At 39.2% G+C, this 144,179-nt stretch overlaps 8 protein-coding genes and 4 non-coding genes across 12 annotated transcripts in view; 7 read left to right on the top strand and 5 right to left on the bottom strand.

The window, feature by feature from the left end:
* Positions 1-3,568, bottom strand: part of cct6a (chaperonin containing TCP1, subunit 6A (zeta 1)) — a 7,868-nt gene extending 4,300 nt beyond the window's left edge. Inside the window, exons 1-4 of the mRNA XM_058415256.1 lie at positions 3,329-3,568; positions 1,949-2,012; positions 1,709-1,843; positions 1,055-1,228 (exon numbers count right to left, since the gene is read on the bottom strand). Coding sequence (XP_058271239.1) covers positions 1,055-1,228; positions 1,709-1,843; positions 1,949-2,012; positions 3,329-3,465 — 510 coding nt within the window. The 5' untranslated portion in view covers positions 3,466-3,568. The remainder of the gene's footprint in view (positions 1-1,054; positions 1,229-1,708; positions 1,844-1,948; positions 2,013-3,328) is intronic.
* Positions 3,569-4,952: 1,384 nt separating this feature from the next.
* LOC131369266 (protein NipSnap homolog 2-like) lies at positions 4,953-11,298 on the bottom strand. The gene is made up of 10 exons (XM_058415809.1): positions 11,139-11,298; positions 10,259-10,398; positions 9,579-9,624; positions 9,083-9,177; positions 8,601-8,671; positions 8,040-8,180; positions 7,871-7,902; positions 7,278-7,372; positions 5,894-5,977; positions 4,953-5,805 (listed from the first exon to the last, which is right to left on the bottom strand). The coding sequence occupies exons 1-10, from the start codon at positions 11,228-11,230 to the stop codon at positions 5,741-5,743; spliced, it is 861 nt and encodes a 286-aa protein (XP_058271792.1). The 5' UTR covers positions 11,231-11,298; the 3' UTR covers positions 4,953-5,740.
* A 4,199-nt stretch (positions 11,299-15,497) lies between these two features.
* On the top strand, positions 15,498-22,595 carry tmlhe (trimethyllysine hydroxylase, epsilon). Its single transcript, XM_058415808.1, has 8 exons — positions 15,498-15,701; positions 16,353-16,509; positions 17,374-17,550; positions 18,504-18,783; positions 19,542-19,661; positions 20,741-20,977; positions 21,465-21,603; positions 21,699-22,595. Exons 2-8 carry the CDS (start codon positions 16,356-16,358, stop codon positions 21,828-21,830), a joined length of 1,239 nt encoding a protein of 412 aa, XP_058271791.1. The 5' UTR covers positions 15,498-15,701; positions 16,353-16,355; the 3' UTR covers positions 21,831-22,595.
* A 1,811-nt stretch (positions 22,596-24,406) lies between these two features.
* On the top strand, positions 24,407-31,029 carry dkc1 (dyskeratosis congenita 1, dyskerin). Its single transcript, XM_058415336.1, has 15 exons — positions 24,407-24,486; positions 25,362-25,423; positions 25,684-25,770; positions 26,225-26,316; positions 26,511-26,695; positions 27,465-27,529; positions 27,835-27,961; positions 28,173-28,303; positions 28,572-28,715; positions 28,802-28,922; positions 29,126-29,244; positions 29,368-29,471; positions 29,816-29,870; positions 29,966-30,130; positions 30,404-31,029. The coding sequence occupies exons 1-15, from the start codon at positions 24,471-24,473 to the stop codon at positions 30,470-30,472; spliced, it is 1,542 nt and encodes a 513-aa protein (XP_058271319.1). The 5' UTR covers positions 24,407-24,470; the 3' UTR covers positions 30,473-31,029.
* Positions 26,356-26,432, top strand: LOC131369657 (small nucleolar RNA SNORD83). The gene has a single exon (XR_009207303.1). It is a non-coding gene; the product is annotated as a small nucleolar RNA SNORD83 (small nucleolar RNA).
* On the top strand, positions 28,008-28,085 carry LOC131369659 (small nucleolar RNA SNORD83). Its single transcript, XR_009207306.1, has one exon. It is a non-coding gene; the product is annotated as a small nucleolar RNA SNORD83 (small nucleolar RNA).
* LOC131369669 (small nucleolar RNA SNORA36 family) lies at positions 28,360-28,491 on the top strand. Its single transcript, XR_009207317.1, has one exon. It is a non-coding gene; the product is annotated as a small nucleolar RNA SNORA36 family (small nucleolar RNA).
* Positions 28,977-29,053, top strand: LOC131369658 (small nucleolar RNA SNORD83). The gene has a single exon (XR_009207305.1). It is a non-coding gene; the product is annotated as a small nucleolar RNA SNORD83 (small nucleolar RNA).
* Positions 31,030-31,076: 47 nt separating the features above from the next.
* mpp1 (MAGUK p55 scaffold protein 1) lies at positions 31,077-47,254 on the bottom strand. The gene is made up of 12 exons (XM_058415337.1): positions 46,727-47,254; positions 35,965-36,096; positions 35,806-35,884; positions 35,635-35,720; positions 35,459-35,527; positions 33,575-33,771; positions 33,328-33,434; positions 33,158-33,238; positions 32,987-33,067; positions 32,520-32,722; positions 31,916-31,990; positions 31,077-31,786 (listed from the first exon to the last, which is right to left on the bottom strand). The coding sequence occupies exons 1-12, from the start codon at positions 46,847-46,849 to the stop codon at positions 31,610-31,612; spliced, it is 1,410 nt and encodes a 469-aa protein (XP_058271320.1). The 5' UTR covers positions 46,850-47,254; the 3' UTR covers positions 31,077-31,609.
* A 5,390-nt stretch (positions 47,255-52,644) lies between these two features.
* Positions 52,645-56,523, top strand: gpr34l (G protein-coupled receptor 34 like). Its single transcript, XM_058414984.1, has 2 exons — positions 52,645-53,584; positions 54,979-56,523. The coding sequence occupies exon 2, from the start codon at positions 54,984-54,986 to the stop codon at positions 55,962-55,964; it is 981 nt and encodes a 326-aa protein (XP_058270967.1). The 5' UTR covers positions 52,645-53,584; positions 54,979-54,983; the 3' UTR covers positions 55,965-56,523.
* A 7,209-nt stretch (positions 56,524-63,732) lies between these two features.
* Positions 63,733-69,889, bottom strand: LOC131368732 (V-set and immunoglobulin domain-containing protein 1-like). Its single transcript, XM_058414817.1, has 7 exons — positions 69,732-69,889; positions 68,059-68,219; positions 66,937-67,144; positions 66,175-66,330; positions 64,956-65,072; positions 64,636-64,765; positions 63,733-64,054 (listed from the first exon to the last, which is right to left on the bottom strand). The coding sequence occupies exons 1-7, from the start codon at positions 69,772-69,774 to the stop codon at positions 63,997-63,999; spliced, it is 873 nt and encodes a 290-aa protein (XP_058270800.1). The 5' UTR covers positions 69,775-69,889; the 3' UTR covers positions 63,733-63,996.
* An 11,638-nt stretch (positions 69,890-81,527) lies between these two features.
* On the bottom strand, positions 81,528-140,546 carry gabrb4 (gamma-aminobutyric acid type A receptor subunit beta4). Its single transcript, XM_058416416.1, has 10 exons — positions 139,181-140,546; positions 136,874-136,965; positions 113,761-113,828; positions 100,787-101,007; positions 95,630-95,712; positions 92,496-92,633; positions 90,167-90,319; positions 89,398-89,654; positions 88,626-88,715; positions 81,528-88,362 (listed from the first exon to the last, which is right to left on the bottom strand). The coding sequence occupies exons 1-10, from the start codon at positions 139,258-139,260 to the stop codon at positions 88,006-88,008; spliced, it is 1,539 nt and encodes a 512-aa protein (XP_058272399.1). The 5' UTR covers positions 139,261-140,546; the 3' UTR covers positions 81,528-88,005.
* Positions 140,547-144,179: the final 3,633 nt, after the last annotated feature.

Below are 144,179 nucleotides of genomic sequence, written 5' to 3'. Positions count from 1 at the left end.
CACACAGACATGTTTTAGTACAGGAAACAGGAATGTAACCCCCTTTTTTAAACACACAACACTGTTATATACCACAAGCTAATTAAATATTATAGATAATTTCATCATATTGCCCATGCCCAGCCATATTAGCCCTTTATGAAGCAAAATCAGTAATCATATTTTATTTTGATAATTAGTTCCATTTCCTATTTGATTATTTAAAAAGAAAAAGAAGCCGTGATACGACAAACTACGGGGACTACAATGGTTTTGTCGAAACGAGAAATAAAAGGTTTTGTGCTGGTCCCATGAATACAGGTTGGAAGAACGGAGCATCTTCTACTGCAGAGGTGTAGACCACACTTTACTGTAGCACAGTTCAAGTCCAAGGAGAGCTACATAAGCACCCATGGGTGTTCACTGTGCGTTTCTCACCACCAGCCTCATCACTAGGATGGCTAGCATTAATCAAAATTTTAAGAGCAGTGGATGTATACAAAATGATGAATTTCTTTAATAAAGAAACCTAGGACCTAACTTCTATGCTATGTCTAACTATCCCGGAACTAAGCTTCTGGGTTCACATTCATTACAATATTATTTAATAAAATCTGAGAGCCTCTATTACAGCAATATAATTACAGTACTGAATGGATTCACATTTATTGGTCTAACATTTTGTCCTAAATACAAAACTGTAATGTGTATTCATAACTCATTTAAATATCTTATATTACATAGGATTTTTCTATAACTCGTACAACAGTTTTCAAAACCACACGTTCCAAAATTGCAGGATGTTGCCGAATTAAAGGATCATTTCAGTAGCACATGGGAGGTTTATTTTACTAAAATTGTAAAAAGGCACATTACTTCAGCTACTTTTTTTCCTTTCCACTCCTAATTTTTAAGTGTGTATGTGCTTTGCTGAAGAAACAAAACTAAAAAGGGGAAGAAACTCTGAAACGTGATACACATCTCTACATGTACATATTTGTGCCTATAAATAACTCCTTTTTAGTGTCCTGTAAACTGTGCTGTACTCTTGAAGAAGAGCATGAATGGGACGTACCTCTGTGAGCAGGTCGGCCAGCTCCGTGTGCACTTTGGTCCTCAGTGAAGTCCTGGCCACGTTCACCAGAGTCTCACGGTCCATCTCCTTCGTGACCTTCACCTCCTCGAGCACAGCCAGCGCCTTTTCCTTTGCAGCTTCAAAGCCCTCAGCTATGATCCTGGGGTGGAGGCCCTGAGCACATAACCACCATAGGTATTAGATTTAACAAACAGAATTATCCATATAATACATTTATAGTACAACCTTCATAAAGTGCTTTTAAAAATTCCCATGCAATCTCTATAAAGGCCAGTATTCCTAAGATGTTAATACTTCATGTAACAAATATGACATCTGAAAATATATACGAGAATTATTTAAAATCCCTTAGAAGTAGATTTTCTTTTACGAAACCAGATATTTTCTTATTTCTTTCTAAACTAATAAGCGTCAAAATGCTTCTTAATGACAAAGCACTTTAGAAAAATAGCATTTTAAAGACACAAAACAGGACTTTAAAAAAATCCAGTTCCATAATAATAATAATAATTTCATTCCTTTTTTTTTTTTTTTTTTGATTTCTGATATCTGATCCAGGGTTCATTCCTTGTATCGGATCAGCGCAGAATTACAAATTTATAACAGAGTTGCGAGTGTCATGGTCAGGCAAACCTCAGAAATGTACATATCCGCCTGCTTCAGTAACTCTCCGATGATGAGGACGTTGGATGTGGTGCCGTCTCCGGTGATGTCATCCTGGGCTGTAGCCACCTTAGCGATCAGAGAAGCTGTAGGATGCTGGATTTGCTGCATGGAAAATGATAGACGTACAATTTACTCCCCCAGTGCTGATGTGCATGTTCTTCACGAGTCACATTCTTACATGAAAATGAAAAATGTTTATGCTCTTACCATCTCATGCAAAAGAACATTGCCATCTTTAGTGAGCTTGATGTCTCCGGCACCGGACACAAGCCTGTAGAGACCAGAAGGAAAGCCTCTAGTTAAAACACACTTGTTGTATTGAGAACCTCACTGGGGTCTCACATTAAATTTACAAATGGTTGGAGCATAAAGATCTGGGAAATGTGTGTGATGCAGTACACAGGTGATATGACAGAACCCGATGTCAGTGATGCTAAGAATCAAAGCAGAAACTCAATATCCCTTTGTTATAATTTGACAGAAATATTAAATGAGATTAGGTTATAAACGTCCAAGTCGACAGGGTCAATCAGATTTCTTGTCAGCTCGGGAGAAAAATCAAGTCAGATAATCATTCCAGCTGAGATCTTGCAGTAAATTATTTAAGTAATTAAGTTATATAGGACGTTATGGTGTAAGCATCATCTTTAATTTATAAAATGTTCATACTATGCATAGAAAAGAAAGGGAAATTACAATTAAACACCAGACTGTTCAATTGAATTATATGCAAATTAATTTTTCAATAAAATCGGATTCTAGTTGATATTCATGCAAATTAGAACTATTTCAGGTCAGGAGTGGATTTGTCTTTCATAAGAAGCTCTAAGGGGTAGAAAATAAGACCATTAATGACCACAGGAAGAGTTTCCACAGAAAAACTTTCGAAAAAGAAAAGCAAAAACGAACAAAAATCCAACCTACAGAGGGGGAAAAAATAAAAGATCCAAACCTACAGAGTATGAATATAAAGTATGGGCGGAGCAGACAGACAGGATAATGGGGGAAATGCGAGATCATAACTTATTATCCACAGTTTTATTAAAGAATCAAAGCAAAAACAACGTGTTTAAATATTATGGCGTTTGCGCCAACTGAAATGCAACTTAATTAAAATGCAGCACAATGTCTAACAATTAGCTGACTATTGTCTAAGGAATGGAGTCTGATGCCGAGGGCTAGCTCAGAGGCTACACAGAAACCATGTGGATCAGAGCGTTGGTGCTAACTAGCTATGCTAAGCTAAGCTAAACTAAGCCTAGCTAAGCTATACTAAGCTTAGATTGCCAACAGCCCACTTTAACCAACGAGTCAGCCGAGACAGCGTTGGCATTAAAACGATTAAAACGGCAAATAAGACGCCGTTAAAACTGCAGAGTGAAATAATTCGCCATGACTTTGTACAATACTTTGCTAGCGAGCCAACACCCAAATGGCGCCGTGTCCCATACACAAGTGCACTACAAAGGGTGCACGAGCCATTCTACAACGCCATATATAGTGCACCTGTACATGGAGCGGGAGACGGTTGGGGTGCGGCCGGAGCTAAGACGCGCGTGCGCTAACAGGCCTCGAATGCACACTCACATTTTCATGGTTCCTTTTGGTCCGAGATTGCTTTTCAGGACATCCTGGAGTCCCCGAGCGGCGCTGATGTTCACAGCCAGGGCGGCTTGAGCTCTCGCCACCTCGGCTTTCGGATTAAGTGCCTTTACAGCAGCCATTGTGTTGTGAGAAGACCGGATAGCGGCTCCACAACGCGAGTCAAGCCGGTTCCAGATGCTAACGGAAGAGACAGAGAGAGAGAGCTAAGAGCTAACCGGGTTTCCAGAAAGCTCTAAGCACGCGCTCATGAGGCACGGCCTACAGCGCGCCGTGATTGGATGAAGTTCGCAGCACACAAATAAGCAGTGCTGATTGGCTGATAGCCACGTCTGTCATTTTCACACGCTAGCAAAGAAAAGATGTCTGGATGATTGGCGTTGTCTTCAGATTAATGAATAGTTAACATCATTTTTGTTAGCATCATAAGTTAAGTTAACATCATAAAAAATAAACAAGGCATCTGAAATACTGACAATATTAACTTTTTGTTAACATCACACAACCATACGCATGCGCCAGTCACAAAACCATGGACTTGATCCCCTAAGCTTCATTTTCTCTGAAGGCTTTCCACTAGATCCTGGAGCATACAGCATCTGTGGGGACGTGTGTTCATTCAGCTAGTGAGATCATTAGTGAGATCAGACTCGGATGTTGACGAGACTTCGGTTCCAGTTCATCCCAAAGGAGTTCAGTGGGGTTGAGTCAGAGTCAGGGTTCTTACACTTTCTCCAGCCTTCACCTCCACACCATGTCTTCATGGACCTCAGCTGCTTTGTGCACAGGGACTTTATCATGTGGTGGCTCAAGTAGTTAAGGCTATGGGTTGTTGATCAGGGGTTCAAGCCCCAGCACTGCCAAGTTGCCACTGTTGGGCCCTTGAGCAAGGCCCTTAACCCTCTCTACTCCAGGGGTGCTGTATCATGGCTGACCCTGCACTCTGACCCCAACCTTCAAGGATGGGATATGTGAAGAAAGAATTTTACTGTGCTGTAATGTATATGTGACAAATAAAGGCTATTTCTAACAGGGTTTGGGAATCTTAGTTCCAGTGCTGGGAAACTAATGCTACATCATGTGAAGGCATTTTATACAAAAACAACTTTTTAAAAAGAGAATCTTTTTTTTTTCCCAACTATGCAGTAAAGTTTCATTTTTCACGTGTCGGGGTTAGAAACGACAGCAAGCCTCGTCCTTTCAACGGCACGTGAGGTTTTTCTTGAGCAGAACCGTATGTCCGAATGTGACTCAAAGCAAACGGAGACGATCGTTTGTAGTTCAATTATAAATTTATTTCAGTATGTACATCTAATCTCCTCAAAGCAGTGGATATTAAATAAAACCACATTAAATATGATGTACGACCCCATCCTTAATCCACACAGAGCATCAATGTGGCTGAGTTGAACTGCATCCTGCCCGTTTTCCCCAAATGTTTCCACCTTCTCTGATAATCATTACTCATTTGTTTTGTTTTTTTCCAACAGGATGATCTCTGGGTTAAAAAATGTACACATGTACACGACAGTCCGTTACACGAGTCACAGCTGGAATTGAGTCAGTGACTGGATAATAAACTGGACAAACACCACAGCTGCAAACCAAAGAAAATTCAGTGAAGTTTATTCGAACCCCAGCTGAAAGGGTCGTCGCATTTAAACTGTTTTCACACTTCATATCAGTTCAAATATAAATATAAACTCGTTGCATTTCTCATATCCACATTCAGTATTGAGGAAACTATCGAGTCTTGGGTCTATTAGAGAAAAAAAAAAGAGTGTTGTGTATTATTCAATGTGTGTAATTTTTGTTTCAGGCATTTATTTCTGCATACAAGATTCCTGCATTCATCACCACACAGGGTTCGGTTTCTATTACAGATCTATGATTACAATTATAAAACTGAACTACAGTAAATATGAAGGAGGGAAAAGAAATGTTATCGACTCCACATCAGGATGTTTTGATCAATGTCTCCTACTCAGTATACACACACACACATAAAAAAAAAATAATAGTGTAACAAAACAACAAGCATGTTAGAAATCAGGGGGGGAAAAAGGTAACATCATCACAAAACGAAATGACAGCTGAAACTAAAATCCCGACCGGATTTTAATGAAAACGTCGGCAAGGTTTCATCACGCGAATCAGAGAAGTGCTTACGTAATTCATATGTTTTGGTGAGAGATTCTGATCAAAATGGCAGCACAAAATCTAATCAGTAAACAAAACAGCAAAAGAAAAAAGGAGACATGTTTGAATGCTACAAATTTTTTTTTGTTTTCCAAAACTGAGCTGAGATCTACCGGAGTGCAAAATCTGACTGAAAATCTGGTTGGAATCTTGTAATGAAAACAGATTTGATTTTCTGTCTGGGTCTTCGTGAGGAAGCTACTTCAGAGGCGAAATCTTCAGGGGAATCATTATACTCGATTCCATGTGCTGAATCAGAGGAACTAATGACAACAGGACAAATGAAGAAATACATAGTGTTAGAGGCTTGTAAGTCAACTTTGTCTTTCAGTTTTTTGTGTTCAGACTCACCTGTATAGTAGACAATTTCATCCCAGCCTTCGTGCTGCCAAGCTGCGTTTCTAGTTTCCTCCCTTGACTGCAGGTCTTTATATGCTGAAAGAGGCAAACGTTTTAAAGCGTTTTAATCGCATATGTAATTATCGGGTATAGACTGGAAACATGGATTCTAACAAACAGATTTTGTTAGAGAAATTAAAACCCATCTCTTCGCTAAACCCATCTATACAGCGACTCACAGAGCCAAAGCGACTGGAAATCATTTAGCGATACAGTAATCCCCCGCTATATCGCGGTTCATTTATTGCGGATTTTTATTTGAAACATAGCTAATTTTTTTTTGCGGATTTTCCCGGTATATCGCGGTATCCGCAAACCTTATGTTGAAATGAGGTAATTTATTAATAAAAATATAATATAAACATTAACTGAAAACGAAGTAAAATGTTAATAAGAACACGTAGCTTTGTTTAGCAATGCGCGGATGCTGAAAATCAAAATAGAGTACGGAAGAAGGAATGAGTCCGGCCAATTGGAATGCCCCATTCATTTAATCACTGCTGGCACTGATTGGCTGCTGGCTATGCGTGTGGTTGGGGAAAGGGAAGCAGGATTCTCCAGCATCCCAATTCCTCGCTTATCACTTTCGTTTTGTTCTGTGTACGCTGTATTTTTACGGTTTTTCTGCAAGCCCTATTATGTCGCCCAAATGCTCTGCAACTTCTAAGGCTTCTGGCAAGGAACATCCATACATACAGTACTCACTATAAATGAGATATTTCTATGAATTTACCCAAAATTCATCTCACTATATGCTTGAAAATGTTTTCTATGTGTGTTTAAAGAGTGTGGGAGGGTCATTTACGGCTTAAACAATTAAAAAAAAAAGCATCTGGGGGTGGCGTCCGTGTATCACAGATTTTAATACAGTAATCCCCTGTTTATCACAGGGGTTATGTTCCAAACCCACCCGCGATAAAGGGGGGATTACTGTATTAGCAACAGCGACTAGATGGGGGCGTGTCCGGTGACGTATGCAAATATGGAGCGAATTGGTGCACCAATGGGAGTGAAGACGGTAGGTCTGTATCCGATCCATGGAAATGCTGTATCTGCTTCATCTTGTATATGATATGATGCAGATACACACACTGCTGAATTTTATACACAAACACCAATTTCCGTCCAGAATGATTTAGATGTCTTTGTGACAAGAAATCTGATTTGTTGTCAAGTGGAACTCGTCAGAGAAGAAAAACATTATTACTACAGTAACCAGGAGCGGGAACGTTGACTGGAGAGAATGTTGTGTGTGTGTGTGTGTGTGTGTGTGTGTGTGTGTGTGTGTGTGTGTGTGTATACATAGCTTAAATTTGCACATGTGAATCAGACTCACCCCACAGGTGATGAACCATGTACAAATTTCCGATCTGAGAGAAGAAGCCTCCCACAGCCTCGTTGTTCTGCTGTCGGAGCTCAATAGCCCGAGCCCTGAAAACACATCACAGCCACTTTATCAGACCTGCAGCAATGGACAACTGCCCTGTTCAGACATGATGTTAAAAACTGTTTCATATGGATCGGATCACAACTGGACAACGCTTACCTTAAACCAGCTGTGCTAAAACGTCTGCCGTCGTCAAATCACCAGATTTATTTACAATATTAATTTCACTGTGTTTAATCAGTTGCGCATACAGACATGCAGAATTGAGTGATTCATAGATGGCAGATTTTCAATTTAAGCAGGCAATAACTTACGAGTATTGAAAAATTACGGCAAGCAAAAAAACGACCAAATTGGGGATTCATTTAAAAAGATATATTCTATTTCACTGACTGGAGGCATGTTACCCTGCGTTCTCAAATTTCAACAGCTGTAGAGACAATAAGAAAACCAATTATAGAAGGTTAAATCTGCCTAGCGTATGTTACTGAAAAAGAAACACACACACGAATGATATAAATTTACTATTTAAATGTTCTTACCAGTAATTTCCCCACTCGATCATCGTTCCAGGCTAGGAGAGAAAACATGCAAACATTTAATCAAACACTACAGACATGGTTTACATCACAGCTCAAATAGCTATGTATATGTAATGTAGAGCCTCTAGAATGTTTAATCACTAAACAAACTCTGCGATGTGTTTCATACCCGGAGCTGGTAGGATCTGAGCTCGTATATGTTGGGTCCAGCTCTGGGCACAGGCTCGTTCCAGAAGCTGAACTCGAGCAGAAGTTGATTTCTGCGAGACAGCAGCATCTTCCCTCGCTTTTCTCTGTACTCCATGAACTCCTGATGAGGCACATGACATTAAAATTTCCCATAAAAGCTCAGTTCAAGTCAATGAAAAGTGACAGAATTTTGTTAGTGACTTCCCTGTGAGCACGAAGACACAAAAATACTTCAGTACAAGAACAAGAGTATAATAAAAACAACCCAAGTGCAAAGTACACCACCAGATATTGGGCTCATAGAAGCCAAACTGTTTAGTGTATAGATTTAGATTTACAGCTTTAATAGATATCCAGAAGATTACTTAGTGTCTTATTACTATCTCATCTGGATTATATTCATTTGAGAGTTTAAAAAGTCTCTGATTTAACGCCAAAATTCAGCAGCATGTGATCATGATGGAGGCTCTTAAGAGTTTTTGTCAGGTTTTAAGACACGGTAAAGTCATTATAGTTTCTTGAAGACCTCATGCACACACACCTTATTTTTCCTGAGTTTGTTCATGACATCAGTCAGGGCAGGGTAGCCTCCTCTGTATCTCCACAGATGAACTGTGGAAAAAAAAAAGTGACATATTGGCAAGCAGGTCAAGAGAAAACATGAATAAATATCCAATAAGGTGACTGCTTCACTGTATTTGATTGCTGAAAGTAGAAAGACTTGAATCTGGATTGATGTCTCAAAATAGCGAAATATATAAAATTTATGGAAAACTGTAACTTAAAATTTTCTAACATCTAACAATTTTCTAACATCTTCATTTCTAATCAGCACCAAGAGAGGGAAAAAAAGAGAAGATGGTGAAGGAGGGAGCGTTTATAGCTGCTATAATGTAAATGAGAACAGGAACTGTTTCATCATAATGTGAGACTCTTGTAAATTTCATAAAATTCTTAGTGCTAAGGAATTGCTGTGGTGTAAGTAGAATAAAACACTATATGGAAAACCAAACTCATACGTACCTGCTTGATCCTGCTCTCCATACCACGTGTTCCAGGTTCCCACCAGCTCACACGGATAATCAGGGTTGGTGTGGATAGAGGGCAAGACTTGTTCACTGTGTGTGCAGAAGCAGATGATCCATATTAATATAAACATCTCAGCTGTAAGACAAGACTGCTCCATGATCACACCCATCTACACAAAATTTTTTTTTTTTTTAGAAATCTTTGCATTGGAATTCCGCTAGCATAAATGTACAGAGCTGATTTGCATGTAGAACCAAAGCACAGCTTTCCAAAATATTACCCAATTATTATTTTCCCTGAAGCACAAGTGAAAGCTGCAAATTATGCATTGGATCAAAGGCAATCACTGTCAATGTACATAAAGAAATTAAAAAAACTACTAATGACTGAATAGAATAGAAAAAGAAATCAAATGTTGTACTTTGTTAGGAGAGAATTCATGAAACACACCAACTACTACACAGCACCATCTCAATATGGATGATCTTACCAAAGTTTGTTATAATCATCAAGGCACTCTGGCTTGACATTGTGAACTGTAAAAGAAAGGCATGTTATGCATTGCAAAGAACTGTGCCTCGGCTGACTAAAGGAACAAATCTGCACGTAACTCCAGTGTAAATCTTGCCTAGCAAAACAATGCAACGTGTTGAACAGTAGGCTTGTGCGATATAATGATTTAATCGCCGTAGTTACGCTGCTTTGTCATCCTCGTATAATCTCGCACGCTCTCGGCTAAACTCACCAACGGTTCGAGTTCCTTAAATCTACCGATGTAGGTTGGATATAATGTTAACCAACATTACACACCTTTACAGTCAACATCAACTGTATAGTATATATATTTTGACTTTTGCACATGTCGCAGAAGCATTTTGGCTGAAAACGATCCAAAATGGACAGAAAAATGAAGTCCTAGAAGATATCTGTGATGATAATTAGAAAAAGTGCACTTCTGTAATGTTTTTGTTATTGTCTCTGCCTGGCAAGCAGCTCCCGACCTCACAACTGAAATTATTATTATTATTATTATTATTATTATTCTCACTCCTCCTGTACAATTAATAATCAATCAATTAAGTCATAATAACGCTTACTGAAACAGTAAATCAAATAAATATCGCACAAGCCTATCGCACGGTAGTCATGTGCTGTTTAATGGGAACCTACACTGAATTTTATACAGGTTAAGGTCCTCTTTCTTGGCCAGCAGGTGAGAATGTGCGTCCTTCCTGGGGTCAACTTTTCGCACGAAGAGAGATTTGAACCAGCTGTCTTCACGGTTTCGGTTCGAGGACGCAGACAGGGTTCTGAGAAGACAGAGGGAGATGAATAGACTGTAAGAGACGGTGGTGAGAAGCAATGACACAATTCTGAAAGACATAAAGCATGGAGACTAACGTGCATCAGAGTTTCCTGTAATCTCTCTCTCTCTAACACACACACACCCTCCATTGCTTTTTCCTTGACAGCAGCCAGCCATGACGCTGCTGAACTTCTCTCCTGAACTCCCTGTAGAATGTCAGATCTACACATTCATACACTCCTCTATATTATTACACATTACATAGATATTCAACTGACATCTAAAAAATGTCCCTGGTCACAAAATCCAACTTTTTATCTCTTTAGAACATGGCTTTGACTGTGACCTTGAGCTCAAGTGCTAGTGGCCAGTGCTGTGTGTTTCAAGACCTGCACTTCACTCAAACTTCTAACAAAAACAGCCCTCCTGGTTAAGTAAACTAAACTAAAGTCCTTTAATGAGACGCACTGTGCCGGACATATGAGCTACGACACATGAATCTAAATCTCCTCAGGAAAGCTTATAACGCTCACACACACGCGCGCGCGCACACACACACACACCATTCAAACGGCGGTTTAGTTAACTTAGCCTAGCCTGCTAGCGAGCTGGCAGCTACTAGAGATAGAGGATACAGGCGGTTGAGGCGTAAACAGAGAGTAAAACGAGCTAAATAATATAGGGAAAGTCTTTCGCGGCGGCAATGTGTGTTTAGGCATCTCATGCGTCAAATACGAAGCTCACCTGACTGTTAATGCCGCCTGCTGTTTCGGTAGTAACCCGTTACTAGCCTGGTGCAGGCCCTTTCCCAGGCTCTGAAGGACTCTGGTCGCCATCTTTCCTCAATGTCGAGCAGACGCGGTTCCTGCTACATAACCGCAGCCTGGGCTATGGCGCCATTCCACCATCCACCGCTAGACGGCAGCATAGTGTCGTGTTGCCGCTGTTTGCCTTACGTTATACTGTATTATGAGGAGAAAGTGTTCATTATTATTGTTATAACGTTATGAGCAGGAGAAGTGAATAACACTGATTATCTCCTCTGTTAGTGGGTGGGATATATTAGGCAGCAAGTGAACATTTGTCCTCAAAGTTGATGTGTTGGATGCAGGAAAAATGGGCAAGCGTAAGGATTTGAGCGAGTTTGATGAAGGGCCAAATTGTGATGGCTAGACGACTGGATCAGAACATCTCCAAAACTGCAGCTCTTGTGGGGTGTTCCCGGTCTGCAGTGGTCAGTATCTATCCAAAGTGGTCCAAGGAAGGAACAGTGGTAAAGCGGCGACAGGGTCATGGGCGGCCAAGGCTCATTGATGGACGTGGGGAGCGAAGGCTGGCCCGTGTGATCCGATCCAACAGACGAGCTACTGTTGCTCAAATTGCTGAAGAAGTTAATGCTGGTTCTGATAGAAAGGTGTCAGAATACACAGTGCATCACAGTTTGTTTGTGTATGGGGCTGCATAGCTGCAGACCAGTCAGAGTGCCCATGCTGACCCCTGTGAACTGCCAAAAGTGGCAACAATGGGCATGTGAGCATCAGAACTGGACCAAGAAGCAATGGAAGAAGGTGGGCTTGTCTATTGAATCACGTTTTCTTTTACATCACATGGATGGCCGGGTGCGTGTGCATCACTTACCTGGGGAACACTTGGCACCAGGATGCACTGGAAGGCAAGCCAGTGGAGGCAGTGTCATGCTTTGGGCAATGTTCTGCTGGGAAACCTTGGGTCCTGCCATCCATGTGAAACTGCGCTAGTTAAAATCACAAATGACTTGGTCTTAGTGCTGCATTTGACACTATAGATCATGACATTCTCCTTACAAAATTACACAGGTATTCAGGAACAGGCATTAAAATGGTTTAGATCCTACCTGTCTGATCGATACCACTTTGTAGATTTAAATGGAGAACTATCCAGTGAATAGTTCCAGTAATACCAGTGAAATATGGGGTCCCACAAGGATCAGTTTTAGGACCTCTGCTTCTCTCAATATACCTGCTTCCCTTGGGTAACATCATTAGAAGGCATGGGATTAGTTTCCATTGTTATGCTGACAATACCCCAGTTATACATAGCATCAAAACCAAATGTAATATCTAAATTTTGTGTAGATTTAGATGATTTAGATGGGGCAGTGGTAGCTCAAGTGGTTAAGATGCTGGGTCATTGACTGGAAGCTCAGGGTTCAAGCCACAGCACTGCCAAGCTGCCACTGCCCTTGAGCAAGGCCCCCAACCCACCCTGGTCCAGGGGCATTGCATCATGGCTGACCCTGCACTCTGGGATAGGAATTTCACTTTGCTGTAATGTATATGTGCCAAATAAAGACAACTTAACTGAGTGTGTAAAAGATTCCATGACCTATAATTTTCTATTACTAAATCCCAATAAGACAAAGATATTACTTATTGGTCTAAAAACCAGTACACAGAAGCTCTCACAATTCAACTTGCTTTTAGAAGGATGTGCTATTTATACTAGCTCGACAGTGAAAGACGTGGGAGTAATATTAGACAGCAACTTGTCCTTTGAAAATCATATTTCCAGTATCACAAAAACAGCCTTCTTCCACCTTCGAAATATTGCCAAGCTTAGAAACATTTTGTCTGTATCTGATGCAGAAAAGCTAGTTCATGCATTCATGACCTCCAGACTTGACTATTGTAATGCATTACTAGGTGGTTGTCCTGCATCTTCAATAAACAAGCTACAGTTAGTAGTGAGTTCCTACCAGATAAAGAAAATATGAAAATATAACCCCAATATAATCATCCCTGCACTAGCTACCTGTTAAGTTTAGAATTGATTACAAACTATCACTACTTATGTACAAGGCTCTAAATGTTTTAGCTCCCATGTATCTAACCAGTCTTCTAACATGCTACAATCTGTCACGCTCATTACGATCACAAAACTTCTGGTAGTTCCCAGAATATCAAAGTCTATTAAAGGGGGAAGAGTGTTTTCGTATTCAGCTCCTAAACTTTAGACTAGCCTTCCTGACAGTGTTCAGGGCTCAGACACAGTCTCCCAGTTTAAACATAGATTAAAGACATATCTCTTTAGCCAGGCATACACATAATACATCCCATAACCTTGTGTTCCAGTACATGTGATTAAATGCACATTATCATCTAGTGCTTGCTAATATTATGACCAGCAGCTACGCTAATTCCTTTCTACTTGCTTCACTTTTTCTACCCATCCCGAGGCATCTAGAGATTGTGTCAGCTCCAGGAGGCCTTCAGTGAGAAGAGGCCAACCCTGCAAGGATCCTGAGGCATCCAGAGATGGATCGGCTCCAGTTAGATTCTGCTTCGTGAAGATTTTGAGCATTCAAAGTAGAGATGCCAGCCCTATGTGGACTTGGATAACAACAACCTCCTCATTAATACACACAATAACATGCTGGATCTGCATCACACAACTCCAACTGACTGTATATGACTGTAGAAAGGACATTGTCCATAATCACACTCTGTGGTGTTCATAATAATTTAAAAACACAGTCCCCGGTGTCACCCAAATGAGGATGAGTTTCCTGTCAAGGTTTCTTCCTCATACCATCTAAGGCAGTTTTTCCTTGCCACAGTCGCCTCAGGCTCGCTCACTAGGGACGATTTTGTCTAATATTAATCTAGGACTTCTGTACTATGTTTCTCATGTTGTGTGAGGCTGCTTTGAGACAATGTCCATTGTTGAAAAGCGCTATACAAATAAAATTGAATTGAATTGAATTGTTTCAACTCCAAAATAACTTCTACACCACCGTCTTGACTAGGGCACTAGGGTGCAGCGTCGCACGGGCCGTAAAAAAACACTTCTTTTTGTGAAAAAACAAATCTTTTGTTTGGAGTTTTGTTTCGAGCAGGACCAAGCAGGAATTTTAAAATAGATGTTCATGTGATTCATATCATATGTCATATGAGCACAGTGACCTCATTGTGGTGGGAAATGAACAAAAAATGCAATTAACATTACAACTAGCACAAATAATGCTAGGAGTCGCAATCATGAAATGTTATATATACTGTATATATATATATATATATATATATATATATATATATATTATCATATAATATATATATCATATATTATCATAGAGTAAAGCTATCACGTTTACTCATATCTGAGTATAAGTTTAGCAACTCCAACACAAGTGACGAAAGACAAACATTACATTAAAAATAATTAAACTAACATAATCAGAAATCCTATAAATTGATTTGTCTTTTGAAATAAAGAAATGGTTGTCAGTCTGCTTTAGCTAAAGACTCTTTTAAAGAATTCAGTTCTCCATGCTTAGCGGTTTCCAGCTCTTTTTTAATCTTATAAATCGCTCCTTCTCACTGTTAACCCTGCGCTTTTCGTCTGTAGCCATGACTAAATATCATTCTCTAAGTGCATTTGTAAGTGAACCCGGAGAACACTTGCTGTTTAGGTATCTGCCTTCACACGGTCTGCTGTCAAGTGAAAGGGAAAAATTGGAGCAAACATTCTAAGAAAGGCTCAGACCAATCACATCTGTCTGGAACATTTGGCCCATGGGACGGGACCTTAGACATCACCTGCCCTATGATCTAATGGTCATTTGTCAGGTGATATATGGAAATATGGTGAAGTGTCATCTTTGTAACAGCTATCTTACTGTACTTTAACTAAGGTGCTATTTATTATTATTATTTCATTAATATCATTTTCTTGTTCAGGGATCTGTTTCCCCCCTCGTCTACTGTAACGAAGTATTAATTAATATAAGATAGAACCTCATTAAGAATAATTCTATTCCTTCTTGCATTTTAAATCTAATTATCATGAGTGGTGGGGGGAAATTTGAGTAAATTGTTGCTTTGGGTCCCTAAATATCCAGGGTCCTGTTTTACACCACTGCATTCTTCCAAAACACTTTGAGGGCCCATTTTCTTCAAGGGTGCTTCTGGGAGATGCTGTCGATCCAGGCAGCCAATGACGACGTTTGTGGGCGGTGCCAGAGGCTGAACGACCCAATGGGAGTGATGATTTTCTCACCCAGCCGCGTGAACGTGGCGCGCGTGCGCGGTCCTGTTATCCCCGCTAAGAGCGAAAGAGGGTGAGAGAGAGAGAGAGAGAGAGAGAGAGAGATAAAAGACAGTGCGATCGCAGGCTCTCCAGTTTAATGATTAATTTTCGTAACTGCAGCTTTATGTTTTTCATGAAAGGTGTGAATTAAAGGTCAATTTGAAGAAAGAGTAAAGAGAGAGAGAGGCAGAGAGATAGAGAGAGTGAGAGAGTGAAGTTCTTCCATCTTTCTAACACGCATGTGTGAGTATGCTTTATGCGATTTGTTTACTGATCTATATTTGAGCATGCAATTGCATTTATGCATTTACAGAAAGAAAAACCAAACGATTATTATACAAAAAATCAGATCTTGCACTCGTGCATCAGCTCAGAATTGAATCCTGTAATTACAAAACATCATCCTGTACATCCAACGTAGACAGGGATTTATTATAGCATTTATTTAATAACTATAATGCAAGCAAATAAATAAATACTGTTTGCACTTGCGTCAGAGTAGAGAAAGTTTACAGTATCGAAACAAACAAAAAAAAAAAAACAGTATTGAATTGCAAGTGTGAATTATATTAAATAAAATATAACTCATTATATTCAAAACATATGCTTTATGCTTTTATTCAAAGCCTCTTGCAATCCAGGAAGGTTAAAGGTCTTCCTCCAGTACAGAACCGAGTCCGCTTGGATTTGAACTTGAAACAAAATTTCTGATGTTAAAACCAAAAAGATGTCTAAAATGTAATCTCTCTATGCACTACATTTTGTTGTTGTTTTTTTTACTATAAACCAACTCAACCAATTCCTTAGTCATTGGCCTTTAAAATGAACTGACAATAAAATGAGTCCTCAGGTGCGTACAGGTATTTTATTAAGATTGCATGGACCGTTTTGCAGATCATGGCTTTAATCCAGACGTTTCTGAAGCTGCGAGGGTCTGTGAGGTCTGCGTCCCGTGCCTGGGGTTGTGTCCCCGTGCTGGTTGGAAGGAAAAGATGCCAGCACACAGCGGCTCAGGATACGTGTAACTGGCAGCTGTTAGACGACTGCTTCGGTACGTGTTTGTCACCTGCACGGATGCGTGTCGGGCTTAAACAGTGTTCAAGCAGTTAATGTTTGTTACGCAGCCTGACTGCGCTCTCAAAGTGAAGGCATTGCTCACGTAGCTGCTGTCAAAACAAATTCTCACTCTTAAGTAAGGAATGATAATCCACACTGCAGAGGTGTGATACGTTCCCACCCTGCAGTGGATTGTTTTCACATAACAGCACAGTGTTAGAACACTTTTATTACACTTTTCCGACGCATTAATTCTTGAAATGTTTATAGATGCATGTAATATTTTGGAAACTCTTTTGGAAGAGTTTACTTCCTATTCTCAACTTACATTTGAATATAAACAGACAGTCTCTTCTTTATTCTCTCTGGACCATAGAGGCTCCTTTTATTATGATACTTCACATCACACATTTTAAAAATCTAATTATTTATTTATTTTTTCATTCTAGTTTAACTTTTATCGCGAAACAACATCTGTTTATGTCATTTTGACACTTTTACAGCTGTTCTGCTTATGGAAATATTCACTTTCCAGGAATAACATGTTTCTCAGTTGGCAAGGTCATCTCATAAAAATATATATGTATATATTTACAAAGAAGTAGTTGTTTGATGCAACAATAATAAAAGAACATACTGCATTCATTCTATAACAAGAAAGTATTTGGTTCAATAGAGGTTATATATTCAGTCTAATTGGATCTGGAAAGTATTCAAGCATCCGCTTATATCTCCGCATCCCTGTGTACGAGCTCTTAGTTCAGAAACGTATTAAAATGAGAAAATTTACTTAGTAATCTTTTTGAAATATCTGTTGTTTATTTATCATTATGAAATGACGTGATGTTTCAATCTGCAGAGCTCCGTTACGGTGGTCATGTAATGCACTTCAACTACGTGTGGCTGAGGGATCACTGTCGCTCGGCCTCGTGCTACAACTCCAAAACCAACCAGCGTAACCTGGACACCGGCGGCATTGACCTCAACATCCGACCCACGAAGACCCGAGTGGACGAGGAGAATCTCTTCCTTACATGTAAATCCCAGTCTGTCTATAAACTGAAATCATTTATCTTCATGTTCTTTTATTTGAATAAGACAACCTGTTTTTCCTTAGCTATAACAATCTTTCATTTATTTATTATTATTATTATTATTATTATTATTTTAACAGACTTAAAAGTTTATTGTGTAAAACTCAACACTACTTCTTTGTTATCATAGTCTTTTTCTCCAGAAGATCATTTCCATCTTTTCTATTTTTCCATCAGATGTTTGACTTTGTGCCAATGCAAAGCTGGGTAGATCTTCACCAAGCAAAGATAAGGCCATGTAGGAAAGATAAGAACTTTGACTCTTATAAAAGGCCTCAGCAGATTGCTGACGAGGCGATCGTTCCGTTCACCTTGAGATGTTACTGTATATGTGAAATTAGAGGGGTTATTTAGTAACCTGCAGCCTGAGATGATCATCTAGCTGTTACTTTGACCAAAAGAGAAGCGAGATTGTGCGTTATCTTGTCTGGGAAGTGTGTAAGGAATCATTTAGAACAGGTATGTGTATCCGCCATAGAAGTCAACTCAGGAGCCGAGATACAAACTTTTGTTTTTCCTGTGTCAGCAAGGAAAATCTCCTTCAGATGAAACAGGAAGAAACCTTGAGAGGAACGAGATTCATCCTCATCTGGGTGCTAAAATATAGGTTTTAAATAGGTTTTCAGCCAAAGTTTAGACTTTTTTAGTTTTGAACACTAATTGGAAGGCTGCTCCATAACTGTGGGGCTTTGTAAGAAAAGGCTCCGCCCCCTCATGTAGGCTTCACTATTCAAGGTACCAACAAAAAGCCTGCACCTTTTCATCAAAGCAGGTGCAGCATCTTACAAAAGCCCAAAGGTTGGCTCAGGAATTGTGGCATGACATCGTTCAGCTCGTTTTTGTTCATAAGTGGTGTTTTATAATTAATTTCGACTCTGTGTTTTGCTTTCTGTAGGGCCTGATGGTCACATTACACGGTACAACCTAGAGTGGTTGGCAAAGAACAGCTACGAGGGCCAGAAATGGAGTGCTATGCAACCGCGCATCCTGTGGAACACAGAGATTTACTCCAATGCCAAGGTGCCTTCAGCCAGCTGGGAAAAGTTTATGAGCTGTGATGAAGAGCTGAAGACATTTCTGAACAACTTCTTACTGTACGGTATCGCGTTTGTAGAGGACGTTCCGGCCACGATCGACGCGACCGAAACAGTGACCAAAAGAGTTAGCATTATCAGGTGAGATGTTTTTAATAATACTTTTGAAACTTTTGTACATTATATTCTGTAGATAAATGACAGTGATAACTGATAACTGATATCTGAGCATCTACACGTACTGGTGCTAGAACACCATATGAATATGCATCATAGGAATTATCTATCATATCAGTTAGTATAACAATCACAGAATAAAATAAACTACATCAGCAAACCTGATCTAAAGTGACCCGATGGTCAAATACGATACCGATGGTGATGATCTTTAGTTTACAGCCTCCATTAGGATGATATTGTATTGATATTGTGATAAATAATATGCTTTTCAGAAATGTCACAGGTTTAGAGATACTGGCTGATTTGATATTAAAATTCTGTACAGAATAATGCTCAAATAAAATTCTGTCCAGGGTGTACCCCTGCCTTTCACCCAGTGTGCGCTGGGATAGGCTCCAGCAGACCCCCGTGACCCTAATTAGGAATAAAGCGGGTATAGAAAATGGATGGATGGATGGATAAATTTCTATTTAATTATTATAAGGATTTCTTATACGAAAAAAAATACATTTTTGCAGACATTAAAGACATATATATATATTTAAAGCAACACTACAGCTTCTTTGCTGGTATTTGGTTAACAAAAAATATCATATTATAATTATATTCTTATTATCAAAATAAATCATATTATTGTGTATCATAGAAATGTCACTCCAGCCTCCTGTACTCAAATCACACATTTTCTGCACTCATTTTACTTGTGCTGTTGTTTCCAGAGAGACGATATACGGCCGAATGTGGAGTTTCACCTCGGATTTTTCCCGTGGTGACACAGCGTACACGAAGCTGGCCCTGGACCGCCACACAGACACATCTTACTTCCAAGAGCCTTGTGGGTGCGTATGCAAACTTTCTTTGATTTGACTCAGTTATAGCTGCTCACCTTGCAGGACCTTACAGCGTGACAAAAGATTCAGCGCCTTCTTCTTCTGTATCTACTGAAAACGCAGAGGAAGTAAGAACATGATATTAATGAAATCATTGCTTTATTTCAGTTCCCCTCTGCCACCTCCGGATTAGTTTAATCTTTCTGCTGTATGCTTTGCTTTCTCGATGCTACACGAGGGCAGTCACGTCTCTGTTGCATAACTGCGATCTGGGGGCTTAAAAAATCCTCATTCAAGCGCATTAGGCTAAATAAACTGATAATAAACACATTGCTGTGTTATTCTGTGTTTCGTGCGTTTGACTCGAACCCTGGTGCCTTTTCCTCTTTATGCAGGTGAGAAGACAGGATCGAAAACATGCGTCTGACAGTGCTGCTATCAGTCCGGGTTTTTTTTTTTCCCATCCCTACACACACCTCAGCTGACATTTTGATTTGTTAAATGACATGCAGTGTGAAAACAAACAAAAACAAACAAACTTGCCAACCGGACTAGAAGGTGAAAGCTTCAATAGAGTACACAGTAGAGCCATGGGTAAGAACGCATGTGAGCTTTTTATTTGGGTTCATGCCCTTTGCACACTACTAAGTGTTTTATTCCAAAACAAATAATGCTGCAGATTCCCAGATTGCTTGTTGCTTTCTACTCAGGTTTGGCTTTGCTCTACTCACAGTCACATAGACACTTGCTTAGCACACTGCTCAGGGAGGAAGAGAGAGAGAGAGAGAGAGAGAGAGAGAGAGAGCACCTCACTCCTTGTGCACTCCCACGCTAAACCACAACATCTCTGCTTCTATAAAGTTCTGCTCTTTTTGATAAGAGCGATAATAATCTCCTTACAGTATTAACATATATTATTCCTTTAAAATGAAAAGAATAGGGTTTTCAGATCATATTTTTAAAGTAAAAATCCATACACTATTTAAATAAGCCTGAACATCCTGAATAGATGGCTACGATACTGAAATATAGTTTTTCTGGCCTTATCATATGACACTGTCGCTTCCTCTCACTTGGCTGATCGGCAGGATTCAGGTGTTCCACTGTCTGAGACACGAGGGAACCGCCGGCAGGACTCTGTTAGTGGACGGCTTCTACTCAGCCAACAAAGTGCTCGAGCAATCTCCTGAAAACTTCGAGCTCCTCTCACGCGTCCCCATCAAACACGAGTTCATCGAGAACCTCGGTAACCATAGCAACCACATGATCGGCATCGGCCCCGTTCTCAGCGTCTACCCCTGGAACAACGAAGTCTACATGATCAGGTACTCGCGATATGAACATGAAACAGTGTAACCAGCGGGGTAATGTTCCGGCATGTCATACACTATCCTTCAGTGAAGCTTACATCCTCGGACAAAGTCGAGTTTTGTTTAGGTTCGATCATGTGTGAACGTTAGAGGGGTAAGAAAACTAAACGAAATCACTAAAGCGATGAGGAAGCATGTAGCTGCAGATTTGAGACTCTGTATGAAGATGAAAACAGGATTCAAAAAACATCTTTAAGCTACTGAAACCTGTCTAACATTATACGAGGGGAAAAAACCCTGTATTACAGACACACCTTCTTTTCGAGCCGCACCACTCAAATCTTGGCCAGAAAGCAAATGTTTAAATAGCACACTTTTGTTTCTTTAAGTTCTGCTAAGCGTCTGAATGGATCACTGAAAACTCAATGTCTATCTTATGTGTTTATTTCTTCAATGTGTTGAATGATTTAATCCATTGAAAGTTGTTGTTGATGTTACTTAGGTACAACAACTATGACCGTGCGGTGATCAACACAGTTCCTCACAACATGGTTCAGCGCTGGTACGTGGCACACAGACAGCTCACTGATGAGCTCAGGAAACCCGAGAACGAGCTGTGGGTCAAACTCAAACCAGGCAAGGTAACAAAACCTGGTGGAAAAATATGGTCTATTATTTACTCTGCTATGAGGAGAGAGTGTTCAGTTCTTTTTTAATGGATCTTTTCTGTGTTAAGGTTCTCTTTATCGATAACTGGCGAGTGCTGCACGGTCGAGAATCCTTCACAGGACTCCGTCAGCTCTGCGGAGGCTATTTGACCAGAGATGACGTGCTCAACACAGCTCGCTCGCTGGGCCTTCTGGTTTGATCATCTGCTCAACACCAAAGAAGAAGCTTAATCAGTGTAGACTAGCAAAAAACACTGAACTGCAGCATTAACGAAATCTGTGAATGTCAGAAGTTCACACCCACAGCCTTTAAGGGTCCTTATCACCTCAACAAGGAATCGTTCATATGGTTCTGTCAGTTTAATGAAAGATACCTTAGAAGACGACACACAGGGAAATGAAGCTCGTTGGTACGAGAAACAAAAATTCTAGCACTTTGACAACGATGATATTCGGTGATCATGGTAATGCTTTTAAATGTAAATGTTAACGTTTTGATGTGGAAAGGGTTGAACCCACACAACATGGTTTATGTGCATGTATTGTAGCCTTTTATGAAGATTATGGAACCTGCAAACTCATGTAGTACGCTGTCATAATGTCGGCAAAATTGTGCGAAGAGATCGTTTTAAAAATGCTGTCAAAAAGAAAATACTGGAATTTACTGTGAGGAGAACAGACGTACATTTACTGTAAGATGTTCCAGTCATCAAGCTTCCAGGAAAACAGACAGCTGTTATTATTTTACTTAAAACTGATATATACATAATTATTTTTAAAAAAATTACAGTAACTTTTCAGTAATAGATCATTGTTATTGTAAGATCATATTTAAAGTGCAGTATTTAAGGCATCATGAAGTAATACTGTTGTTTTAATTTTAGTAGCTATTTTTGTAATTATTATTATTATTATTATTATTATTATGTCTGATGGATTTGAATTTATATATCTACCAAACAAATTAAAAATAAGCCAAGACAGCAAGATGCTTTTATTGTCATTTCAATCCCATGCAGCTGGTGAAGTACACAGTAAAAATGAAATGACATTCCTCCAGGACCATGGTGATACATGAAACACACAACTATAGTAAACACTACAGAACTAAGTACATTACATAGCCATACAGAATACTACATAAAGTGCCTGTGTACAGACAGTACAATAATCGACAAGCGACAATGCAGCATCGACTAGTACACAACTTTGTAATGAATAAACTGCAAGATGAATGACGTAGGTGTTCCATACAGCATTTTGTTTTAGAGTTTTATCAGAAGTTTTAAAGAACTATGCAATAATTGCAATGGGAAACTTCACAATATTACAAAGTCCATTTAAATGTTACACCATTTTCTTTAGCATTACTGTGTAATCAAAGATTTCACAATCAAATGTCTTAACACTGCTTTCCAGAGTTAGTTTGCCTCTGAGCTTTTATTTCAGACCATGTCCCAGGAAAGATTGTTAGCTTCTAACTAAAGCACAAACTTTGCAAAATTGTAGATGTTTCACCGGTTCAGAGTTTCTGCTTCTGCTATCTCTCACTCCACTTTTTTTTTGAGGATATTGAGGTAGTAATTGTAGCTTTCTCCATTCTCAAATGTTCTCACTTGGAACGGAAGGGGTAACAAGGATTTTATCTCCTGCACACATTTCTACTCCACAGGCCACACCCTATCCTAAGCCTCCTGATAAGTCAGCAAACATTTGCCAATCATCTCTAAAATGCTGGGAAGCTGGATGTTATCCACTACCTTAGTTTTCTATGTATAACACTTCTATTTAACACACCAATGGGTATATGTTATAATACCCTGAACATTCAACTTCAACTTATAAATCCGTTCCAGTGCACTATTTCAGATCAGGTCTTGTGGCTCAGTGTTTGTGAACATGCCTTATGTGGGAACTTAGAGGCCTAGAGCACCTGGTCAACCTTCACTTTCAACCTCCAAATTTCTGGGTTCTCTACAACACAAAAATAACCAGCCTTACCCTGCACTTGTGGGTTGCTATGAACCCTGGGATAATAAGGGGAGAATAAAAGATTAAGAAGGTTGTTAGACCTTTCCAAACATATCTGTACACCCCGTTATCATTTTGTGGATGTTGTTCTGGTCAGTGAAAGGGAAACTATTCATGGGGTAGTGCAGATGAGGAATGGCCAAAGAAGCTTGATGTCTTGATAAATTTCCATGTTCGTTAACTACTGATTGGTAGTGTGGCCTTACTAGCTAGAATGGGCATTGAGTATTTAGCACCATTGAAGAAAACAAGCTATTTAAGCAGTACATTAAAAAACTTTTGATTTGTCTGGGTCTGTCTACATGTGGCCCTGCGATGGACTGGTGACCTGTCCAGGGTGTACCCCTGCCTTTCGCCCTATGTGTGCCTGGATAGGCTCCAGCAGACCCCCGTGACCCTAATTAGGAATAAGCGCGTATATAAACAATGGATGGATGGATGGATGGATGGATGGATGATTTGTCTGGCCAGACTTTTGTCTTCATTTAAATGTGAAAAATTTACATTCATGAGATTTGTATATTGGGTTCTGACTTTTCTCATGACTGTAGCCAATAATCTTGAATCCTATGGGTATTTTTTAAGGCAAATCTTAAAAGATGAAAATATTTTTGGGACGTGTATATTATTAAAATACTCGATATTGACATGCAAACACTTTGGTCACCATCCAAGCTAACACAATTATGAAAACCATGGCGCCTTCCTAGCCTCGCGAGGCTACGAAACATCGCGAGAGTGACGGCGAGGCTTCATTTTAGGCATGCGCGGAAAGTCACACGTGTTCTCTGCAGGCGCACAGACGGAAGATGGCGGACTGTGAAAGTACGTACTGTTTCTGAACTCGTACTTTAAACGGCGTTTTGAATATTATATTGCATTTGAAAAGAAAAGCAGGATAGGATTTATGCTAATCTATTATGCTGATAATGTTTTCTGTATTTTAGAAATGTTGATCAAAGCGTGGTGTCTGTAATATAAAGCAGGCAGCGGCATGGCGCGTTGGAAATCCATGTCTCTTCATAATGATTTAATTGACACTTATACGAGTTCCAGCAGGATTTTTTTAGTAATATAATTTATTAATGCAAAATACCGGTCTTATAAGTGTATTATTTTTAATAAGAAGCTGCTAGTTAATGACCTGTACTATACACACTCTTGTGTTTGCATTGGTAGTCATTTTTCTTTAGTTGAAAAGCTCTAATAATTTTCTATAATTCTCTAATTTTTTCATGAAGCTATTTGGAAAGTATAATTTTACATCACTTTTGCATCTGCTACTTCTGCTACTTCTGTTACTTCTGCTAAACACCTTTTTTTTTATCCTTTTTAAATAGAAACTGTCCATTAATTCAATGTGCAAGTGTGTCAGTTAAAAAATAAATAAATAAAAATAAGATTAAAGCCCTTGCATTTGAAGATTAAGTGTTTAATAGATTAAGAGAAAAAAACATTAATAACTCGCAATTAAGTCATTTCTGTGGACCACGTGGTGCGTATGGAGCACGTGTTTGCGCCCATTTTAGCCCTGATCCTTTAACATTTTAAAGTGTGATTCATCCTGAGTTTAAGTCCTAGATCATTTCATTTGAATTGATTTTATTTTGGGAAAGCTTTGTTGAACAACTTGCATGATGGTAAAGTTGCTGTGAAGTTGTAATGTTAAACTAAACAACATGTCATACCTTTCTCCTCAGTTTCTTCTGCTAAGAAAGAGAAGAAGAAGAAGAAAACAAAGATTTCTGATGAAGAACTCGGGGTAATTTTGCCTTTTTTTTCTTTTTTTTTTTTTTGCACTCAGTTTTTAATTTGCGAGGTTGGATGTGGTTCTGGATTTGGTCCAAGTGAAATATCCGCTGTTCCTTACCCCCTTAATAGCGAGCACTCCTCAGAGTTTCCACTGAATAATTTCACATAATCGCAGACATTTTAGCATAAAAACAGTCCACGTTTAACGTCACATCACAAATGGATTTGTTTTGGAGGTTTGCATGAATAAGTGATTATTTTTCCTTGCAGGAAATCCAAGAAACAGGAGATTTCCTCATCAAACCAGAGTCCAAGGTCGCTCAACTCGACACGTCCCAGTGGCCTTTGCTGCTTAAGGTAAATGGCACTTTGAACGTCTTCCTCTCAATGAAGGCTGACCCGGCATGTAAGATGATGAACGTGTTTATCCATTCTCTGAGCACGGCCGGTTCGGACCCTTTGCAGCTCCTTTGGTCCGTTCTGGACTGTCGGGGTCCTGGTGACCTGTTCGTCCAGTTTCCTGGATGTTCAGGTCAGCAGGTGTAGAGGGATCAGAGTGGCCCTGATAAAGATGAACGGACACGTCTGATCACATGCTTCTTAAAGCCTCCCTTTATAATGCTGGTTAGTTTAGTGGCTAGTTAACCTTGGGGTTTGGTCAGGAAAAAAAATATAAGGGTTTATTTGTAACATTTAAAAAAAACAAAAATCCTGTCTGTTGTAGCACTTTTGATGGTTGATTTATAGATAAATATTTAAAAACCCGAATAAATAATTTTCTCTCTTCATTTTAAATGTCTGGTTGATCTAGAACTTTGATAAGCTGAACATCAGGACCACACACTACACACCTCTGCCTCATGGCTCCAATCCCCTGAAGAGAACCATTCAGGATTACGTCAGGTACCATTCCTTTATCCGTAACGTTTCTGTTTTGGCAAAGCCACATGATGTGATGGAGATTGCATTAGCACTCTGTGCAAAGATGACCTCTTATCTATCACCCAAGACTGATGGCTGCTGATAGCGCCTGGTCTTGGATGAGGTTAGATGCTCTGTATCGTTTTGGCTGCAACTTCTCTTCATTTTCTGTTCAGATCTGGTTTTATTAACTTGGACAAACCGGCCAATCCGTCCTCTCATGAAGTGGTTGCGTGGATCAAACGAATCCTGCGTGTGGAGAAGACCGGACACAGCGGGACACTGGACCCAAAGGTCACGGGCTGTCTGATCGTGTGCATAGAGAGAGCGACACGATTGGTCAAATCTCAGCAGAGTGCAGGTGAGGCAGAGTTTCCCCATGTGCTCCCTTTCAGTTAGAGACCCTGCAGCAGCAAGGGAGCAAGATGATTTCCTTTTTTTTTTTCTTTGCATCTTTACCCAAACATCTCAGGGTGCTTTCACTACCATCAGTCTGCTCCAAATCAACAGAGGGAAAGTTTATTTACCTGATTGCATGTAATTATACAAACCAATATTGCTGCCTGGGGCTCATGTAGGACTTCAAATGCTGTTATTTCATTTATTGATCAGGGACATGCAAGCAAATGTTTAGAAATTGTAAAAATGGCCCATGCACAGAGCCAGTGCTCAATAAATGTATTATGAAGATGAGTTAGGTGTCTTGTCACGTAGTTTGGGGCAGATCTCCAGAACATCAGGCATGGTTTCAGCTCTGCAGCTCTGGGTCTTTCTCTGTTTAGCAGCCTGTATATGGAAAAATGCTTCAAGCATTGTGTTTGATTCAATCAGAGTTAAAAAAAAAAAAAATCAGTGAGATCAAGCTTTTCTAGGAAACTGCAGCAGGGTTCGATTCGCACTGCTAAATGGTTGTGTTTTTAGTCCTTCATGCTCCCCAGGCTATGGTTTCCCTGTGTTCAGCACAAGTATAAAATTTTACCCTTTTAATATTCCTGCTTTATTCAGACTGAAGTGTGAAAGTGCTCTTGCAAAATTCCGGTATTTTAACAGCATGCTTTTATTCTGTGAGTGTGACCTCACCCAGTAAAACCAGTGGCCTTTCCTCACTACTCTTGTGCCGTGTGTTTCAGGCAAAGAGTACGTGGGCATAGTACGGCTGCACAATGCGATAGAGAGCGAACACCAGCTCGCGAGGGTAAGTGTTAGAGGACGTAATGTTGAGGGCAGGTTTTTTTTTTTTTTTGGGCGATGAGGTGACATGATGAACCCGTTTATCCATTCTCTGAGCGTCTCCAGGCACTCCTCTCTCCGCTGGCCTTCTCACGGCTGCTTCAGCGTTCTGCTGTCGCGGTTGATGTTGGAGGACGTGCGGGTTTGGAGAGCCAGGTTTCACGAAGGAAGAATTGATGGGGCTGATCTCAAATTCGCAAATGTTTATCAATTTTTTGCTTAATTCTGTTGATGTCCTTGTGTTAATCCTGTAACTCATATCCTGTGCAGGCCCTGGAGTGTCTCACTGGAGCTCTGTTCCAGAGGCCTCCTCTCATCGCTGCGGTCAAGCGACAGCTCCGAGTCCGAACCATCTACGAGAGCAAGCTTATCGAATATGACCCGGAAAAAAGACTTGGTAAGAGCTTTAGCCATCTTTTTAAGCATTTAAGCATCCGAGCAAAGCCACATGATGCTATATAGACTGCATTAGCATTTTTATGCAAAGATGACCTTCTATCTATCACCCAAGACTGATGGCACTACCCACCCCGACCCCCCACCCCCCGTAAGACTTTTCCCACATGTTTTACCCAACTTTGCTTCTGAAACATTTTTTAATGCTACAGGGATTTTCTGGGTCAGCTGTGAGGCAGGAACATACATCAGAACGCTGTGCGTTCATCTGGGGCTGCTGCTGGGAGTCGGAGGGCAGATGCAGGAGCTCAGGAGGGTTCGCTCTGGAGTTATGGGCGAGAAGGTACGTTCCTTCAAGCCTCAGTGAGGCAGATGACTGGTCAGTTGTCTGAAAGTTAACACCAAAGTGTTGAGTTCAGGTCTGGGCTGCTTCCCCAGTCCTGGTAATTAATCTTTGGTACATCAGATGGTTGAAGGTGAGAATTATAAGGTTGCACGTGTGCTGCTGCTTTCACATCTTCACCAACAGCCTCTACATCAGCTGTAGGTTTTTATTCAGATGCAATATGTGATGTCATGTATGCCCTCATTTATTTATTCATTTCGGTCAGGACTCTCTGGTCACCATGCATGACGTATTAGACGCTCAGTGGCAGTTTGACCACAACAAGGACGAGACGTACCTCAGAAGAGTCATCTTTCCTCTGGAGAAGCTGCTCGTCAGCCACAAGAGGATCGTCATGAAAGACAGCGCGGTGTGTGTTCGTGATTTTCTGCTCTGTTTGGACTGAAGCAGGCTGCTTGTGGCTGATCTTTTTGGTACGCTCTGTTCTTTTAACAGGTCAACGCTATTTGCTATGGTGCCAAAATCATGTTGCCAGGCGTGCTGAGGTACGAAGATGGCATTGAGGTGAACCAGGACATCGTGGTCATTACAACTAAAGGAGAAGCCATTTGTACAGGTGACGATTCAGTCCAGTTACTTCAAACATTAGCCCCCCCCCCCCCCCCCTAAAGCCACATGATGCTACTCAGACAGCATTAGCACTCAGTGCGAGGATGACCTGGTATCTATCACCCGAGACTGATGGCTCTGATTTGATTTCTGATCCACTTTATACGGAATGGAGTAGATTTTAAATACGAAGCATTTGTGTTTCTGCAGCTGTAGCGCTGATGACCACGGCGGTCATTTCTACGTGCGATCACGGTGTTGTGGCAAAGATCAAGAGGGTCATCATGGAAAGAGACACATATCCACGCAAATGGGGCTTGGGGCCAAAGGTACGGTGAAAAATATTTATATGTGCATTAAAATTGGCATCTGTATGAAATTATGGGATGCAGAGTGTTTTAAGAGTATTTAGTTCTTCTTTTTCTCCAAATTCATAACCTGTGTCTCTTCAGGCAAGTCAGAAGAAAATGATGATCCAGAAGGGGCTCCTAGATAAACACGGCAAGCCGAACGGGAACACTCCGGCCAACTGGAAGGAGGGATACGTGGACTACAGGTACACTTTGTTCTCCTTGGCGCCTCCTGTTGGAACTCTGATGTTAACTGAATGCGTTGCTTGTATCTGCTCCAGAAGTATTGGCACCCTGCACTTTGAAACTGTTTCTGGAGGGAAAAGTCGATCATTTCACGCAGACTGTTATCCCTTTTTAGTCTGCTGTGACTCTAGAGGGAGTCTGTCTGCTATAGAAAAACACACGACTCGCGTCAGCTCTGTCTGCAGCTTGTCAGTATGTCAGGCGCTGGGTTTTGTGGACACGATCTTTCGTCTGATTGGCTGTACCATATCTGTCTGTCTTATACAGTTCTGATCATGTATGTTTTATTTTTTCCCCTCTGCAGTAAACCCAAAGCCGTAGCTGCTGAAGACGGAGACGCTAATCAGGCGGTAGCAAAGGTAGCGAACCCTCAGCTTTCTTCTAGCTCGTGATTTTAGTCCCGGGTTTTTAAGATTGGGGTTGGATTTTAATTTTCTGCCCATTTTTCACGCAGAGGAAACGTGACGAGAGCGGAAGCGAAGGCGAAGCCACGCCCTCAACCCCAAAGACAGACGAGGCGAAGAAGAAAAAGAAGAAGGATAAGAAAGAAAAGAAAATGAAGCTGGCTGAGGAAGCAGCGGAAGCCACAGAGGAAGCGGCGGCAGAAGAAGAAGCAGAGGTGAGCTCCTGAATTAAATAGAACCCATCCCGAAGTGTTATGAACAATACAATTATTTCATTTTAATTCACATTTGTGTACATCTTCGATTCAACTCAACTGCTCTGTTTTGTTTGCCCGCTAAGCTCCGGGCAGGTTTGTTCAGATCGGCTAGCGCTTGCTATTGGCTGTCATTTCCTTCTCACAGTCAAGCTGTTATGTTACCCTGAGCACTTGCATGTTGTAGTAAGACACGTGCTGTGTAACACATCATAATCACACTTTATTCCACAGGTGACAGAAAGTGCCAAGAAGAAAAAGAAAAAAAAGAAGGCGAAAGAAGCCGAGGCTGGTTCTGACTGAAAATCTGATCCGATCTAACAGACTGTTAAAGCTCAAGCATGTCAGGAGAAGGCGACGTGACGAGACTATCTATCTGGGATCTTTCCTAAACTCTGCTCAGGTCCCTGCTCTGTGTTCCGGCCAAGTGACTGATTATGATGTATCTAAAGTGGACTTCTGTAACCTCCAGTCAGTCTGTTTAGAAGCTGTTTGAGTGCATAAGAGAGAGCAGGCCTGAAGGTTTTTTAATTCTGAAAATGATTACACATCCCCCTCGTCATCATGTTAATTGTATACAGACTCGTGGCTTGCAACTTTCAATTTTTTTTGAAAGCTGTAGATAAAAGTAATGGTTATTTTGTTTGTATTTGTATTTTTGCTTTTTCTTTTTTTTCTACCCCCCCCCCCCCCAACAGAGGCAAGATTATTTCCATTATGTGAAATCCTGCTCTTGTCTTCTGCGTTTATTTGTACGTTAAAGAGCGCTCCTTTATGTTGTATTATGTATATAAAACAGGATCAACTTGTAATCCTAATGCAGAAGAGCTGCATCCAATAAGATTTTTTTGTTTTTTCTACACGTGTGTTGTCTTTTGTTCACATTTGTCTCAGAAACACCAGAAGGTTGCCAGAGTTGGATATTTTTTATTCAGTTAATTTTCAGAAAAGTGCAACACTTATTCGTGAGCTACATCCAGAACGACAGACACTGACATATCACTTCCCTGTTTGGTTTTATTTTTAGTACAGCAGCTGTAAACTTGGGTTTCTGTGTTTTTATTACACTAACACAACAGAACACTGAACCACGTTGACGCTCGGACAGAGTGGTGTTGATCACAGTAGTGGTCCTTTTTTTTGCATCGTTTAATCCTACACCACCGACCTGATGTTTAGCGTCAGTATTTTTTTTTAGAACTCTTATCTGATTCAAGGGAAAAGGAAAAAATCTAATAAAACTTATTGCTTTATAAAACAGACTGTTTAAATCACATTTTACCCAGCAGCTAGCACGTGACTGACTGAGAGAACTTGAGCTTCATCTCCAGACTTGGTCTTGCACCTGATTTATAGCGAGGGATCTTTTTTTTTTTTTTTTTTTGATTGGACAGGAAGGAGGATCCTGAAGGAGGAATTAGTTGAGGGATCTGATCAGGATCAGTAGACCCAGGACACAGGAACCCACTGTGGGCTGGAGGAGGCTCTCTCCAAAGCTTCTTCCACACCTTTCACACTCTCATCCACGTCGTTGTTGACCAGGATCACGTCGAAGAAATGGCGGTAGATGCTGAAGATGGTGTCCGATTCCTTCTGGATGGCTTGCAGTGTTTCTGACTGTGTTGTGGAGAAAAGTGGGTTATTAAGGCAGATTTACTGTTTTAGTTCAGTGGGATAGGAACATTCATCAGAATCAATGATTTGACACCAGGTAAAGTTAGCTGGATGTATAGAAAACAGACTGACCTGGTTGCCTGAGTTGGTTGGTGCGATGAACATGACCAGGGGCGCGAACTCGGCTGTTCTGAGGAGTTTCAGTGTCTGGGGGAAGGAAAAAAAACATTCGTTTGTGGGTGTGTGGAAATCTACTTTCCTGAAAGAATGAAAATATCTGAAAGCCAGAGGCATTACATTTGTCTTCCTTTGAATAAAATACAATTCAAGGGATATTTCTCATCCCCAAATGAGTCTAGAACACAGTATTTGCTCCATGTGGCTGTGAGACTTTGCATAAATTGGTTTAATAGATTTTTTTGTTTTTATAGCTACTAAAATAAATCTTTTGTGTTAAGAATGATAATATTCATCAGACAAACAAACTCCTGACCAAGCCAAGAACTCTAGTTTCCAGTGCTTAAAAATCATTACAACATGATCAAGTTCTTGTCCTGATGGATTGATAGCTAATGTCTGAAAAAGTCAAGGACAAAACAAGGTTCTTTCACCGTAACCATGGTTCTCAGGTTTGCTTCTCCTGAAGTGAACTGCTGAAGCCTACAAGACAGCTTTCCTTTAAATTTATAAAACCCTCAATCAGTCAAAGAACCTTTTTTATATTGTGTGTGTTTACCTGAGGCTCTACATCCAGCAGCGCGATCTTATCTTGCTCGTGAATCTTCTGGATGGTTTCGATCTTGGTGCCGAACATGCTGCCCTGAAAGCTTCCGTACTCCAGGAACTCGTTCCCCACAATGCACTTGGTCATCTCGTCATTGGAGATGAAATAATATTCCTGTCCGTTTTCTTCATCCTTCCTCTGAGGTCTGGTTGTGTCTGGGTGAATTGAGAGATGTTTTATTAAAACGTTATAACGGGGAAGGCGAGGATGTACCACCAGGATGTTGGTGATGTCATACACATGCATCAGCGCAGCACAATGTAAATGTCTAATCAAACTGGTGTCGGGATTTTGGACTTGTATCCTCTCTAGCTGAATGTTCTACACTGCTGTTTCATCCGTCCTTAAACTTTTAACACTCAGATAAAACGTGGAGATGTTTTCCTGATGAGCTCTTTAAAACACTGTACTTTACTTACGAGGTGCAGGGTAGGCGAACTTTTCTGGGTATTTGCTGAGCAGCGAACTTTTTATATGGCTCCTTCCCACACCAGGCGCACCTACAGACAATAGAAAAAGATGCAACATACACGATTAACTTCACGCTTGTTAACACAACACGTCCGTACTTGACGTTTCCATGTCCTTACCGATGAGTACCAGGGTTTTGCGGTTGAATGCAGGAAGCTTCACAACCTCTTCATAAGAAATGACATCAAGCTGATCGAAGACTGTGGGGAAAAACAAGGCACGTGTTGGTTTTTCATCGGTTTCAGAATTACAAATGCACCAGACATCCTTAAAAAAAACAGGGACTTACTAGAACTGTGTTTTGCCAGGTACTTGTCTTTGCATTTCTTCTTTTTGCCGAAAGGACTACACGACTGACTGGCCTCAGCACTGCTCTTACTTTTGCTAGCGGCACGCCTGCGTGGGGGACGAGAAATTCGTAAATAAAGCAAATCAGGAAGAATGACTACATCAGGAGTCAAGAAATCAGGAATCATATCAATTTTATTATTCTACCTTAAATAAATTACACTCGATTACAGGAGAACGGACCGTACCATTCCTGAAGTTCCGGGGACGGTATGAGTCCTGCAAAGTCTTTGCCTGAATTGTCCAGTCTGCCCTGCCACCAGTTTGGATCCTTCTTGTTGATGATCTGGATAATGTCACCGGTTTTAAATTTAAGGCCAGCCTCTTTGCACGGGATGAGCTCGTCCTTGGCGGGATCGTAGTCGAACTGAGCTCTCATGTACATCTGCAGTAACAGAGAGCAGAACATTAAACACGGTTGCCATTTGAATAAAATAATCATCTTGTTTTGGTCGATGTCTGAGCAACGTGAGGAAAGTTTAGAACGGTCTTTGTAAGGATTGTTAAGACTCTTGTACTATACGCTACATCCATACAACACTATATGACTAAAAATATGTGCACCCCTTGTCCAAACTGATGACGCAAAATGTCGGAAGCACACAATTGTATAGAATTGTATACAGTAGATCCCTGTTCCAGTGTGACAATACCTCTGTGCACAAAGCCAGCTCGAGTACACCAGTCACGTGGCAGAGGGCGCCAGTGTCCACTCTTCAAAAGCAGCTGCTTATCCGTAATAAAAGCAGTCTTGTAGATACATCAGTTCTTTCTCGATAATCTGATTTCTAATCACTTATTTTATAACAACATTTCAAGCAAATAAAGGTTCATGGAATATAAATGAGGGTGGTTTTTCTACCAATCATTTTGGAAAACACACGTCTAAGTGGATTATTTATTTCACCTTTGTCAACTTTTTGAATTGGGAACTATGGTTTCGTGGTCTTTTTTGGGTGTGTCCCATTTCTCATTCCTAGCCAAGATAAGTGAACAAATAAAAGTGAAGCTTAAAAAATGATTCACTCCAATGTTCAAACCTGGAAAAAATATATATATTTAAAATAAATGTTCCAGCTCGTTTTTTTTTCCAGTTCTTTTACGTCCCAGCGTTTTCGAGTGAAGTGTAAACCTAATCGTTTTCCTAATAAGCCTCACTTCCTGTGCAGAATGTGTCACGTCTTGCCCACATGGCTACAGGAGGGGTATGAGGTTAGACGGCTGCGTTTTCAGAGAAAGAGGTTAATACAAGTAGATCCCTCCCCCCCCATTAGCTTCTGTAAGAAAACGTACAGAGTGTCCTAGTGAGCGGCTAGTTAGGAGAAGAAGTGTTTAGGGACAAAAAATGAAACCAGAACTGAAGGCTTTTATGAAAGCTGTGGGAAAAAAAAAAGGAAGTGGGATTTTCTACAGTTAGCTGCTATGGTGTCTAAATGACTAAATAGTCACCTGATTTAGAAGATTACAGGATTCTCCTAATAAAGAACAAACCATGGGTTGGAAATAATATTTTATATGTCATCAATCATCATCATCATCATCATCATCCACTGCAAATATTTCTTATTACGAGATTTCAATCTATAAATCTATTGGCAGATCATTCTGTTCCTTTCTAAAGCACAAGACTACTTCAAGCTTGAAACAAGTAAAAATATCTATAAGCTATACTAATAATCTACATTATATTAGGAAACACAAGAGAAATTTCACTAGAATCAATTTATTTTCACTTGCTAGTATTCTGTAGTAAAAAAGAAATAATATTCAATTCAATTCAATTCAATTTATTTTGTATAGCGCCTTTTACAATGAACATTGTCTCAAAGCAGCTTTACAAAAGAGGAGAAACAGAGAAAGGGGAGGGGAAAAAATGAAAATAAAAAATAACTAAATAACTAGAAATCAAAATAAATTATTAAATTTAATTATTCAACTATTTTATCCCCAATGAGCAAGCCTGCGTCTAATACAGACGATGAGCTTATTCCACACCCGAAAAAGTGAAAAATTTTGTAAAACGCTACCAAGATAAAGATAAAGAAATGACTGCAGAGTCGAGTTTTACTCACCTCACAGACCATGGAGCGACTCTGCTGATTGGGGATGATTTTTAAAGTGACGGTGCCGTCTGTATCTTTCTGTAGCGATAATAAAATGAAAATCTATTTAGAGCTCACGGTTCCTTAGAGGAGGTGCACACGAGGATCATCACTATATTACTGTTAGCTTTAGGAGACGTACTCACCAGAATCTTCTGCAGTTGGTCCACACTCTGATTCGCAACACTTTTACCGTTAATCTCAGCGATTTCATCTCCTTCGTGTAAGGAACCTATGAAAACACACACATCACGCCTATCCCTGTAGATATTTTACTCTGAAGAGTTAAAAAAAAAAAAACACCCAGCGTCACTCACCTTGCCTGTGGATCATCCCTCCGTGTAATATTCTCGCCACCATACACTTCTGTTTCTCGTTTAGTTTGAGGGTCACACCCTAAAGAAAAGACAAAAATAAAATGTGAGCTCGATGATAAACTTTCAGAAAGGTCTAGAATAACTGAAGGCAGGACGTACCAGTGGTTCTGACGGATGCTTCTTGAAGGCCACTTCGCGCATCTTAGTCACTTCTTTGCCGTTCATGTGTCCGGCGCTGCCGTTAGCGTATACCGTATCCTGCTCCTTTGCTTCAAATGTCTGCATGGCTGCCTGAAGACACACACACACACACACACACACACAAATGAGTGTTAATCTCATGGCTATACCTTTTAGTGAGGTCTCTAGAGATTTAGTTTTGTTGAGTGGGTGTAGAAAAGGTTACTAGGTCAAATAACCACTCTGTACACACGAGGTGAGCAGAAAAGCATGCTCAGATCTCGAGATAGATGACCAGAACTTTGGGTTTACAAGAGGAATGTTGCCTAATATGATGAGTCTCAGTTTCTGTTGTAGATATTCGGGTCAGAACTTGGTACCAGCAGCATGACCCTGCCTTTTCAACACATATTGAGTACTTCAATACCAGTGGAACCCCCACAGCCTAAGTGTCCGAGCATCGTAGCTGACCTTTACATCTCTTTATGGCCACTTGACCATGTGATATGATAACAGTCTCCTCCTGCATGATGATGTCACAAAATCACGCTATCAGGCTAAAGGGGTGATGATCAGGGTACTTCACTTCACCAAACCTAACAGATTTCAACAGGAGAGGAGATTCGCAGAAATAAGGTTCCTCAACGAACCTGCCATGAGATTTCTTTTTTAATGACGTCTTCACAAATAACTTTCTCTCTTTAGCACATTCTAATCCACACGGAGAAAGTGAAAGGCTTTTCAACTGACTTTGACGCAAGAAGTGGAATAAAAAATGTAATAAATAGTAATAATAATAATAATAAAAAAAAGATACAATATAAATATGAAAGGAATGATCTATACAAGCCATAGGAAAAAATATAAAGAAAATATAAAAAAATATATATATCAGCTAGGACGCATCATTTACAGCTCTGATTGTTTAGTGTGTGTGTGTGTGTGTGGATATATAACATAATACTTTACACACAGCGTTTATCTGCTAGCACCCCCACCGTGTAACGTCAGAATGTGATGGTAAAAGGGTTCAGCTGTGCTTTATAGCCATATCCACGTGTGCCATTTGCTCTAGGTTAAACATTAAACTTTCACATTTTTAACATCTCATTAGATCCCGAAAGACATGACGAGGTTGTCATGGTTCTGGATACGGCCTAGAGATCTACAGCGTCGTGTAAAGGGAAGGGAAGACATCAGTAAGAAGAGTCACATTGGACAACTGGGTCATTTAATGACCTTATCGCGTTTCTACGTTTACTTATTTAATGAAAAGTAAATCTGTAGGACACAGTCATTAATGATCTTTTAACATAAGTGTTAGTTAGAATCTAAAAGGCTGCTATTATGAAGATACGCGGCGCTTGTGTCAGTACAACACACTGCTTCCTGACTCTTACTGCTGATTGGCTCAGGATAAGGGGAGAGCGCGGCACGTGGTATGTTTACATGTGACTAACAACTGATACAAAACATCATCATCATCATCATCATCATCATCAAGTACTAAAAAACATGTTCTTGTACCCGTGCTGAAATAAAAACAAAATAATTTTTTCCTGCATCCCTAAATGAGTAAAAAGGCTTTACGTGTCTGAGAACTTCAAGAGACAGTTTCTGATTATAGGATCAAATGTCATTAGAATATACACCGATCAGGCATAACATTATGAGCAGTTAGAGGTGAAGTGAATAAGACTGATGATCTCCTCATCATGGCACCTATTAGTGGGTGGGATATATTAGGCAGCAAGTGAACATTTTGTCCTCAAAGTTGATGTGTTAGAAGCAGGAAAAATGGGCAAGCGTAAGGATTTGAGCGAGTTTGACGAAGGGACAAAGTGACGGCTAGATGACTGGATCAGAGCATCTCCAAAACTGCAGCTCTTGTGGGGTGTTCCCAGTCTGCAGTGGTCAGTATCTATCACAAGTATCCTTTAAGTCCTGTAAGTATCCCTCCATGGGGGCCCCACCTCGCAACTTACAGGACTCAAAGGATCTGCTGCTAACATTTTGGTGCCAGATACCACAGAACCCCTGGATCCACTGGATATAGTGGAGTCCATGCCTCAATGGATCAGGGCTGTTTTGGCAGCAAAAGGGAGACCAACACAATATTAGGTCTGATTGGAGTAATTATGTCATATTGCAAGGTGTCTAAAATTTACAACTAATTTATGATTTTCTACAAAATATAATTTACATCCATGTGCACTGGCCGAGTAGATGCCATTTTACTGACCGCATCAATCACAAGATGTCGCGTCCTAAAATTTCTTTTATTTCATTTCATTTTTATGGAAGACCTTGTTTAGGACGCTCGGTGACTAACAGCGATGATCTCAAGTCCACTATTCAGAGCAATGGTGTAGATCTGGATGTGTTTTGGGTCACTAACGGGTCTCATATCGAATATTAGTAACCATTACTTTAAAAATAAAAGTGGGGATTTCTGTGTCTAAACTTTCTTGACTGGTAATTCTGTGTGTGTGTTAAGTTTATTTTCCAGACACACTGTACAAAATATTATATATCTGACATCGGAGCTGCAGATCTGTGTCCCTCTGTTTCTCTGACGCTCTTTATTTAACTGTTCTGTTCTGACATGAGACATGAACTTATAATGAATGCTAACTCTACGTACGGTTATGTGATTGACCCGAGTGGTTACACTGCTGTAAAACGTGCTGATGAGATCTTCTGGACCCCTCCCTTTACTCATATATTAAGGAAAAGGATCAAGAATGTGACTTTCATTATATCAGGACAGTGAGATGACCGACTCGTTGCGTAATTCAGCTTTAACGCAGCAGATTCGAGGCTCACGTGTGGAGCATTAATGCTAATCTGATCTGCACTATTGCACGTCTCAGCACAGGCTAAAGGTCACACGGTTCTTATGACTCTTAATTGCAGGATCAGGACTTTGGTCCTGTGCTGAGGCATTGAGAAAGAGTTCACTGAGGAAGAAAAACATGCAGTTCCTTCTCATGTTAATGAGGAAGAGTCACAAGGCGATTAAGATGAAGAGCTGATGATGTAACTGAAAGGTTGAGCAAAAAACACAAGTGTCCTGGTGTTAACCGAGGAGAGAGATTAAATTTTTATTTTAGTTTCTTTTTAATTCCCTTAGAGAGTTTCAGTCACATTTCAAATAGATTTACAAACATATCTGAATATGATTTATATATATATATTTTTTCCTATGGTGTATTTAATCAATTTACATTTACACCAATGTTTTATTCTAAACGTTTTTAAAGTTGTTATGGGAAGAATTTATTTTTAAAGACATCTGAATGTAAAATTAGTGGTTATGGTCTTAAAATAAATAAATAAATAAATAAATAAATAAATAAATAAATAAATAAATAAATAAATAAAATTAAAAAAAATAATTAAATTAAAATAAAATTAAAATATTTGATAAAGACTTTATGTAAATTAGGCCAAAGGTAAAAGATGTGAAAAGATGATTCAGGATATCCTGGATTTGTGTCACAATATATATATCTTTTATTTATCGTAACTAAACACTTTTCTAATAATTCTTTCATATTCCTTATTTCATATTCATATTCTGCTTCCAGTGTGTATTTATATTAAAAAAACTTTTCAAAAATTGAATACAAAGATATCTCAATATCCATGTTCTCAATATAGTGTGTTGTGACATCACAACATTGATATTATTAAAGCAGCGAGAGCAGACATGTCCACCTACACTCAAAAACACACACACACACACACAGGATTGGATTTAAGGTTGGAACAAGAGATAGCACTCGAGAGAGCGACAAAGCAGTTAGTCTGCTGAAACAAAGAACTTTATGTGGGGAAAAAAGCTGAAGTCAGCGAGAATACTGCTGACCATTCCTCTTTTCTGGACAACACACACAGGATATAAAAAGTGTCCTGTCACGCCAGCAACAACTAAAACATCAAGGTTCCCTTTTCCCCACATTTAAGTATCATTTAATTTTTTTTAGTTAAAAAATAAATAAAAAAATAGGTATAAATTGTCATAATCCCATAGTCTAAACATGTGAGCATTCTTTTAAAAAGAAGTAACCAGATATCCTTATGGGACAGTGGTGTTGATTAATCCGGTGTACAGAACGTTCTGTAGGAAACGGACAGATCTGAAAGAGAAGACGGACATTTTAAAAAGGTTCCTCACCGAGTTCAACATGTTTCTCTGCCTGAGAACTCGGAAATCTCGGCTTAAACAATGTGGATCCTTTCAGAACTCATTCATTCGAAACACAAAGCGTCTAGAAAAAAAAGTCAGTGGTGTGATGGCTGAAGGTTAGAGGAAATACATTACAGCATTTTGATCATTTCGAGTGCTCTGCGGGGGAAAAAAAGAGGATCAGGATGTACACAAGGAGGGGTTACTACAAAAAGGCAGATGGGGTTTTGAACGAGATGACGTTTTAGAAATTAAGCCTAATAGTTAGAGTATTCATGCATTATTCCCAGCTCCGGCTTTCCACCTTCAATTCTCTATAGCATAGAAATCGGTGTGTAAATACAGTATTTTATGATTTTCCGCCATTGGATGGGAGCAGGAATGAAGGTGTGTGTGTGTGTAGTTTGTTGGGGTTTTGGACGGGGTGTAGGATGACGTCTGGTCCAAACAGTACGACTTTGGCTCCAGGTCAAATCTAATTGGTGCAGTATGACTCATGCTGAAATACAGAGACACACTAGAGGAGAGAGGTTCAGATTTCCTTATTTATATACAGACACAAACAGGATACAGTATTAAACAAGTAACCAGGATGACCATCTACAGGCCAGTACTTATTGTAAATAAAATATAAAACGGTGAACAATTATTTTAATGCAGGGTTGCCAGGTCTTCACCTACTGGCCATTCAAAAAACAAACAAACAAACAAAAAAACAAGCAATGAATAAAACATGACAAAAAGAAACCGTTACTACAAACTTTGTTATAGTTTACAGAATAATTCTAAAAAAATTGAGCAGAAAGTTTCCAAGCGCCGCATTTGACTCAACTCATGTCATTTTTAAGCTTGATGCGTATAAAGTGGGAGTAAAAACATGGACGCCATTAAAAAGCTCATTTTGTTGGCAGCTACGTGAGTTTATAACACGACTAAAAGTTTGTTTACAGTAATGAAGTGATATGTTGTTTACTGTGACTGCAGCCATGGTGACCTGATGTCATTTACTAAACTCTGGGTCACGAAGTTCCTCAATAAAGATTAGTTTTCCTCGTCAGTATTCGGAAATGGAGGTGAATCCAGTCCCTGGATGGACATGGACACTAAATAAAAAAAAATAAAAATAAATCAATAAGATTTAAATTGATTTTAAAGAACAAACTGTCAGAATCATCGGGATCAATTCTGAAAGCATTTCCACAGCATTGTCCTCATGTCATTCTAATATCTCAATTCCACATGGAAACTGGTTTAGACTTCAAACTCTAACCAGAAGAACCCGAAACTGCTCTGAGGCAGAAAAACCCGGCTCCGGTGTTGCACAACCTTCCAGCTGATCGAGGCATGACAACACCTCTCTAAGGAATCAGTCCAAAAACGCTGATGCACACGGTCTGCACTGCAGCGCAGAGGAAGTCACATGTTCCTTAGCAGGCTGCTCTAGTCAACACGTATTAGGAGCTGAAAATAACCTCGCTCAGCTGAAGGGGCAATTCCACTACCACTGACAGAGAAGAACACAAAGTACAATGTAGTCACAAGTCATGTCTCACCAAGGAAAATCTTTAACTGCTTCTCTATTATCATTTACTAACATTTAGTCAGATTTAGAGTTTATTGCCATCATGACATTCAGTAACATTTAGAATTCATGCGCAACGATACGACTAAACTTTCCTTCAAAGGTCTAAAGAGAGATGTTTTTTTTCAGTAATCACCTTAAAAGGAAACACGAGACAAACCAAAAACCCTCCTGTGGTTGGTGAAGGTTTTCAGATGGATCTCTATAATCTGGCTGTGTTCTCTCGGTGGGAGTGGCTTACTTCTTCTCTCCTGTCAATCAAACTGATACTTGCCAATCACAGGCATTAGTGGGCTCAGGTATGCGGAAGAGGGCAGAGAGCTCTTTCCTCCCACTCTGATTCTCTGCAAGCAACAGATTCTGCACAAAATTGCAGTTTCACTGATTCACGTGACTCGGAGGAAGCTTTCACACTACACACTGGATTGCTGGTGGAAAGGAAAAGGCTGGGGCATGAGAAATGACCACATTATGGAGAAACTTCTGGATAGAAATACACAAAAATGGTTTAGATGGTGGAGTGGCTTAGTGGTTAGCACTGTTGCCTCACAGCTAGAAGGTCCTGGGTTCGGATCCTGGATCCCGGGCCTTTCTCTGTGGAGTTTGCATGTTCTCCCTGTGCCTGCGTGGGTTTACTCCGGTTTCCTCCCACAGTCCAAAAACATGTACATTTAGTTGAGTGGTAATTCTAAATTGCCTGTGTGTGTGTGGTTGTCTGTCTATATGTGTGGCCCTATGATGGACTGGTGACCTGTCCAGGGTGTACCTCTGCCTTTCGCTGAATGTGTGCTGTGACCACTTGATAGATGAACTGGACACTATAAATAATTTGTTTCTTTTCTAAAAGTGTAGGATTATATACCACATCGGAAAGGGTTAAACGATGATTCATGTTTGTGCTGCGCTGCTCCGTATCATCACACCAGGTAATAAACTGGTGCATAGTACATAAAGTACGAAGAAATCCCTGACCAATTTCAGCTGATGTTATCAGCGTAACCACCTTTATCTTATCAGATGGACGTGTTGAGACATGGCTCCTCCAAAAGAACATTTCGCCACAAAAAAAAAGGCTTCTGGTGCAACAGTCATGGATTTCAGACATTATACGCGGTCTCGGTTATAATCACCGCAGAAGCTTTAGGTTCTCCTACACGACAGAGACCATGAAAAAAGTTCTGGTTGAAGAATGTGCTTCTCATGTGCACAGGGAGTTCTGTGAAAGCAAGTCACATGATGTACAACACTGAGAAAAACAACTCGCCCCACCGGCCCTGGCTCGTCTCCCCCGATCGTGTGACAGTCTGAGCGTTCAGGACTGACTTCTGACCTACTAAAAGAATCGAGAATGAACAGAAAAAGCTTTTTGAGGGACGTGTGAAAAATGTGCAGCTTGTTGAAAACAAGCGAGAGGAGAACGTTAACCAACAAGAAACATTAATATTCACCGTTACAAACGGCACTCTACATGATTACAGGAAAATAAACCTTGTTTTCTAAATGTTCCACTTAAACTACTGTATGAGTGGGTTCTAGAGATAAGGGACAAATTAACGGAAAAGATAAATGCAGAAAATGTTGCCAGGTGTGTGACACGCGTACTACATTACACATTTAAGCAATGGACATCCTGCTCTGTTCTGCCATTTCCATCACTCCAGTACAGTTCCAGAAACTTCTACTCTGGTGGCTCACATTAACACCTTTCCGCTGGCTTTTCCTTTCACATGTTACACGTCTGGTCAAAGTGCAATCACGGGTTTCTTCACAGGAACGAACCGGAGAGCTTTGAGGAAATCTACACTTGTCTAGTTACAGAGGTGGTAAATGATCATATTTTTATTCATATTTTTATTCTAATTTGAATATTGTGTTGGTCCCCCTTTTGCTGCCAAAACATACCTGGCCCATCACGCACGGTGTATTCTGACCCCTTTCTATCAGAACCAGCATTAACTTCTTCAGCAATTTGAGCAACAGTAGCTCGTCTGTTGGATCGGATCGCACGGGCCAGCCTTTGCTTCTCACAAGCATCAGTGAGCCTTGGCTGTCCATGACCCTGTCGCCGATTCACCACTGTTCCTTCCTTGGACCACTTTTGATAGATACTGACCACTGCAGACCAGGAACACCCCCACAAGAGCTGCAGTTTTGGAGATGCTCTGATCCAGTCTTCTAGACATCACAATTCTGCCTTCATCAAACTCGCTCAAATCCTTACACTTGTCCATTTTTCCTGCTTCTAACACATCAACTTTGAGGACAAAATGTTGACTTGCTGCCTAATATATCCCACCCACTACCAGGTGCCATGATTAGTGTTATTCACGTTATCTCTCAGTGGTCATAATGTTAAGCCTGATCAATGTGTATATGGTCGTGTACATGACAAATAATATTAGTATTTGAATCCAGTTAGAATCTAGTGGATCGAACGTTACAGAACCAAACTGAAGAAGTGAGACAACGAGACAGCACTGAGTGCAGGATGAGCCTCAGGGTGTGAACAATGCTGTAGGTTTACACTTCAGAGACTTGGTCAGAGTGACAGACAGACTGCACCGTGTAGGATTTAGAGCCGATTAGGTGATGAGTTCAGCTCTGCTGCAGCGACAGTATTGCTCTCGCAAGCACTTCATTTTCATTAACATCTGCAGTGAAAAAAAAACCCTTAAGAAACTACTCGTAATTCAGAGAAGCATCTTGTCCAACTCGGCTTTTAACAATCGGGGGAAACACGGTGCGCGTTACGCAACCAGCTCCGAGCCGTTTCCCAGACTTCCCTGCATGGACTGCAGTGATGAGACTCAGCAAAACAGAGTGTCTATTTATAGCGTGTTTAGACTCTTTAGCCCTGGATACATGAGCAAGGGTGGAGTAACACCAACACCTACAAAGATCCACTGGAGGAATCCTTCCTCAGCATTTTCACTTAACAAAGCACTTTGCATGTGAAGCTCTAGAGGTACGAATTGAGTCACAATAACCATTTCCATCTCAAATGAAGCTCTGTAACACCACCTCCATCTTCACATCTATCTCACCCGATTTCATTTGGGGCTTAGCAATTGATGGAATTATGTTTTATGTTTAACAAAACCTCATATAATTGTTTTCTTGCCATCGCAGTTGATCACTGATCACTCGCTAGCGCTTTACTTGTTTGTCGTGCCTCTTCATCTTTCCTCAGTTCATCAGGAGGCTTGATGAGTCACCAGAGGAGACAATAGGGCTTTGTTTCTTTAACCCACCCCCCAGTTCATGCTTCACGCTCATAAACAACGAAAATGACACAACTTAATTACGCCGCTTTTATCTGTTTTAGGAAAAGCTATCTTGACGAATCAAACCGGATCACGTTCGCCTGATGTGAAAGCGCATTTAATACACGAGACAGAAGGAGACATATGGAGGAAAGATGAAGAAACTTAACACATAATATGATCACCGTCTCTCTAAGAACATTAAAACATGACTCTGAGGATCGATCTCTCTCTCTCTCTCTCTCTCTCTCTCTCTCTCTCCCTTCTGCCTCTGTATAAACTGAGATTCCACTGATGGCAGGAGCTGATTCATGCCATATGCTGTGTGAGTAGTGTGGAAGAGGGAAATTAATCAACACTGACGCATTTATACCATTCACAAAATGACAGTTAATCTGATTAGAAGAAGAGAGGATTAACTAGAGAAAAAAAAGAATGATTAAAGAAATCACAATTTGGACAAACTGAATATGAGCAAAATTAAGAGAGAGACATTGAGAGAGGCCTTTATTAAAGATTAGATTAGATTAGATTGTGTGATGACTCAAATATATTGTTTACAACACGACCCATCGTTTGTTTCAGTCAATTTGTAATTATTACATCATCATAGCTGATATTTCATCAAAGTGATTGGTGACAATTTATCACAAAAATGTTGTTCTATAATCCCATCACCAGCCTCCAGCTCTGATATGAATGAAATCGTAAGAAGAATGAGAGATTAGTCCTAGCTTCGCTGTAATCTTACTAATATTTGAAACACCCAATACAAGGACATCTGATACAACAAAAACATCACAATCACGATACTTTGAGACATTTCTACGATACATGATACGAATCACAATATTCGAAATCGCTAACAAACTAGTAGTGTTGCTTTAAAAAGCTATCGTTTTAATACAGAAGAATAAATATCCATCCATCCATCGTCTAGACCCGCTTTATTCCTAATTAGGGTCACGGGGATCTGCTGGCAGGGGTACACCCTGGACAGGTCACCAGTCCATCACAGGGCACAGAAGAACAATATGGTTTTGAAAATATATCAGGCCATTTTAACACCAAATCAGATGCATTATATTGCTGTTTGGAACTGATATTTTTAACAAATGTTACAAATCGGTATCACGGTATACCTGAAAATTGTATTGTGACATAACTGATCACGGTACAGATGTTATGTCGTCATATCGCTCCGCCCCAGGTAAAAAAAAAAAACCCAAAAAACATGATTTTTGGAACAGAAGCACAGTCTAAACCCACCACCAAAAAAAAAAAAAAAACACAATGTAAGTGTTCACCATCTCTTAGGTTTCTGTCTTTCATCCTTGGGTAAAATCTGTGGTCGGAATTTGAGTAAAAAAACAAATAAACGGGACATAATGTTCCGTCCTATTGTAGACACTGCAGTTTAACGCAACCCGCTATACTCTAGCGCATCAAGCTTGCGCACGTTTTACGCAGTGATGCTGGTAAATATAACGTTTCATGATTACCTCATTAATAACGTTCATAAATGAACAACACGACATATTGATGACGAAGCGGCCATTTGGTTTTTGTAGCTGTACAACAATTAAATTTTGGTATTTAAGAAAACCTGGAGAGCATTTGCTGTTGCTGATTTCCCCTGGAGAAAACAGATGGTGACTCCATAGCTGTAGAAAGCCCAGTCTCTAGCCGGAAGCCTGGTCTTACCTGGTCAGTCTTGGGCTTGTTTTGCAGCAGCTGCTCCAGGTACAGGTCTGACAGGGCCGTGCGCGCGCTGTTCACCCTCTCCAACACCGCTGCAGGCTCGTTTTTATTGGATTTTAATGTCATTGTGTTGCTCTTTAGTCGATGGTGTGGACCGCACTGCAGGGAGACAAGTGCAAGAAGAAGGAGCTCACCGGTCCTTCCTCAAACAGAGCCAAAGAAAAGAGAGGAAGCGATAAAGAAGCCGAGAGTGTAAAATAAAGTTCAAGTGCCGGCACGAAGTCCGAAGTTCGGAACAGATCCGAGCAGATCTCTCTGTGGGCTGACAAAGCAAAGCCAATACACATCTGTGTGTGTGTTTATCTGTGTGTGAGGAGGGGGGTTGGCTTCGGTTTCCTTCAGACATAAAGACAGCAGCTACGTTTTGATGACAAAATCAATGGGGGCGAAACCGGCAGAGGATCATCTGCGTCATTCTCCATGGCCTCAGTTCTTGTCTTTCCTCCTTTCTCTTCCCCATAATACAGCTGATCAGGACAAAAACCATTAATGCCAGTTTATTCTGCGCCTCCACTCTCTATACGCTAAAGTGATGCGGTAGCCTACAGTCAGGGTTGCCAGGTCCGAGTAAAATTTACAACTTAATACCCCCTTTCCTCATTTCTTACTCTTTGTACTACATCATAATGTAGAGATCTTCTTCTCCTTCTTTCGGCTTGTCCCTTCAGGGGTCTCCACAGCGAATCATCTCTCTCCACCTAGCCCTATCTTCTGCATCCTCAACACTAGCTTCATATCCTCATTTATTACATCCATATACCTCCTCTTTGGCCTTCCTCTTTGCCTGGCAGCTCCATGTCCAACATTCTCCTACCAATATACTCACTCTCCCTCCTCTGAACATGTCCAAACCATCTTAATCTGGCCTCCCTAACTTTGTCCCCCAAACGTCCAACATGAGCCGTCCCTCTGATGTACTCGTTCCCTATCCTGTCCAACCGTGCCACTCCCAACGAGAACCTCAACATCTTCAGTTCTTCTACCTCCAGCTCTGACTCCTGTCTCTTCCTCAGTGACCCTGCCTCTAAACCATACAGCATGGCTGCTCTCACCACTGTCTTGTACACCTTCCCCTCGCTGATATTTTTCTATCACACATCATAATGTAGGACTTAATTTCTTATTATTTGCCTTTTAAAACAAACAAAAGCACAATATCTTGATGGATGCTGGTTCTGTGTGTGGTTTTCTGTCTTATGATATTTTTACATACTTTGGCAACCCCACGTAGAGGTTTCCACATTTCTCTGTTGTCTGTTCAAAATACTATCAAGCCTGATGTCCATCTTAGATCCAACACAAGCTATGAGCATTCACAAAGTTGCCAAATATGACAAAAGTCACACAACATTACACAGAAGCTTGGTTACACCGCATTAAAGAGATCCGTTAGCCAAAAAAAATAATAAAAAATTTTCAGTTCAACTCTTCATCCTGAATGAAGTCAACCGGTCAACACATGTTTACTCTCAGAGATTTTTATTAGGATATTTTTTGCTGTGGAGCTACAAGCCAAGGGTAAGGAAGTAACAGTGACTTTTTGCCAAAAGTTTCGAGACACCCCTTCAAAGCATTGAATTCAGGGGTTGGGCTTGGCCTCTTCATTTCTTAGTTTCGGTTAAAGGATCTTTTAATGAGTGCAGAAACTGCGAGCCAGGCCTTCTCATCCCACATCAGTGCCTGACCTCACAAATGCACTTCTAAAGAAATGGTTAAAAATTCCTATAAACACACTCTTAATCCTTGTGGAAAGCCTTCCCAGAACAGTTGAACTGTTATAGCTGCAAAGGGTGGGACAACTCCATATTAAATTCATGTGAAAGGCAAACTTCCCAGTGTTGGCATAGCTCACAGTCTCTGCTCTAATTCATCTGAAAGGTGTTCTAAGAGGTTGAGGTCAGGACTCTGTGCAGGTCAGTGAAGTTCCTCCACACCAAACTCACTTATCCTGTCTTTATGGACCTTGCTTTGTGCACTGGTACACAGTCATGTTGGAACAGGAAGGGGTCATCCCTAAACTGCTCTCAGAAAGTTGGGAGCATGAAATTGTCCAAAATGTCTTGGTATGAAGCTGAAACATTAAGAGTTCCTTTCACTGGAACTAAGGGTGCCAAGCCCAACCCCTGAAAAACAACACCCAAAACTTTTGGCAATATAGTGTAGCTACTAGTGTAGCATCCATCACACTGCATGGCTCATCAGACACTTCTAACAAAATCATGTCAAAAGGTTCAGTGAACATCATGTGCCCATGATTTTAGCCCTGATTTAGACACAGGTGTGTAGTGTGAGTGATTCTGACATATGAAGGTTGTGTAGTCTGCACTTGGAGTTTGATGCTTACACAATAAAGCCATATTACTTATTCAGATGATAATATCCATTAAAAAAAATTCAGCATGGTCTTATGAACTATCAGCAGCTTTTTAAACTGGTGGACATCTTTGCTAACTGGTTTTATTATTATTATTATTATTATTATTATTATTATTATTATTATTTTTATTATTATTATTGAGATTTTCTTGCCTTACTGTTGTATTATATTATTAAAAAATATTAGGTCTATCATGTAACAGTAATTACCAGTGGCTGGTAGCCCAGTGGGTCTTCCAGTTTGACCAACATGACCTGTGTTTTAGCAACTGGTAGCTGATTAAATACACAGATATATATATATATATATGATATTACAATGCAGCTTTTTGATGATTTGTACAAAACTGGTAGATGAAATCTTTAGTTTCAAATCTTCACTCTTTAACTAAAGAACAAAATTCAGCCTGGAATCATCCAGTTATCTGAAGAACGGAAAACTGGATAAAATAAAACAGATAAAATCATGGATTCTGGAAGCATTGTTTGGAGATATACCGCCATCTGCTGGCTGTTAGCACCAAGTGCATATGTATACGTCTGATTGTGTTTGTACTTCTTCTTCTTCTTCTTCTTCTTCTTCTTCTTCTTCTTCTTCTTCTTCTTCTTCTTCTTCTTCTTCTTCTTCTTCTTCTTCTTCTTCTTCTTCTTCTTCTTCTTCTTCTTCTTCTTCTTCTTCTTCCCATCTCTCTATTAAATAAATTGCCAACTCAGGTAGACAAGATAATCACGTATGAAGTTACAGATATGAAGTAGAATTTAATTAATACAAATTCGCAGTATTATTTATATAGAATTAGATTCAGTAACGAGGAACCTTTCAGCATTAAATGTGGGGGTTTAGGGCTGTAAATACAGTGCCACTATCTGTATCTATCTGGATTTCACCTAAAGTAGTGGCACTTAAGCAAAACTTGAACAAACTTAAGGAAAAAAGGAAAACATCCTATAGCTAGAGGAATGAGAGAGAAACGTGTGAGCTACCAAGTCAAGTCAAGAAGCTTTTATTGTCATTTCAACCACATATAGCTGACGCAGTACATAGTGAAATAAGACAACGTTTCTCCAGGACCCTGGTGCTACATAAAACAACGTAACAACATATAGCTACAGAACAAAAACAACACAGAGCTAAGGACAGGAAGTAGTTGTCCTAGCTACATAAAGTGCAACCAACCCAGCACAAAGACTGGAGAAGAGTAAATGGACTGATTTAAGAAGGAAGGAAGTAAACACTTTCTAACGTTGTCATTTTACTTTACCACATTGAACTGTGTAAATGTCAGAGAAACCTTTAGAGACACACTCCAATAGGTTTCATCTGACACAGCAAGAGAAATGAAACCTGAGAGTCACTCAAAAGCCAAATTACCAGTTTCGTCTCAGTACAACCCTCATTAAAGGAGAAGTTCACTCCCAGAACAAAAAATCTACAGATCATTTCCTCACCCCCTTGTCATCCAAGATGTTCATGTCTTTCTTTCTTCAGTCATAAAGAAATGATGTTTTTTGAGGAAAACATTTCAGGATTTTTCTCCATATAGTGGACTTCAATAGTGTCCACGAGTTTGAAGCAGTCACATTATTATTATTATTATTATTATTATTATTATTATTATTATTATTATTATTATTATTTCCAAACAGACGTAATCTTTTAGGATAAAAACGATTTCCACATCCAGGGTACACAAAAGAACGGACCATTTTAAACAAAAAAAAAACCTGACACAAAGACATATAACCTTGGGTCATTCCACACGCAACAACTTCGGAGCGGTCCTCCATCTCCACACTAGTAAACACTGGGTCTGTAGCTCCGCCTACATCACGCGTGACCTTTTGACGTGATTACGTAGTAATCTTCTTCCTGGGCTGGGATGGTTGAGAGCCCTCTGAAGCTGGATTGAAACTGCATTTTGGAAGTTCAAACTCGCGGGCACCACTGAAGTCCACTATATGGAGAAAAATCCTTAAATGTTTTCCTCAAAAAACATCATTTCTTTACGACTGAAGAAAGAAAGACAAGGGATGACTAGGGGGCGAGGAAATGATTTGTAGATTTTTCTTCTGGAAGTGAACTTCACCTTTAGGGAGAACTCAAGACTAAGTGGTTGAGGAACCTGTAAGCAGTCCTTAAAAGGGCCAAACACACGTCGGTTCTCTGTCCACCCCTGGTGGTAAGCTGGGGGTCTGCCCCTTACAGTATCTTTATCCTAAATAAAAACAAATATTTTCTCCAAACATTCCTTACATAAAGTAGTATGATAATTGATTGGCTTTCCGAATTTGGAAATTTTTTATATAAAAATGCAAGGAGTAAAAGGTCAGCAAAGTTCAGCACATTGAAAAATCGAGTACAATAAAAGATTTAGGTGTCTGATTTTAATCTGGAGCCATGTAAACCTGGGGTAGCTTTTTTGTTCAACAATCCATTCTTATCTTTGCAGGCTTTTTGATCTGATGTACAATATCTAGCCTCTGAAAGCTAATATTCAGCAGTTTACGTTCCAACCACTTACCACAAATCAAAAGTAGGTCAGATTGTAGGATTAATGAAAAGATGGAAAATAATCTGCTATTTCAACATCATGTGAACTCTGGTAAACATATATTTGTTAAAAACATTCAACTTTCTCTTTCGTGTCTAATGTCAGGAATTATTTGCAATAATATTTTTGCTCTGTGACGTTTTCAAAAAATATTAAAGTAGGCACTTTTTTTTAACCTAAATTATTAGAGGTTTTCAGATGAACAGGTGATTGTGAGGTTGACCCCATGGACATGGACTGCACATATATCATGTGCATGAGGTCTAAAGGTGGTTTCCTGTGTATGTTGCAAGAAAGCGTTCGATCATTTATCTGACATTTTCTCACTCGTACTGCTGGAGTGAGGTGAACCGCTGCAGGAGACTTTCACAGCTCCGGACCGTGTTGCATGTCTTGCTGACTACGATGCTGCTGGTTCATGCTTTGACATTAGCTTTCCACTTCCTGAGACTGCAGTGTTAGAGATGCAGACTGCTGGAGGTGCCAGTGCTGCTGATTTGATGTCAGTCTTGATTTTTATCAAACATATGTGAGTAAGAGAGTGTGAATTTAGGTCAGCAGAATATCAAGGCCTGTATTGCATGTATGCGTATCTAGATGCAAGCAACCGTGCAAACTGTTTGAATTACACAGCAACTTTCAGTCTAACAGTAACTGAAAGTAAACATTGGATTGAAGTTGCGACTTCTAGGCAAAGAGACAAACATATACAGTATATATATATATATATATATATATATATATATATATATATATATATATATATATATATATATATATGTGTGTGTGTGTGTGTGTTCTTTCTTTTAAATTTCAGATGACCTTTTATTTTAAACAATTTTGTACATTCTGGCACGTGTTCTGATGTTCCACCAAAAAATACCTAAAAAATATTATTGTATTAATGTCAAGAGAGAGAAAAGTGAGGCTTTTAAAGGAAGTACTAGAAGCTATAACATATGTGAGAACAGGAAATAACACGTCTCATCATGAACTATCATACCTAGATGTGTTTTTTTTAACCAAATTAGGAAGCACACAACTCTATAGAATGTATTTGTGTGTGTGTAGCTGTACAGTTTCCCATCACTGGAACGAAGATTCCCAAACCTTGTCCCATCATGACAATGTCCCTGTGAACAAAGCAGCTCAATGAAGACGTGGTGTAGAGGTGAAGGTTGGAGAAAGTGGAAGAGTGTCCAGCACAGAGCCCTGACTCTGACTCAACCCCACTGAACACCCTTTGGGATGAACTGGAACTGGAGTCTCGTCAACATCCCAACATCAGAGTCTGATCTCACTAATACTCTTGCAGCTGAATGAACACACATCCCCACAGATACTGTACACTCCAGGATCTAGTGGAAAGCCTTGAGATCAGAGAAGAGAAGAGAAGAAGAAGAACAACAAAGGAGAATACATCTAGACTCAGATGTTTTACAAGAACATATGGCTGTGATGGTCACTGGGTCATAAAATTATACTGGGTGGAAAATTTACTAGGAGCTGCCATAAAAATCTGGACCCTTTAAACATTCTAGTTCATCATAATAAAAGAATGCAGCTGGTGTGTCTCAGAGAGTGCAGGCTTGTAGGCCGGGGAAAATATTTGGGATGAAAGTGGTGGCATTTTTGGAATTTCCAAACACCTCTTAGTTTTCTGCCTGATATCACGTATCAAACTGCACACCAGAGTCATTTCCTCATCAGTGATGATTGTGGGTTGTATTTCTCTGCACCATATGATCTGACACTGATCTTTTTCTTTTTTTTTTTACCACATATGAGCAAACGTCAAATCAGCTGAAAAGGTTTCCTGCACAGAGATACGACCTTTATTTCAGCTGCAGTGTAAAGGAAGCCGGTCACAGAGGTAAGACTTCATTCTTACACTTTTCTGAATGTTTTATCACCTTTAACACTCATTTATTTTTGATTTTTGTATTTATTGTCAATGTATTTTTTTTTTTTTTTAAATATAGGCTAATACTAATAATAAAACTCTTTAAAGCCATTAAAGAAATAAACAAATCTATGACGTTTTATGACTTTTTAATGAGTATTTGTTTAAGAACTCTACATTTCAATTCACATTTTTTTTTAAATAATTTTTTTTATCATTATCACATGATATTTATATTACTGCAGCTGGTACTGTCAAAAAAAAAAAAAAAAGGAATTTTAAGGTACAATTTTGTTTCTATAAATCCAATGATGGTCTTTCAAGTCAAATCACTGTCTTCTAACTTCAAGGGTTCTCTCTCATTTTGGATTTCTTGCAAGGCTTGACCACATTACCCCAGATTTACAATTACATTTCTGGCATTTGGCAGCCGTTCTTATCCAGAGCGACGTACAAAAGTGCTTAGAAGTATCTATTAATGAATTCATTAACACTGGTTCAACAGGTCACAGACGTAGGATCAGCCTAAAAACTGAGTTGGGGTTTTTTTTCAGCCTTAATAAACCTACATAAAACATACAACAATACATAAAACAAGCAGGGAAAAATAAGAGCTAATTTAAGTGTAGATTTAAGATAGCTTACCTACCCTGAGAGATGATGGGACCAGACGTCTTAAACAAACCTCGGAAATCCATATCGAATAATTATGATCTTTTTCTAGACGTCTAGACTGTTTTCACATTGAGTCAGATACCAGCTGGTTGTCGAAGAATTAGCGGAAGTAAATGAGTGGAGAAATTTTTCAGATTTTATTGTGGAACTCCTACACTAGTGTTAGGTGTCATGATAGTGAAAAAGACTAAAATAGCACCAATAGCACTGTGCACTCTACATTTTCATTTCTCTAATGACCTCGTCTGCAAATCAGGCAACTGCATGATGTTATTTGGCAATGTTTCCTGAAAGAGCACTCCGAAACAGAACAGATCTATATAGAACCTAACATGGTTCCGTCACTTCATGTATGTAGGCACATTTGAAAGGTTTATTGTATAAAAAAAACCCCACAAAATGTATTTAGACAAAAAACAAAAAAAACAATGTATTGTGAAAACGTACAATTTTCAATTGGATAAAACGTAAAATGGCAAAAAGTAATCTCAGGAAGTGGAATCTGCCTACAGAACCCCAGGGTTCTCTATAAATCCTTCATTTTAAGAGTGTGTGTTGAATTAATTAACTTTTATTGCGTCTGTGGGGAAAAGTCAGTCCAATGCTTACATCATGATGTGTAACAGTTTTGTGGAACTTTACAATAAATCCTGTTAAAAATGTGGAATATCTTTGGTTCTGCTCCACAGGCACAATGTCTCTGGGACGAAACTCCAGCAATGATACCTGTGAGATCGAGGATCATGTCCTGCCACTCCTATTGCCCATCAGCTACAGCATCCTTTGCTGTTTCGGGCTCCTCAGCAACACCTTCAGCGTCTTTGTTTTCTTCGTGCACCGCCATGCCGATAGCTCCATGGCGGTGTATATGCGTCACCTGACGCTGGCTGACTCGCTCTTGGTCTTGTCTTTGCCCCTGAGGATCTACTACCATAACAAGCAGGGGCCTTACTTCCTGTGCAAAGTGGTGGGTGTTTTCTTCTACATCAATATGTATGCCAGCATCTCCTTCCTCAGCCTGATCAGCCTGGACCGCTACCTGAAGATCGTCAAGCCTGTCTGGGTCTTCCGTATACAGAAGGTGCTGTGGAGTCGCATAGCCAGCTTCATCATCTGGACACTTCTTTTATTAGGAACCTCCATGTTTTTTGTTAGTAACAAGCAGAAGAACCATTGTGACAAGATCTGCTTCCATTTCCACGATAAGGGGCCGCTAGCCGGTAGCGTCAACCTGGCTGTCGTGGCGCTCTTTGGTGCCTTGTTCCTGGTCTTCATCGTTTTCTACGTGAAGATTGCACTGAGGCTCAGAACCGTGGAGATTGGAAAAAGCGACCCGAACGCACAGAACCGCAAGAAGCGACTGGTGCTGAAAACGTTCCTGGTGCCCGCTATATTCACGCTGTGCTTCCTGCCGTATCATTTGGTCAGAGCGCCGTACATTCTGGCTCAGATGGATGTCATCAAGGAAAAAGCGAGTAAGCAGCTGTTACACAACTGGAATGAAACCACCCTGCTTCTGTCGGCGCTAAACAGCTGCCTGGACCCTATCATTTACTACTTCCTGTCCAGCATATACAGGAAGACGATCCTATGTGCCATCCAGGGCCAGTTTAAAACCATGTATGACCTGAACAGGAGACGGATTAGCATTAATCGATCCATTACGGAAATTTAGCTCAAAAGACTTGTTTGAGTTACATATATATATATATATATATATATATATATATATATATATATATATATATATGTATTTATTTTATACTACTCATCGACTCATGTAAACTTCCCTGTGATTCACAAGTCTGACCTTTTAAATGTCTTAGATTTTCTAGTGACGTTCTGGTGACGTTTAGATTTGACATTTTAATAAAAAAATGTTTTTTGATATGATAAGTGGATTTATAACCTGTCAAATGATGAAAATGTTTGTAAAGTCTGCAGCATCCACATCAAAAACCTCTTCTAAACAACACGTCACTGGGAATTTCCCCTAAAATGAAACATGCTTCATCTTTCAGATCAGCTTTTTTTTTCTTGTGGAGGAACAAAAGACAAGGCTGTATACAGTCAACTGCCTTATTAGTTTACATAACTGTAGAAACATGTATATAAACATATTTATAGATTTATAGTAATATATGATGTTATTGCATATTTCTGATATACCGATTGTCTATTTTTTCATTTACTCTGGTAGTTAGAAAAGAATCAGAATAAAAATCTTGTAATTATTCTGTGGTCATTTATTGTGCCTGAAGATGGATGTTTTTAGATCTTTCTAAACAGCTTTTTAATTGTCTGTAAGGAAAAGTTTTCTGTAAGGGAAATAAATTATTTAGCGCTGACTTTGTTTAGCATAAATAAACTATAAACTTTAGCATTAACGCTTCATGAAATGATTATAGGTGAACGCATATAAGAAATTCTTTAACATCTACATGGTTTCTTAACTTTATTGACTATGTATTAATCTTTCCTTATAAAGATCTCTATAATTAGAGGTGAAAATGATTCCTGATGATGTTATTAATTATGATTGTGTTCAATAAAAAGACTTTTAAGACTTTAAGGATTAATACTGTTCATTTAAATTAGCGTCTTAGTAGATAATCTAATCTGTTAGGTCTTTAGCTTCTAGCATCAGAATAAGTAGGTTAATCATCACTAACTGAGTATAAAGACTAAAAAAAGACTAAAACCTCAGTTGTTTATGGTTTTGTTTTGCACATACAGGTCGCCGTATAAAGTTCATATGAAGTGTTAATGTAAAAATGACACAATTTGTAATGAACTAATATCCATCTTGATCACCCAAAAAACAATGAAATGTGCAGCTTTTTCACTGATCGTGTTACTTACAATAAATCCAAGACACAATATAAAAAATTAGCTAAACAGAGGAATTCTGAGAAAATAGCACACTGGTGGGGTAGCATGGTGGCTTAGTGGTTAGCCCTAAATTCTAAATTTGGGTTGTTTGTCTATATGTGTGGCCCTGTGATGGACTGGTGACCTGTCCAGGATGTACCCCTGCCTTTCAGATAGGTTCCAGCAGATCCCTGTGACCCTAATTAGGAATAAAACACGTACATGCATGAGTTAAAAGGTCCACAATTTAGTTATACTGTTGTGCAACAGGACCCAACACTCTCCATGCAACATGAAAGAGGACAGGTATTAATAATCATGATTAAAACACAAAACAAGACAAAGGAAAGGAAAATATTGTCAGTCATTTGCTACATTACAATGCCTGATCATTGCCTGATCCAGATCCAACAATTTTCCATCACAATTCCCTCCTATTAACTTTGGGACAACACAAAATATATATATATATGTTTTTACTGATCATTAATAATTACTGAAAATTTGAGATTTAAAAGCTACATAACACATTATATGATTCAGTACACACAATCAATCGAGAATATGTATGCATTCATATGGTGTATCAGTGTATCATGTTTTCTTTACAGGATTTTAATGAACGCTTCATAAAATATTTCATCTTCTGAGGACAGTATGCTGTTTTTTGTCAGGACAGGACAATAAAAAATGAAAAAGCAAAGTGCTGGTCTGATTATGACCTATATACAAGCCACATGTGGTTTCACAAGAATGCTGTTAGACTCTACTCTCTAAACTCATTGTTCAGAGTATTTGGTTCTAAGTCAGTCTGAGTGGGGTCTGGTTGCCAAACAGGGAAAAAGTCATCTTCAAAAGGATGAGTCCAATCACCGTCAGTGTCATCTCGTTTCAAGAGTGGGTATTTGTCTCTGATGTCAGAGTGTCTGAGTTAGTGTGGTAAGCACATTATTAGTCACACATTAGTGTTATTAGTCACTACAGTCTTGGTTACGTTGATCTGTTGTCGTATATGTTTGTCTTTACACACACACACACACACACACACTTCAGTATACATTATTCTCTTTGATGGTAACAACTCGGAGATACTAGATGAAGTGCTGCTTCTTCTCTCAGCGTCGGTAGATGCTCTCCAATACGTAGGTGTTATAGTGATGTTTTCTTCTGACTCAGACACTTTACATCTGACTATGACTTTATGTCATAAAGAGTCAGTTGGAACTCACAGGAACGGTTACTAGCACATCACCGTGTAGCCTTGCTGTCCTTTTCTCACTAGTGACTATTGTCTGCTGGTTTTTCCCCAGGCTCTGGGACTCGATTACAGTGGCTAATGTGAAGGTTGCGCTCTCTGCAACCTTCAATGCAGTCTGCGTGATCAAAAGTGCCTGGAATGGTCCCAGTCACCGTCTGGCTTTCAAGCTCTTCCTCCTGAAATCCTACATCACCTGGCTTGAGATCGTGCAGATCTGTTTGGTTCACCTTGGGCAGTGCTTCCTTCACCTGCTTATGAATTTGAGACCAAACAGAGGATAAGTATGCACAATAACACAGCATTTAATCTTCACATTGTCTGGTGGTTATTCTGGGTGTGTGTCCAGGCCCAGTGCCTGTTTTTTTTTAGGGGGGGGGTATATCAAACAGGCTTAGATTTGCTCTTTCCCTTTTTCCAGTTCGGTCCCTTTAATATTCTGTGCGAACAATCTCTGGTCACAACAATTTTTTAGTCACAAACAACTTCTAGTCATACATACAGAAGTTCAGAACCTCACCAACAACTTCTCCTTGTAAAATTTTCCGTCACACTAAAGATTAGAAATAGAGGACTTTAGCCCAACATCTGAAAAACAACACAAAAGTTCTGAAACATTTAGAAAGCCAAAACAGTGAAAAACATTGAGTCAGCTTTCACTGTGTTAAAGGTCATTAAAAAAAAAACACACACACACACTATATGCGATCAAACTTACAGATTCACTGTGGAAATGTTTTACGTTCAGCAGCAGCATGATTCCTGCCCCAGTGGGCGTCTATTTATTAGAGCTTGTTGCAGTTCCATGTTTGGCCATGTTTCTGCAATAATAACTCTATGTTGCTAAATTCAACAGTGAGGATTATCATCTGCATTAACATCTGGATAGCTGAGCAAATCGATGGAACAGAGGCTTATACCTGTCAAATAACAACAACAAAAAAATATGGTTACAAAAAAGATCATTAGTATTTTAATGGAATTTAAAATGTATGGAGATGTGAATGAGGGCTTCGGTGCTACTATCCTCTATAGCGTCCAGTTTACACTTGAGTTTCAGTCTAACGTTCAAAAGCAATAAATAAGAAGTAAGGCAGTTCTCACATTAAATATTGACTTTTTATATTTAATGCTTGTTTAAAAGGTTTCAAAATCGAAGTTTCTTGTGTTCCTTTAGTTTCATTTTTATGCCTTTATTTCTATTTACATCACCAGGTAATGTAAGCTGCTAAACAGTCTAATGTCAATAAAGATCTATTCTACTCTATTCCGTTCTATTCTATTTGAAAAGATTTTCCCTTTGCAGCTGAATCCCTTCACTTTTAACCAAGTAAGAGTTTAACGTCTATATATTAGCTACACTTTCACTCAAGTTTCATTTCCCAACACTGACACCACACCTGACCTTCATCCTCACAGGTTGGAAAAATGAATTCGGAGAAAACAGGCTGTGTTTCTACACACGGATAAATCAATAACAGTTAATAATAACAATATGCTCTTCTTTTCTGGTAGCAACTCTCATTTAGCATGTTTTTTTTCTTCAGGAAGTGGATTCTTAAGTACTCAGGTTCAAATAAGTCCACTTTCCACAGATTTTTTTTGCACATATCGTGACCAAGATTGTCCCTGCTGGTTCAGGTCTTCATAATTTTCTGCAGTGATGCTGACAGGCTCTAAAAGTAAAGGGAAACTGTATACTGAGTTAGATTTTATCATTTTCTTATCGCAGCATCACTAATGAATTACTAAGAAAATGCAAAGAGTGCAGCATGTTGCGGTTGGAACTGAAAGTTGAAAGTGAGACACAGAAAAATTCCCGGTCTTTGTGTAATGCTTACTTAAGGAGCACTTCTGATGTTTTGTTCAAAGGCCAACAGCAACAGTCTAGACTGCTGACTGAAGTTGAAATAAAGGTAACGAAATAAATACAAATTCAAGATTCAAGACCCAAGAAGCTTTTATTGTCATTTCTACCACATATAGCTGACGCAGTACATAGTGAAACGAAACAACGTTTTCTCCAGGACCCTGGTGCTACATAAACATACAACATAAAGATCAAATACGAAAAAAAAACCCAACACAGAGCTAGGACTAAGGTTGATGTCCTAGTCACGTAAAGTGCAAAGTGTGCAACTGGGTGCAGACAGTGCAAAGACAATACAGTGCAAAAACAGTGGGTACAAAAGAGAAAAAACAACAACACAAAAACAAGACACTTAGCGCCGAAAGAAAAAGAACATGTGTAGTGAAATGTAAAAAATGAAATGGAATAAAAATGAAATGATGTACAGAATAGCAGCGGTTGAGGTAGTGCAAATAGAAATAGGCATAAATATAAACATAGCAGCATAATGAAATAATAACAGGGTTTGAGGTAGTGCAATAAAGAGTGAACAATATAAGTTATGTGTGTGTGTGTCCACACAGGTGAAAGAGAGTGTGTGTGTGTGAGAGAGAGAGAGACAGAGAGTTTTGTACAGTTCAGTTCTCTTTAGTCTTGTACAGTTCTGGGTGTATGTGTGTGTGTGAGTGTGTGTGAGAGAGAGAGTTTTTTGTGCAATTCAGTCCTGGGTGTTGATGGCTGGTTGTGAGGGCCCGAATGCTCCGGTACCTCTTTCCAGATGGCAGGAGGGTGAAGAGTGTGTGTGAGGAGTGCGTGGGGTCATCCACAATCCTGTTAGCCTTGCAAATGCAGCGTGTAGTGTAAATGCCTGTGATAGAGGGAAGAGAGACTCCGATGATCTTTTCAGCTGTCCTCACTATCCGCTGAAGGATCTTGCAATCCGAGACGGTGCAGTTCCCAAACCGGGCAGTGATGCAGCTGCTCAGGACGCTCTCGATGGTCCCTCTGTAGAACACAGTCAGGATGGGGGAAGGGAGATGGGCTTTCCTCAGCCTCCTCAGGAAGTAGAGGTGCTGCTGGGCTTTCTTGGTGATGGAGCTGGTGTTGAGTGACCAGGTGAAGTTCTCTGCCAGATGAACGCCAAGGAATTTGGTGCTCTTGACGATCTCCACCGAGGATCCGTCGATGAACAGCATAGAATGGTCACTCTGTGCTCTCCTGATGTCAACAACCATCTCTTTAGTCTTGTAGACGTTCAGGGAGAGGTTGTTGGCTCTACAACAGGCTGTTAGCCGCTGCACCTCCCTCTCTGTATGACCCATCACGGTCGTGTCATCGGCGAACTTAATGATGTGGTTGGAGCTGTGCATTGCTGCACAGTCGTGAGTCTACAAAGTGAACAGCAGTGGACTGAGCACGCTAAACACGCTAAACAAGACACCTGAGATCTCGGGTGAGAATTTGAATTATTTTTGATTATTTTTCAATGGATCCCTAGCATTTCTTTAAATCCAAAATGACCTTGAGATACACACAAGATCGTGTTTTATAGCAAATAACTGGAATCAAATCTAATAAACATTCACAAGCAAATGCAAAGGGTGAGTGCAGACAGTGTGTGAGATGTATTTAAGATACTGTACACTTTACAGCCTGCGAGTGGGACGTGAAAAATATAAAGAAGGTAATATCAGTAGGTTGACCTTCTTGTTCACACAAAAGATAAGAAAAAAAGAAGAGAAGACTATTTTCCCTTTTAAAACTTCCACTTTGTTGTGCTAGTTTCAGGTCTTTTGTGTGGCTTCTGAAATGTAGCTAGGGCACACCACAAACCTTTTCAGAAACACCTGCTATCAAAAGTACATCTCAGAACACTTTTACATGTTACTTGCTCATTTTTAAAGATCAGGTCTGAATATACTGACCTATTACCAGTGTGGACTTTAATAACAGAGAATCATACTATAATAACAGAGGAGAGAGCAGCCTGGTGTGGGAGGAGGCCGAGTCGAACCGTGAAAGGAAGTGGGTGATGGTGTGTATGATGTGATTCTGCACATCTGCTTCCTGTTCCTTTATACCATCTATGTATTTCCCCCTTTTCCAGCACACTCGGGGTATTTTGCCACACGTCATGTGTCACGTGCCATTTAGTAAGTGATGCGTTTTACTGTCATGTCTGACATTTTCAGGAATATCCCAAATGTTATTTACTTGGAATTGTTATGATAATTTTAAATCTTCATGCAGTGCATCTGAGAATTATTAAAAAATAAATGAAGTGATGGACCTCTGAATTTCTCCTAAAGTTTGGAGACTAGCTTTATAGAATCCTGAGCTTTTTATCATGCAAGCGAATGTTACAATTATTTTGCATCTTAAATCAACAGATTATTTATTTATGCCATAAATTGTGACTTTATTCAGTCAGCCATAAGATTAAAACATCTGACAGGTGAGGTGAATATGAATCTGAAGCAGTGGTGTCTTTCAGCAGGATGATGCATACACTGCCAACATGTTTCAGAAACCCTCCAGGCCCTCCAGATTCCCATCAAGACTCTTCTTCTCTGTTCTGGACCCGAGGTGGTGGAATGAACGTCTCCTAGATGTTTGAACAGCTGGTTGCCTTCAAACCATGTCTAAACACCTACTCCTTCCTAAAATACCTAAACTAGCAGTTGCTGTATTTCCTCCCAGTGATGGACTGATGGCATTATCAGTCTGTTAGCTAGTAAACCAGCATCGATGTTTTCACTGATAGAATTTTCAAAGCTCTTCTGTAAACTTGTCTGGAGAAGAACACCCAACAAATGATGTAAATGTAATTCTGAAGTTAACAGAGGCTCCACCTCACAGCTTAGAGGACGTACAGTGTCTGCTGCTGATGTTTTGATGCCAGAAACCACAGCATACCTTCAGAGATCTTGTGGAGTCCAGGCTTCGACGGCACGAGGAGAACCTACATGATATCAGACAGGTGGATTTAATGTTATGGCCTGCGTATGCTCCATACAGGCGCACTTTACAGTAATATTAATAATAATAGTATTAGTTAATTTAGGAAAGTAGCGCTCGAGAACTGACTCAGGTATGAGTAAATCACTTGATAAAGATTCTCCTGAAGCTCAGCACTTTTACTTTTACAACGTATAACATAGGCGCATATTTTGACATTACTATTTTTTGCACATTTCTGAAGAAATATGATTTTAATGTTATTTACATATACAGTTTAAGGAGGAGAAGGCTGAGTTTTCATTTCACTGAAAGTTATACACTGTATGTAATCGTGTATGTGACACATAAAATCTTAATTCTTGAAATCTGGAAACAAACAAAACTAATTTTAGCTCATTTGAGATTGTTCTATATTTCTGAGGCATGCATGCATTTCCACAATTTAACAGCGTTAACTAACCATGTGAACTAAGTAATATCCAGAAATGAAAATCAATAATAATTCAGTCAATTTAAATGTTTTTTAATCGGCAAAAATCAGGCAATAAACAAGAGAAAAAAAATCTTGTTGGTAGAAAAAAAAATAAAAAGTCCTCGATTTTTTATCGACAGTACTGCATCAATGCCGAATCCCCACTGATATAAAACCTTGGGCGATGTCAGTGCTTCTAAAAAATTTCCAAAATTACAGAAACATCATTCAGGTTGTTTATCGATAGTTTAAAAAAAATGCACAAACAACAAATGGTATAAAAACTTGGGACTCTGTGGTTATTCGGTGACGGTGTCTTGCGGAGGGACTGCTTTATAGTTCATCGCAGCTTGTGTCCTGGAAACCAAAACAAAACAAACTAAATCTTTTGCATTTGTGAACTTTTCAGATTATTCTTAACTTAAAAGAAGCATTGAAGTCAAATCTGGCGAAAAATAAAAGTCGCTGAAAATCTAGAATTTCTTTTTCTTATTTAAAATCAGAATGTTTTTTGGGTTTTTTTTTTTAGAAATGTGAAAAATGCACAACAACAACAACAACAGAAACAACAACAAAGTATCCAGTATTGTGATATTATTGTGTTAACATTTTTCTTTGTAGAAATATCAGATTTTTTTTTCTGGAGTCTATTAAATCACGTGTTCAGAAGGATTCAATCTAAATATTTGTAACGTGTGTATATATGCAGAAATGTAAAAATTCTCTTAAAAATCTTCTTTTATTGCTGATGATATCATGAGCCAATGAAAAACGGCGTATTCAAGGATTAAATAGATTTCCGAAGCAAATTACCGACTTTTTTTTTTTTTATCACAAAGATATTTTTAGACCTGCACTTAAACAGATTTAACAGGAACCTGACACATCATATTTAAGAAAATGTTTTTTTTTTTATATCTTGTCAGTAGGAGACTCACTCGCTAGCCTTGGCTGCGTTGTATTTCTTCTTCTTCAGATGATGAGCGATGAACCACACCAGCAGCACGATGAAGGCGACACACAGCAGGGCTCCAATCACCGCGCCTGCGATGGCTGCGTCGTTTATGTCTGGACAACCAGATTTAACAAGCTCATTAACACTCACGCTAACGACTCTGTCATTTGGATCGAGTGTGCGAATGAATCTTAAAATGTGTCGTGAATCGTCATTAAAAAATTCACTTCATGTAGGAGAAGCTGTATAGCAGTGTGTAAAAGTGCACAACCGTATACACACACACACACACACAGAAGCTACCTGAGTTCAGATCAATGGTGCAGACAGAGTAGCCCACGATGTTGGAGGCATTGCACTGATACCTTCCAAACTCAAACTGAGAAATGTTCCTGATGTACAGGACCCCGGTATTCACATCTACAGCAACAAAAAAAAAGAGAGCAAAAGGTCAGAAAAATAAATATGTCCACCTGCACATTCATGCAATTATTCAATCAGCCAATCTTGTGTCACATGAGACCGCAGAATCATGCAGATACGAGTTCACGGTAACGTTCATGTCATCAGATGTCAGAATGGAGAAGGTGAAGACATGAGAGATGGGAGAGGGTCAGAGCAGACCGGTGTGAGCTGACTACGGAAACTCAAATAACCACCTCTACCACCAGGGTAAGTAGAAAAACATCTCAGATCACAGACACAGAGCAGCGGCATGATCGGGTGACTGGATAAGTAGGTGTTCCTAACAAACTGGACGCTGAGCGTATATTTGGATCAGTGATTAATAATAATAATTAATATAAAGCTCTGTGTTCAGACTCATTAATGACAAAGCCACTGAACTGCAACAGCAGCTAATAACGCAGCAAAGGAGAAAAAAATTGTAAATACGGAAAATCCTCAATTCTGTGATATTTTGTTTTAATTTGGTGAAACAACAAATTTAAAAGATAATTCAAAGGTCGTTGTTCCCAGAAACCTTTACATTTGCAAAATGACCTTTCCCTAGGTTTAACTACAACTTAAAAAAAAAGAAGCTGGACAGGTCACGCCCACAATCCACAATGGTAGCATTTTCACCAACACGTATAAACGACACGCGTGTCAACTTGTGTCGCTTGCTAGCGTGAGCGCAGGCTTGCCTTTTCGCTGTTTATACAGTAACCGCTGGATCTTGCGTTGGAAATTCGCCCTATCAGAATTCACAAGCAAGAAACTCTCACAGGAAGTTTTTAATAAATCTATTCATATTTGTAACCTGGATAAAACATGAGCTTATACAGAATTATGACAAGTATATATATGATACGTTATGGATAATTAGTTAGCCAGCTGGCTAGTTAGCAATAATGAATGCTGTGATTCTAAGCAGCTAGCGTGAGTTAGCTAGCGAGTCAAAGCCAAATGCGGTGAAACAAAATGTTTGAAAGAACAGCCAGTGAAAAGGTTGCAAAAAGATCTCGATCTCTCTCTTTGTCTCACACACCACACACACACACACACACACACACACACGCACTTGTAATGCCCTTCACTTGTTTGCTGATCCCCTGATCGAGCAAGGTCCAGGTGTAGTTGGGAGAGGGGCTGCCTTTCTCTGAGTGACAGGTGAGTGTGACCAGGTGACCCGTCGCCACGTCTCCGTGCACAGCGCAGAACGGCTGCGACGGCGTCTCTACGATGACAAAAAACCACACGTTTTACAGCGTTACAGTGAAGTACAGAGACGACAAGATCATCAGATGAGACGTACAGCATCGTTCTTTTGTTTCTGAAAAACACTTGTACAATCTTCATGATCGATCAGAATTTATTAGCACTATTAATGATAATATTATGGACTAAACGTCATTTTTTTGTTTCTTTTGATGTTAGTGTAGCAGTCATAGACGTGTGGTATATATGACAAGTCACACAGACGTGTGCTGCAGTGGAAAAAAGAGACAGAAAACAGAAACCAGATAGTTCTTATATTATGAGAGAACATGTCGGATATTTCCTTTCGCGTGTAACTCAGCGAGGTCAGCAGGAAGTCAGGAGAAATTCCTCAACGTCTGAGAAAATGATGTCTGACATACATTTGAATTATACGACTATCAGATCTCTCCAGCCTCTTATTTACTGGCAGAAATCATTAACTCTCACACGGTTCCGCTAAAAGCTGGAGAGATTTTAAACCCTAATCATAATTTAATCTTTAAATCAAAGTGTGCAAGCCTTTTGGAGAATATGAACTCGAAAAAGATATACAATTTGCACTATACACATGAAGTTTTTGTACCAAACACATGAACCCTGGAGTTAGCCTCGGTGATGCCATCGATGTCGGGGAGGTTGCGGACTTCACACGTGTAGGTTCCGGCGTCTGCGGTCTGCATGTTGCTGATGGAGATGGACGCGTTCATGTCGATTCCCATTTTCGAAAGGATTTTCAGCCTGTTCTGGAAATGTTGACCGATCACGTAATTTCCTGACTGGTAAAAGAACACCTGAAAGTAATAATAAAAATAAATAAAAATAAAAAAAATAAAACAAATAAAAAATAATAATAATAAAAAGTCTGTGAACAAAGAACAATGTCTGTGACTGACATGGAGAAAATTTTAAAGTAGAATTATCCGTAATACCTCAGAATACCTCGTAATACCGAGATTCTTACCTTACGTGTGTTAACATGTGTTATTAATGTTTAATAACACAATTTAATACAAACCACAGTGTATAAAGCGTTATAAAGAGTCACTCTGTCTGTTCTGTTGTGTGTTGTTCTTTACTTAGTTCATGTTTCGATGTTTGAACTTTTTTCACACACCAAAAAATAATTATCATTGCGTCTGGTTTTTATTAAATAACCTTTTCGTTGCTTAAAATGAAATCAGAGGACTTAAGATCAGGTGCAAAACAGTACTGAAATCTAGACTAGTGACCTTTGTTAATCCTGTTTACCAGCACACTGCTGGAATAGAAATGTGACTTGAAATGAGGCATATTTTATCAGTATAAAGAATCAAATGATGTTCAGGCTGTGAGTCTGCTATAAAATGAGTCAGGACTCTGTTGGCTTTCAGTGTGAGACCTGTGTTTTTCCCTCTGTTGGATAACCTTACACAGAATTTTAGTAGATGAAGATCAAATTTGAGCTGCTTTTTAGATTAACAAGCAACTTGGAGCATCTCCGAGAGCAGAAATGGGTTTGATATCAACATTTACATTGTGGAAAAAGTTTTTTTTGGAACTTTTCTATGAATATAATGCCCCTAGTAGGCTAGGGAAAAACAGAAATATTTATGAGACAGTCCTCAGTGTCCACTTTCATATGAGCTTCATATTAACCACCACTGTGGAGTGGGACATGACAAAGACATGTTGTTAGAACAGCAATGTTGCTGACTGTGAAACTCACCGGTACTGGAGTCTCAGAGCGCCACGGGTAGAGGGACCACTGGACCATGAGGTTGTTTAAGGGCTGATTGGTGAGAAAATTGCAACCAAGTTTTGCAGTCTGACCAATGGTCAAGTTGAGAACCTTTGGAGAAACCTGCACCGTGATGGACACAGTGCCACCTACAGGGTACAGAGTGAACATGTGTAAATTGTGTTTAAGTTTTCTGCACTGTGAGACATAAAAGATAATATTTTATAATAATTTTTAGGGTACGACTGATGAGGAATCTAGTGTTGAGTTGAATGAAATGAATAAAGCGCCAAAACTACAAACACCTCATTCGTCTTGAGATTCAAGATTGCATTATTCAAACCCTCCTGTTTATATTCAAACAGTAAAAAGCCCTCCTCCTGGGACCTGATCCAGGAAGTGGGATAGAAAAGAAATATTCTCAAATCCCAAGTTCCACCAGGAAAAAAAAAAACCCCACAGGTTACACTTCTACATCTCAGGTGACCTTCACGCTGAAATCCTCTGATGATTAATTATGGTCAGTTTTAGCTTCCAGTGAAAAATAATTATGTGCAAGATTTTTTTTGGAGCAGTACAGCAGCAGGATGTGTGATTTCCTGTGAAGATTACTGACGCCTCGTCTTTCTCGTAATCAGTAAAAAGAATGAAAAAAAAAGAGAAAAAAAAGTGAAGTCTGGTGCGTTTAAAAAGTTTTAAAAAACTTATTTATCAAAATTCAGATAAAAAAAAAAATGACCTAAAAATATTTTTAATTCTAGCTTTAAAAATTCTTTATTTTTAATATGATTTAACAAACCCTAGAGGTATTAGATAAACATAAAAACACTTCATTTGAACACAGACGTTGTGTAGTAATGCTAGGAGCAGGGCTCATTTGTGTTTTCATCATAATTTGGACTAAAACTAATCTAAAACTAAAAACTAAAACATTATGCGACATAGTGTATCTAGTATATTGTTTCAGGAGAGACTAAAAAAAAAAATACAATTGACACTTCTATAAATGCAAATATGTTTCAATCGAATGCTTCTAGACTGAGCAGTTTTCCAAATTCATTATATTATACAGTAAAATATATAAGATTTGTTCAATTTCACCTTTAGTGCATTCGAAAGTAAAAATAAAACCAGAAAACTAAAGTTAGCACCACTGTGATTTGTTTTTTTTTTAAATATTTTATTATTTTAAGTTCATTATTTTCATCATCGATCTTTTCTTTACACTCTTTTGTTGGTGTAAATCACTATAATTGATCATATGGGGAAAATGTTCAGTAAAAGGACACGACTAGTCTTTCTGTCCAGGATTAATGCTTAATCCTAAACCTTTAACTCCACAGGTTAGTTTCAAAGCAAAAATAATCAACTGATCAAACTGATCTTCAAAATTGGTTTACTGAAAATTGGATTTCGGTAAAAACTAGGTTTTGTTATTAGAATAATCCGCAAATGTTGACTTGTTGGACTGCCTCGATGGCAGAATGTTACGGAAAACCAAACACAACAATGAAAAACAAAGAATTACATCAGAAACAGCTTACATTTAATCGATCCGTTTCCCAACACCGTCCAGATCCCGGTGATAAAATTACCACAATCATCATCATCATCATCATCATCAACAACAAAAGCTATCATTCTGACGAGAAATGACTCACCTACAATACTTAACAACATGACAATAGTCCCGAGGGGTGACATGTTTAGATGTTTTGAAGATGTTGAGAGCGGAAAACTCTAACGAACTCACGGCTTTCTGACTCTGGAACAATGATTTTCTTTTTTTGTTGAACCAAACTTATCTTTCCCTGAAAGCCAACACCCTGACCAACACCAACCAACAAATCAACAGTCGCTCTTAGTGTTTGAGTTTGCTTTCGCGTTGCCCGTGCACGCCTGCTGACGTCTGCCCCACTTTCTTCTTTCTTTTTGACCACAAAAGATTTCAAATTTTGGATTCATAAATATTAAGATTTACCGTATTATTATTCCTCCATGATGCTGACATGATTGTGATGCTATATATTCGGGTTAGAATATAATTTTGTTGGTTTTTTTTAATTGTCATCATATCGCTTAGTTTCTTCCGCATCACCGTAATCATCGATGCGTCCCTCACGAATTTATAAAACATCTCGCATTTAGATTTGTCTAAAAAACATGACACGCACACATGCAATTTCACTTCAGCATGCTGAAAGACGGAGAGATTCAAACCCATCGCTTTTATTTTACATTACAAACTTAAAAAGGTAGAAACTCTTATCAAACAGTGTGAGTAATGACGCACGCCCAAATCCACTCATTCTAATGTGGCGAGAGCTGATTAAACACACACACCAGCGGTTAATGGTTAACTCAGATCACTGGAGCAAATCTGAATCCTTTCACTGAAGACTGACATGTAAAATGGAGGAAAAGTCTTTATATAAATGTGAACCGAAGAGAGCGGTTCTCTGGTTGGTCTACAGAGACAGAGACAGGTTTAGTGTAGGAATGGGTGTTCAGGTTCTGGAGATCAGTATAGTTGTGTTTTGGAGTCTACTGCAGACACTGTGTGCTTATCTGACTTTTCCAGTTTCGGTGGAAATTAATCGTAGGACTTCAAGGACATTCACGTTTTTTATTACGCTATATAAAAGTTTGAATTAAACGTTGATTAGTGCTGAAAATAGTTTGTAGTGGGATATTACTGTAGAAGAGTGTAGAAGGCACTTGGTCGTATAGGGTCACGATTCATCATCCGTTCATCTTTTATTCTGATTAGCGGTTTCTGAGCCAAAGGCAACAAAATTCACTGATAAAAAACAAAAATGAGAGAAAACTCGAAGTTTGGGAAAATCCTTTCAGTGCTGACTAATAAATGGTCGTTTTTGTGGTTTATAAAGTTAAACAGAATAATCCTATATCTGTTTAAACACCAGTATGTCTCCATGTGCATTTATACCAAATTTATTTGTTGTTGTTTTCTCAATGTTTTTTATATTATCTTTTTTAACTAGCACGAAAATTTCCTTATCTTATCAAAAAACCAAGCTGCCACTGCTGGGCCCCTGAGCAAGGCCCTTAACCCTCTATTGCTCAGTCTCTACTGTCTCAGGTTCTGTAGTTATACTATGGTCTAAATATGACCATGGACCATTATGTTATAGACCATGTGAATGTCCAGAGAGAATAATACAGATTTAAGACTCCCCAGCCTACGTGAACCTAGCAGTGCTGATCTTTTGTTTTGCTACCAGGGTGTGTCCAGTTCTCCCACGTGTAAATAAAGCTGTGTGTTTTAGCGAGGTCTGAGCTTGGCCAGACAGGGGGGAACACTAGAGAACATTTCTGTCTGAATTTGTGCGTGTGATAATGTGTACATGGAACTGACTGACATCATTATTGTACAGAAGAATCTGATACGAGTTTTTAAGCAGCGCAGATACATAAAAACAGATCAAGGAGTGCACATTAAATTCAATTTGATTTAGCACTTTTAACAATGGACATTGTCTCAAAGCAGATTTATAGAAGTGTAACAGAATAAAAATTATAAAGTTTAAAGCTAAGTTACTAAACCTGAGGCAACAGTGGTGAAGAAAAGGCAACAGTGGTGAAGAAAAACTCCCTGAGATGATATGAGGAAGAAACTTTGAGAGGAACCAGGCTCAGAAGGTGACCTCATCCTCATTTGGGTGACACTGGACAGTAAATAATGTAAATAATTAGGAACTAATAGGTCAGTGTAGTTTCTGAGTTCATTATTGACTTAGCACTAATTCTTTCCTGCTAAAAGCTGACTGAGGCAACAGCAGTTGAGACGGCGAGATAGTCTCCAAGAGCTTCTATCCACAGCAGTCCCCTGGGTCACAGGATGTCCACGCAGATCTATCCCCAGCAGCAGTGACAAACACCAAGCAACCAGAGGTAGAGCGTCTGGATGAATCAGGCAGGTCTGGAAAGAAGAAGTGGTCATACTGGAAACTCAGAACATTGGGAGCTTGGGAGTGTTTTATATATATATATGTATAGAGAAAGAAAGAGAGAGAGAGAGAGAGAGAGAGGGAGAGAGAGAGAGAGAGAATGAGTAAAAAAAACCTGATCTCTGTGACTCACAGTGAAATTCTTTTTTCGCATATCCAATCCTTGGGGGTTGGGGACAGAGTGCAGGATCAGCCATGATGCAGCGCCCCTGGAGCAGGGTGGGTTGGGGGCCTTGCTCAAGGGCCCAACAGTGTCAGTTTGGCAGTGCTACGGCTTGAACCCCAATCTTCTAGTCAATAACCCTGAGCCTTAACCACTTCAGCTACCAACGCCCATATGCCATATTATAACCATATCATAATTATTTCAGAAAAAGGTACAGTAATCCCCTGTTTATCGCGGGGGTTACGTTCCAAAACCTTTGTTTAAGCCGTAAATGACCCTCCCACACTCTTTAAACACACACACAGAAAACATTTGCAAGCATATAGCAAGATGAATTTTGGGTAAATTAGTAGAAATATCACATTTACAGTGAGTACTGTATGTATGTATGTTCCTTGCCAGAAGCCTTAGAAGGTGCAGAGCATTTGGGCAACATAATAGGGCTTGCAGAAAAAAATGTAAAAATACAGTGTCCACAGAACAAAACGAAACACTCGGGACAGTGACATGTGAAAAACTGGGTTGCTGGAAAATTCTGCTTCCCTTTCCCTAACTGCACGCATAGCCAGCAGCCAATCACAACCGTGATTAAATGAATGGGGCATTCCAATTGGCCAGGCTCGTTCCTCCAGGCATCCCCGCACCGCGCTTTCCTAAACAACGCTATGCTGTACAGTATTTGATATATTATTAACATTTTACTTTATTTTAATTAATGTTTATATTTTATATTTTTATTAATAAATTACCTTATTTCAACAATTCACTATAAGGTTTGCGGATACCGCGATATACGGGGAAAATCCGCGAAAATAATTAGTTATGTTCCAAATAAAAATCCACGATATACCGGCACCGCGATATATGAACCGCAATATAGAGAGTGATTACTGTATTTGAAATCTGTAAGACAAAAATAAATGAGTTGCTAAAGTTAGCAAAGAATGATGCGAAAACAAACAACATTCACTCTGATATACAGAGAGAGAGGGTCAGAGAAACACAGGAAGACTACAGTTACTTAAATAATCGCTATTTACAACTGTGGTGAGCAGAAAAGCATCTCAGAACATGCAACCATAACACCACACAACAGGAAAATAGGTCATCAGGTGACAATTCAGGATTAGATTAGGGAAGTTCTTAGCATCTACATGACGTTGAGTCACAGTTAGAAACCCTTGTGCAATGTGGTTTAATGTACTTTAAAATAAAGGAGGTTTAGATTAATAATATAATCAAATAATAGAATAAAAACTTTAGCTTGATGATCACAAGTCAGTCTCTCAGGTTTTTAACCCAGGAGCGATGCTTGGAAGCTACACATGTCGTTGTATTTTCATACATTTTTTAAAAAGTAGTCTTACCTACACCACTTAAACTCATGATCCAACAATAGGATCATACACACTACTGAGTAAATATTGGCCAGAACACATGCTGGGTTCGTTTAACCTGACTGGTGAGGTTACACAATCAAACCATTTTGCAGAGTTACAACACTACATTTTTATACAAATACAGCCGAATAAACAAAACACATCGGTCAGGAATGCGATGGACTGCATTACACCTTTGAGATGAAAATTGGCGTTGGGTTGGTGAATGTGGAACGGAGAGAAGAGAGAGTGTTAGTGTATGAGATGGAAATTTATGGATGGTGTATCATCAGCACACACAGATCAGATCAGTGCTGGCCTCCTTCCTACTCCAGAGTTCCCACAGGAGACAGACCTGTGGCAGGTGTAAGAAAACTCCCCAGAGCTTTTCCCAGTGGATGAGACGGCGACTGCTGTGAGAGTTGAAAATGTGGATTGTTTTGCATATGAACCAAATACAGTAGCAGTCAGTGTTCTCCATCCTGGAGAAGCAGGTCGAGCAGGTTCCTGAAATGGTTCCTGCTACTGAGTTCAAAAAAAGCTTCTCAACCTTCAATCATATGCATTACGCAGGATGGGAAAAGATTAATGACACCAAGAGATAACGACCTAAATAATTATGATTTTTAGTACCCAGTATAGGTTCTTGATGTATTTTATAATCTTATCTCATCTAGAATGAACAAGAGAAAAAGCATGGAATGTATCACATGATATATAACCTGATCTAATCCAGTGTTAACCACTATTAACTGTTAGCTGTTTGTTCACAGTTAAACAACCAAACAAACAAATCCATCACTCCATGACTACTGGATCACTTTTACCTCTTATACTATGATATTAGACACTCTTGGTTTCTTGCTCCATGTGTTATTGTTTATTCAGTTCTTTATTTTATTCCCATTTTCCCTGAGATCATTATCGTGCACTAGAATTTTAAACATCTAGCCTAAAAGGCTTTGGATAAGGATATGTTTTTAGGGCTGGACACCTAAGAAGTAAGCAGAATGTCTTATTTATTTTCAATTTCAAAACAGTCCGATTGAACCAGCTTCTAAAAATGACCATGGCTTTGCAGTGGAAAGCCCAAAAAGAAAGCTGTGGCTCTGTCACTGCTTGATTACAAGCTTGAATCGAAAAGGAGCTAATGGAGATGGTTTGTGAGTACATGCTTTCCTCAGAGTGTGTTACTCTGACCTATGATGGAGGATGAATCGGCTATTTGTCCTCAAAGTTGACGTGCTAGAAGCAGGAAAAATGAGCAAGTTTGACAAGGAGATGGAGATGGTTTGTGAGTACACGCTTTCCTCAGAGTGTGTTACTCTGCCCTGTGATGGAGGATGAATCAGCTATTTGTCCTCAAAGTTGACGTGATAGAAGCAGGAAAAATGAGCGAGTTTGACAAGGGCCAAATTGTGATGGCTAGACGACTGGATCAGAACATCTCCGAGTGGTCAGTATCTATTGAAAGTGGCCCAAAGAAGGAACAGTGGTGAACCGGTGACAGGGTTATGGGTGGCCAAGCCTCAATTATGTTGAGTTGAGTGCAAAGCCAATGTTGGACCGTGTGATCCGATACAAAAGACGAGCTACTGTTGCTCAAATTGCTGAAGAAGTTAATACTGGTTCTGATAGAAAGGTGCCACAATACACAGTGCATGACGGGTCAGGGCTGTTTTCGCAGCAAAAGGGGGACCAACACAATTTTAGGCAGGTGGTCATAATGTTATGCCGGTGTATGTGACCACTTTGTGGAGAAAATGGGAAAATATTTACTGACCATACCATCAAGTTCTGTTTGTGTGATCTGTTTTGTGCCACTAAGTCTATAGTGTGCACTGACCACTGCTCAGTCAAAATCATTCTGAAGCTCTTCAAAAAAGGTCCCATGGTAGATATTTCATTCCTCCATCTACACGTTTCACAAGCCCTTCAATTTCAAACACTGTCTTTAATCTCAGGTACTGAAATTGCAGCTAACCAGTAATAGATGCCCACAGCTCCCCGACTAGCGCCGTGCAAATCGTGTCAAAACGCATATTTTGATACAGCTTTAACCGTTTTAGCCGTGCTGTACCGATAACAATGCGTCATACAGTGTGAGGAACCACATAAACAAGATTTTTAGATAATGGAACAGCTTGCACATGCAGAGTGTCAAACCGGTAGCTCTAAGTGTTAGCCACATTATCCTTTAACTGTAGTGCAAAACTAAAAAACGGCTAAATTTATTTTTAGGTTTTTATTCCTTGTTAGCAACAACAAACCTGTTATTGTGGTACATTCTTGGAAAGGGGAAGATTCTATTAACTTAAAACTACAACAGTTATCTAAGCTGTACATGTCATAAGGAACGCAAGTACATGACATTCATATTGTGATATTTCTGAACTGTATCTTTCACCTGTTTAGCGTAGACACCAGTCCAGTCTCAAGACGTTTTCTCCATCGATTTGGACTTTTTTCAGAATTCTTGGTTATTTGTATTTGGTTCTTTTAACCTTAGGAAACATTCACAGTATAAACAATGAAGTCATCTTCAGTCTCCATCTCAGTTTTATTTGGAATCTTGACCTCAACCTCCTTCAGATTCAAACTCAGCTAGTCCTGGTATTGGATTTGTTGTGTGCTTGACAGTTGGGGGTCTGAACTATAGCCCCAGTGTGTTGTGTTACATGAGTGTCATGCTTATACAACTGTGACACTTTTGTCATTGGAAAAGATGGAACCATATTTCCACGTTTCATATTTTCATTGTGAAAGGTACAGAGCAAGTAAGAACAGAAATGTTAGACGATCTGTAAGTGAGTCACCAGCATTCTCGGATCTCAGAGCAGACTTTGACCCTCTTTAGAGGAATCTATTAAAATAGCGACACCTGCTGGCCAAGGAGAAAAATCTGATTCCTTGAAGCGCCATGCTGCTGAGTTGATCAAGATAAATGTACATACACATGTCTGAGTGAGATTAGAACTAATTAATTATAATGGAGTCAAACACTGTAACTGAAAAGAGTCTCAGAATCAGAAGACTTGCACAAAAATATACAATATATTCATTTCTGAAAGGTTTATGTTGAACTCTGTAAAAGCTAATAAATGGTATAGACTTTGGAATCTGTCAAAAGATTTTTTCATATGTGTGAAATATATAGGCCACATAAATCTATGGTGTATTTAATTAATCTACATTGTATTTGCTCATTTATTTTCTTTATACCGATCTAGCAAGGAATAAGACTTACCTTAACGAATGGATGGTCTTGTTTCTCAAAGCCAAGATTTAAAGAAAAGCACAAAAAAATCTTTTTACGTTCTAGCCAAATATCTAGTTTTCTACAGTGATGCTAAACGCTCAATGCTAATGTTCTAGCTATGGATTTAGGTTATGCTAACTCATTAGCCGCTAACAGACACATTTACCTCATTACATTTGATATCTTCGGTTTTTAGTCGGGTTCATTCATTCTGAAAGCATCTACTGGTCAAATGTTATTTTTATTGATGTTTTAAAATCATCACGAGGTCTTATAATCGATCAGAAATCTATCCATCAGTCATTTAAATAACGGCGACGGCAGTAAATGTTCTGTGACCAAATCGAGCGTGAATTTCTTCCTCTAAATGATTTTACACTCTCTTTAAATGATCATGTTCATACTATCAATAATATATAAATGCACACTTTCTTTTGCCTTAAGAAAGATGCAGATTTCACCCCTTCCATATAGTCCATTAAATAATAAGGACAGTAAATTGCCTAATGAGATGAGAACACATTTTCTCATCTCGGTTTAAAACAACAATAACAAAAACAACAGCATGCTAATAGATTCCAGTGGATATTATTGCTGATTTTAGCCAGGGTGCTAACCCATGTGCCAGCAGAGGACAGTGTTGTTTAAAGAAAATCATCCGCCCTTCTTTTCTGAAACTGCAGGAAGCTTGAGGCAAAAGCTGACAACAAAGATGAGCGTGTCTCGCTTAAGAACATGGCTCAGATCTCTCATCGTCCTGAGGAAATAGGCCAGTTTTCTTCCATCTCCTCCCTGCAAAACAAAACAAAACAAAAATAAATAAATAAAAAGGCCGATTAGTGTTTTGCCTACTCTAAATCGCCTAATAGGTGAAGCAGAATAAATAAATGTGAGATTTATTATGATAATATTCCCAGCTTTTCTCTTTATGCCCTCTGCAGGATGTAGCAATGGCAGAACCCATATCCTGTCTGATGGACATTGCTTAGAACCAAGGATCTTCTACAGATACTGACATCAAGCTTAGAAGCCTCAACAGATTGTTCATGCATCATGATATTTCAGCCCTGTATAATAAATGTAAAGAAATATTTCTGAGATGTTCATGTGGTATAAGGAAACACAATAAGATTATCATTGTTGATCTACTCAAAGTTAATATAAAGGCTTGTAAATATTTACATTAGTTAAACTCAATGTTATAAGGTACTGGTGGTTCAGTGGTAGGTTTCTCCTATCATGCAGAAAGCCCGGGTTTGATTCCCAGACAGTGCCCAAGCCCCAGCCACTGGATGTAGTGCTGATCCCAAGCCCGGATAAAATGGGTCAGGAAGGGCATCCGGCGTAAAACCTGTGCCAAGTTGTTGTACAGACCAATTGGTCCACTGTGGTGACCCCTCACACACGTGGGGAGCAGCTGAAAGATCAACAAAAACTCAGTATTATAAATATTCTATACATTTTCACTCATCATTCAGTTTTGCCTCTGAAATCACTTGAGGTATTCTCACTCGCAATTTTAGAGCTCTTCGCCTCTGGGAAAACAATAAAAAAAACACCATGATTCATTTTTAGGCAAAACTGTGCTCGTCCAATTAAATTTTCTCTAGAAGCATATAAACCCCGCCCCCTTGGAGATGGGTTTGCTCTACAGTATCAGCTCATTAACAGTAAATGCTTAGTTTGAGGAAAAAGTGGTTACAATTTATTTCATTTTGAATAGAAAGGAGGTGGTGGTGGTTATGTATGTTCTCAGAATGAGCAACACCATATCATATAATAACAGTCATTTATCTAATATTTAGCTATGTTGCTAAACTACCATCAGGTTTGCTTAGGTAAATGTGCTGTACCTTGAATGCTATCCGCCGTTGTGACGTCATTTAAAGCACTTAAACACTAAATGTCACTCTGAATTCCTGTTTAGGAAAGAAATCCATCACCTCGTGGAATAAAATCACAGCAACGGCACCATTTCACAGGGTACTGGAAGCGATTTAACCTCCAGTCTGTGTAGGAATTCATTTAAATCCGTTTATATGCTATCATCATCAAGTGATAATCATCACCAATGTTCTTGCTGACTGCAAGCAACACGCTGGGTCTTGCGAGTGTCAGGGCTATGTTTGATCAAAACCTCTCATAAAAGAAATATTATATGGATGTAATAAAAACCTGCAGAGAAATGCTTCATGTTCTCTCTGACCAAAAGATAACACTTCGCACATTTCAGATCAAACATCTTGTTTGGGTATCTAGTAACAATAATCCACGCCACTGTGGAGTCTGACGTGAACTTAATTCCACTTACACGTCATGCTTTTTTACAATGTACCACATTATAGCAGCTAGAAACACTGCTTTCTGGAAAATGAAAACGTATTGGTATTCAAGCGTTTTACGTTGAGCGTATCGTTTATGCTTCAGCTTTGCTGAAATGAAAAAAAAAACGAACTGTCGACCTGTAAAGCGTGTTATTGTGGAGATCTTACAGAACAGATTGCGAGTTAAAACTGACTGAAATAGACCAGAAACCTTTTAAGGTACATGCAATGCAATGAAATATTAACGCTGGACTTTTCAGCTTACTCTTCAGCTCAGAATTCTGTCAAAAGGACAGGTTTTATTTGACAATTTGGCAAATTCCCAATTTGGTCTAATGTCCAGACCCAGTGTTGGACATGGTACAATCTGTCTTTAAAAAATAAGTTATTTCTTGAAGAGGCCATGTCTATCTGCTTTTATTTTTGCCCACCCTACCACACACACACACACACAGTAGAAATCCCATCAATTCCTGGCCCATGTTAATGCACCCTTTCAATATTTGATGTTTCTTTATGGAGTGCTGACAATAGAACAAGAAAATGGCAGGCGCATTTTGCTGATCCAGTTCAATGGCTTCTGCATCCATCTTCCTAACAGAGCTCTAAGTATGCGTCTCCTCTGCTGGGAGCTTTTTCAAAGTTCACCAAGGCAAGACAGCGTAGAAGTAAAGAGCACTTTTTTTGTTTGATGTCACCGCTTTTTTTACTTTTCCAGTGCAGGGGGGGCAGCACGGTTGCTTAGTGGTCAGCACTGTTGCCTCACAGCAAGAAGGTCCTGGGTTTGAGTCCCGGGTTCGAACAGGCAGGGGCCTTTCTGTGTGGAGTTTGCATGTTCTCCCTGTGCCTGCGTGGGTGTACTCCGGTTTCCTCCCACAGTCCAAAAGCATGTACATTAGGTTGATTGGTAATTCTAAATTGCCCATAGGAGTGAGTGTGTGTGGTTGTCTGTCTATATGTGGCCCTGTGATGGACTGGCGACCTGTCCAGGGTGTACCCCTGCCTTTTGCTCTATGTGCGCTGGGATAGGCTTCAGCAGACCCCCCATGACCCTAATTAGGAATAAGTGGGTATAGAAAATGGATGGATGGATGGACAGTGCCGTGGCGCTCTAGCGTTGAACACGTTTTTGTAAGAATTTGATTCTCTTCTTGTTACGTCAGGGACGTGTGTCTTCTTTGATGGGTTTGACTCAACAAACAGGGAAAACATCACATGGACAATACATGTGAATAATATTTATATAGACGGCATACCGAGTAGAAAAAGTTAATTTTTTTTTAATCAAACAAAGCATCCAGAAACATGTCTTTGAATGTATTTAAGCATTAAAACAAACCTTCTTTGAAATGTGCTGAAGGAAAAATGTCAATATTTTCCAAATGAAACTAATTGAAACTTTGATTTTTCATTCATTCTCGCTCATATACATGACTATGAAACTTGCAAACCAATGAATCAGAAGAAAATGATCCTAATTTGCCAGAATCTATTTACGTTAGCAGCCGATGCTAATCTACCCTAGCTTTAGCAAAGAAAACATGATAATGTTTTTTAATGTTTAACTTTAATTCAATGTAGCTAGTTATTAATAGCAAATTAGCAAACATGTTTTTAGGGGAGGCAAATGAATCTTTGTTTCACGAGTCTTTGTTTACTGGAATATTTCACTGAGGTAGGTCTGCGACGCTCTTCCTCCACTGCAGTTAAGTCGATTATCCGCCGTCTTCAGACTCAGATGACTAGCTACGGTGCCAACTACGCCGTGTATTATCAATAACACGATCAATATTTCGCCAAAATAACACATTAGCACAGTAAAATTCCTCTCGCATTTTCCACTCATTTCGATTTTTTTCATTATAAACATTGTGTGATGTCATGAGAAAAATGGCCAGGATTCAGTCCAGGGTAAAGATAACACTCTTCCAGCAGGGATTCTGTTGGTTCTTTATTCAGGACCAAGGGTTGGGAGGGAGGTATATCCTTATTAACGTATCATGACTTTAATCAAATTCAGATTAATTATACAAGACAATGCTATGGCCGTTTCTTGCTTCTGCTCCTTTTCTTAGTTTTTAACATATTAAATTATTTTTCCTTTGCTTCCCAGCAGCCATTACAAAAAAGAAACAAAACAAACTAAACAAATAAACAAAAGAAAGAAAGAGTACAAAACAAAATGAAAGAGATGCATCAGTGTTTCACAGTCCATGTCAAAAAGAGTCGCTCCTCGTGACGGCTTCTAATAAAGTTCACGATTTACCATTTGAGGACCAATCGGTTCAAAAGCAGTTAAAGAAATCAAACGGAACCATTAGTCCACAAATGGCAAATGAAAAGACGTCTGCGTTATGCTTCTTTACTGTATAAGCCTTTATTTGTAAAAAGTCAGTCGGTTAAGTATAACCCTTTTTTTTTGTACCACATACTGTTACAGTTTGTATTAGTAAAAAACACATTTTGCTCAAACACCTAGAAAAGCTGACGGACACCATTACATTAAATCGGCACTGACAAAAGAAATGAAATACAACTTTATATTGTACAAATGTTGAGTTCATGAAGACAAATCATACCCCAAAAAAAATGAATCAGAACATCTATATATTAACAGAATAAATAATAAGAATAATAATTTAAAAAAAAAAAGAAGAAAAAAAAGAAAAAGAAGAAGAAGTGAACTGAACCAGTACAACACAAATCGCTTTTTTTTTTTTTTTTTTTTTTTCACTCTCAGGGCATAATGTAGAGTAGAAATATATTTCCTTTTCTATGAGAAAAACAACAGCAACAATAAGAAATAACGACTTGTTTAAAATACAACAAATACGAGCAATTAGAAAGGAAACCATACTGAAGAAGGATTGAACTGTAGATCAGTGAAGGAATGATTTCTTTAAAATAATAAGAAAAAGTAATTAATTAATAATAATAATAATAATAATAATAATAATAATAATAATAATAATAATAATAATACATTTGGAAACAATTTTTTTTTGTGTGGTTGTAATTTTTGGAGAGCGAGATCATTTAAATATCCTTCTGAGCCAGACATTTTTGTGTTTTATTTATTTATTTATTTATTTTTTGTGTGTTTTATTTATTTATTTATTTTTTTACAAACTCATCCAGCAAAGGAAAAAAAAAAAAATTTGTTCTCTGGTTTCCAGTTTGCATTTATTTATCTGCCTATTTATCCGTCTATCCATCTAATTAAACGTGATCTATAAAAAACAAAACGAAACAAAAAAATCAAGAAAGGATGACGACATGCATATTCCTTCGTTTAGTTTATCGTATGAATATTTTAGCGATTCGTATTCTTTCTGTCTAAAATCGCCTCTTTTCTCAGAACCGCAGGGAGTTCAGTCCGATCTGTTTCCATATCCAGTGCAAGAAGTAAAAGCACCTCGAAAAGCGAGTTGATTCTGTCGTTGTGTGTGTGTAAAGGTGAATCTGTGAACAGGTTAAAATACAAAAAAAAAAAATTAAATAAACAAATAAAATGAAATAAAAATAAATAAATAAAATATAAAATATAAATAAATAAATAAAATATAAAATATAAATAAATAAACAAACAAACAAACAAATAAATAAATAACCCTTTTTTGGGGGAAAAAAAATGTAAGTCATGCAAAACAAAACCGTATTTATTTTTTCCTGTAATTTTTTTTTCCTTTGTCGTTTTTTTTTTTCAGAGGTTTCGTTTGCAGAAGTTATGCAGGTGCTGCAAAAGCTGTCCATGCCAGTCGCAGTGAGGCTAGCTGTTACTACCAACTGCCCTGTTTTAGTTCATGCATTAAGAAATATAGATGAAAGATATCATATTTACAATACAATTCACATGTAATTACACATATACACAAGAGGCAAGAAAAATTCACATTGAAATCAGTTCAACAGTTTTTTGTACTTCCTTTTCTGATGTTTTGTGGCAGAAAACACACAAAAAAAAAAGCAGCAGTTTGCTAAATAAAAACCACGTGTGCTGATGATTTATCGAGATGTTCATGGATATATCGAGATGATTCGTGATTTGTGACGGGATGAAATGCATGACAAGATGTCGTCCGTTGTCTTTTATCGGCCCCGCCCCCTTCCCATCCCTTCCCGTCCCTGATATTATATAAAGCTCTCCCTCTTAAACATATACAATATTTATGATATAATATCGACAAAGAAATCGAACAAATTTCACTCTGAAACCATTAAGACACAGAACGATTCAGTGAGTCATACGCTGTGACACATTCTCCAAAGAAGGCCGGCTCGGCGTGGTCATCGTTGCGGATGGACGGGGTGTCTGTCTGTGTGTGTGTGTGTGTGTGTGTGTGAGTGAGCGAGTGCGACGCTATCTACTGCTAAATGCTGCACACGATTACAATTATTCCAAAAAAAGACCGCTGCCATCATAAAGATTCGTTAGTCGTAGTATAAAAATCGACTCGATCGAGCAGATGGGTCTGGATTTAGAAGTAAACCATGTTTTCCTCTTTAACTCACAGTTTTTAAGGTACAGAACGTGACCGAACTCCCAGATGCTAGGAGCCCTGTCCGGTGGGAGATGCTAACAGGGGAGATATCTCCCTGCCCAACCTGATCTCATGCAAAAAAAAAAAAAAAAAAGAAAAAGAAAAAGTCTACAGAAGTTTAATAAGCAAGAATGAGAATACGTTCATATCAACAAATCAAACTCGGTCGGTTTTTTTCCTCACGAGTCAGCTGAAAAATTCTAACACCACAATCTCGCTCTGGGTGAAGAGCAACGCGATCGACCCGAATCTAAGGTCAAATTCAACACCACACAGAGAACCCAAGTGTTTCCTCAGTTATCTCTGTTCTCTTCGTTCCAGACGTTTAAGACGAGGGTACACGTGACGAAGATGCTACGTGAGTGGACATATATATATTTTTTAAAAAAGCGTCAAAAAGCACGATGGTTTTTGTTTAAAGTGAAGCTGAAGCTTGATCACGTGATCACAGGATGGACATGGGTTTTTTTTTTTTCGGTTTTGAATATACTACATTTATTGTTTAAAGCCGAACCAAAGTAAACATGACTGCAGTTTTAGCAAGAAGTGACACAAGACCACCAAAAACACCACTTCCCCACCCTCCCCGTGTTGCTACATATGTTTAAGTGTTTCAGTATTTTGGCCGGTTAACCAGTGTAAACTAGCATCTCGGTCCATTTTAACACGTGATGCTAATAAGGACGAAATAAAGACTTAGCCATGAAGAATACTCCTGGTTTTTTTTTTTGGAAAGATTTTGATGACCCTATCACTGACTAACGCCTTTAAAAAAAGAAAAAAAGAGAAAAGGGCTGCAAATCTGTTTATTTCACGTGGCTCATTTTGGTGGCGTTAGCAACAGTGCTGCGCGAGGTCTCTAACAGGAAACTGGATCATACTTCATTATTATGATGTCCTACATGCGCCGCTTATATTAGATACATGATCGGTACATGACAGGATTAAAGCAGATTATTATAATCCGATCTAAGCGAACATATATATTTTTTTTCATCTAAGCGTGATTATAATGAGGTTTTTATGACCGTTAAGGCTTGAAATTGACTCGCTGTGTGGCGTTTGCATTCTATTGCTGCGATATAGTCCGTGTGTACAAATGCTTTCTGATTAAGGCAAATCTCTCAGGGAGCTGACGGCAACAACACATCCCACAACAAATCACCGCTCCACCAAAACATTTCTGATGAATTAGCCGAGTGCTGCTGGTGCTACAAGTGCGCGCTGATCGTCAGAATAATAACGTGGAGGTGACGTGATGACGGACTAGACCGGGCCGAAATTTATTTTCAGTATAAGAAGAGTCCGAGCGTCCAGACTAATAATAACCCCGACCGTTTAGCAGCGTGCACAGAAACCGCAAATCTATCAGGAATAATAGAAATAATAGTTAGTAATATTAATTCATCAGATTATTTATCTAATATATAAACCACAGGCTGAGGGACTTTATTCTGACAAATGAAACTGTAAAATTTAAGATATAAGATAAATAAATTTCAGTCTTTGTTTAAGTTACGAACAAATTATTACATCTAGAAAAATGTGTTAATTTTGTGTCAATTAATACTCCCTGGATTTGTCAGGAAATGCAATAAAATGGGCAATAAAATAAATAATGATTCAGCGTTCAAGCCATATTTCAAATATCACGTCATTACATGAGCAAAAAAAAAAAAAAACCTTCTCTAAAAGGATTTTGCTTCCACAAACATGTCAAGTTGCTTTTTTGTTCTTTTCTTTTCTTGGTTGCGCAAGGTTGCGCTAGACTAACCTCCACTGAGGGGTTTATCCTCCTACATATAGATGATGATACGATATGAACAAAACCCTAAATGATTCTGATGTCCTTCGGTCTGGCGCCATCGTTTTTCACATCTAAACCTCATCTGAATTTTATTCACTCATCCGGTGCTGGTTCATGGAATATATATACGACACACGCAACATTGCTACACTTGATATAAAGGTATTTTGCAACCTGCTCGTTAGTCAGCAGCCAGGAGTCAGTGATGAACATCTTCTACATCTTTTTTCCACATTTCCCTCAGGTACACAGCGCTAACAGTGTAAAGATAGCGTAGCTTTTCTCTATCTTTCTCTCTCTCTCTATCTTTCTCTCTCTCTCTCTCTCTCTGTTAGTTGTGGTCGTATGGGATGGCGGCGGATGGAGTGTGATGAGAGCGAGCTGAGAGCCGGAGGAATCTACTCGGCTCTGAGAACTGAGACCCGCTCAGAACCTCCTCCACCTCCGGACCGCAGAAGATTTCAGGGCTCTCGAGCTCCATGTCTGGTCAAAGACAAAGCATCCACCTTGTACCTCCTGAAGGACCGACCCAACCCCGCTGACCGTCTGGAACACCTCTGGAGAGAGGAGCTGGATGGATCTGGTAAGAACTGGTGTCTGTGGTTATGGTTACGTGTATGAGGTTGGCTGCGTGACATGATGACGTGGACTTTACACTGAAATTCATAAGAATGACATAAGAATGGGTTTATAGGCCTTTTTGGTTGTCACGTCAGTTCATGGCTTTTATCATACATCTTATTTTGCCCCATTAAGACTCAGAAGCTCTTTTTGTTCCTGATCATGCTGATGTCATCAGTCTTTGGGATTGAATCCTAAGATGTGTAACATCAGGGCTGTGGGTGGGTCTGCAGGTCAAAGACTGAGCGCCGTTTAGCCCTCTTTTACTTCAGTGATCGATTGAGGACACCTACTTCAGGTTGCAGACAGGCACATTTTAGAGGAACCAAGAAAAAAACAAAAACAAAGAAAGGAAAACAAACAAACAAACAAACAAACAAACAAACAAACCCAGAAGATAATGAACTGTTCTCAGAGCATGGGCCATTAAAGATGAGCGAGTTATCACGTACAATATCAGGTCACACGATGGGCTGATCACTGAAATATTTAGCAGATTGTAAAACAATGACCATCTCTTCTGTATTAATACACATTTTTTCTTTTTTTTCTTTTTTTTTAAATACAGCTTCATATAGTTGATGGACTTAACTTCAAAACCAAGCTCGGACAAACAGCTCACCACGGTCCCTCTTTTTTTTTTTTTTTTTCTTTTTTTTTTTCACGTCCTCACACAACACAAAGTGGACGATGATAATGATGAGTACTTTATCTACAAAACAGATGATTATCACTAGGAACAAGAAGAAAGTAAGAGTACAGTTCTACTACCTAACCATATCGGATGGAGGATATTGAGTAAATGTACACTTGATGCTGTTTATCCTTTTTCTCCAAACAAAACCGAAACAAATCAACGAAAACAAACAATGCATATAGGTGGCTCGTTATCTAGCGATGCGCTAACTCTAGAACTCTATGCTTAATTAACTGCTCTCCCCAGAACGGATTTATTTTTCCAAAAGACAAAATAATAGCAACCGGAGTAGTCAGAATCCTTACAACCAGAAAACGCAAGAAATTCCCAAGGCTCACGGAAATGGTATTAAGAGAAAAACAACAACAACAGCAAACAACAACAACAAAAAAAAATAAACAAAACTCTGGGCGGGGATTGTGTGTTTGTTTGTTTTCAAAACACGGGATGGCCGTCCAGTGTAAACCAATGACCAGAGCTTTATATCTAGGAAAGAGAAAGGTCTCTCATGAAAAAAGAAAAACAACAACAAAAAAAAATCATCACAAAATCCAAGGGAGGAGAAGGGGGGAGGGGGATTTGCTGTACAGCATTGAATCATGGGGACAAAATCGTGAGTCCCTTCCACGAGGGACAGGAGGAAAGGACAGGAGGCTCAGTGACGATCGAGGACGGAGGGATGGGTTCTGCCTGGTCTGTGCCCAAAAGCATACGAGCCATGACTGATTTCATGAGCTGCAGTCGGGAAAAGGTTGATTGCAGTATGTATCGATAAAAAGCCGGATGAGGATGCTCTGGCGTATCCTTTTTCTGTATATCTTGCAATCTTTCTTTTAGCAAAAATATCATGCAGTCCTTAGTTCCAAACCCTCGGGAGGATTTTTTTTTTTTTTGTTCTTGTTCGTACGTTTGTTAGTTTCAGAAGTAAAAGAAATGTTTGTCTCACATGATTCTTAAACATTCAAGTCAATCTATATAATACTTTTTTTTTTTTTTTTTACATCAGAAAAGTCCTTTCCGCATTGTGTGTATAGAAATATAAGATATAGAAATATGCATATACATATGTATGAACTTTTCCTATATGTGTATACATATTTTCCAATTGTATCAAAGCCAATTCAGTGTGTGCTCTCAAAATATGGCCCATGTTTCCTGGGAGGACGTGTGTCAATTCACGTAGTACAACCAGTAGATGAGGTTGAAGAATCCGAACGTGATGGGGAAAATCACGCGCGACCACTTGTCAATGGTGCTTACATCCGTCAGGTTGGGGATTTTGAGCTTGAGCTTGGACGAGCGCCTCCGCAGGCGGCAGTTGGCACGACTGCGCATGGCGCCGCGCTCCAGCGAGTGATGGCCGAAGCCGTCGCGCGAGGAACCGACAGGCTTACGGAACTGAACGCCCGAGCTGTCGAACGACATGACGGAGTTGCGTGAGTCACTTACGCTGCTGCCCACGTCTGACGGCATCACCTCGTTGTTCATCTCCAGGGTGGTGAGCAGGATGTTGCCGTAAGCGTCCACCTTGATCAGAGATAAACGACAAACAGGGACACAGTCAAAAGCCAGAAATCTTCAGCGCTAAAATCACAGCGAGAGAAAGTGCTAAACACTCTACTGTACTTCTCATGCAAATGCAATGATAATGTGACGTCACATTTACAACAAACATTAATTAGAAGAATTAGAAGAATACTTTGTCTCATGGCATTATTTCTCAAAGGCATTCACATAATCTAGTGTAAGTCTGCAGTCTTGCGGCTAGGATGAGGTCTAAGTTTATGTACCCCAACTTTTCTTTGTTCTTCGAGATACAGATTTCTTCGCTGTGTGTATGACCTGAGGGTGTTGCTTTGAAACGGCGCTGAAATGGAGTCCTTGCCACGTGAAAAAAGAGATGAAGAGAACGTTAAAACGTCCAGAACAGACTGAGACAATTTTATCAACATTTTTTTTTTTTCTCTCTAAAAAAGCACAACAAACGCATAAGAAACACGATGGTCAACAAAGAAACTGTGCATGAAGCATGGTACATTGTCTTTCATACAGCGGGAGCTGGCGTCGTTACGGTATTGCGTCTTGTTTTAAAAATCAGAAAAATTGCACGTTTTCATTTTTTTTTCTGAAAAGATACCACACTTCATGCATGATACATTTCCAGTCTATCCCTAAGATACAAATATAATCTGAGCTTTCTAAGAACAAGCTCATCAGATCATGGATTAATAGAATGACATCATGGTGTAATTACGGTACGATCCATCATCATCATCATCATCATCATCATCGTTCTATTATTTTATATTATAGAAAAATGAACACAGTGTAATTTCGTCTATGTTCAAAATAGCTTTGATCAAATGAAAGGAAGACATTGGTTAAGTAAAAGCAATGGACAATGAGGCCTCAGGTGGAGAAATAGAGCGAATTTGCAAGCGAAACATCCTAAAAAAACAATCTAAGCAGAACGTGAAGGAGATTTGTTTTAATCTGTTTGCATTCGAACGTTAGAACTCGGCGGATATGAAGATGGACACATTGATGGACGCTGGAGTCAACCTGTTCTCGCAGGCGTTTGTCCTCGTAGCGTGGGCGTTCGTTGTTAGCTTTGTTGAGGCGCTCGTTGATTTTCTTCTGCTGCTGGGGTCCTCGTCCGAAAAACACGTAGTTGACGAAGGCATATTCGAGAAGGGCCAGGAACACGAAAACGAAGCAGCCCATGAGGTAGACATCGATGGCTTTCACGTAGGGGATCTTTGGGAGGGTCTCCCGCAGGTGGGTGTTAATGGTTGTCATAGTGAGTACCGTGGTGACCCCTGCAAAGAAAGCGAGATTTAGTGAATTCAAAAAAACTTCTGGAGAACATGAAGGAGAACGTGACCTGAGCTCAGGATCCGATCCTGGAGGGTGGGTCAGCAACACTCTTGGAAAAAAATGCTAGCTGCCCTCTTCTACATACGTACGCTCAGAATCAGCAGCTTTTGAGTAGTTTAGTGGTCAAGGTGTTGGACTACTGATCAGAAGGTTGTGAGTTTGAAACCCAAGTCCACCAAGCTGCCACTGCTGGGCCCTTGAGCTCAGTTGTATAAAATGTATGTCGCTCTGGATAAGAATGTCTGCCAAATGTAAATGTTTTACTGTGATTGACAGGAGATAGAGAGAGTATGTCCCTCCCACTGCCGATTGTCTGTCTTGAACTCTTAGTTGCATCATCAAGTCTCTGACTCGCAACCTCTGAACGTTTTCATAAAATATTTTACACATTATTTCTTGCTTTAAACGACACGGTCATATTTCTTGCTTACGTAAACGTTAAGCACGTGCTTACCGAGTGCCACCCGAGCAGCAGAGGCGTCATAGTTGATCCAAAAGGACACCCAGGAGAGGATGGTGATCAGGATCGAGGGCATGTAGGTCTGCAGGATGAAGTAGCCTATATTCCTCTTGATGCGAAAACTCAGTGACAGCCTGGGATACGAGCCTGGATGAAGACATTAACGAAGAAGCAGGGTGTTTAAAAAAAAAGCATACTTTCATGACACACGGGATTGCTATTTCTCCGTTTCTCCTGCTCGTACGGGTCGTTTCATTTTTCCTACACAATGTACTCCTTTCTGGGGACAGATTTGATTCCAGTTAAACATGGCTGGAAGTTGCCAGCGCGGCAGATTTTTCTCTAAGCCTCCTCTCCTCTCAGCAGGCAGCTCCTGTGTCCCTCGGAGAATTGTCAGATAAAACCGCAGTGCCTTTTTTCTCTCTCTCTCTCTCTTTTAGGGGAATCTGAGAAAAAGGAAAGTATCTATTGAATTGTCCAGCATGCTGCAGGAAACAAGACGGTCCTGAGCTACCGGAAACGTGTCGCATATACACTTCTTTAAATAGAGTATTTACTGTTCTATTTATTTACCATGAAATCCAAACAGTAGTATTCATAAACCTTTCTTAGAACGGGAAAAAAAATATTGAGAGGTGACAAATTAAAGGAAAATATGTTCTTCTGTTAATATTTCTATCATGATTTGTATTTAGAGTCACTTTAAGCCAATACAGTTATTATTAAGACTAACTCCCTTTATGTTATGGGTAATCCTGATGGGTGTGTTCTCTTCCAGGATGACCCCGCCCCCATCCACATGCCTCAGTGGTATAATGAATGGTTTAATGATGCTAAAAAATCATTTGTCATGGAATGACAGCTTATGCACACAATTTAAGTTTTTCTTTTAATTTGTCACCTGTCTAGACTGTTAGGGTTAGTGTTAGGGGTTAGGGTTGGGGTTAGCTAACCCTGTGCATACACTAACTAACTACTGTAGCAATAAATACAGCTCACAAACAAAAGGATGTAACCTACTACATCGCTACACAAATACAGTAAAAATGATATATATACGGCTACACAAATAAAGAAAAAAATGGACAAAAATGTAGATTATTTTATTAGACCCCAGACAAAATGTGTGCAAAAAGAGAAGAGAATTGGTCTCAATCTGGCAACCTCATATTTAGTGTCATGGAACCTGGAGAATAGCCCGAATGAACAAACTTATTTTTCTGGCAACAAACAAATAAACAACAACAAAACAAATAGTTCTTAGATTATCATGCTTAGATTCGTGCAGCTGCTTTTATGGGTCTAGGAATCAAAAACTAAACAGGTTGCCATTTCAGAAAGGTTCTACTTGTACTGATTGACTGAAATGTCCTCATACAAACAGAATGTTCCTGCTGTATTGTATCGTCAGATTATTTTTGTATATTATGCATTCATCTGTTTATAATAGAATACAGCGAACAAAACTGCAACTGACACAGACATCTAACCAAAATCTTCTAAACTTCTGCTTTCTCGGCGACGTAGCATCTCCGGTGAGCATAAATAAACAAGAGCACACAAGGGCAAGAACATTTAAAAATAGCTGCATTTTCTAAATTAATTTAAGGTGATAACGTTAAATCTTTGTCGCTGTCAGAGTGGCTTCAAGGACAAACGTAGTGGAAGTGTTTTCACCTCAGAAGTCACCTTTAAACACTAATACTGCAGTAGATGGACTATATCTGCTGGATGGGCGTGGCATGGGGTGGCCAGGCCTCGTTGTTGTCATATCATCCCTCGTTGTTGTCATATCATCAAATGAACTTGATGTAATAAGCCACTTGTAATAATACAGCATGCTAGCTAACACATTTAGCTAGCTAACACAAAAGTAAACTATTCCCTGGGATATTTTTTCATTCATTTTCATGATTATTCATCATTTATCATTTAAGGTATAATCATTGGATTTCTTGTTATCTTTACCTAATGAACTTGATTTTGTAATGCTAACATACGATGTAACCTAATGTTACATTAGCTAGGTGTTTTTTGTACAGTATCTTATGAGATGATAAGCAAAATATGTTTAGTTGTGTGCCTTTGATGCCCCATGAGGATGCTGTGATACACAGATGGGCGGAGCCACATTATGGTATTTATTTTCTTTGGACGTGTTTGGCTTGTATTTCGCACCACATAAGATTAAGCACCCAGTAATCGGTCAGTCATCGGGGATAACCTGGACTCCTCACCGAAAATGTTCTAGCTTGTTCAGGAGTACGCTTCCTCTGAGATAAAGCTCTGAGATATTAATACTGTGTAGTATTAAACTGCATACCTGTTGTGAACCTCACTTCTCTGGACACGAGACGCAGCTCCACGATGGAGAATTGAGGCAGCTCCAGTTTGTCCACTCCGGTCACAGCGTTGTCGCCTCCTTGCCAGAAGAACACGATGTCATCTGTGGTGTATCCATCTGCAGGGATTACAAGGAAGGAGATGTTATAACCAGCTCGGTGTTGTGGTCTCTAGGAATATTAAAGACTTTATCTTATGAAGTGGAAGTAAACAGTGAAGTAATAATAGTGAGCAATTGTGATAATCCTAATGAGGTGAACAACAAATGGCTTGGGTGTGTTATAGTTATTGGCGAATATGGAATCTAAGAATTGTGTGATCTTACCTGATTGATTTTATGTCCAACTGTGAAGTTGGACAATTTCTTTACTCACCAATACGGTGGATAATAATGCTAAGGTTTTCTCGACATGGTATTTTTGCAGAACCAGACCTACACAGCGCTACAGCAGTTTGTGCAGAATGTTAAACCTTACGAAACTCCCCAAAACCGTGCAAAAGACCCACAGGCCCCCTGCTACTTCACTGAAGCATTTATGATGTGCTCTTGGAGTTCCCAGAAACCATATATGTCTTGGCGGCGGGTTGGTAAGGCTGTATTTCATATTTTAATTATGCCTCGCACCCTCGGAGTATTCCAGCACTCTGTCAAGGGTCATATCATTTCCCAGCCTGGATTAGAATTCATCCCTTTTTAATCATTTTGCCTTAATGCCAGGGGTTGAGTGTCTATAGGCCAACTCGTTTCCCTGACCTGAGATCCTTCTTGAGCATCCTAGCAGCAAATGAATTTCTTTTTGGGAATCACCATATATGGGCGCCTTAAAAAAAAAACTGTTGTTTGAATATGAAATTAAAGAGAGAGAATTTTTTTTTACAGGGTCATGTTTGCTTTAATATTGTAATTGCCTTTACATTAACATTGATGTAGTTATGGATTGAGTTCCATTATTTTATTATTATTATTATTATTTTTTAATTCATTCACTTTATCCTGGTGGATCCAGAACTTATCCCACGAATGCAAATTCCCAGGAAGCATTTACACGTTCACACATGATCAGCATCTAGAGGAAGTCGACTATAGCCAGTCCAATAACATTCCAGGAACCTGGAATATATTTAAAATAGGATACAATAACTCAACCTTTACAAACGTCCAGTATGTTTATGTGTTTTTTTGGACAGCGGGACGAAACTGGAAGACCCTGGAGAAACCAAAACATATGGAAAACAGAGAGAGAAAGAGAGAGAGAGAGAGAGAGAGAGAGAACCAGAGGCTCCTGGACCATCTGGAGACCCCAAACTATAATCTGTGTTGTAAAAAGCCAGCAATCACATTACGCATCATTGCTGCCCTGGTGCTGGAAATGACCCCATCTCCAGGCCTGCTGGTCAACAGTGTAGCGTCCCTCATTGATACTCAGAGAAAAGCACATTCAATATTACTTCAGTGTACCAGCATTGTCACTTTACCCCTGAGTGAAAAGCCTTTCCAAGCATTTATCACCACTGGCTATGTAGGCAACACTGCACTTATGTTGTGACTAGTGTAAATGAACGTAATGATCATACTTGCTGACACCGAGTCTCTCTGGACCGCAGTGTGCCATCAAATAGACGAGGCGGATGAGGATCAACTTGCCATCTGCCATCCTTTTTTTTAGGAAGGAAAACTCAGAGAGGCGACTTAAAGCCCTCATTCTGGGATTTGGGAAATTCTTTCCAATTATTAACGTTAATTTGAAGTCCACTGAAACTGGCAAATGAGGCAGTTTCGATTCCATTGTGAATCAAAATCTCTCTTTAGTCCTAACCCTAGGCAAAAATGTTGTTAAAATGTCTTACTATTACAAAATAACCTGGAACATATTTGGAATATCATGTATTAATAATAATTATTTAAGTCATGGCATCAGAGAATCCCAGGCCTGGCTGCTCACCTGTGTTTACATATCAGTCTTCTTCTAGACCCGCCTCCAATTCCTCTTTACACCGCCCCTTTTTACCAAATAAATGTCTTTGTTCAAAAAAATGTATTTCATTACAGAAACGATAAAACTCTAATAAATATTGGTAGCCCTTTTCAAACATGGAAACCTGATGATGAAAGGGATGAAGTTGGATGCAGAAATTAGAGGCTTTCCTTCCGGACGTGGATGCAATCACAATCGTTATAAATTGGTCAGAATTGTGGCTTCTCATAAATGTTGGATTGGTGATTTGAACAGGATTCGTTTTTTTAAAACTCCTCTCAGTGAAGATACATGTGTAATGATTTTCTGCGAGAGCTGTACCCATGTTCACACGTGAATGGAAGAGGGAGTTTGCTTTTGTGAAATTTATGAAATCCTTCAGGGACTGATTAATGCTTCGGATGACACGCCTTCACAGAAATGTATGTAATATTAGCAAACTCCTGTGCGGTTAATGATGCTATCTAGATAACACCGTATGTGAAGATCATCTGAAAAACCCATGAGAGCTCATTAGAGGATGATGTTATAGAATTATAATGCAGCTGTAACAGGTGAGGGGGGTGGGGAGAGAGAGAATTTCATGCTATTACACATCTGCTAGCTAGAGTTATGTATGGGAAAGAAAATGGATGCAGATGAAACAATTTCTTTAAGAAACAAAACAAAACAAAAATGTCCAATGTCATTGTACTTCACCTACTCAACCGCTAGAGCGCCGATCTTGACTAATGCACCTTTAATTACCTCTGTAAAATATTATGAGTTTAAGGAGTGAACAAAAAAAAATCTCTCCTACACCACTGTCTGCTCATTTTAGCTCTAGCGGTGTTTTTTCTTTTTCTTTTTAATGACTGATCATTGCTCTCAGACTGTTGTACACGCTGTACTGCTGCTGAGCCTAAATGCTGTCACAGCTATTTCTTTTAGTTTCACACAGAAATCCATTTTTATAAGATCACTCATCACAGTACTCCATAGCTGTAGCAGGCATGCAGCAACGGAAGCACTTTAAAGGGATCTGCTGTCGAACATATGGCTGCGTACGGAGTGAATCCGTGATGTCGTAGCAGGATGTGCTGAAGATATATGACGTAGGGGGTAACAGCATGTATCTGTGTGGTTTTTGTCCACTTACAGCTCTCAATCTCCAGGGTACAGTTCTGTTCATCCAGGGGGTATCTTCTCAGATCCATCATGCATGCAGCCGTTGTGGTTATTCTGGGTGGAAAAAAAAAAAAAAGCGGGAGCACAAGTAGGAGTGGGAGTGAGGAAGGGAGGGGCAGGAAGAGAAAAAGAGAGAGAGAGAGAGACCGTTACCTTGGTAACCTTTAGGAAATCGTAGCTTAGCCTTGACTGTGCCATTTGAATCTCTGAGTGATGTTTGGCAGCCAAGAGAAAGAATAAGGGAGGAGGGAAAGGAGGGGGATGCAGTCTTTGGTTGACGAGTGGTGTATGGAGTCTGATGGGAAAGTGAGAGAAAAAGATCGAGAGAACGACAGAAGGAGAGTGAGAGAGAGAGAGAGAGAGAGAGAGAGTGGAAGCTGTTCACTGCAAACCTGGCTTGTTTAGCAGCATGTTGTCTCTGCAGTAACATCTTGTGCTGTTTAGTGCTTTCATTTAAGGACATTCTGTAATCATCACTTCTTCTATCGCTCATACGTTCTCTGTCACATAGACATCGCTTCATGACTACGCATATTAAAAATAAGGCTTTGTTTTTTAACGCATGCATTTTCTTGCAAGCCTTTATTACAGGAGAACACATCCACAATCGCTACAGTCTACTGTAAAGACAGTCGAATCATATTTTTTTTAGGATTTTGTCACAAAGGACACACTCCCGCCGTGTTTTTACGTCACACATGCACACAAGAGAGCAGCTGGAGGAAGTGCAGCGGCCCGGGCGGAGCAGCGGCGTCACGCTTTGCTAATGAGCTGCGTGGGAGTCGATGGCGCTTCACAGAGATATTTACTGCCGCGGCGCATTTTCCTAATTACATTGGCGATGTTAAATCATGGCAGCTCCTGCTGTTTTCGAGGGGAGGAAAAAAGTAATTCAGTTTCAACTCATCGCTTTGCTGAGTCGCACACGTCAAATGTGTTCTCAGGGAACTTTCTAGATAGGTACAGTGTGTGTGTGTGTGTGTGTGTGTGTGTGTGAGGAGGCGCTTATAACCGTGAATAATCACACATAGCTTTCTCTCGCAAACATAATCCCAAAGTCTCTGCTACCAAAAGAGATGAACAGACAAATGGAGAGTCAGCATTATCTTTAGCTTCACAGCAGAAATGCAGAAACACATTAGTCTGGGAATCTGGATATAAATGAACCCTAGTCCCGACCTAAAAGGTTCCCATTGATTGTAATTTAGTTGAGCACTGGCTTAATCTGTGTCTGGATGGGCTGCAATGTCCTAGCGCTAATCTAATAAGTGGCTAAACAAATAAGTGTCCTAGGAGTCTTGTTAATCAGAGATAATCAAGGCAGCATATCTATGAAAAAAAACCCCAAAAAAACTCAACAACTGGATTTTGGTTCCTTTCTTTTCTAAACGTTTTAATATGTGAATCTGAAATCGTATCGGATTAACGACGATAAGTGATGTTATCATAATCCGATGTTTTTTTCTCAAGGTTTGACGTTAAGTAATATCCAGAGAGGAAAGGAAGTGGGTCTGCAGCTCCTCAGAGGAGAATCTAAGAGACGTGGAAAGCCGGTGGCTCGGGGGCTCTTGTTCGTATTGCATTGTCTGAGACGGCTGAACGGCCCTCCAGCCATTTTGGGTCAGTCCCTGAGTGGTGCTCCAGTAAAGCGTTGGTGTATGAGCGATGAGAAAATCTAGGACGTTCCGGAGACACGGGAGCCTGCAAGTCAATTTTCAGGTTGACGTGTAAATATGCTTCACTTGTGCAGGTTTTGCTTATAAAAAACCTCTTAAGCTTTTTACCGAACCATCTCAGGAGATATTTCCTCACCTGACCTTTAGCAGTTCTCTAATTATCTCTACACTGGAAGTCTTCCTCACATCCATGTTCAGCTTGCTTCTCAACTGCTCTCAGACACCTTGAGATTAATCTGGAACCTTGGCAGCAGCCGATCGGTAAACCCGTCCTCGGTCTGCTCCGTCAGGAGACATATTAAGTCAGCGTTTAACACTCCATTAATTCCTCTACTTGCTCCAAGATATCATCATGTTTGTCCATTAATATTGCAGCTGGAGACCCGGGTCTCATCAGCCACTCCATCTCCGTCTCCATCTCAGTCTGGACGTTCGGTGTCTGGTGTCTGGTGTCATCTCAGCTCTCGATGCTGAAATGACGGGAACCGTGATGTTCCTTCAAAATCCTCTTTCACCTTCTCAAGGGAGTCTGCAGACGAGGGATGAAGCTTCACCTTATTTTCACACCAAATATGTGTTTTCAAATACTGCAGTGTGAAGGACGTGAAGGAACATTTCACTTAGCTCTGGTTATGTTTCTGTTATACTGCTGCTGTGTGCACACTGTTCTGAGTTTTATATTTAAGATGTTATGATGTTTAATAAAGAGCGTACGGAGCAAAAAAGTGCCTCATGAAGAAAGTGGAGATGCTGATGTAAGGACCCTCAGCGTGTTATATCACATTTTATCAGCTGTTCCTCTTGCTTTTTGTTCCCCGTTCATGAATCTTGACAAACACTTCATCTGGTTATTTCTCTTTCCATTATTCAGCAACTTTCGTGTGCTCTGTGAGATTTCAGGAAAACATGTTTAAGAAGGCGTAGCTATGTTTAGCCATTACAGACCACCACGGCCGCCGTGACATGCACAAACACCGCACTTGCCGACTGTGGATTTGAATGAGGTAATGAAGCAGAGGAGTAACGTAGTAACGTAGCCATTACAGTAGCTTCTGTGCATTTATCTGTGAGCGTACTATAATTAACATTTCCAGTTGTGCTTGTTTTTAGCTCTGAAACATTTCTAAATGTGACTGCTCCGTGTAACCAAGGAACAAACAACAAAAAAAAATATCTAACCATAGCATGAGGAGCCTGTTTTTCTCTTCCAGCATTTATATGTTCTATTTTCCTCCTATGAATTCTTGTAAATACAAACAAAGACACAATATTAAAGTCATACGGTCTATAAATATTCAGCGTCCGATAAAGCGGTCGGTGTTCTCGGAAACGGTCGTGCGTTTGGAAAATCCATGGACGGAACGCTAATTGAAGATGCACATTTATAAATAGCTTCCAGAATATTGCACAAAGATCTCTGTACAAATTCCAGCATTCCATTAATGTATTAATAGATGCTTCTATTTGCATTTAATAAATAATATACCGTCTCCATAATGCATCTGCGATGCCGGCCCTGTCGCTAGGGCAAACACTGTTTTCACTTCCATCCATCCCATAATGCATGCTAGTATTTTCATCCATTTACTGAGACCTTGCTGAGAGAGAGAGAGAGAGAGAGAGAGAGAGAAGCCACAGCCTCATTCTTCCTCCTTCATGAAATCACCTGTGCCAGGGTCTCACAGAGAGAGGAAATAGTTTGTCATCTTTCATTATTGATAGCTGGATTGAGTGTGATGCTTGCAGTGTCCCAGCCTGGCTGAGATTGAGACAGCTCCGGGTTAACGCTCGGCCCGATCTGCCCCAAACATCCTGTTCTGGGTGATTTTTTTCACCTTTTAATCTGTTTTGATGTTGTCTGTAGAGGAATGACCCCAGATCCAGCTAATGTTTGGGTTTGAATAGTGGTGGTGGTGTGATGAAGGCCCCCCCCCCAAAAAAAACCGTAGAGTCATGTCTAAATATTCTGTAGAGAGTGAGAAGATCACATAATCAAGTTTACAGTCAGTATAAAAAACTAATGGTGATATCCAGAGGCAGAAGGTAACAAACTACTTCTACTGCCTCCTCTCATTACAGTACAGCATACGTACATATTTCACAGAAAAATCTTCAATTTCAATTCCTGAAGCTCATAATCACCAATTAATAGACTGATTTTTATGAATTTTAAATCGAAATAAAGCCTACACTTTACACTTTGCAGCAGTATCTGAGACGGTGAAGACAGCTGAACATCACAGCCTCTGTTCATCAGCTGTCTTTAAATGCTTAGATGTGATACGGATACGCTAATGACGTTACGCGGGCCAAATCCTGGCATTTTAGAGCTACAGGAACATGTACAGGTTAGCTGTTAGCTAGCCAAGTGAGCTACTCTAGCCAGATCTTTTGATGTTTTATTTGCGGTATTAAACTTTCATGAGATTACATTTCGGGATAAATCGCATGTCCGGTTAAATGTTCTGCATGCTAGATAGCTGGGAATATATATAAAGAAACATGCACTTGTTAGCTTGCTAGCAAACCTAGATCAGCATAGATCAGTCATTTAGCTGTCCAAAAATGTGCTCTTGTTGATGTAGAACATTTTCTACAGTTATTATTACTGTTTCATCAGATGACTTTTACACTTTCTCTTAGTGTTGATATTTTTTTTTTTTCTGGTTTATGGCATTAAAACCCAAAAGGACAGTCTAAGCGTCCTGTACGTTCTCTCTCTCTTTCTCTCTCTCTCTCTCTCTCTCTCTCTCTCTATCTCTCTCCTCCACCTAATGCCATTATCACCTTCTTTCCGATGAGGCCTGGCTGTGCTATGAACTGCTCACAGATCCCAAATAACACGACCCAAAATGGAAAGCTTTCCACAGACATGGCAACCTGTCACTCGTAACTGTGAACTGTGAAATGTACCGCCGTGCCAAAAAGGAGCCTTCAGCTTCAGCTTGTGACGGAAAGTTTCAGAAGCCTATAAAAAGGATCTGAAGCCATAAAAAGTTCTACAAGCTGTCTGGAAAACACACACACACACACTCTCTGTACATTTCCATAATTCATTTTACAGCAGTGTTTTTATATTTTATTATTTTACAAGATTATACTGCATCAGTTTGCAGTGAAACACCAGAAAACGCAATGCATTCTGGGATATCAAACATTTTAGTCTGTAAATATTCTTTAAAATAAAATCTCCAGTATTACAGAAGCACCGCACTTCCTGTTTTAGTGAGAGGTCATTTAGCTGGTTAGACCATGGTTTAGGCTTTTAATCAGAAGGTCCTGAGTTCAAATCCTCATTTAAATTCAATTATTTAATTGTGTAGTTTTATTTTGAAAGAAAGAAAGAAAGAAAGAAAGAAAGAAAGAAAGAAAGAAAGAAAAAAGGTTCCTTTGTTATAAATGATATGATATGATGTGAAATGCCCAGGAACCAGGAAGTCGGTGTGACTTGCCTCAGTCCGTACAGCACCGTGCCGTCAGGGTGGAGCCGGATCATGCGGTTCTTCACCGTCACCCCGTGCAGGAAGGACTTCTTGTCATTCAGGAAATAGGTGTCAGGTAGCCAGAGCTGATCAGCCACACGGTTGTCGAGGGTCAGATTGAGTGCCATCTCTGCGTACGCCAACCGCTTGTCCCTCCAGCTCTGCTGGAAATACATAGTGATGGTGTAGTCCTGTGAAGAGAGAGAGAGAGAGAGAGAGAGAGAGAGAGAAAGAAATAAAGAGAAAGAGTGAAGGAAGAAGAAATGTTCTGGTTTAAAACATCATGGATCCAGGATACAGTAGAGTACAGCAGAGCTTAGAGAAATGTTCTATAGAGATTTTCACACTGAGCTGATCCCCGGGTTCTCATCGTTCTAAACCCCACTGTTACCCCTGGGTAAAGGAAAGTTTCACACGTGTAATTTAGAAGCAGGTCTTTTCCCCCGGGGTTATGAAACTCTTTTACAGCTTCAAAATGACGGTGATGAACCTGTATTGCGTGAAACCATGCGCTGTTATAATGTTACGGCTTAGCAACGGACACCCAATCAGACAGCGAACAACGTGTCAGCCTTGTATCAGGTGAACACCAACAACACTGAACAAAAACGGCTCGGTAGATAGAGTCAGGAGGCAAAACACCCAACATCACGGAAGCGCATGGCGTAGCGAGGGGGAAATACGCCACAATGAAAAATTAGCACAAGTCGGATATTGATGAATGAACGGCTAGACGTCAAACTTAAAAAGAGGATAAAGCTGTGAAAGATAACAGAATCTGCTCAGGTGCAGAACCACAGACCTGAACTTTTCTCCTTACTGATGTGAAAGTGTGAGATGAGGCGTTATTTTAAGTGGATTTATCCAATCAGGACTGTTGAGACACAAATATGCAAATAATAATAAGAATAATCCAGGGTTTAGGAATGTAGAGTGTGAAACGTCAGATTATGAAGAGCCAGGATTCAGTGTTAACCCCGGAGAAAGTAGGAGCAGTGTGGAACCTCCAACTACACAACCCCAGGATTCTGTTTAGCCGAGTTCACACTCACACAGGGAAACATTTCACACATGTAAAACTCTAATCAGAGGCATGCAAGCCAACATTTCATTTCATTTCATTTCAGTCAAAACAAGCTCCTGAAATGTTTCTCTTGACATGGCCTACCTAGGATGCAGTAGGTTATAATCACAAACGTGCTTCTAATTCTCCTTTAATGAAAACAGCTATGTTTTCATTTTCACTCCTGTATAACTCTGGATCACGTGTTCGCTCCAGTAAGCGTGTATGTTTCTGAATCCATACTTAATATCAGCAAAACAGAAATGCGTAATGACTTTTAATTTATCCGCTTCCAGATTGGCTCGTGTATTTGTTCCATTTGAATGCAAATGTAATTTTAATCCGTTTAATAAAGTTTACAAGACTCCACTTGGGAGTGTGGCGATGTCCCACTGAGACTTCGGTTAATAAGTTAAATGATCAATTAAACAAGAACTTGAGGATCTCATTAATCCATATCAACACTAATTAAGACAATACTTTGAATGAAATCGAGGAAAATGAGGAAGGGAAGGGAATCTGTCAGGAACACTGGAGCCTGGAAGGCATTCAGGAAGCGCTGCTGCATCGTATTACTTCTCTTTTTTTTTTTCTGCTACAGGATTTGGATCCATGTCCCTCCTCTGAAGGGATGTTTGGATGTAGAGACGTAATTAAAAAAAACAGATTTACTTTTCATTTTTAACAGAATCGAACCCACTGTAACTCAATTGCGTCCAAAATCTACTTGTGTGGGATGTGTGGTGGAACAGCAGGAAGTTCCTCAGAGCTCCAGAGTCCAGGATTCAGCCTGGCGATCATGTTACCGTCTGTGTAGAGCTTTACAGGTTCTCCATGTGTCTGGGTGGGATTCTTTCAGATTCTCTTAATTGCCTCCAAGTGTGTGTGTGTGTGTGTGTGCGCCCAGTGTTCCATTGTGACCCTGACCAGAATAAAGAAGATGAATAAATGAATCTACTCATGTCCTAATTAATAGCTGTCTTTTATCTAAGAGTTAAAGGACACCATCCATGCAGATGTCCTAATCACGTAACACGTGGCTAAATAGACCTGAATTCACATCTAAATATTTTATAAAACAACACGAGCAAAATGGCTAATGAAACGACTCGAGGCTTAGTCATGTAGTACGTCATGCTTCAGCGTATAAGAAGGAAGTGTGAAGGGATACGTGTGTATTATTCACCCTGAACAAAATCATACACGATGCAACAGTGAAGCACTTTGTGTTCTGATACAACCATTTAATGAGTTCTTAATTGGTTATTTTTTGTCAATTATAATCAATCGTTTACTGATTCGGAGGTACAGAAAATGTCATTTCTCCTGTTCTTGTTGTGTCCATGTTGATGAGTGAATGTCTTTGTCATGTCTCACTCCACAGTGGCGGTTAATATGAAGCTCATATGAAAGTAGACGCTCCGGACTTTAAGACTTTGTAGTGTTTCATAAGTATTCCTAGCCTACTAGGGGCAATATATTCATAGAAATAATCCAAACAACAAAAATGGTTTGTTTTTTTTCCCAAACATATGTTTCTGTTTGGTGATATCAACCCCATTTCCGCTCTCTGAGATGCTCCAAGTGCTTGTTCGTCTAAAAAGCAGCTCAAGTTTGATCTTCAGCCATTACAATTCTGTGTAAGGTTATCCAACAGAGGGGAAAAACACACGTCTCAAACACACTGAAAGCCTGACACATTTTATATCAGCCTGAACATCGTTCGGTTCTTTATGAAATGTCTGATAATCCATTTCTATTCTGTCGGAAATAACGGAGCACCAGTGAACTGATAAAATATCGTTGTTTTCTCGAAGATCGCTCTCTAGCTTTAGCTTAGAGCTTAACCTTTCCAGTAAAGTTGCACAAGGCGTCTGCTTGAGAGCCATGATGGACTCCTGTGAGTGATGTAGCTGAGGTCGAGGAACAGTCTCTGCAAATAATCTGAATAATCTGCAAACTGCTCTTTGTTGTTCTTTGAATTTGATTAGCTATGAAGGGGTTTAGCCAGTGGTATAGTGGTGGGTTCAGATATTTTAAAAAATATATATATATAGCGAGATAAAGAATTGTCTTTCGCTAAACAGATATATAAAATGGCACCGTGTTACACCTCTAATAATAACACACTGGGAACTGTACAAGGAGAATGAGGAGAAATGCAGCTCACTTCTTAGAGAGAGAGAGAGAGAGAGAGAGAGAGTCTTTTAGCATTCAGTCCAGGTATCAGAGCAATGGATTGGTCTGATATGATCCAGTCTGAACATCCTGCACATGGCCACAGCAGCAGCACTAAGCTGATAAAAGCGCCACAATGACAAGATGCCTATTTATTTATACACAACAGCTGACGGGAACCGAATGTGCTTTTTGTGTAACGTTAACAAACCACGAGCCGGAAAAAGTGACGTATTTAAACAAAGTGTTTGTTTAAGTCTCGCGTATTATTTTATGCAGAACATATGACGTTTATCTTAATTAAAGGCTTATAAAAAATCCGATACGATTTCATACAGTAACGATGCGGTATCTAGTACTGAATCTGCTGTGATGGAAAGAAATTTGATAATAATAGATAATAGATTTACTTTAAAAATAGATTTATTTTTAAAAATATGATTTATTTCTACCCAGAAAATGTTTTTTTTTCTGATAGTAATAGGTTTATGTTCATTGAATTTGTTGTCAATTTCGTATGTTTCAAACATATTTCATATGTTTCTTTTGGTTTATTTTTGATTACGGAAATCATATAATAGTTTGTGATCTTCAGGCTTCTAAAATGGTTCAGAATGATTATCCTGTTACTTCTTTTCCAGGCAAGTCAAGCGCCTTAATATATTGGCACATTATGCAAAAAAAAAAAAAATGTTTAATAAATAAATATACAGTATGCAATAACGTGCAATAAATCTACTCTGAACAGGAGAGTAGTTGCTCGTCAGGTTAACAGTTAAAAATGAAATCGGTTGAAAGTGAAGCAGAGGAGATGATTGGATTATGTCTCCTCCATTAACTGTTTTCATTAATTAATTAATTTATCAATTAACTTATTAATTCATTTATTTTCCAGCTATACTACGATTGTAACCCATTAGCTAGACTTCTAAGAACGCAAATAAATAAATAAATAAATAAATAAATAAATAAATAAATAAATAAAGCTGTGTCTTAAAACACAGAATGAAGCAAAATATGTGTCATGGTTCAAGTGGACAGAGATTTAAGAGGTCAGTCAGCTGGAGTCTTAAATTAGAATTAGAGCTTAAATATGAACTATTAGCACACAAGTAGCTTTATTCTGCTGCTATTGAAAACCTGAATGTTTGGGAAGACTGCTCAATTTTGAGCTAAATCCAAAATCATCGTCATTAAAACTTTGGAGTCTGGACTGTAGAGAAACAAGAGAGCGAGTAAGCGTGTCACCGAGAGACGCAGAGTTTGGTGTACTTTATGAAAAAATAGATGAAACTTGTAAAATCCTGGAGCAATAAATACCTTCACCTAGTAGTCGGGGTAATATATCAAACCCGATAAAACGTTTGATTAATTACAGGATTAATCTCTGTCAAGACAACTGCAGGGATTTTGACTGTATGAGGATGGTCGGTGAAAATAAATGAAATTTATATATAAATAAATTTAGCCGTCCACGTGGAACACACACCTTTCACTAATTTCAGGATGTCAGCTGAAAGAACAGAAGAACATCCTCGAGCTGTAGAGTTTAAGATTACAGACATCTTTAACTGCTGACACTTTAGACACACACATTAATCACACGACTAGTTAGAGTCATATGATCATCAGGAGTTACTATATTGTGAGCTATCCTGCTAACGGGATCATGCAACACAACAAAACATGTGATAATCCTGTTTATAATAGGAAAAAAAATATATATAAGTGTGTAAAGAGCTAATCTGTGTTTCTCTCTCTTTCTGTCTCTCTGCTACTCCTGAGCTCCCAGTGTTCCTGACCGCTTCTGCTCTCCTGTTTTTATCAATCTTTTATCAATCTCACTGCTGCTGCTGCTGATGTTCCTCATGGATCCTTGAGATACATGGGATTGCTGTGGATAGAACCACTTAGAGAGCATGGAGACGACTCTGGACTGCAGTTGATACGATCAGTTTCTCTCTCAAGTCTCCATCAGTGATCAGTTCAGAACTTCAACAGCTTCATGGTATAACTAGAATAAATCTCCTATTTACACAGTCACACTTTCTGTTCATATAGTCCACAGATCTAGAAGAGTAATGATTTATAATCCCACTCTCTGGGGTTTATAATGATTTATAATCCCACTCTCTGGGGTTTATAATGATTTATAATCCCACTCTCTGGGGTTTATAATGATTTATAATCCCACTCTCTGGTGTTTATAATGATTTATAATCCCACTATCTCGTGTTTATAATGATTTATAATCCCACTCTCTGGGGTTTATAATGATTTATAATCCCACTCTCTGGGGTTTATAATGATTTATAATCCCACTCTCTGGTGTTTATAATGATTTATAATCTCACTCTCTGGTGTTTATAATGATTTATAATCCCACTCTCTGTGTTTATAATGATTTATAATCCCACTCTCTGTGTTTATAATAATTTATAATCTCACTCTCTGGTGTTTATAATAATTTATAATCTCACTCTCTGGTGTTTATAATGATTTATAATCCCACTCTCATGTTTATAATGATTTATACTCCCACTCTCTGTGTTTATAATGATTTATAATCCCACTCTCATGTTTATAATGATTTATAATCCCACTCTCTCATGTTTATAATGATTTATAATCCCACTCTCTCATGTTTATAATGATTTATAATCCCACTCTCTCATGTTTATAATGATTTATAATCCCACTATCTCGTGTTTATAATGATTTATAATCCCACTCTCTGGTGTTTATAATGATTTATAATCCCACTCTGGTGTTTTTAATGATTTATAATCCCACTCTCTGGTGTTTATAATGATTTATAATCCCACTCTCTGGTGTTTATAATGATTTATAATCCCACTCTCTGTGTTTATAATGATTTATAATCCCACTCTCTGGTGTTTATAATGATTTATAATCCCACTCTCTGTGTTTATAATAATTTATAATCTCACTCTCTGGTGTTTATAATAATTTATAATCCCACTCTCTGGTGTTTATAATGATTTATAATCCCACTCTCATGTTTATAATGATTTATAATCCCACTCTCATGTTTATAATGATTTATAATCCCACTCTCTCATGTTTATAATGATTTATAATCCCACTCTCATGTTTATAATGATTTATAATCCCACTCTCTCATGTTTATAATGATTTATAATCCCACTCTCTCATGTTTATAATGATTTATAATCCCACTATCTCGTGTTTATAATGATTTATAATCCCACAATCTGGTGTTTATAATGATTTATAATCCCACTCTGGTGTTTTTAATGATTTATAGTCCCACTCTCTGGTGTTTATAATGATTTATAATCCCACTCTCTGGTGTTTATAATGATTTATAATCCCACTCTCTGGTGTTTATAATGATTTATAATCCCACTCTCTGGTGTTTATAATGATTTATAATCCCACTCTCTAGTGTTTATAATGATTTATAATCCCACTCTGGTGTTTTTAATAATTTATAATCTCACTCTCTGTGTTTATAATAATTTATAATCTCACTCTCTGGTGTTTATAATAATTTATAATCTCACTCTCTGGTGTTTATAATGATTTATAATCCCACTCTCATGTTTATAATGATTTATAATCCCACTCTCTGTGTTTACAATGATTTATAATCCCACTCTCTCATGTTTATAATGATTTATAATCCCACTCTCTGTGTTTATAATGATTTATAATCCCACTCTCTGTGTTTACAATGATTTATAATCCCACTCTCTCATGTTTATAATGATTTATAATACCACTCTCTGTGTTTACAATGATTTATAATCCCACTCTCTCATGTTTATAATGATTTAGAATCCCACTCTCTGTGTTTATAATGATTTATAATCTCACTCTCTGTGTTTATAATGATTTATAATCCCACTCTCTCATGTTTATAATGATTTATAATCCCACTCTCTCATGTTTATAATGATTTATAATCCCACTCTTCAGTGTTTATAATGATTTATAATCCCACTCTCATGTTTATAATGATTTATAATCCCACTCTCTGTATTTATAATGATTTATAATCCCACTCTCTTCTCGTGTTTATAATGATTTATAATCTCACTCTCTGTGTTTTTAATGATTTATAATCCCACTCTCTGTGTTTATAATAATTTATAATCTCACTCTCTGGTGTTTATAATAATTTATAATCTCACTCTCTGGTGTTTATAATGATTTATAATCCCACTCTCATGTTTATAATGATTTATAATCCCACTCTCTGTGTTTACAATGATTTATAATCTCACTCTCTGTGTTTATAATGATTTATAATCCCACTCTCTCATGTTTATAATGATTTATAATCCCACTCTCTCGTGTTTATAATGATTTATAATCCCACTCTCTGGTGTTTATAATGATTTATAATCCCACTCTCATGTTTATAATGATTTATAATCTCACTCTCATGTTTATAATGATTTATAATCTCACTCTCTGTGTTTATAATGATTTATAATCTCACTCTCTGTGTTTATAATGATTTATAATCCCACTCTCTCGTGTTTATAATGATTTATAATCCCACTCTCATGTTTATAATGATTTATAATCTCACTCTCATGTTTATAATGATTTATAATCTCACTCTCTGTGTTTATAATGATTTATAATCTCACTCTCTGTGTTTATAATGATTTATAATCTCACTCTCTGTGTTTATAATGATTTATAATCTCACTCTCTGTGTTTATAATGATTTATAATCTCACTCTCTGTGTTTATAATGATTTATAATCCCACTCTCTTCTCGTGTTTATAATGATTTATAATCTCACTCTCTGTGTTTATAATGATTTATAATCTCACTCTCTGTGTTTATAATGTTTTATAATCCCACTCTCTTCTTGTGTTTATAATGATTTATAATCCCAATCTCTGGTGTTTTTAATGATTTATAATCCCACTCTCTCGTGTTTATAATGATTTATAATCCCACTCTCTGTTGTTTATAATGATTTATAATCCCACTCTCTGGTGTTTATAATGATTTATAATCCCTCTCTCTGTGTTTATAATGATTTATAATCCCACTCTCTGCGTTTATAATGATTTATAATCCCACTCTCTGTTGTTTATAATGATTTATAATCCCACTCTCTGTTGTTTATAATGATTTATAATCCCACTCTCTGGTGTTTATAATGATTTATAATCCCACTCTCTGGTGTTTATAATGATTTATAATCCCACTCTCTGGTGTTTTTAATGATTTATAATCCCACTCTCTCATGTTTATAATGATTTATAATCCCTCTCTCTGTGTTTATAATGATTTATAATCCCACTCTCTGTTGTTTATAATGATTTATAATCCCACTCTCTGGTGTTTATAATGATTTATAATCCCACTCTCTTGTGTTTATAATGATTTATAATCCCACTCTCTTGTGTTTATAATGATTTATAATCCCACTCTCTTGTGTTTATAATGATTTATAATCCCACTCTCTTCTTGTGTTTATAATGATTTATAATCCCACTCTCTTGTGTTTATAATGATTTATAATCCCACTCTCTTCTTGTGTTTATAATGATTTATAATCCCACTCTCTTGTGTTTATAATGATTTATAATCCCACTCTCTTGTGTTTATAATGATTTATAATCTCACTCTCTAGTGTTTATAATGATTTATAATCCCACTCTCTTCTTGTGTTTATAATGATTTATAATCCCACTCTTCAGTGTTTATAATGATTTATAATCCCACTCTCTTCTCATGTTTATAATGATTTATAATCCCACTCTCTTCTCATGTTTATAATGATTTATAATCCCACTCTCTTCTCATGTTTATAATGATTTATAATCCCACTCTCTTCTCATGTTTATAATGATTTATAATCCCACTCTCTGGTGTTCATAGGGAGTTTTTCCATCTCCACCATCACCTCTGGCTTCTTCATTTGGGTTGAATTTACAATTTTTGTCTGGAATTTATGATAGGATGCTTTGTGACAATGTCCATTGTTAAAAGTGTTATAGAATTAAAATTGAATTGAAAATAATTTCTCTCTCTCTCTCTCTCTCTCTCTCTCTCTCTCTCTCTCTCTCTCTCTAGCAGCCTTGTGTTGGTGTTGCTCTGATTTACTGTGGTCTTTCTTCCACCCCAACACTTCACAAACATACAAGGAAGCAAAAAGAAAAAAAATCTCAGCTGGAACTTCGTCAAAACATCCAAGTATGAAAAAAAAAATTATACAGCAGTAACTCCATTATAAATAAATTAAAAGGCACACTCGCTCTTGTAAAAAGAGAAGGAATAGTAGGAAGAAAACAAGTTTTATACTTGAGTGACTGCTTCCAACAAATTAAAATAAAATCTGCTGCCAGAGACTGAGTGAAAAAGCCTCTAGTGGCCCTGAATGGAAAGGCTGCAGGGAAAAACAAAGCAGGATCTCATGGCTTCTCTTTCATTCTGAATTTTTTTCTTTTTCTTTCTTGTTTTATCTGCTCTTTCATTCTGCTCCTCTCTCATCAACTCATTCTTTTATTTCCCAAATGTCTTGGTCATTCTCTCTGCCCATCATCATGAATAAGGCAATAGTGATGGTATAATGGTGATGGTTATATCATCGGTCAGATATTCAGACATGTTCCTCATCCTGCTTCTCATAATCATAACGTAAAGCAACACACACTGATCCATGTATCACTTTTGTGCCACAGGTTCGCGGTATTGATGATCCGATTGTGTTATTTTATTTATTTCCCTGTTGTAACAACTGTCCAATGGATGAGGGACTGCACATGCTTTCAAACCATTTTGGTGCTTCATACCACCATCAGAATGGACTTTTGGGGAAAAATGGAACATTTTTAATCAGTATACAGAATCAGATGATGTTCTGGCTGTAAGTCTGATATAAAATGAGTCAGGACTTAGTGTTTGAAGATCAAATTTGAGCTGCTTTTTAGATGAACAAGGATTTGGAGCGTCTCCGAGATCAGAAATGGGTTTGATAGCAACATTTACTTTGAAGGTACAAACATTTGTGTAGAAAAAAATAACGTTTTCGCCCCCTAGTAGGCTAAGGGAAAAGCGGAAATACTTACGAAACACTACAATCTCTTAAAAATTCTGAGAGTCTACTTTCATATGAGCTTCATATTAACCACCACTTTGGAGTGAGATATGACAAAGACATTCGATCATCAACACGGAAACAACAAAAACCGGAGCAAAAAGAGTTCATTCTGTGATTTTACAGGTCGATAAATTCAGTTATTCGTATTTATGTCTCTTCTGTGCAGAATCTACCTCCAATTTTCCCAAGATGGCGGATCACAGTTTTATTTTAATACAAAAACCTTTTCGTTTGTTTGGGATCATCCACAGAAAGCAGTGGATCCCGATCAGGGAACATCACGGTTTTTTAAAGTAAAGAGTGAAAGAGGTGAAAGGGTTAGTGGTGATGACATGTAACCGTGCTGTAATTCCTTCATGGTCTAACTTACAGTATTTTACTTCTGCTGATTGTATTTAGGCTTCAAAAAAGTTGCATAAACGTGTGAAGATGAACAAGAATCATGAACTTGTGTTGGTTTGTTTATTTTCTGGTATAAAGTGATGAATCCTGTAAGCTTTTTGTCAAAGGAACCAGAGAGACTTTACTGTTCCATACACAATAATGAAGATGATGATGATGATGATGATGATGATGATAAAGACCACACCATCGTTTCCATAAGGATTAGGGATTAGTTCACTGGATAGCTCCCAAGTTGAAAAACAGCACTTAGCTTCACCAAACGTACCAAATTCAGAGCTCAAACAGGGAAAAACCTTGTGTTGTGATGTGACCATGTCAACACAGGACAGTTATTATTACACTGATTAAAAAATCTCCCAATTAACAGAAAAAAAAATCAATCATAATTTGATGATCTGATTGTTTCAGTGAGTTCAGTCTGTTTTAATTAATATTGTATGTTTAAATAAAAATAATTACAACAATAATAATAATAATATTATTAATAATAATAATAATAATAATAATAATAATAAGATCAGGTCAAGCTGATACCAGACTCTTACATGTTTTAAAGATTTTATATAAAAGAAGGTATTATGTAGGTTTGGATATTTAACCCATGATTAATAAATCCTGCTTTTTCCAGCTGATTTTTTCGAGCAGTAAAGCACAATTTCGTCCTCATTTTTTAGTCTCCTGTCTCTTTAAATATACTGCATTAAGAATGTCGGTGAGTTTCAGTGGGATTTATGCGAATATTTTATTTCATCAGCAACTCTACGATGTTGCAATGGAGGCGAATTCATCCACCTGCAGTACAATTCAGCACTTTTCTGTGTCCTCTGTATACGAGAACATGCTCGCGTTTGCTTATGATGATTCGTGATTCAATAACGACAATTGATTATTAAACGCCCTACAAGACGTATTACAGAACACGCTCGGTGTGTTTTCATGTAACGCGATGAGAACGGTCGATACGATACTCCGCTGTGGTGCGTGCGGGTCAGTTGATTTCATCCTGAGGATCCTATTCTGATGATCCTAATTCATCATCTTTCCTCAGGAGAAACCGGACAGTCATCCTCACAGCTCATCTTCCTGTGAATTAAAAATGGACTCGTCAGGATTTACTGCGAGTTTAGAAAGGAAGTGCTTAAGCTGAGTCGAGCTTTTTTGTATTCCGAGCTCAGCCACATCCTCGTCCTCGTCCTCACGCGTCTGTTAGACAGGGAGTTTATTTTAGTCGTGTGAAGACTGCTGTCTCAAAGAGTCTCGACTGCAATCTGATGACTGGGACAGGAGGCATGCCAGAACTTTCTCTGATGATGAGGCCACGGCTTGCCTCAGGGGCTTGCGGGGAACTGAAGGTCCCCAGTGGGATAGTATCTCCAACTATTTGCCTGATGACAGGCCACGTAAAGTGCTCCTAGCTGAAAAAGGCTGAGTACGCGTTTAGAAACGATCACAGCAAAGCGCTGACCTGAAAGCAATTCCCTGTTGTACAGGCTGGTCTTAGTTTCAACAGATTCAGAAGAAAAGCTGATCCAGAGACTGTGGTCCTCCTCAGAGCTCAGCGTTTTATGATGAACGCAGGCACTGGTCCCTCAGACTGACTTTCTCATAAAATCTAAAAGATCCCTGACTTGGCATAGGGGAAATGATGAATGCAATAACTCAGCATGGGGTCTACATGGTAGAAGTCTAGGGAGTGTAGTCAGCATAAATGGAGAGTGCTGCTCTTAAAATCCTCTTTTAAAGGCTCCTGGGTGATGCTTAACATAAGGTCTATGAGCCCTACATAACTGGTCATGACCTCCGTTCTGCATAATTACGAACGCACATTATGGGTACATAAAGAGCACAGGAAAGAGAAATGTACTTTTTTTTAAAATAATCCTTGGTGGCTAATAGGGAATGGTGAATCATAGTATCTGAAGGAGTTGATCATTTGCTTCGTGAGAAAAATACATTTTATTCTGCTAAATCCTAGAACATTACAGTGTTCTTCTTGGTGTGTTTCGTGGTACTTTTGTAAGAATACTTAGAAAAGTTCCATCTAGCAACCAGGAGAAAGGCTTTAATCTACTTTAATCTACACACACAAAAAAATATATAACTTCTATATCACTGTGCTCATTATTAGCTGCACATTTCAAAATTAAATGTGCGTCATAATAGCGAATGCTTAAAAAACTTACCATGTTGACTTCTGAGATGGAGTCAATGCTGGCGATATTTATGCTCATTCCCACAATGACTGGGGGACCTGAACGAAAAGAGAAAGAGGGGGGGGGAGAGTCAGGTTAGTCAGGTTGAGCCGAGAGTAAACCAAGTAATGCAGTTCTCCTTCTCTGTACAGGATGCTTTCTGTGCCAGCGGTCAGCTATAATGACACTGACACGAGGTCAGGAAGCATTTACAGTAAACCTGCTCGCACCGAATGATGGCAGTTGTTTCAGGTGCACGTTACTTTCCCACAGAGAGCAGAAGGATTCCAGAAAGCTATTCTGAGAACCTCTGATCGATACTGCTTTTTTTTTTCCGTACTGATCAGTGCCGCTGCGGAGAAACACGTCTGCTCTTACCCATCCTCAACCGTAAAAGCTTTAGATTTAAATTACGAGAATAATTCTACTTTTCACTCGTTAGTTTGCTGACCGGGCGATTCTCACTTTTTATAACTCCACCCTAAAGCAATCACAGCGACGCTATGTAAATGAGGCTCGTGAGATATTGATTTGTTCCTGCTTTACTTTGATTTATCACTTTAAAAAATCATGATTAATGATTTAATCATGTAGAACCAATAATCTTAAAAAATACAGGAAAAGGAGCGTTTCCACCATCGGAGTAGGAGAAGCGTAGCAATATTGTCAGCCGTGGAGTCGGGAACTGCTGAGCAGGCAGAGACAAGCACAAAAAAAATCAGGTTTTTAGGTGGTTCTTGGGATTCTTATTGTTGTAAAAAAATAGTACATTTACAATATAAATCATATTTTATCAATAAGTTCAGTAATGTTTACATAGCTGATCAGATTTCTGTCTCCTTCAGCCACTTTTGGGCCAATAGTGGTCGATTAAATCGCTGTATCGCGTGAGCCTAATATAAATGCAGATTCTATTTGGGGTTGTCTCTGTGTGAACCTTGAGAATGAAGTGGAAACTAAGTGTTAAATGATCTTGGAAGCGCTAGCTCTCGTCTGCTGTGTTCTCGCTCCATATGGTTTTCAGAGCTGTGCTTCATTACAAGTCACTTTGTTTTCCGATAGCGATCGGCCTTGTCCCTGGCGGCCTCCTGAGTGAAACAGCTTTTCATATGGGGAGAGGAGAAGCAGAGCTCCCGATTGTCCTGAAGATAACGAAGTACTGAAGAAAAAAAAAAAATGAAACGTAGATCTTCAACCGAAGAATACAAACTTCATCACACACACACAGATTCTGGAAGAGGATCTGGATGAGGCAGGATATCATAATCCACACATTCAGACAGACGTCAGAGTTAATTTACAGAAATACGCCACTGAAATGGTATCCTGATGAGCAGATATATCACACACCAGTCATACTAATAGCCAGTAAAAGCGAGCTTAAGATATATTTAAAAATACATCTCCTTTAAAGTAATCGATATGACTAATTTACTAAATTTGCCAGGCTGGTGAGGAGACAGACTGCTTTATGTCACTGAAGAACATTAACACACATTAAAATCAGTAGATTTAATCACTTTTGTTCTCATAAAAAGCTTCAGTTCCTGGGACTGGTGGAGTGGGAAAAGTGCCAGCTATAAACAATACAGCTCAATAAAAGCACAGTATTCCATTGAAATGCATGGGATATATATATATATATATATACACACACACACACACACACCTATACAGTAAAACTTTAGAGGGTATGATGAGTGTACACGACACCTGAGTGACAGGTACGTTACTTTTTGTGCAGAAATCTGAAACGAACACATGAAAACAAACACACACTTTCACGTATCGTCGCACACTTGCTCTGTAAAAACATCCGAGACGTTTCGTCTCAACTTCGTGCCATCGTCTGTGCTGCATTTATGATCCAGTTGAGTGGATTCGTCTGTTTATATTCCAGAAGCAGATTACTAACCCGTAATCGAATAATGGATAATAAACCCTCATTTGAAAAAAATATTTATAATAACGTCCAAAAAAACACGCTCGATAAAGACGTCCGTATTCATGCTTTGAATCAAATTTCTGAAAGTTCTGAAGCATTAAAGTGAGTGTGAGAAAGGAAATCACTGTGATGTGCATGCGTCTTGTCCTATTGTGCATCGAGGACAAAGAAAGACTTAACAGAAATTGATCAAATTCTGTCAAAAAAAAATAAATAGTTGCAGGTTCTGTGTATTTGGTGTTAAAAGAGCAGCCGGTGCATTTAAATGGTTAATTACATAATGAGAAGCTGTATTGTAATTGTAACTGTACGTCTTTAAATGGAGGCTTTAAGAAAATAATGGAGGTAATAAGAAAGTCAGTGCATGGTAGAAGACGACGCCATATCCCACAATGTGCATGATACGTTTTATTGTATTAATATCACACACTATAATAACATTAAAGTCTCATTATAATAATCCTGGTCATACGGATGGGTCACTAGTGAAACACACACACACACACACACACACACTAACACATAGGGACATTTTAGAGACATCAGATAACATAGAGGACTTGGGAAGACACCATGAACATTAACCAAAGATTCCTCTTCTTCTTCACAGGCAGAATTGCTAGAACTCCACCGTGCAGTACATACAATAGCAACCTACATTCAACAAATGTTAACCTTCATAAATTCCTCATCCTCAACCTCTTTTGAGTGACCAGACATTTTCAAAAATGCTGCTTGCTGTGATAGATATAAGCCTGATTCGCTCGCACTTCTAGATCCAATTATCTCCATAGGGCTATTAATGCACCTAGTGGTCAATCACTGGAACTGCAAGTGGGAAGTCCTAATGAACAGAAGCCCATTGGGGATGGAATCACGCTGCCCCATTCTCTGTGTCGGAACTGGACAACAGGGTTGCCATGTTTGTGTTTTTTTCCTCCATAAAATTGACAGAAGATCGGAAGATCTTTAAATCTTCAGCTCTTTAGATGCTTATAGCAAAAAAAATTGGAATTAAACCTAATACATATTCAAAACAAAGGCAAAGTGTAAGTGCAGACAGTGTGTATATGACGTGTAGAAGTATTTCTATTGTATGATATTCCACAAAAAAATGGAAAGAGAAAGGGGGATTATTATGGAGAGAGTAATATCTATATAATCGGAAATGTGTGCGCACTACAGTGACAAATATATAGAATTAAATTACAGTTAAATAAAATCTAGAAGTAAAACCTCTGAAAACGAGCAGCTATTCAGAATAACTGTAAGTTGTTGAATCTCAGCTTCAGTAGGTTATGTAGTTACTGTAGTTTAGCCTATAGCACGAGTCGACTGTGTGTATCTTTATTTGGTACATGTTACCTTTCGGATAACTGCTAAAAGCCGTTCTTTGCCCCTCGGGAAGATCCAAACCAGACTCGATGAATTCTGAAATATTACCCTGACTGAAAGTGCTGCTGTTTAATTACGCCACTGCGTTTTCTTCAGCATCTCCTCTCAGTACCTGTGCTGACTCGTTGACCTGGCAGCCCACCTCCATCCTAAACACCCCGCTGCTCAGTCATTCCCAAAGCCATCTCTGCCTCATAAAAGAGAGAAAATGAAGGCAATGCAAAAAATAAATAAATAAATAAATAAATAAACAAAAATAAAATAAAAAGTGGGGGCATTTTCATGACGCTGTATAGGCAACCAGCAACAATTTTCCCAGGAGAATGTCAAAGTACATTCATCAGCTATTTACAAACTCGGAGATCTCTCGCCCTGCTTTTCTTCCCTCAGCTGAACTGCTATGGGAGAGAGTGAGAGAGAGAGAGAGAGAGCAAGATGGATAAATGCTTTTCCCTGAGTGTTGATGATTTTAGCTCAAAACGAGTTCACTTACCTGCATCTGAGTCTCTTCTATCCTACTGAAAGCTTGTTTGGGGGTCTTGCTCTATAAATTCCTTCCTCTCTGATGCTGAGTTTGCTGAGTGTGTTGCCCATATTCTTTCCTGATTATCTTAATAATAAGTATTATGAGTGGCATCATATTCTACGAGGATGAGAACCTTTGGGAACTTGATCCGGGTCGAAGTGGCGAGTCTTCGGTGTTACAGCAAACGATCCCTAGTTGCTGACGTTTAAAACTCTTTCTAAACAGGAAGAGGAAACACTTGGCTTCCTCTAAAGCTGAAGTGTCTCCTAATGGATTTATTAGTTGCCAAACAATCACACACACACTGAAGAAACCCTTTCAGTTTGCCTATTTTTAATGGCGGAACATCTGAAAGTACAAGCTTATTGATTCTTTGAATTCATTTTCTATAACAGACGGTTTAATGATTTACTTCCTGGTCCCAGCTTTTTGGTCTCTACTTCCTGGTTCTCCACTTCGAATTTCCTGTCATCTTACCCATTCACCTCATCATACCATACCTGGCTCTTTGTGAACTTTCGTACACTTTGACGTTACTTTCCGTATTGTTTTAATGTTTTCCGTTTTAACCCTTTGATGGAACTGTAAGTACTAATTCACTTCTAATGCACATGCCTAAGAGCTCAGGTATGAATGAGAGAACAACAAAGCAATGAAATCCAAATTTATGAAGATGTTTTTGTCATCAGCTCTGAGGCTACAGCTTGTAAATGTGAGCAATCTATAATAAATGATCGAATCCTGAGACAAGGGTGTGGTATAAAAATAGAAAGTGTTTACTAGAGATAAATGCAGAGAGACCAGGATACAAAACAGAAAAGCGCAACCAGAAACGAGTCCAGAGGGTCAGGAGAAGACCGGATGCATCGCTTATATATGTGGAGTGACAGAGGTGGAAATGAGGGTCAAATGTAAAAGTCGTAGAAAAAAGAAATTCTGCTAACAATATCAACAACGACAATCACTACCCCAATCACAAGAAAAAAGACGGTCTAAAAACAGACACTGGTCACTAGAAGTAACAAACAGCTGTTGCTATAGCAATGGTAAGGTTATTAGTACGAGCGCATTCTTATAGACCTGTGATTTATGCCACAGCCGGAGCTTCTGTCAGAGCTGCTGTTCTAGAAGATTAATCGACACCTGATTCAAGAATTCAAAGAAATGATATCTTTGTACTTTGGGATATTCTAACAATAAAAATAGACGAACAGCACGAGCTCAGCTCAGCTCAGCTCAGCACAGCCCTGCCCTAACTTCCAGCATCCCTCAGATAGCTGACTAAGACAAATGATAATGCACCACGCGCCAAATGTGAGATTATTCCTTCCACCTTTTCTCCTTTTGCATACATCTTCTCACTTGTGTGCTTTGGGACACCTGAAATCTTCTGATCTACAACCCTGTGTCTTCCGTTCACGCTCATTTCTTCTTCCCTTCGCCGCCTCTGTGCAGACAGATGGCACTATAATCTATGTACATATTGAAATGACAAATGTATGGCAGGTGGCATCTCTGGAGGTGCTGACTATGTTCAGACTACCGGCTTGTTTCCCCCCGATGCCGTTGTTTTCCTAAACAGTGGGTGAATCACCAGGAGCTCGGCTTGACTGAGAAACCCGACACAACACGATGAGAGAGAGAAAAACGCTGAAAATGGATGATTGGTCAATGGCTCCTCCCTGACACGTCAGTTGTCTTTGAAACAGGTAATGATGACGATAATGCCCCTGTGTTGAACCTCTCAGCTTTTGGGTGGAGCTCCACATGCTTTATTAATAAAGGACAAGCGGGAACGTATAGCATCCGTCTGTATGATGTATAGCCACAGACCCTCGGGCCTAACAGAGTATTGGCAGAGATTTATTACCTCAATTAGTTGAGGGGGGTTGATGATGTCGGGAAGTGTAACATGAGTATGTCTGAGTCTACATTAAACTAAACCAGAATTGTGCTTTACTGCCCACGTATGCTACAGTACACAAGGAGTTTTATATGAGCCTTACGCGGATAAACCTGCTGGAGGTGATGTAACACACGCTTGCTATCAAATGGATGCTATATATCACGTATATTTAGACACACTTTATACCGAAATAACACAAGACAGTGTGACAGTGGATTATTTTGTATCACAGCATTCTGTGTTAATATGTTTATACACCAGCCCACAACTGCAGTGTTTAATTTCTTAATGAACGAATGACACCACTTCATTTAACAGTTGATCATCCATGAGAAACGTAGGTTCCTGTCACAAAAAAAAAAAAAAAAAGAACGTTTCCCATGTTACTGAGCAACCAAACAACAGCGCTGACACTGGAAGCTCCTTCCGCAAATGTTACACATTTTTTTCTCAATCCGTTTACGGTGTAAAAAAGCTATAAACATGTTTCCCTCTCCAGCATTTCTGTTTTCTTTCTCAACATTAATGTCATGTAAACTCCTAAACATCCTAAAGGTTTTGTTTCTGACGCTGGGGACTCCGTCCATAAGCAATCCTTAACCTTTCCATTACGCAGGGCATCCACTCTGCACGGGTCCCTGTGAACCAGCTGTTACCATAGCAACGAGAACGCGTTAACCCAGGCGTCTGTCGTTCGGCCTCTGATCTGAAACTATCGTCATGTTTGCGATGCAGATACTGTACGTCTGAGCAATAGGAAACGCACCCAGTCTCCAGTCATCTCCAGTGATGATGTAAGGAGTGACACACACTGCCCTCTTCTGAAACTCCAGCATCATTACTACAGTGACACTTCATATGGATTTAAAATAAATAAATAAATAAATCATTAAACCTCAATAAACCCGTTCTAGACATTCGGGACATATTCAGATATCTAGAGCCACATTAAAAATAAAGATGTTCTTCTTGATGAAAATAAATATCTGGTGCTGAAATCCATTAGCGCATCCCGCTGTACCGCTGTATATTACTGACATTAGGGATGTATATGATCATTCAGAGCTTCGACGGCGCAATTGCGTCGAACGGTTCGGGATTAGACGAGAGTAAGACGCATTCCGCCGAAGCAGTCATGCACAGCGAGAGCAGCAAAAAGCAACTCCTGGCAGAACGACGGAAAGAAAATACCACTCTTCCTCTGGATTCGGAATTCTAATCATCAACTCATTGCTTAGCAACAGAGGGGTTACATAGCAACAGGGCAGCATTGTCATTTTAGCATTGCGAAGGGAGACACAGTGCTTTTCATACGCTGTGTTCAAACTGCCTCTCATTTTATCTGCCTTTTTCCCCCGATGGACACCATGTTTTTTGTTTGTTCGTTTGTTTAAGCAAAGGAGCGTCGATGTACATGTATGAAGATCCCCGATTAGCACCGATGGTGGAGGGAAGGATGGAGGAAGGAAGAGAGAGAGAGAGAGAGAGAGAGAGAGAGAGAGAGAGATATCTCCACATAATATTAGAAACGTATGAAATTATGATATAAAAGATATGACAGTAAAATCAGTACATTCATCCGTTCCTTTACCTGACGTTCGCGTGTTATTAACACGGAGTTGACATTTATAAACGCGCTGCTGGAAGGAGGTGAGTCAGAACGAACAGCCTATTTATTATGCTTTAATGGTCAATGGGAACACCTACACTAACCACAGCCTTCTAATGAAGCAGACAAACAATCAGCTTCAGCCACGTCATCATCCGAATATCCAAAAAAATAAATAAATAAATAAAAAACTGCATTATTATATAATTATAAAGGTCACATGTGGCATCAGTTCGTTGAATCTTTTTACAGCGATAAATGCAGGTTACTTTTAAAAGATTTGCAGCTTGGGTTAATTACAAGATTTAAACATGAAACTCTAGTGAGGAATAAAAATCTGTGGGTAGAAGAATGCTGCTTAAGGAATCTGATGTCTTTATTGAATGAGATACTGATTCTGAACTGGCTGGATCTGGAGTCACTGATGCTCAAGAGAAGGCTGATCTGCTCTGAAGCACCAAATCAGGAGAAACTGACAGTTTGCATGAATGATTTTTTGACACCTAGAGCAAACAATGACGATTAGCCAAAGAACACAGCAGAAAGCCTGCCTCCAATTGTCATTTTCCATATGGTCCAGATCCTAAATCCTGTCCTCCAGGAAATTTCCTAACCAACCATTTTCTAACCATTCTCCTCCATCCATCTCACACCATGTAGTAACTGACCCTGTAATCATCTAAACCTGTCTGAACATCTGCACAGCAACATCACACCCTCGGCAGGTGCCTCCTGGTTTCCAAGGATACGCTGATGCATCGATCTCTCACCTTCCATTTTATTAGGAACAACTGCACATTCAGTTCACATTAGTAGTCTTAAATTCCTGGTCTTCTGCTCTAGTTGTATCCCAAATGTTGACATGCTTTTCTGCTCAGCACAGATGTACAGAGTAATTATTTGAGTTACTGCAGCCATCCTTTCAGCTTCTCTGACGCTGATGTTGTTTTTTTGCACTATTCTAGAAATGACAATCCCAGAAGATCAGCACTTTTGGAAAAATTCAGACCACCAACATCTGGTGACTGATTTGACCATAAACTGAAATTCTTCACCTGTATCACACGCACGATTGGCCATTTTTGGATAAAGTAATAGAAGGTGAGTGTATTGCTTATATCACAGTTTTTTTTTTTTTACTTTCAAGCCACATTTGTTTCTCATTTCCGATTCTGCTGATACCTACAGTGCTCACAGTGCGAATGATGTAGGCCGTGTTCCCCGCTTCTGTGCACGCTAAATACAGCAGGCCTCCTTATTTTGCCTTTCTGTGCATATCACACACTCTCTCTCTCTCGCTCTCTCACACACACACACACACACACACACACACACTCCTACACGAGTACACCTCCTGGAAAGGAAAGTGCAAGAGAATTCTTAAGTAAGTAAGACGACCTCCTGAAGCACTTCCAGCCATAAATCAGTAGGATTTCTCTCCTTGTTAGGATACAGATCATTCCCATGCCACTCGCTACCCATCCTGTATGATGACGTACCTTAGCTTTTGTGCTGAAGATTTATGGCTTGTGCATACACACACACACACACACACACAAACAACCATGGAGAGATTTTTCATGGAGACACATGTGAGAGCCCTGACTAACAAGCCTGCTGGTTGACTGGGTTCATTTATTATTAACAAAGACACTCTACGTGGACTCTACAGGAGAACTGGTGCGGAAAGATGACGCATCGCATCCTTATTTTATGGAACGTATACTGTATGACTCGCAGTGTATTCTGGGAAAACGTAGAGGTTCTGAGATTACTTTTTTAATAATGCACACAGGGAGGTTATAGACTCCAAAACAGGCTAGATTAGTAAGTGCTCTTTAATATAAATACAAAATCTTGTATTTTTCACCAAATAATTGCTTTTGCAAAGCATGATTTATTTCTCCTCTCTGCCTCCCTACCAAGTCCTTCTGGTATTTTCCAGCTGCCTCTGGTTTGATCTGATCATCTTACATGTCTTTTAGAAGGTGCGTGTTAGCTGCTAGCGCCTGTGCCAAAGGTATTTGGAGAAAGCGCTGGTGTCCATGACAACCTAAAGCTCAGGTGGGAGGTGACTGCAGCAACATGATGTAATCTGGTACACATCAAAGAGCTTGATTCTGTCTCTCATTTTCTTTCTCTCCATTCTTGCTTTTTGTGATTTTCTCTCGAACACATTTTTTTTTTTTTTTTTTTGGATAATCCAATGCAGACTGTCGACATCGCTGCTACGGCTATAGATGACCGACCTCTGCCCGCCCCGGTCAGGTGACCGTCAATCATCATATCGACTAATTTAAAACAAAATGGCCGCATTGTATAAATGCTAATGTTTACTATATACAATCTATAGACTCTCAATTTGCCTATTAAATCATCTCAATTTCAAATCTCCCATAAAGTGTAAAATTGTTATTAAAGAAAAATCCTGTGATCACGTGATGGAACTTTTAGGACTTGTAAGCTTCGAAAGCAAATAAGTAAATAAATAAAGGAACAGATGTCTGTAGCTGCTATAACATGGCAAGAACTGTTAACATTAAACATAGCAATAATCAGTTAAAAAGTGCAATGTGTTGTTTATTAATAAATCACTAATACACGTTTTGGAGGGTTGTGCTGTTATATGAGAAAAATAATCCATAGTATTTTTCTATAACAGCGCTGTCTGAAGTGTTTTACTTAAAAACAGTGAACAGGTCACTTCAAATGTTATCCCATTCTCTTCTTGCAGACCACAGAACCTTAAAAATGCTTAACACACACACACTATATAGATAGATGCTGTAATATAGCGGTTAGTCCACATAGAAGCATCAAATATTAAATATTAATCATGGATGTTAGTCTATGAAACACTCCAGAATGTTCTGTAGTTCTCAGTCTGTAGGTAAATGTCGTAGTTTTACAGTACCATCCTCGTCTACCGCAGCCAGCAGGTCCCTTGGTGAGACGTGAGGTGAGAGTAGAAGCCTTCGGAGCACAAAAGAGGCCAGTGTTCACAGTCCTTCAGACATAACAGCCGAGAGCCGAGAGCTGAGGCAATAAAACCCACACAGCAGTGTTGATGACAGCTACATTTAAAATGTGGCCTCTAGGGTGTGGTGTGAAAGAATGAAGGGTTTGGGGAGAGCACCAGTGGGTTCTCTCTCTCTCTCTCTCTCTCTCTCTCTCTTCACTCTCTCTCTCTCTCTGCCATGTTCTTCTAGCTTCATTATACAGCGATCGCCCCACTCACAAGGGTTTGGGAGCTCCATGAGTCACTCAGCTCTCCCACTTGCCTTCCCAAACTGATGACAGGGTACACACTCTCACCTCTTGTCTCTCGCTTACTGCATCCCTCATTCCCTCTGCATATCCCACAGGAGCCCGAGGAAAACACAACGGCACACGCCCACTCGAAACCGACCGACTTCTTTCTGTTTATTAGTGACTGTTTCGGTCATACTGTATACTGTACAAACATTCTGCACTTCTCTCTTTTTGTATAAAAGATGTATGGAAAAATGTACAGAAATGTCGTCGAATGAGAACAACAAGCAACTTTTAAAGGTTATACACGTCTCACGGGGTCGTAGTAATCGGTCCATTCTGGGTCTGAATGCCTGAGTTCGCACTCAAGACCGATTCTGGTTTGGGGGCGGGGCTTGGAATTGCGACTGAACTCGGCCCTGGGTTCATCTGGGGGTTTTTTTTTTGGTCCCAACGCTCAAACTGTGATTATGCACATAAACGTATATTCAGCTGTATATGCATATTCAGCATGTCACTATGCAGGAATCCCTGCAATCAAAGAGCCGTTCTCGTATATATGGAAATTTTTATCCTCGCATCACATAGATGAACTTATTTCAGCGCTCCAGTCTTGGGAACATCTGCATTTATATATCAGTCATACCATAAGCATAAAAAACCTTTCCCTGGCATTGCTAAGTGCTGAAACAGGAAGTGACATTTGAACCGATCATGTTATTGGCATGCAGTGAAGAAGGACCGTGCCATTGTTTGGTAGAAGTGAACCGCAGACCAATATTTTTAAACAGATCAGAGATCAGATCTCTCTGGGGTGCTCCCAGGCTCTAAATTCTGGAGTCAAACTGCAAACCTGTGTAAAAATGACCTTCCTTTAATATTTTTTATTCCTCTAAAAGAAATCTGCCTTGAATCAGTGTATATGTAGCATGTATGAAGAATAGAAAGCCTTCCGAATCTAGATGTATAAGCGTCTGAGGTCTGATCTCGATCGCAATCCGTTCACGTTTCCTTTAACAAAGCTTTTAAAGGTACTGACATTGTAAGAGAAGGGTGGAGAGCGTGAACACTTTACTGATACGATTTACCAGCCACTGGAGTTTTTATTAGATTTTCCTGAAGTCCACAGGGGCCACTTACAACGTGGATAGAATGGTGGGCTCCTCAAAGATAATGCAATTTGTGGCTTTTGGTTCATGGTTTTAATTCTGCTGGGATTTCTGATGTTTCTCTTTTCAGACTAAAGAAATCAGTAGCTGAGGTTACGATACTTCATGGCTATGCACCCTGAGGGTAGACAATCTGACCTGAGCAGCAAAAAATGACAATTCAGATGGAAAACTGAATGAAAACAATATGCAGGTTGAACGGATACAAATACACAGGTGACTAGTTGTTTTTGTTATTATTATTATTGTTTTAAGGAAAAAAGGTTCACAGAGAACCTAGACGTCTAGGACCCGAGCTGTGCATCGAGCCTGGGATCCTGAGGAGGTTTTTCGTTTCATGTTGTTCGATATAAAGCTTGTGGAACAGTGTGCTATTTATAATTTATTTATATTTATGATCAATAAAAAAAAAAAAAAAAAGCTTTATATTTTAGGCCACGCCCACTTCCGATTTCAATCCCAATACAGTTATTGTTTGTAAACAGTTACAGATAACGTCATCGCCATTCCATCAGCACTCATTAAGACAAGAGTCACGGTCTGATCAGTGATTATGTGGTGTTTTGTATGACGTCCTGCTGAGCAGATTCCTCTAATTCGAATAACTCGTCCTGGGTGATGGACATCTCACGTGATACTGAGCGTTAATGCGGTTCCAGGAGAGGAACAGCTCTAAGCTGAAATGAAATTTAAAACAAACCGCAGTGTTTCCTCTAAAAAAAAACAATACTCTGCATATTTCTCATTACCGTACATACAAAATCATACATCAACATCAAAAAAGCAATACGATAAATACATTAAAAAACGTATCGTGTAACACGGAGTCCTGGTGATTCATTGCCTCGGGTGTGACAGTCTCAGATCTCGTTCCATTCTGTTAATTAAAATTGCGGCCTATTTTTTTATGTGCAGAACGAAAGGCGTCTCAGGGACTCGAGCTACAGACGACGTATCGGGACACGGAGACACGTCTCTCACCGGGAAGGATGACTTTAAATGAGAAACCTCAATCTCGTAAAAATCATGGTCCTCGGAGGCTGACCTGATTATTGAGGTCATAAATAAGATCCTCGTGGGTGTAATTAGTCCAGTGTCTTCCTCACACACACACACACACACACACACGGCCTCCTGTTTCATTTACATCAACTTAATAGCAGAGATCTTCCTCACACTTTGGGGAGAACAAAAAAAAAAAAAAACAAGTGAAATGCTAGACTGCTAGACGCTGATGCCTGGATGATGTCGACTCTCAAGTCTAAAAATTCACTAGCTAGTAGCCTGTAGTGCAAGTCAGGTCTGATAGCATCTCGATGTTTTGTTTGAAGCTACGTCATTATTAGTTTCGTCCAGTGACGCCAAGGTCTACAAGCTCAAACCTCTCCCGAGTCAAACCATCCAATTACAACAAGAACAGGAAGAACCGAGACGAGCGCTAAAGAGCTGAACATCGGCTGCTTGAAAAATAACGAGCTGAGGCTAACGCAACAAGATCGCGAAGCTGCTGGGTGAAACGTTTGTCAGGTTAGAATTTCAGCTACATGAACAAAAGGTTTCTTACAAATAAAAAGTAAAATACAGAAGAAGAAAAAACAAAACAAAACCTGAACTGCTTTCACCGTTTTGAAAAGAAACGGTTTTAAGGCTGGAAAAAATGAATAACAAAACTAGCATTTAAATAAATCATTACAGTCAATAACTGCAATCTGTAATATTCAGCATTTTGAATGTTGATCATTTTAAATAGATTTAATAAAAAAAATATAAATAATAAAATATAAATGAATATAAACAATAAACCATCATGCAAGGTACATTTTAGTTTATTTATTTAATTGCTCATTTATTTATGTTACCTGGGAAATTATTGTGACATCGCAGCAAGCCTCCATTTTGGCTGCAGATGATTTATTTGCTGTAACGTTTCGGCTTTAACATTTTTACTGCCACATCTTGCATCTCACATCTTAACCTGAAGGAAAATGGCTGTTTAGAAGCTTAAATGTCAGCCGCTTACTTCAGTATATTAATTACAGTATATAAAAAATATAATAAAGAGTTTCTTCATCTCAGATATTAATTTCTGTAAAACCCAGCCATTTGCTCCACACATTTCACCGTATGGATAGAATAGAAGATGTTGCAACGCTCCAATTGCAATAATTTACACAAAAGAATCCAGCGTGTGTAACAGATTTGCTAGCAGAGCTACAGGCTAAGACCACACCCGAGCCGGAGAAGCAAAGCCGCAGGGATAACGTGTGTGTTATTACCCTACCTGAGGGCAGTTACGTCTCAAATGCTGCACGCTTTCTCTTTATATTTCATGCTGAATGGTTTCCTCAGCTAGCGGACAAACAAACCGGAATAATAAGAGTGCACAGAATTGGGTCCGGATACAATACGGAAAGTTCTTGAACATGGATTAAGATCATGTCCTGAAAGACCACTGAAGCTGGACCTAAGGCTTTATTTTACTCTGTTACGCTGCCTTGGCTCAGATAATAAACACTTTTTGATTTGTTGATCTGCCAAATTTGACTTTTATTTAAGAAATTAAGACTCGATTTTTTGGCACCTACAATGTCACTGGGGCAGAGGAGTCGGAAGCGGGAGACGCTACATCCTGCAAGATTCTGCCGTAAATCTCCGGGATTATGTTCAGTTCACATTAACTCATATTCCAGTATAATAAATTACCTGATACGCGCTCAGTCTTTACCGAATTATCCTTCAGGAGTTATTTAAAATATTAACTATTCAAAAACGTGCATGAACGCAGAGATTGAAGAAGAATCGTATTTATCGAACAAATTCATTTCATTTTAAAGGAGCAGGGAATCACCTGACATTGTTCTGTGACACACAAGACGATATGCAAAGATTCGTTTTTTTCTTTTCTTAGCCGGGTAACTTTGTCAAATTTTTTTTCATGCTTAGCGACAGGAAACGTTGCCTCTGACCAGCCTGCTGTGATGAAACGCTGCTGCCGGGTTCTCCTCGGTCTCTCTGCCCTCTCCGCTCGTCCCCTGAATATTTATTGCAATGCTTATGATTTGTTTCATAATTAAGCAATATCACACAAGCGAGAGTGCCGGTGCGCTAAATATGGCCTCAGGTGCTGATATTCAGTACGGCAGCACGATTGTGTTGTGTTGTTGTGGGTGAGTGTGATATTACTTTTTTTGGTTTGTTTTTTACACTTCAATATGCAAGAACAAATGAATGCAGACTAACTCACATTTCCAACAAAAATACCAGCAAATATATAGAGATTTTTTTTTTATTATTGTTATTATTTTTTTTTTTTTACAATTATAATAATTTCCAACAAGGCACAGAACAGTAAATGGTGTGTTGCTGGTTGCCATGGCAACCGACAGACTGATTGACAGATAATGCACCGCAATATGTGTAGAAACGGTTTCAGGAGAACGAACGCGCTCTTGGAACGTCGATCATCCAATCAGATCAGTGAACCGAAACTAATAGTTCTACTGTACAACATCTTTTTATATTAAGTCTATATTTTTTGATGCATGAGGCGACTCTCGACGAAAAAGAAATGTTAAGGTTCAGCTGTTTATCTGTAGAAGAATTTTTTCAAAATACACATTCATAATTTCAAGATATATTCCACGACTGCCATTTTTTACCTTGCAGTTACAAGATATGTTTCCCAGCAATTAAATAATTTATTATAGTGTTTAACCCATATCATAGTGTTTTGTATGTTGCCATGCCAACGCACAGATATAATGGACTGACAGACCATAATACGTGTAATAAAGTTTTCAGGGTAATATTACATATTCCTTGTTCACACACTGCTGTGTATGTTTGTATTGGTAGATTTCGCACTTGAAAATTTGTTGTCGCAGGAAAATGTCTTCAATTACGAAATAAACACTGTAAAATAAATCTGTCATTTTAAGTAAGTTTTCTGATATGTGGAGAAAACCAGGCTCATCATCGACTCTTGTCATTTAGCTAACTGTAGCTAACACCAGGTTTATAGTACTTCTGCCGCCATCAGGTGAAAGCAGAAACTGCGGTGTAAAAATCACTTCAAATCTTTTGGTGAGCCTCATTTCATCCTGGACTTTGGATAATTCTTGTTTTAAGCCAATAGAGAACTTATACAGTGTTTTGGATTCCTTTATTTTCATCCTTCATTCCAGTGTATGGTTTTATTTCATCTCTGGCCAAGTCTCTAAAGATATTAGCAAGGTCTCAGGTCTCGCTTTTAGTTCAGCACTGCAGCACTGAGTCAGTTTTCCTGATGGAGTCAAAAACTATTTAGTGGAGTTACATATCGTCTATAATTTTAAAGTACTATTACTAGACGTTGTATTAGGAGATAATAGAATGGTTTGTATTTGCTGGGTGTGTTTGTAATTGATTGTGCATTAGATCACATAACACAACAGACACGGCTGATGCACTTAACAGCTTGATAAAGATGTTTTTCAATTGATTAATGTAACATATATATATATATATAACTCTTAATGCTTCAGCATACCAAGACATTTTGGACAATTTCATGCTCCCAACTTTTCTGGGAACAGTTTGTGGATGACCCCTTCCTGTTCCAACATGACTCCACACCAGTGCACAAAGCAACATCCATAAAGACATGGATGAGAGAGTTTGGTGTGGAGGAACTTGACTGACCTGCACAGAGTCCTGACCTTAACCCGATAGAACACCTTTGGGATGAATTAGGGCAGAGACTGTGAGGCGGGCCTTCTCATCACAAATAGACTTCTAGAGGAATGGTAAAAAAATTCCCATAAACCTTGTGGAAAGCCTTCCCTGAAGAGTTGAAGCTGTTATAGCTGCAAAGGGTGGGACAACTCCATATTAAATTCATGTGCATGTAAAGGCAATATACTGTATATATACAGCTCTGGACAAAAATATGAGACCACTGCCCAATCTCCAGATTTGAACCCTATTGAAAACCTCTGGAATGTCATCAAGAGGAAGATGGATTGGTCACAAACCATCAAGCAAAGCTGAGCTGTTTGCTTTTTTGCAAAAAGGATGGTATAAAGTTCCCCAATAGCAATGTGAGAAACTGGTGGAGAGCATGGAGCCAAAACGCATGCAAATCGGGGTTATTCCACCAAATACTGATTTCTTAATGTTATTTAGCCGAAGCATTAACACAATTTGTTTACAAATGATTTGCATTTTGTTTTATTTGAGTTATTAAAGCTCTGCATGATCTTGGGTTATTTTGATGTGTTGTCATTTCCTTTAAATATACACTCGAAATAACAATAGTTATATTCTGAATTTAGGAGAAATATTGTCAGCAGTTCACAAAAAAATGAAACAAAAACATGAGGTTCATCTCACCAATACATGAACCTGGAAGAAAAAAAACATAAGAAACAGTGGTCTCTTATTTTTTTCTCCAGAGCTGTATATATATTCCTCTAGATTTCTGTGTGTATTCAGATGCATTCCTGTAATCTCTGGTGTCTCTATTCTATAGCTTTATGATGGCCGCTTCAACACAACATTTGCTGGACGACTTCCTTGATAATAAACACAGAAACATCCAGTATTCTCTCTTTTTCCTCTCGTCTAAAATCACTGGGCAAAATACGCTAATCTGAATCCATGCTAACTCTATTAAACCTGAATCAGAAAGTCACCTGAGTAACACAGTCATGACGAAGAGCGAGATTAACAGCTGACTGTAACAGAACAGCACCGAGATCAAGACTTACTGAAATCTATAACTATAATACACACACACACACACACACACACACTCCCTCTCTCTCATTCACTCATTCACACACATACACACACTCTCTCCTCGCACACAAACTCTCTCTCTCTCTCTCTCTCTCACACACACACACACATGCACTCTCCCTCTCGTTCATACACACATACAAACACACACACACACACGCATGCTCTCTCTCTCTCTCACACACACAAACACACACACACACACACACCCTCTCCTCACACACACACACACACACACATACAAACACACACACACTCTCTCTCTCTCTCTCTCTCTCTCTCACACACACACACACACACACATGCACTCTCCCTCTCGTTCATACACACATACAAACACACACACACCCTCTCCTCACACACACACACACATACAAACACACACACACTCTCTCTCTCTCTCTCTCTCTCTCTCTCTCTCTCTCTCACACACACACACACACATGCACTCTCCCTCTCGTTCATACACACATACAAACACACACACACACATACACACGCATGCCCTCTCTCTCTCTCTCACACACACACACACACCCTCTCCTCACACACACACACACACACACACACAATCTGCCTCTCTCTCTCTCTCTCTCTCTCTCTCTCTCTCTCTGATGTGTGTGTGTGTGTGTGTGTGTATGCATTCCGTTATCTATCAGCCGGTGAGTTTTGTAAAGTAAGAGCTAGAGCGTGAGTGAGGGATTATTGGTAGTGAAAAGCGAAAGCTCTCTCTATTGTCACTTCATTTTTAAAGATGACCAGTTCACTCTGGAGTTTTGTGTAACAGCAAGCAGTAATGGCTTTTTACTTACGCCGCGTGTGAACGGTTTAATGGGCCGTATGGATTTTACTCCAGTAAATATGTAAAGACAGAAGTCTGCTTTTAACGTGTTAAATTCGACTGCTTTTATTTATTTATTTTTGTTACTGAAAGGGATGCGTACGTGTAGCAGGACGTACAAAGCGATTATTTTCCTCTAGGATGAAAAAGTACAAAAAAAACAGATTTAATTTTGATTCAAATGAAGAATTCCAGAATCTTCTATATTTTAAATCCATTATTGATTCATATAAAGTGTTTTGAGTTCTGACACAACTGTATAATACTTCTGTACAACTGTACAACTTCTATAATAAACTAATAACCTTATTAATAATTTTCTGCAGGATTGATCTCTCCTAACGCTCTACACAAACCCCACAGACACTCGGGGCATCTTTATACAAACATCACTTTCTTTCTAACCGAATCCCTCCAGAGTTTCCTTTCCAATCAATTTAATAGGCAAACTCGGGGTGCGTCTCAATCCGCTCACTAGTTCGCTAGTCAGTGCGCTGATCAGGAAGTCGGACATTTTAAGGGCTCTTTCTATCAGCCAGTGGCAAAGATGCACTTCCACTGCACTGGAACGTTCTCTCGATAAAAAAAAAAAATCCCACAATGCACCGCAAAAACCAGGGAGCATCAGGGTGCACTATGTTCCATTACCGTAAATGGCGCCATATTATTGAAGCCTCAAAAAAACAAACAAAAAAAATGGCGGACGAACCGAACTCTGAACTAAATGTGTCTGAAAATGTAAATAGCGTGTTATTGTTGTAGTAGCGCTCAAATAACTTTATTTGATGTTCGATATGTGGTTCGTTTGAGTCTTTCGACTAATTTAATTCAATTCTATTTAATTTAATATCCACTAGCTAGTCCACGATCCTGTTGGAAGTATCTTGATAATAACCTGTACGATTAATCGAACACATTTATATGATGAATAAAGCTGAAATATTTGGTGTGTGTGTGTGTGTGTGTCTCGATGTGGGGATCAGCAGATCAGGAAGGACATCATCACTTCAGTAAGGTTCATCCTCAGTGACATCATAACTGCATCCCTCTTCTTATAGCCGACGCCCACTTTCGCATTTCCCAGCTTTACGCTAACTGTATTGATTTTCAGCTTTTATGTGCCAGAGTTTAAACTACAGTGTGACGCTAGCTTTTATACTCCAGTTTAAGCTACAGTGACTTTATGCTAGCTTCCTGAATCACGTTGAATACTGGAAGTGCTGTGATGGTGTCCTGTTCATAGAGTCAGGGTTCGTAAATACTGCATCCCTTCCTAGAAACTGTCTGAGTCTATCTTTTTGTTTTTTAGAGATACTTAGCATCGTTATCAGATTTTGATCGGATTCGGGGTCGTGTAACAAATAGCAAAGAGCTGCATTGGATGTGGAAAAGTTGCTTATTTTGAATTGGAAATGTTTACATATTGATTGTGGTTTTTTTTATTTCTTTTGTTTTTATGATGTTTATTATATTTACACCATTTTTTTTCTCGCTTGGGTTTAACTTTGAGCTACTTCAGTTAATTCTTTAAGATTTTAGAATCTTATCAGTGAAGAAAAAGTGTTTTCTTTCATAGTGATAATTTATTTTGTGTGTTTTTATTTAGTTTTTTTTTTTATTAATAATAATTCTCTAGTGATATCCCCGAAAGAGTAAACACGTTGAATATAATCAGATTTCTGTATTATTTTCTACAACAAGATTACACCAAACCAAATATAAGATTATTAAACATATATCTAGTCATTTATGCAAATATCAAACTTTAAATCAAATGATTCTGGCAGATAAATGAACATGAGCAGAATTATCTCTTAATAAAAACAGTAGCAATAGTTTCAGGTCTGAAATTAGATTAAATTGTCTGGAAATGTAATATTTGGTTTATTGTAATTGAAGTTTAGCACTTGAAACATGAAAAGTTATTCTAATTTGCTTAGATGACCATCTCAGCAAGATTCATTTCTACAAATCTATATACATTTGCATCAGTTTGTCTTTGATTTTTGATTGTTTTATTTTTTCTTCACATTGGCAGAAAGGTCACACGGCCCCCGGGTCACATGGCCCACGGGTCACATGGCCCACGGGTCTCACGGCCCTTCTTTGTGAACAGAGAGTTCAAAGTTCTCTTCACCAATCTCCATAATGAAGCTAATTCAGAATGACCAAACTGGCTAATTAAACCCTGATTATCTACTGATAAACATCCTTGACCTGTTGCGTGTTATGTATTCACGGCTCCTGCGCTCGGCTCAGGCTCTGCATTAATGCTGTTAGATCCTCGATCAGTAAGATCTCCAGATCTCTGGACAGTGCCGTACGATCTGAAGACCAGCAGAATTTTTCATGCAGATGATATGCACGTTTATTTAAACAAATCTGGACTTAATCTTTACATCATTAGCACTAGAGCTGGTATAAAGCTGTGCTTTCGGGGCGATGCTAATTGCTAGGCACGGGAGTATGATCATGAGCTAGATTTTGGGTTTTTTCATCCAGTTTGTGCACTTAAATGAATAAAAACGTTCCGCATCCTAACGTTTTATTATAACCTCAGAAGTGAATAGAAGCTCTAATCACAGCTCGTAGCGCATGCGAGTTAGAGTTAGCTCGCTAATTCATTGTTCGTGGACATAGACGTCATTAGAAAAAGAAATCTACAGTCGGAAGAGGATGCAGATCCGAGCACACAACAAATCAGACGAGATCCAAAGCGTCCTGTAAGTACAAGAAGCTTTTTACGTATGTTTATCAACGAGACCAAACCACTGCAATATATCAAGGTAACGGTGCAGAGCTAAAAAAAAACAGCAGCGAAAGACAAGACAAGGAAACAAAGAAACAAGCAAACGTTTCGCTTGAGAATGTAGCAGGAACCGAAGATGTTTAAATGACACAAAAGCTTAAGAACTCACTGATCTAGGTCTAATTCTACACTTCCTTACTATGTAAAATGAACTTAAAGCTTTCCTCTGATTAATATGAGTGCATCGTAAAGCTAAAATCCTTCAGCTCTTTATAAAGAGAGAGATGAGCGCTAGACCATGAAGGATATGACTCAGGTCTTTGGCCCACACCAATCAGAAGGTTCTTTTCATAAACTTCTTCCTTTTCACATAAACATCATCCTCTGACGCTGTATGAAGACGTGCGCAGACACGGAATAAACGTGTTAAATGAAGCAGTGCGAATAAACTGGTGTAGTTCTGCAGCATCAACAAGAAGAAACGTTCACACTGAGGAACAAAGAGGAGGAGGAGTGTGTGTCAGCCCACGTGCGACTACAATGTTAAAAATATTTAATAAAATACTCGCTCTGCTCACATGAACAGGTAAAATGCTGTAGCTATACGTGATGTTTCTGTTTCACCTCTGAGTCGGTTCGCTTCCTGCTAAGCCCCGCCCCTTTCCCTTCTGTATGCCTTTTTCTTTTAATTCATCATATTAACATCATGTTATTATTTGATTATTCTCTTATTCGGACCTGATTTCAGTTGTGTTTGGTCTATCCAACGAACTCGAATCCTGCGCGTTCATTTTTATTTTTATTGACATCACACAGATCGTTTCCATTTCATCCGAATAAGGCGACAAGTCAGCCAACTACAGACAGATGTCGAAATCTTTATGAACAAAAACCTACGTCTTTAAATTTCATAAATAAATAATATCAGCCTCAAAGTTAGCACACGTTATCACTGCTAGCTTATTATCTCGGTTAGTGTAAAATGTGCAGTCATGTCCTGAAAAAGCCTTTAAGTCTTTCTCAATTAAAGAAAACCTGAAATTATTGTCTGTGCACAGAAACACCCAGCAGTAAAGAATGAGATAATAAAATGGATGGATGGATGGATGGACAGCATTAGCTTCCTCAAAGCTCTAGACACTCTGATCCTGCAATTCACGGTAAAGATTCGCTCCTTTGGTGAAATACAAGCTAATTTGCTAAGGGTGAGTTGAACAGTGGGAAGAAAAAGCACCTCCAGTAGCAAATTTACAGCCTCTTTGCAATGTCAGGGGACAAAACCGAGACCTGTGATGAATGGTTGGACACGTCGTCCTTCAAACAAAGCATTTTTGTGGGTGAAGCAAAGTTATTTTGTGTTTTGTGGATGAAGAAGCATCCCTGGGGTTCTTTAAAATTGTGAACGTGTGCATAACTATGAATCATGGGCAGCTGAAACAGTCTGCTCAGCCTTTAGAAGTCCTGCTGCTGTTTTTGCCCTTTTCTTTCTTTCTCTCTCTCTTTCTTTCTTTCTTTTTTCCCTTTTTTTTGCCAAAGACACAATACGTAGGTGACGGGTAAATGGAATAAAAAATTAGTGAATAGAAAACAAGTAAATGTTCTATTGTCTTCCCTTTTAAACTGAAAATATTCCCTGTGTTCCTCTCTGTCAGGATCGTCTTCATCCTCACCCTGAAATTGGTTCTGCAGCTGAATGAATCCAGTGAAACCTTCCACATCGGTAATAACTTGCGAGTATTACTGCGTCCTGGTACTTTTAATATTTTTAGCATTTCACTATGATCTGTGAGCGAGCTTCAGGATGGCAGGAGCTATTCATTCATTTGGCTGAATTGTTTAGCAATAGAATGTTTCGAGAGGAATAGAGGAACTCTTTCATTTTACTTCAGCAGACACACGTGAAAGGAGCGGAAAGGGTTCGAGGACGGACGTACCTCCAAAATCCGGCCGGAGACGGATGTCATACCCCCTCAACAGTTTGTCCACTGTCGATTTGGCCACAGATATTCCAGATCCAGCAGAATTGCTGTGGACAGACCGTGACAGTTATTAAAAACCTGCACAACAATGAAGAATGATAATCATCAGAACTGCTTTGTTATTGTTACAGTTCTCTGGACATATTTACACAAAACCTCAACCTGGGCGCAGAGGTGGAAAATACTTCTACTTCAATTCTGTACATAAGAGCTCAAGTAATACTCATGTATTATTAAAATTCTATACACTTATTTTTAATAGAAGAGAGAAATTAGTTTTCAGATCTTGTGTTCATTTTATTCTTCAAAAATAAAATTTCCATATTTTTACTTTCCGTATTTTTTGTTGTTAAGAATAAAATTGTCTTTCATTGCTATGAAATAAAAACCTTATATAGAAAATTCACCGTCAAAACTAAAGACTGTGTTCATTTTAGCTAACTTTAGCTAAATTTTCTGAAACTATCTAGTTGCGTTTTGGAATTCAGCTCAGTAAATCAGCTAGCTAGTTATTTTTTTAAAGTAAAATTAACTTGTTGGATTAGCTAGCTTGTTACCTTTTTTTTTTAATTAGCTGTTCCAGTAAGATTTTTAAACATTAGCTAACCGGCAAGCTAAAATCGGTTTGAGTAAGTTAGCAGGATGTTTTCCTTGCGACTGATTGCTTAGCGAACGAGAAGCTAGTCATGCAGTCACCTACGATGCACACGAGATCATCGTTTTAATAATATTTACTTTTTTACTCTGGAATACTTGAGTGTGTTAAAGGTACAGTACATACTGTCTGATTTTTTTACATTTAGGTTTAATTTTAATAGAGTAAGATTCTGACACTTTTCCTTAAGTACAGTTTCTTGCTACTTTTTCCACCGCTGCCTGTGAGGAGAACATTTCATAATAAACATGCAGTAATATTTATCAGATTCATGCAATGATGTTTCATCAGTAACATTAGTGACAATCTGAGACATAAATGATAAAGGACTGACTGTAGAATATCGTAGCCTATGTTTTATTAAAACTGTATCCAAAACTGTGTCCTGCTCGATGATGTGATGTGTGATAATGTCCGTATCATCTTACGCAACCTAAATCCTGTGTGAATACATCCCTCGTTCGCTCATGATTGTGTACGTGTTCCTCCTAAGGAGCTAAACCAACACTGCAACATGGCCTCATATGTAGTGCAGGTTTATAGGACAAAAAAAAACATCAGGGTTTTAAACCATAATCATTGAGAACACCGATTCTGGTAAATGATGAAAGTCCAAGCAACATTAAACCTGAGAACATACAAATATATTTTACTGACATATCTCATGATATTCCATGTCTGCTTAGATGAAAGCAAATGCAGCATCAACTGATTCAGTCGATTCATTCTGGAAATCTGTTGCATGTAGAGCTTTGGATCCAAACGTCAACAGTAGAAGATGCTCGGTTCGGGGCCTGTGCTGTCTAAACAATGGAGATGTTCTGGCTTTGAATAATCATACAGAGTTCTGGAGTCCACTTGTTACCATCTCCATCCTTTCGGATATATCACGAGAGCCTAATGATTAATGTCTATCTGCTTATCATGTACACTTACAGGTGGCACTGACCACTAACAAACCACCAGTAAGACAGGAGATCTGCGTCTGATCTACTGATAGTGCCCCAGCCACCCCCCCCCCCCCCTTCATTAGCCATGATGAATCCTACATGTAATAATGGAATAATCAGAAGGCATGATGGGAGCCAGTAGTCTAGGGGTGGGGGTGGACTGAGATATAAACGCATTGATCAGATACGTCTGCGGCAAAATGATAGATTTGGCTCTTTTGATTTAAGAGAGAGAGGGGGGAAAATACGTCTTGTGCATTTAGACGCACGTTCACGTCAAAGGCTGGAGACTGCGCTAGTCTCAGTGTCACGTCGCTCGAGGCCGAGCAGTGGTGTATGTATACAGAGAAAACGTGTAGACATAGGCACGAATAAAACATTTATACGCATTCAAATAATAATATTACTGATATGGTGCTATCATTTTCGCGTCTGGAGACGGACACGCGCATGTTGCCCGCGCACTCAGTCACTGACACACACACACCTCAAGTATTTATGCCATTGGATGGACAAGTATTCACTACACAGTGGCCCCTATCAGTGAATAATCAGCGATGGCCAATAGCAATAAGCAGCCTGGCGCAATTCAAACAACCCAAACCCTGCGCTTTGGGGGGAAAAAAAACCCTCACATCACCCATCTTTTTTCCTTACCATTGTACAAAGCAGACAGACGACAACACTGTCAGAGCAGAGACAATTCCACATATTCTTTCTTGGTGAGGACCCAACATTTCCACAAATCCGTTTATATATATGTACACCTTCAGTAATCCAACCTCCTGTGGTCCAAAACGATAATAGAGAAGAAAAAAAAATCCAACACAAGGAACGGGATAAAACGGGCCAAATCAATCGCTCAAATCAGACCCACTGGATCACATGTATGTGATTGCTCTGCAACAAAAAAAAGAGCAGAGAAGTGGGGTATTTAAAAAGCTCGTAATTGGTCCCAAGGTGTTTTCCCCGGTTATGGAAATCCGTACAGGTCACAGAGCCGCTCGACCAACAGCACATCACACATCATGATTACATTTCACTTGAATTCAGAAGTAATGGGAAAAAAGGGTCTTCCTACGCCAATTAGAAGCGAAAAATAAAAAGAAAGAAAAGAAAGAAAGAAAGAAAAGAAAGAAAGAGAGAAAGAAAGAAAAGAAAAGAAAAGAAAAGTGGCGTCTTCTTGTCACTCAGATGATTTAAATCCCGGTCCGAATCTGCGGACGAGCCATGGTTCCGGTGATTTGCTCCACACTGTGATGTGTGTTAAGGATGTTGTCTTGTCCTCCTTCAGCTCTGAAAGATGTTGGAGATTTCAGGGGGTGCGGTGGATTAAAAAGAAACAAACAAACAAATAAACAAACAAAAAAAAGACCCCACAAAAATCTAAAGCAGCATCCCAGTGTAATGGCTGTTGGACGGACGAGGTTCGTTTCTCCGAGGGCGAAAGCGACTGCTGGAGAAAAGAAAAACAATATGCACATTAAAAAATCTGTGATGCGGACGTCAGAGCGTGTAGTAGTCTATGGTTTCCCCCTTTTATGAAGTTGAAGAAAGCAATCCCTTGCAAAGGGGGGAAAGGCGTCTTGTGTGCTCGATCAGAATAAAAAATAGTCCAGGTCTGCGTCCTGCTGGAAACGCGGAGCCACGCCGATGCTCCTCGGTGCGTTATGTGTGTGTTGAGGAGCCCAGCATGTTCGGGGAGAAACGGCGGCCGACACACGATGACACACTTCAGCTTGAAGAACGCCTCCACGAGCCGACATGGAGAGAGAAAGAAAAAAAAAAGAAGAAAAGAAAAAGAAAGGAAATCAAGACCGGGAAATTGCACCCAGGCTTACGCTTAGATGGCTGGGTTGAAGAAAAATCGACATTGTGTTTTTCTTTGTTTTTTTTTTTGCTTTGTCCTTTTTTTTGTCTGTCTTCGATGTGATCATTAAGTAAGATTTGCAAGGTTTGTCAAGAGAAGAAATAAATAAAACGCGGAAGATGGAAAGCAGTGTCTGCGCGCGCTGTATCGCTGGGGAATGATGCTGCGCGCGCTGCTCGAGTCACCCTGCAACCCATTAAAATGCGCCGGGTGTATCCTGGAGAGCGTTTACACCGGCCACATATTTCAACACAAGGACACACCATGCACATATAAGAAGGTGGAGGTGGATGTGTTTCCAGCATGAATGCGTTTTATATTTACACAGTCAGACTTTAAAAGCAGCACATCATATGTCACAATAATGTTAGGGGTCGATTTGGTCAATTAAAAAAAAAAAAATAAATAAACAAAACAAAACAAAAAACCCCACGACAAAACATCAAATGCAAACGCAAAAGATAAGAAGTGAGTGTTTGTTTTTTTGTTTTTTTCTTTCAGCATAAGATGAGGGTTTCTGCAGAGATCTCTGTGCCGTCCAGTTGCTAGGCAACGCTGCGACCGCTGATGCAGAAGGCCTCGGCACATTTTACAGCAGCTAAAGCAGGACAGCGGGGCCAAATGGCGAGTGTATGTTCGCAACATTTTCTGTATTCTCAATGCTTCTTCCGTGTTCTGTTCCATCTGGTGCCACTCTGCCAGTCCTGGTACTTTTTCTCCATCTCAGACAGGCAGCTGAGCTTTATGAGATTATTTGCTTATATCTGCTTGTTCATATCCAGTGACCATACAGGATATGTTTACTGTCTTGTAGAGCATCAGTGAGCCTTGGTGTAGGACGGAGTTACTTTGAGTGTCAGGTATGAAAACCCAGGTGAATCGTTCGTTCACCTTCAGGAAAGGTTTTATTCCTGGTCCAGGTCATGATGTATACTGGAGGAGAGTGATGTGGGAATACAGCCTGGATGTGACAGTAGTCCATTACGGCACAAATACATTCACACCTAGGGGCAATTCGGCACAGCCAATCCACTCACCTCCTGGCATGTTTTTCCCACATGGACATAGCGAGAACATGTGAAACTCCAGACAGACAACTCTTAAGTGACCACGCTACCCACTGGCCTTAAATAATTAACATAAAATCTATTTCGAAGTGCATGAACGATGAATGCATTTGACTGAACAGTCATTCTTATTATTAGTGACTCAAAAAGCTGAGAGGAGTTTAGTGGAATAAGCTAAAAGCGCTATGCTATTGATTAGAGATAAAGACACAGCTCCTTGTTCAGTAGCAGGGAAAGCTCGGTGCAGTCAGGGCTGCGGAGAGCAATTATTCTAAAATGTCTGTTCAGCACACAGGACAGCAGTAACTCAAAGTTTGTGCATGAATTCCCATGCAGCGATGTCATCAGCTGACATTCCTACAGATCCGAGACTCACAATCATCCGTAGATATTTCCGATCCTGATGTTACAGTATATCAGCGAATGCGCGATCAGCTCGGAATAACACGAGATGCTCGTCTCCAAGTTTACATAAGGTGCTGTTCAGGTGTTATTGAGCAGCTGCCACACTTCATTAAACTCCCTCCTTCCCCTTTAACACATGCTCGGGCTGTGATAATGTGAGGCTGATAAATGTTTTGGGAATTCTGTGCATCACTGAGTCAAGTGGACATGATAGATTGCAGCACATATAGGAAAAAGTATTAAAACAACCGATCCATAGCGAATGTCAGTGTGCTGTCAGTTGTGTCGATAGCTCACTAAGGTCTTAATCAGTCGGACGTCCTGTTTTCAGTACATTAGATTCTGCTCAGGTCACAAGAGCACCATTCTGCCTGTGCTTAAACACACTTTATACCAGTGTTGATTTCTCAAATCTGATTGGTCAGAGTCGTTACAGACCTTCTGTGAGGTTTGTGTTACAAATGCTTTATTATTATCGTTTCTATAGCAACAATGTATGCTGGACACTCCGTATAGTCTTTAATCTTTAAACCGTGGCAAAGAAAATGTACCGATGTATTAGCAAATGTTTACTTAACATATACTTAACACATAAGGAAGGAGTCTCCAGTTTCAGCACTTTCTAACAGTCATAAGCTGTCGTCTTAATAATGTCAGGATAGGAAAACAGAGGCTGGTTGTAACATAAGTGAGAACTGAACAAAAAAAAGCTTGATGAATTTACTTAATTCGGATGTGGATATCGGGTCCACGCGATTGAGTATTATTAACATGATTGGATTCGGACATCCAGTGTCGGACACAGCGCAAACGCGAGCTGAGAATACAACAGACACGTTACCTGTACGCTATCCTAGTGTGTGTGTTTTAATCACCTAAATTTAATGCCATAGTTCCAATTCCATCCTCAGCGCCAACATCCTCAGGAGATTTCCCACTGTAACTGGTTTATACTCCATGAATTGATCACGCCAGCTCTACATCTAGTAATTAGAAACTTGTCCATTAAATTAAGATTAGTATAAGCAATGCAATCACTATTTGACTGAGAAACATAATATTTTTATGTAAACTATACCTCATATTTTTCTTTGTGTTTTTTCATGTGTCTCGCAGTCATTAGGAAGCATGACATGTCAGTCGTTAATAAACTAAATGGCCTAAGAAGGATAACAGACTTCGAGATGTGCCGTTGTAGTAAAATCATCCACCCGGCTGATGGTAATGATCCTCTGCTTCATGTCAGGCCTCATCACCGCACCCTGCTGTGGATTATTTCCCTCTTACAGCAAACACGCCGTCGTGTTTTATTCCTTACGCATACCTACATATCCAGTCATATGAAATTCTCTCAGCCGCTGTGACTTCACTCTGTGGAGTATTTACACAGTGACTAATAGACAGGAGGTAGAGTACAGTATGTGGAGCTAATTCCACGAGAATCATATAAAACCATGCAGCCTAAGGAAATGACTTCTTTTTACATGATCGCTGTCTAGTTGATTAGTTGCATCCATATGGTCGCCTTAAACGGTTGAGGACTCCGTGTTCGAGAAAAGGGAAATGATGCTTTAAAGTGGATCTGAGGAAAAACACCTAACATAGCGAGATTATTTGGGGTGAAGCATGAGATTGTTTTAGGGAAAATATGCTGAAATTAGTAATTAAATGAGAATTAAGACTGCTTGGCTCTTTAGATGTCTCTGAGATTCCCTACTGGATAACACCTTATAATACTCTGCTCCTAATGGTTCCTGGTCCCACCATTTACCACCTGATAAGTACACAGTATATATCTATCTACATACACCATAAAGACAAAAGTTTAACCATTACACCCATAAGTTCTTGAATATCTCATTCTTCTCTTCTCTTCTCTTCTCTTCTCTTCTCTTCTCTTCTCTTCTCTTCTCTTCTCTTCTCTTCTCTTCTCTTCTCTTCTCTTCTCTTCTCTTCTCTTCTGTGAAGGCTTTCCACTAGATCCTAGAGCGTACAGTATCTGTGGGGACGTGTGTTCAGTCAGCATTTACTGAGATCAGACTGATGTTGGGATGTTGACGAGACTCCGGTTCCAGTTCATCCCGAAGGTGTTCAGTGGGGTTGAGTCAGAGTCAGGGCTCTGTGCAGGACACTCCGGTTCTTCCACTTGCTCCAACCTTCACCTCAAAAGAAAAACGTTGTTTACTATAATCCTCAGTCAGAAATACCGTTTATGCAGTAAATAAGTAAAAATAATAATAATAATAATAAAATTATAAATAAATAAAATATAAATAAAATAATAAATAATAAAATAAATAAAAAAATAAAAGTT

Source organism: Hemibagrus wyckioides, linkage group LG18 (assembly GCF_019097595.1).
Source record: "Hemibagrus wyckioides isolate EC202008001 linkage group LG18, SWU_Hwy_1.0, whole genome shotgun sequence".
Lineage (NCBI taxonomy): Eukaryota > Metazoa > Chordata > Actinopteri > Siluriformes > Bagridae > Hemibagrus > Hemibagrus wyckioides.
The sequence above is the reverse complement of the archived record's forward strand: the minus strand, read 5'-3'. Positions and strand labels throughout refer to the sequence as shown.

Excerpts from the sequence above, each read along its gene's own strand:
- LOC131369266 (XM_058415809.1), bottom strand. The coding sequence starts at position 11,230 with ATGGCGACCAGAGTCCTTCAGAGCCTGGGAAAGGGCCTGCACCAGGCT. Across the intron at positions 10,399-11,138 it reads CAGGCGGCATTAACAGTCAG|AACCCTGTCTGCGTCCTCGA; the intron begins GTGAGCTTCGTA and ends CTGTCTTCTCAG. Across the intron at positions 9,625-10,258 it reads TAACCTGTATAAAATTCAGT|TTCACAATGTCAAGCCAGAG; the intron begins GTAGGTTCCCAT and ends TTTCTTTTACAG.
- tmlhe (XM_058415808.1), top strand. The coding sequence starts at position 16,356 with ATGGCTTTAATCCAGACGTTTCTGAAGCTGCGAGGGTCTGTGAGGTCT. Across the intron at positions 16,510-17,373 it reads GCTGTTAGACGACTGCTTCG|AGCTCCGTTACGGTGGTCAT; the intron begins GTACGTGTTTGT and ends TTCAATCTGCAG. Across the intron at positions 20,978-21,464 it reads AACGAAGTCTACATGATCAG|GTACAACAACTATGACCGTG; the intron begins GTACTCGCGATA and ends GATGTTACTTAG.
- dkc1 (XM_058415336.1), top strand. Across the intron at positions 27,530-27,834 it reads GCGAACACCAGCTCGCGAGG|GCCCTGGAGTGTCTCACTGG; the intron begins GTAAGTGTTAGA and ends TATCCTGTGCAG. Across the intron at positions 29,871-29,965 it reads CTAATCAGGCGGTAGCAAAG|AGGAAACGTGACGAGAGCGG; the intron begins GTAGCGAACCCT and ends TTTTTCACGCAG.
- mpp1 (XM_058415337.1), bottom strand. The coding sequence starts at position 46,849 with ATGACATTAAAATCCAATAAAAACGAGCCTGCAGCGGTGTTGGAGAGG. Across the intron at positions 35,721-35,805 it reads AGGGATGATCCACAGGCAAG|GTTCCTTACACGAAGGAGAT; the intron begins GTGAGTGACGCT and ends GTGTTTTCATAG. Across the intron at positions 31,991-32,519 it reads TGCTGGATGTAGAGCCTCAG|ACACTGAAACTCCTCAGAAC; the intron begins GTAAACACACAC and ends TCCTTCCCCCAG.
- gpr34l (XM_058414984.1), top strand. The coding sequence starts at position 54,984 with ATGTCTCTGGGACGAAACTCCAGCAATGATACCTGTGAGATCGAGGAT.
- LOC131368732 (XM_058414817.1), bottom strand. The coding sequence starts at position 69,774 with ATGTCACCCCTCGGGACTATTGTCATGTTGTTAAGTATTGTAG. Across the intron at positions 67,145-68,058 it reads GCTCTGAGACTCCAGTACCG|GTGTTCTTTTACCAGTCAGG; the intron begins GTGAGTTTCACA and ends TATTACTTTCAG. Across the intron at positions 66,331-66,936 it reads CTCCAGGGTTCATGTGTTTG|AGACGCCGTCGCAGCCGTTC; the intron begins GTACAAAAACTT and ends TTGTCATCGTAG.
- gabrb4 (XM_058416416.1), bottom strand. The coding sequence starts at position 139,260 with ATGTTGGGTCCTCACCAAGAAAGAATATGTGGAATTGTCTCTGCTCTG. Across the intron at positions 101,008-113,760 it reads CCATCTCAGAAGTCAACATG|GACTACACCATCACTATGTA; the intron begins GTAAGTTTTTTA and ends CTCTCTTCACAG. Across the intron at positions 88,363-88,625 it reads AAGAACAAAGAAAAGTTGGG|GTGGACGCTTACGGCAACAT; the intron begins GTACATAAACTT and ends TCTCTGATCAAG.